This window comes from Schistocerca piceifrons, chromosome 1 (genome assembly GCF_021461385.2).
Source record: "Schistocerca piceifrons isolate TAMUIC-IGC-003096 chromosome 1, iqSchPice1.1, whole genome shotgun sequence".
Classification (NCBI taxonomy): domain Eukaryota; kingdom Metazoa; phylum Arthropoda; class Insecta; order Orthoptera; family Acrididae; genus Schistocerca; species Schistocerca piceifrons.
The window spans coordinates 868,130,520-868,274,698 of NC_060138.1; the positions used below are offsets into that span (position 1 = coordinate 868,130,520).

A 144,179-nucleotide genomic window follows, 5' to 3' on the forward strand; every position below is an offset into this window, starting at 1 on the left:
ATAGAGATGCTGCGTTATGCAGATGATATTGCTTTAGTCACGGAGACAAAAGAAGATGTAGGGAAATTCCTAAGAACAATGGAAAAAATTCTATTCAATCAGTATGGTCGAAGCAGGGAGGATATAAAATGCAGACTGGCAATGGCAAGAAAAACGTTTCTGAAGAAGAGAAATTTGTTAATAACGAGTATAGTTTTAAGTGTCAGGAAGTCTTTCCTGAAAGCATTTACATGGTGTGTAGCCACGTGTGCAAGTGAAACATGGACGATAAAAAGTCTCGACAAGAAGATAATAGAAGAGTTTGAAACGTGATGCTTCAGAAGAACGCTGAAAATTAGATGTATAGATCACGTAACTAATGAGGAGGTACTGAACAGAATTGGGGAGAAGAGAAATTTTTGGGGCAACCTGACTAGAAGAAGGGATCGGTTGGTAGGACACATTCTGAGGCATCAAGAGATCACCAACGTAATACTGTAGGGAAGCGTGTGGGGTAAAAATCGTAGTGGGACACCAAGAAATGAATACAGTAAGTAGATTCACAGGGATGTAGGTTGCAGTAGTTACTAGGAGATGAAGAGACTTGCACAAGATAGAATACCATGGAGAGCTGAATCAAACCATTCTCTGGACTGAAGACCACAACAACAACAGTGCTTCATTTATTATAACTTAAGATCACAACTAGAGATGTTATTTGGTAACCTAACAGTATGGGGTTTCTACCCTGATCTGTACATATAAAAGGATTAACTGAGTTAATCTTCTGCGAAAAATAAAAAAAAATGTTCTGCACCAGCTGGCTTCACATAATGGTAAAATAAGTATTCATACATTCAAAAACCTTGCAGTGTACATCAATATAATAACAATGTTAATACTTTGTAGGCATTCTTCTTCTACGTATTATTTCTGTTAACTTCTTTGGTATGAAATGAACCAATTTTTTGGTAGTCTCTGAGGTAATAATATTTTGTCATTCTTGTTGTAGATATTGTTTCAGAACAGTCTCACTTCGTATTTCATATTTTTGTCTGTTCTTTCAAGCGTACTGCAAAGATACACAATTGGATTAGGTCTGGTCTCTCTTTTGGGAACTTGCGAACATGGGGATGGTACAACAGCCACAGGCATACAATTTCAGTCGTATTCTTAGTGTCATTGTCTTGTTAAAAGTAGTAATCTGAGCCTGAACCCATTGCGGTGTTTTTGCCGATTTTCCTTTAGGATATTTAAATATTAAAATCTATCCACGTTACGTTCAACAAAAACAAGTTGCCCAGCACCAGATGTAGTCGTACCTCCCCATACCAAAATTCCTCCACCGCCCTGCTGTACTGTGGGTTGCATGTGTTTGGGATCCAGCGCAGTATTTTGGTCATCCCCACACCAAAATTCTGCCATCATTTACAAATATATTAAATTTACTTTTCTCTGTGAACAGTACTTGTTCTAGTAACTTATGTTCTTGCTTATATGAACTTGAGCAAGTTCCAGTCTCTACCTCTCGTTCTTCTTGCTGACGTCTGGTTTTGTCTAGATACCGAGCTCCATAACCTGCACAACTTAAAATACGGCGAACAGCCCTTTGGGTGATCTCCTTCCAGAACTGATAATTAACGTCCGCAGACAATGAAGAAGCTGTCAATTTAGGATTCTTATTAACATATTTCGTGCTTTTTGCGTTAGCTTCTGCGGTCGATATCTTCTTGTGCTATTAATGAGAGTATTGCTTTTCCTATATCGCGATATTATGGACTGAACAGTTGCTCGGCTTCTTCAAATAATATCAGATGTCCTGAAAATGATTTTCCCCTTCCATATTCGGAGGTACGTATTTGTCTTCGCTCTACAGTTGTTTTCTTCCCTTTGCGGCCCATTTTGCTGTAGCACGGCATTCGCAGCATATCAGAACCAAGATGCACCAAGTGCAGCTTGTCGCTGAATGGGCTCCTCGATGCAAGAGGTTGTTTGGTAGTTTCTATGTGTATGTTTCTAATACAGTATGAATGTTTTTTCTCCACTGCGTGAGGCCAGCTGGTAGAGAATATTTACTTTTTTTGCAGAAGGCTTGTTTATTTAATTCTTTTATATGTAGACATTGGAAAGGAAACCCCATACCGCTAGATAACCAAATAACATCTGTGGCTGCGATCTTTAGTTTTAATAAATAAAGTTATTCTATATAAACAGCGGTGTATGCATACTTTTTTCCATGACTTTTTGTCTGTCCCCCACTGTCCTCTTTTTATCCCACTGACTATTTTTCCTGTCTTTCTCTCCCACTGTCTCTGTCTTCATCCCTTTCTGCCACTCTTCCTTGACACTGTCTCCTTCTCTGCCAGTTTCACTATCTCTTTGTCCCTCTGCCATTGTGTTTGTCCCATTCTTTTTCTCTTTCCTCGAGCTCTTACAGTAGTAATAAAATTCTTAAAAAATTCTCTAATCATCTTGTATTTGGTCTCTCCAAAAAATAAATGATGTCCTTTGCTGTCTTGGCAAAATTTCTCACTTCTCCACAATCGATTAGGTCATTGCTGACTTGCAGAGTGGAAGACTAGAGCTGTTGGATGCCTGTCCTTAATATTAATAATCAATATATGGCCAGCTAGAGCAGCCAAATCATCGTATCCTTGACCAACGAATTTTTTAAAATCCAAATTATGATCTTTTGGGACCTGAAATAAAAGCCCCAGAAATGGCATTTGCGTACAGCTCTTTGACCGGCACGTATTCCCAAAAAATTCGTCACAAGTTATTGGCTTTTTGTTATCTTGATCACAGAACATACAGCGAACTCCTAACGCCAATTGTTGTTTACCACTGATCAGCAGTCTAAGTAACCTGCTTGACCTCATCCATTAATTTGCTTCTAAGAACATCGCAAAAACTTTTAATCAGTTCATTTTCAATTTGATGAGATACATACTAGAAGTTTCCTGTTAAGATATATACTAGGAAATTTTACCCCCTGACTAAATGATTTTTGAAAATCTCATTTCCAGAGTTAGCTCAAAAGTGTAGCGGCTCTGTAAAAACAGAACCGCCATTGACTACACTGAGAAGTGGAACATCATGCCATGTGCAACATAAAATTATTGATACAGTAGACCGAAGTTTCACATGGTTTTCTTTAACTTCCTTGTAATATGTTGTATTTAAGCATTCGAGAAAATTCAATGCCTTTTCGTCCATGAAAAGTTCAAATGCTTTTGAAGAAGCAAAAATTTCACAATATCACTTGCTTTTCACATGAGACTGTGCAGCTTCATGAAACTTTTGAAATGTAAGGCAAGGAGAAATATAGTATATTGCACTGTACCAGTGGTCTAAACAAAACATGTATTTGACAGCTAAGTAAGCAAAGCAAGGGGAAATTAGATTATATTAGATTCAGTTTTCTCTCTATAGATCCAACAATGAAATCAGTCTCGTAAGTGTGGAACAATTCATAAAGTATAGCATAAAAACATTCTATATTTGAATATAATACTCGCTTCCATGATCATTTATCAGGAGATTGTGAAGATACATGAATACACTACTGTAAATTGTAATTGCTAATATTTACAGAATTAGTATACTGCCAGAATGAAACATGCACTTTAAACAGATTTATTATACACTGAATACCTAATCTTGACAGTCGTGACCAAGTGCTACGAAAACTGAAATCTAATAGACATTTTTATTTCAGCTGGTCTGGCAGTCCCTGTTAAGACAGTCATCTGTAGAGTAGAAAGAGTTGCCTACGAAAAAGAATTTCACACTTGGTTTAAACTGCATTTTATCTGAAACCAAAATTTTAATGATTGCTGGCTATTTATTGGAAATGTGTGTTCCTGAGTATTGGACCTCTTTTTGGACCAAGGCAATTGCTTTTAGATCTTCACTGGTATGTAGATTACTCTTATTCCTAGTGTTGATACTATGTATTGAGCTGCTGGTTGGAAATAGAGACACATTATTCGCTACAAATTTCATCAAGGAATAAATGTGCTGAGAAGCAGTGCTTAGAATACCCAGTTCCATGAACAGGTTTCTACATGATGTTCTTGAATTTGCACCACAGATGAACCGTATTACACGCTCTGTGAGTCTTAAAAACTTCTGCTCGGTTTTACTAGTTACGACAGAAAATGATGCCATATGACATAATAGAATGAAAGTAATGAAAGTATGCAAGTTTTTTTTACATTTATATCTCATACATCTGACATCATTCACACTGCAACTACATACTGGTTTTGGAGCTTCCTCAGTTCTGTGTTATGCCATTCTCAACTGAATTTATTATCTAGTTGTAATTCCAGAAATTTAGCACTGTCAGTCTCTTCTATCTGTACGTCTCTGTATGTCATGTACAAGCCAGAAGCAAATCTCTTACAGTTTATGAACTGCATATAGAAGGTCTTTTCGAACTTTAATGACAGTCAATTAGCTATAAATCATTTATTAAGGTCAATGAAAGTTTGATTAGCAGTCATTGCTAAATCTATACTTGACCTGCTGTTTATTGCAGTTTGTGTTATCTACAAATAAAACGAACTTAGCATGTGACAATAAAACAGACATGAGGTCATTAATGTTCACAAGAAAAAGGGACAGGCCTTCGATGGAACCTTGAGGAACACCACATATAAATAGTAGTAGTAGTAGTAGTAGTAGCTTCATTCATCTATAGATCTCTTTTTACAAGGATATAGGACATGTCAAAGTATTTACAAATTTAGGTCAATTGAAAGTAAGGTAATTCGTATACACATATATTTACAGACTTCTATTTAGCGACAATCATTTGATTTACTCCCGGTATACAATACTTTTTTACAAATAACTTATTAAATAATGTACTGCCACATTGTTCACTCATATGTCACTATCGGTCACTGCACACACTATACACACATTGTTTCATAAAACACCACTCATTACACACACACACACACACACACACACACACACACACACACACACACACACTGGTGATCTCTGGGCCATTTTCTGCACCACAACATCCCATTTGCTATCTTGAAAAACTGAGTCAGCATCCCTCCATAATGAGTGAGATGTTGAACTCAGAAAAAAGAGAAAAAGGTGTCAGTATTGTGCTATGCACAGCTTGGGAGTAAGTATTTCTAGAAAGGATAAAAAGAAGGGAAAAATGTAAAGTGAAGGTGTTATGTGGAATCTTGGATATTTTATAATCATTATTATTACTATTTATTAGTATCACATTTTTTATCAAACCCCTACTCTGCTTTTGCTAAGTAATCCTTCAATGTATAAAATGTATTGATTAATGGGTACTTTTTAGCTGCCTTTTTAAATAAGTGTATTTTGGCAATTTATTTTGGTAGAAAATGCTGTTTAGAGTTCTATGTTTATTTTTTGTGATAAATGTAAGTTGAGTCTACCTCTTGTTGCATGGTCTTGGACAGAACTGTTTGTGCAGTAATTACCAATGTTATTTTTGATGTGTACAACTGACTGGTAAATGTATTCACATGGAGCAGTTAAAATCCACAGTGTTCTGAACAGATCTTTACAATGAGCTCGAATAGTGTTTTTGGTTATTATTGTCATGGCTCTTTTCTGGAATTTGAAAACTGTGTTCATATTTCGTGCATTTGTTCCCCTAAAAAGAATTCCATAGCTAAGAATTGAGTGTAAATATGAGTAATATGTCACCAAAAGACACTGCATGTTACACACTGATCATAGGATTCTAAGGGCATAACATGCTGATGACATTCTGTTTGCAAGTACCTTTGTGTGTTCACACCACTCCAACTGAGAATCAATATTCATTCCTAGAAATTTTGCATTTGTTACACAGTCTATAGAGGTGCCATCTACATTTAATTTAACATTGTCATTTTTCCTCTTCAAACTGAAATTCATGGCGTTACTTTTGTTTATGTTCAGTGTCACTTTATCACTTATGTACCACTCATAAACTTCCTTGAGAGATTCATTTGCTTTCTTGGCAAGGAGTTCTCTTGTTGAAAAATCTTTTTCATGGAATTGAGGTGTTTAAATGTTTGTAAGGACTTCTAAATACCTGCTGTTATCCATCTGTTTTTGTGAGATGTTGATACAGACGTACATAGTTTTGGAAATACTTTTTCAAAGTTCAATTTAAACAAAGTGGAGAATTTCATATTCACACTGATTTCCTTATGCACTTCATCCCAGCTTTGTTTTTCTAGTTCTTTTGAAAAATCTTTCATTTTGATTTCTAATAGATGTCGTTTGTAGGCTCATAGTTTAGGGAATGATTTTATGCCTGACTTTACTGTTGTTTTTGACAGAGATGGTCTGAGAGTCTGAGATCTTTTAGAGCTACATCACATTTTTCCATGTCCATATTTGTGGCCACATGGTCAGTTACTGATGAAGTCGTTGTGGTAACCCTTGTTGCACTATTGAGCAATAGGGACATGCCAAAACTTTGAAGGATGTTTATGAAGGTGCTGCTGGATTCATTTATGATGTTAGTGTTGATATTAATGTCCCCACACAGAATTATGTTGACCTTTGTACTTGAAACTTTATCTAGAACTTCTGTTAAATTACTGAAAAACGGGTCCACACTACCACTCGGAGATCCATACACACACACAAAATGATTAGTTTCTTGCTGATATCAAGCCCTGTTAATTCAAGAGCTGATATTTCGAAGTATTTCTCTTCACTTACGGTACTGAGGTCATGTCTTGATTTGAACTGTGTTCCTCTTCTGATATAAATGCGTGATACTCCACCCCTTGAAATAGTTCTGCAGTAAGAGTTTGCCTTTTCACACAATGATAATACTACATGTTGGATTTCTGTGTCTCTACAACAGTGCTCAGTAATACAAACTACTGTGCAGTTCAAAGACGGGAGCTCAACTACTAATAGTTGTATTTTATTTTTTATAGATTGCATGTTTTGATGGAGGATTGTTAAGTATGTGAAACGCCCCATGTTACTCTTTCCAATGGTTTGTTTTTCTTTGTGACATCTGATATACTATATGTTTGAGTTGTTAAAATCCGTCTTGTGAGTGATTGTTTCGGTATTTTTTTAAATTGCTGGAAATAGCAGGGGAACCTATTGTCTGGATTTATCCTAAAAAAGACCTACTTTTCCTACCTATAACAACTGGTATTTGACCATGTGTGGCCTAAGATCCACCCCCTATACTTTCATGAATCAGCTGTACCAATCTTCCCATCCCAGTCCTGTTTAGGTGTAGGTCATGCCTAGTGAAACCCCATCTGTTGATAGTCCTGACAGGCACCAGGGAAACATGGGCAAAGTTCGCTGTCCTCAGAGCCATCCCTAACCCCACACTGATTTGCCTCACAGCTCCATCAAGGTGTGGTCGATCATGACGCCGGAACAGCCCAACAAAATGTACGTTGATGCCATGAGTCAGGGAAGCTGTCTTGTCCAGGTCAACACCTATGTCATATGTCCAGTCCATGTCCAAACTGTTTCCCGCCCCACCCACTATCACTGCATGGTCCTCTTTTGTAAAGTCCTTACATAAAGACCCTAGGTCCTCTACCACATGAGTTAGCCCTGCATTTGGCTTTAAGATACTGGTGGCCTGGTACGCTGCCCCTATACTTTCCTGGTGGTGGTGGTTGTTGGGATGATTAAGGGGGACTAAACAGCTAAGGTCATCAGTCCCCCATTCCAAAAACAAGCGAGACAAAGTCGCAGAGCAGATAAAACCCCAAGGGGAAGGAGACTGCCCCCCCCCCCCCAGGTGCTAAAGAACACAAATTAGGCAATGAACACTACAGAAAAGAAGAGTACAGACGAACACCAGACAGAAAGAAATAGAAGAAAAGAAGATGGCCAGAGACTGGTTGACTGACCACGACAACAAAAAAGGGAAAGAGTCAACCATCCGATGAGACACCAAAACAGCAACAAATATGGAGAGACGCGAGGACAAAAGACACAGAAACGGAAAAGTGCAGGACCCCCCTAAATGGATCCATAAAAAGGACTAGCACGGATAAAATGTAAAACATTGTCAGCCATGGAGGCATCGTCGCATAAAATCAAAGGCAAGGTGCCCGGGAAATTAAAAGACTGCCGAAGGGTGCGCAGTCGGGGACACTCCAATAAAATGTGGGCGACCGTCAGCCGGGACCCACACCGACACAGGGGGGGATCCTCCGGTAACTGGGGGCCTACACCTCGCCTATGGCTACTACCTAGCAGCAACGCTTTCTTCTTCCAAACACTTTGTACATTCCTAGGCTTCTTGGCGTCAGTTGAAGTGTGCTGCACATTTCCTGTTCCTCATTCTACCTGAGGCTCTTCTCCACTTAACTCTGGCAGTGGTAGATACTTGTTTTTTGTGTTGATGATTAAACTGTGAGATGGCGTTCTCTTTGTTCCTATCCTCCTACCAGCTGCCAGTTCCCAACCACCCTCCTCGCCCCTATCAGGCGTGTTTGGTCAGGTTTTTAATTCCCAATCAAATGAAAACTTATTGCTTCCTAGGCGTCCGAGGATTTCATAATAACTCCCAAACGTAAGATCGTCACTGACTTGATAATTAAGAGTCCAAACACAACCCAGTGGCCAATAATGGACCAGTTGTGCTACTGCTAGTAAAATCTAGCGAGGCATCTTCTGGAATATCTTTACTGGTATCGACAAGGAAAAGAAGATATTTTTGTTGACTAACGTATGTATACTTACACTCTTGGTTCAAATGGATCTGAGCACTATGGGACTTCTGAGGTCATCAGTCACCTAGAACGTAGAACTACTTAAACCTAACTAACCTAAGGACATCACACATATCCATGCCCGAGGCAGGATTCGAACCTGCGACCGTAGCGATCGCGCGGTTCCAGACTATAGCGCCGAGAACCGCTCAGCCACCCCGGTCGGCCACTTACACTATAAAACTTAATTAGTGTTATGAGAAGGACTCAAAGTAAACCCTATTAAGATATTTTACGGAATACAGTCTGTATACCTCGCCATATCGTGAACACCTTTATAAACTGAAACCAAAAAACTTCCCAGCCTAAGTCAAAAAACATGGGCAAGTAATTCCCCGTACCCCGATCACACTTTTTAAATTGAAACCAATATACTGGTAAACGATAAGATGAGAAGTATCATCATCATCATCGATGTTGATCTTGAGTCTTTGGCATGGGAAAAACCTTTGTCACTCACAATTTAAGAAAACAAACACTTGCATTCGCAGATACTAGACCAAGCAATGTGTTGTTTAGTTTCGTACGGTGCCCCCTCCACACCCCTTCCCTCACCACCAGATCTCTCCCTCCCCTACCCCCCCCCCCCCGCCACACACACACACACACACACACACACACACACACACACACAAGCACTACGCAGCACGCCAAGTTCTAGCAGAGACGTGTACCAGTGATACAGGCTCAAATACAGGCGCGCTCTAAACTAACGTTATATAGATAGACATAAATACCTATAATTGTAAGAATGCACTGGTATAAATTATATGGTAATACCTTAGTATATAAATCGAGATGCAGCCCCGTGAAAAAAAATACTGGGGAGCCCTTGGTTGCCGACCCCCAGGCCAACGTCCATTTGTCGCTGGCCAGTAAAACGTTAATGGGTCACGGCTACCAACACGCATAGTTACTTCACGTCAATTACAAAGCGATCGGCAGACGTCATTCATGCTTACTGATTTACTAGACAGCAAGGCGATATCAGTCACGTGGTCGACAGAATACCACCACCGACACCAGGGGTCATTAGAATGCAGAGTAGAGCCCAATCGCTGGAGGTCCTTGCTTGAAGAACTCGACGACTACTGCCGCTGCTCCACCCTTCGCCACTGCAGTCTTTATGGCCGTCTCCGACAGCACAGTTCCCTTCAATGTACCGTAGCCAGTACTTGTAATCCGCACTATCACTTTACGCATATATAAGTTGTAATAAAATTCCCATAGTCTACAAAGTTTTGGGTTCATTAATAGTTTTTCCACAAACATGTTAGCCACAGCCTTACTCAAGATGACAGACTGGGACGATAGTGAAATATTTTAACATCTTCCACTTTCCAAAATTAAATTTATATTAAAACAGGACCTCGCCTTCTGCGGTCATAAAATGGTGTATGCGAAAGTAATAGATTAGTGAAAAAGTTAGAAATGTTATTTAGCACTGTATAATTAAGTAAAAATAGACGAATGGCGGAATGGGACTCACACAGGATATAAGATACACGTGCGCTAACTTACGCCCAAACTGTTACTAAAACTCTTTGTGTTTCGTAAGTAGTCAGTAGTTCAACCAATATTCACAAATTTTGTGCTGTTTTACGCTTTCTCGACATAATAACAACATGAAAGTTTCACGGGTGCATCGTCAGATGGTATCGTCTAGACTGTACAATATTTACACGACGCAGCTACTCGTCACCCTCCAGCGCGACAGTCGCTTGCTATTGTGGCTAGAAAATCTATGCATTGGTTCGTTAGAAAAGTGCAAGCGTCAAGGGTTGGGGCTCTAACGTTATCGTAAAGGCTTCTCCATCCAGAGCTCTGTGCCACACAAACGGACCAAGAACTCTCTTGCGTTGGGTGGGAAAGCCCAGCCGCAAGCCATGGACAGCAGCAGATGGGTAAGGCGTAGTTGTTGACGCCCAGCTTAACGCACTTGCCTTCGCTTCCCTGATAACTCTGCGTGGAATGAGTTTTCTACCTTGCGTCGCTGGGGTGTCCTTTGCGATCGGCAGGTTATTCAAGAACCATTCATTGCGTTTCGGCCCCCAGAACAAGTGCAAATTAAGGTGCCTACTATCAAAGACGACCTTTGTCTCGGGAGAGCGGGAATACATAGAAGCACGTGACAGTGTCGGAAATGTTAGTATTGATCAGATGTGCACCCTGCTAAAGACAGATGCAATCGCTTTTGATACAGGACACAGAATGAAAATGGTGAGACCAAATGCCTCCACGTACTGTGACTCCATCATTAAAGAAGCAGTCGAGTATGTATAGCTAAAGCTCACCTGGCTAGCCACCCGGTCTAGCGCGCTGCTTCCCGAGCGGGAAGGCATGTTGGTGCCAGGCACGAATATGCCCAGAGGATTTGTGTCGAGGTGAGGTGTTCCGGCCAGACTGTGAATGGTTTTTAAGGGGAGTAGGACGTCAAACGTGCTGACTCGGAGCAGGAGTACCACAGGACGTTTCAATTTCCATTTTCTATACTTTTACAAATAAATTCATAAAACTTTGACAGCATGCCCACGAAGCATTCAGCTTCACACTCATAGCAGTTGAAGTTCAAAAACATAACAAAATAAACGTTTTTTTATATGTGAAACTTCATCATTTTTTCACTTACTATTGGCTGCATTTGTTGCTATAGGGACACTTTTCTTCATATGCAAGAGAGATTCCTCGATGAATTTTGCACACCATACAAACCATACTTACAGGTGTATGAAACTCAAGAATTTTCCAAATCTATTTAAAACTGTGGTAAAAATTGAGATAATTAACTATAAAATTTGAGTTTTTTTCTAAACATGAAGTTTAAAATGTAACAGCTCATTCATTTTTTCATAACTTAAATAAATTCTAGGGTTTCATACCTGTAAGTATGGTTTGTATGGTGTGAAAAATTCATCGAAGAATCTTTGCCACTTATGAAGAAAAATGTACCTATAACAAAAAATGCAGCCAATAGTAAGTAAAAAATGATGAAGTTTCACATACAAAAAAAATTATTTTGTTATTTTTTGAACTTCAACTGCTATGAATGTGAATCTGAATCCTTCGTGGGCATGCTGTCAAAGTTTTATGAATTTATTTGTAAAAGTATAGAAAGTGTAAATTAAAATGTCCTGTGGTGCCTCTCCTGCTCCGAGTCAGCACGTTTGACGTCCTACCCCTCTTAAAAACCATGCACAGTCTGGCCGGAAATTTCACATGTAAAAAAAATTACTTTATTATGTTTTTGAACTCCCACTCCTATGAGTGAGAATCCTGAATCCTTCCTGGTCAAGCGGACAAAGTTTTATGAATTTATTCGTAAAAGTGTAGACAGCGGAAATTAAAATGTCCTGTGGTGCCTCTCCTGCACCAAGTCGGCCCATTTGACGTCCTAGCCCCCTTAAGGTGGTTTTCCATCTGCCTCGGCGAATGCGGGGTGGTTCCCCTTATTCTACCTCAGTTTCACTATGTTGGCGACTGCTGCTCAAACACTGTCTCCACGTAAGTGTACACCATAATTACTCTACCATACAAACGTTTGGGGTTACACTCATTTGGTATGAGACGTTCCCAGGGGGGTCCACTGGGGGCCGAACAGCACAATAACCCTGGGTTCGGTGTGGGGCAGCAGCGGGGTGGTCGACTGCTGTAGCCTGTTGTGAGGTTCTGAACCATTGTGGCTACGGCAGGACGAAACCTCTCTGTCGTTTCTAGGTCCACGGTACAGTAAACTTAGATTAGATTGGATTGGATTAGATTAGATTAGTTTTTCGTTACATAGATCTGTACTGAGGAGATCCTCGTGGATGTGGAACATGTCACTTTTTTTAAAGCTGAAATAACAATACTGATAGTATGAGTATATACAATACATCATTTGTTTCTATTAAAAAAATCGTCCATGGAGTAGAGGGAGTTGACCACTAGGAAGTCTTTCAGGCTTCTTTTAAACTGATCCTTATTTGTAACTAAATTTTTTATGTTTACTGGCAAATTATTGAAGATGAGTGTTCCTGAATAGTGGACCCATTTTTGAACTAAAGTAAGTGTTTTAAAGTCCTTGTGCAAATCATTTTTGTTCCAGGCATTGTATGTATGAACTGAGCTGTTTGTTGGAAAAATAGATATATTATTTAGGACAAATTTCATTAAGGAGTAAATATACTGAGAGACAGTAGTTAGCATACCCAGTTCTTTGAAGAGGTTTCTACAGGACATCCGTGAATTTACTCCACAAATAATACGTATTACATGCTTTTGGACACTGAAAACTTTTTTTTGACTTGAAGAGGAAAATTCATAACCTAATACATATAAAATATTTATGTAAAAGCTTCATAAATGTAAATCTCTCTTCCTTTTATCAAAGTTTTTCAACATCATTACAATAGCAACTTGAAGTTGATTAAAATTATTGTGTAATTAGCCAAATTAGTGCATAATTAACCTCTTTCTCAGTATCTTTAGTCTTTTTACCTGTGATGTAATATGAGAAGTTATAAGAAATGAACATAGAGTTTAAAGACATGTAAGACATATTTTCATCGAAAATAACATGAGTATTTTTGAATAATATAAGCTTTTTTGATCTACTGATGGACTAGGACAAAAAATGTACATTCTTGAATATATTAAATCGTATGTTTGCATTACAGCACTTGTCAATTAAATTTTACATATTTGTAACATAAGTACTATGGAATTTGCAAAACCAAAAATTCCAAAAATTTATCCCTATATCAATTTAAAAACTTGTTTTGGAACAATTGCATGAGAGTTTGCTTTCTCTTTACCACATACTTACGTTTTCATCCACAATTATGAAGATGTTACAATGTTCCATAACTATCTTATTTAGAGTAGATAATTCTGGACTCTACTACAAACAAATTTATCTGCAGTAATTAATGATTTAAATTTTTTGTGAAGTGTATTTCACTTTTGTCGAAATGAATCAACAGTGAAATAGCTACAAAAATACCATCAGCAGTTCAATGTAACGAAATGTATGACAATGCAGCTCTGTACAGTGAATCTCACTGCAGCACAGACGAAGATCATATAACTCATGTTGGGCCAAACTGATGGATTAAAATAACCATTGAAACTTTTGTTTGAGGCAGCACTGCTGTTTCAGTGCAATTTTCAGTACCTTCCATCAACATAGGAAACAAAATGTAAGACAAAAAATAAAATATGTGGTAAGGACTTTTATGCAATCCAGACAAGGTAGTGTGAAGTTGTCTGTTTGATAATGAAGCACTGATAGTGTGATGTAAAACGGCAGCTATGAATTTTGAAATATGTTGGTAACAAGTAAGATCTAGTATTAATAACTTCATTATAAGTTTCTGAATGTGACCGCCTTTTACTATAAGCATTTATCATATAATCACAGCTATGGTAGTCATGATGTTCAAACCAAGATTTATGTACGATAAACTGAGAAATAGATTCCATAACAGGAATAATGAACTCTTTTGAAACTTCAACAAGTTTTAGAATAATATAAGTTTAAGTGACATGAGTGAGTTGGGGCAATTTGCATTTTTGAATGACCATGGATATACTTGGCATTTACTACCTATTGGTTCCATCTTCTGTTGTTGATACGATTAATGCCATTCTTTCTACATGCTTACAAAACCAAGAAATGAGATAATTCTTTGTTACAGAATCAATAGCAATTATTTAACCATTCTCTGTCTGGTTATGGCCACAGTTAGCCTTTCTACAAACAGTCTTCATTTTTAGAATCGAACAAATTTGTACCCGCTTCTTATGGCAAGCAGTGAGCACAAAAACGATGCTCAGGTCACTTCTCACATTCCATACATCTCAATCCCATGTTCTGTATCCATCTAATGAAGTATCCTAGTTGACCCGATCACTGCAATTTCATGGCAAGCACCTAAATTTCTCATGTAGAAAATCCTAAATTACTTATACTAACCACATCTACGAGATACCTATACGGCTAGAAAATCTTTCTGAAAAATTAAAAGAATTTGGAAACCTAAAAATCTTATGTTGCTAAGTTCTGTATATAAGGGAACGGATCTGAACAACTACAAATACAACAAATAGATCTAAACATTATTATTACATTATAAAGATATTTTCCTTTAAATAGTAACATAAAGGTAAGACAAGTGCACTTAAACAGTCCTGCAAACAAATATTTTACAAATTCTAATCCTATCCCACTTAATGCTTCCATTTCAATGATGGAGTAAAAACAGTGAGATGTGAGTTCATTGTCTCAATTCACACTCAAAAGCCTACAAATATTCTAGCTATGTTGGACAATCAGATCATACATGTGCTATAATTGGAGAACACTCTGTCACAGTCATTAAAACTATATAAATCTTCTGTTCTGTCTCATATTATCAATTCAACAAAAAATCCTGTAAGATATAAACACTATAAATTGACAAAATATGAAATTTTATAGCAAATTATTTACTCAGAATGTATCACACTTTGAAACCCAAGGACAAACACAGAACTTTTGGTTCTCACAAACAATCACAAGCACAATACAATTTTTAATATTTCGTCGGAGACCAGAGCAATAGGTGATGATGAAGTGTGGATGTTCCTCATTTTCTTAGGTTCAACCTGCAAAGAGTGATACCAGAAGACTTTGTTCAGTTCCACAAAGAATGAATGGATTTACAGTTACAGACATGGTCATATTCGATTAACAAATCTAAGAATAATATTTCAATCTTTCATAAATTCATTAGCTGTGATTCACAATTACAAGGAGGAACCTCCTACTTTGAGTGTGAATTTCCATTATAACAGCTTTTCCAATTAGAATTTCAATATACAGAATCGAATTTATTGACTAATTTTTAAAATCAAGACACTGTGTACTTCATGAATAGATACTGGAAAAATAGCAGATAAAAATTTAATTGTTAAAAATAAGTCTAAGTATTTCACATACATGAACTATTTAATGTACAATAATATAAACTGTTTGTGGCTGTGTCAAATATACAATTTTAAAATGAATCAGTTATTAATTTTCTTCAAGAGGGAAGGGAATATCACAAATATGAACCTTTTAAGGTTTTATGGCAGTTCTGTCAAAAATGGCCTCATTGTTTATGAGACATAGTAATGAGAACGTATTTAATGATACAGAATATTGGGGACAAATTAAGCATTTACAGAAAATAATGGTTAATCAGACATAAACAAACACTTCATTGACAAATGCACTTAAGCAATTAGTAAAACTTGAGGTTGGTAAGATGGAGATAACAGACAAGACAAAACATTTATTGAATTATTGAAAGACAACAAATAAGAAAGAAAGAAATGTGAGAAAATTGTAATAAGAATATGAAATAATTAACAGAATTAAATACAATGATTTATAAGTCCAGTCATGAAGTTGTGAGAACATACATTAAAAATGGAAAAAAGGAATAAACAGACAATAAGGATATAAACACACTAAAAAATAACGTTAACTTGATAGTAATTACATTGTATCGGATTTCGTGACAAATAACAGAGTGAATGAATGGTATACAATACGTTAATGGGAGAAATGGTTGCTAACAAAAATAATGACATGTTATAAGTAATGCCAGAGGAGGTAGACAGGTATGACAAAGAAAGGCTACAGGAAGTGCCTGTGCTTTAATATACAGGGTGGTCCATTTATCGTGACCAGGCCAAATATCTCGCGAAATAAGGGTCAAACGAAAAAACTACAAAGAATGAAACTTGTCTAACTTGAAGGGGGAGGCCAGATGGCGCTATGGTTGGCCCGCTAGATGGCACTGCAATAGGTCAAATGGGTATCAACTGCGTTTTTTTTTTAAATAGGAACCCCCATTTTTTAATACATATTCGTGTAGTAAGTAAAGAAATATGAATGATTTAGTTGGACCACTTTTTACGCTTTGCGATAGATGGCGCTGTAATAGTCACAAATATATGGCTCACAATTTTAGACGAACAGTTGCTAACAGGTAGATTTTTTAAATTAAAGTACAGAACGTAGGTACGTTTGAACATTTTATTTCGGTTGTTCCAATGTGATGCATGTACGTTTGTGAACTTATCATTTCTGAGAACGCATGCTGTTACAGCGTGATTACCTGTAAATACCACATTAATGCAAGAAATGCTCAAAATGATGTCCGTCAACCTCAATGCATTTGGCAATACGTGTAACGACATTCCTCTCAACAGCGAGTAGTTCGCCTTCCGTAATGTTCGCACATGCGATGACAATGCCCTGACGCATGTTGTCAGGCGTTGTCGGTGGATCACGATAGCAAATATTCTTCATCTTTCCCCACAGAAAGAAATCCGGGGACGTCAGATCCGGTGAATGTGCGGGCCATGTTATGATGCTTCGACGACCAATCCACCTGTCATGAAATGTGCTATTCAATACCGCTTCAACCGCACGCGAGCTGTGTGCCGGACATCCATCATGTCGGAAGTACATCGCCGTTCTGTGATGCCATGAAACATCTTGTAGTAACATCGGTAGAACATTACGTAGGAGATCAGCATACATTACACGATTTAGATTGCCATCGATAAAATGGGGGCCAATTATCCTTCCTCCCATAATGCCGCACCATACATTAACCCGCCAAGGTCGCTGATGTTCCACTTGTCGCAGCCATCGTGGATTTTCCGTTGCCCAATAGTGCATATTATTATGCTTATCCATTACGGATATTTTAGAACCGTGGCTGTATATTAAATGTAAATAAGTTATACACAACTGCAACCAGTCACTTTTTTTGAATAATAATGCTTTATTACATGAACCGGTTATCGAACCTTTTCAGGTTCATCTTCAGATGGTTTCGGGAGGATCCGGGAAGTTATACACGATATTATGTCGGTTTACGTTACCGCTGTTGGTGAATGACGCTTCGTCGCTAAATAGAACGCGTGCAAAAAATCTGTCATCGCCCCGAAATTTCTCTTGTGCCCAGTGGCAGAACTGTACACGACGTTCAAAGTCGTCGCCATGCAATTCCTGGTGCATAGAAATACGATACGGGTGCAATCGATGTTGATGCAGCATCCTCAACACCGAGGTTCTTGAGATTCCCAATTCTCGCGCAATTTGTCTGCTACTGATGTGCGGATCAGCCGCGACAGCAGCTAAAACGCCTACTTTGGCATCATCATTTGTTACAGGTCGTGGCTGACGTTTCACATGTGGCTGAACACTTCCTGTTTCCTTAAATAACGTAACTACCCGGCGAACGGTCCGGACTCTTGGATGATGTCCTCCAGGATACCGACAGCATACTTAGCACACGCCCGTTGGGCATTTTGAAGCAAATACCGTCCGAACTGGTGGAATGTTACGTGATACCACGTACTTATACGTTTGTGACTATTACAGCGCCATCTATCACAGAGCAAAAAAAGTGGTCCAACTACAATATTCATATTTCTTTACGTACTACACGAATATGTAATTAAAAAAGGGGGTTCCTATTTAAAAAAACGCAGTTGATATCCGTTTGACCTATGGCAGTGCCATCTAGCGGGCCAAACATAGCGCCGTCTGGCTTCCCCTTCAAGCTAGACAAGTTTCATTATTTGTAGTTTTTTTCATTTGACGGTTATTGCGTGAGATATTTGGCCCGGTCACTATCAATGGACCACCCTGTATATGTTTAAACCTGGAAGAAATGCAAGCAGATGAAGTTGCAAAGCCATTTTCGGAATGTCAACAAACCACGGTAATTCCCAAAAACTGGAATAATGCTCTACTTGCTTTTACATCACGTGAAAGAAGCCTGAAAACTTAAAAAAGGTATTGCTCCATTAGCCTTCACAAAATTATCATCCATTATAAAGAAAACATAGAATTTTACTCAAGCAAATGGATAAACTGGCTCTTATTGAAAGTGATACTCTGAGAACTGTGAAAGTGATTATAGAAGAAAGCAAGGAGTTGGAATTGCCGTATTACCCATTACTTATAGTTGTGAACGCCTTTGAATAAGTTTCAGTAAATTCTGTTGCCATATGTCCTTGTTTGTCATGTGTGAAAGTAGGTTTGTAACAGTCTTTTGTGAGATAATTTTAAAATAAATCAAGGTCGTTCTGCCGGTTAAGAACACAATTGATAACAGTGGACTCCTATGGTATTTTATGGGAGGAAGTGATTTCATCATTAAATGTAAATGTAGGCTTCTGCGGACGTTGTCACAGTCAATAAAATTCTTTTGGGTTTGAGGCCGCATTGTCAGCTATAAAATTCCGACTACTGCAGGACGCCTTCCTCAGGGTGTATTGTTACTGCTGAATTAGCACTAATTTGTTTGCTTATATACTATGGAGGAATGATGTCACTGGATATGAGGATGAGGAGGAAGGGTGTTAGGTATTCTTTTATTGGTCGTTGCATTGCGTGTTGTCATTTGCGGAAATAGGCGTCTTCCAATGGAGTGTTCTTTATTGCTTGCCACTGGCGGAAATCAGCGAATAGGAAACTGAGCGGCGACTGCAGCGTAGCGTTGTTTACTAACTGCCTAGTAGCGACGAGGGCGCGTCACAACTCTGTGTACCCTCCGCCGCTGTGGCCTACAGCGCCCTTGTAGCTTTGCGAGAGCTGTCATTCCGCTGTTACGGTAGGCAGCTGAGGCGCTGGAAGTCGGTACCCGTCTTGTCTATTCATGTTGTTGGGTAGCCTGGTTATTTCTATAGCCTCGCTAATCTTCCTCCTGAAACTAAATGGCTGTTTCGCCAGTATGCGGGCCTGTCTAAATTCGATCTTCATCCTTCACTGTCCCTGGTTTTCTGCCAAAGCTGATTTGTCGTGTTATTTGAGACGTATATAGCTTTCGTGTTCTGATAACCTTGTGCTTATTGGACGCCCAGTCTCACCTACATACACCGTCCACATTCGCACCCGATTTCATAAACCCCAGCGGCATGAAACTTGTCAATTGTATCTTTTGTCGAGCCCAGAACGTCTTTTATTTTGTTCTTGCTACGGAAAATCGGCTTAATACCTGCCCGACGGAGAATTTTGCCCAGACGTTCAGTAACCACTTGTACATATGGTAGCAGGACGGTGTTCCTTGCTTCGCTCTTCATTTCTCTGACAATGCGGCCTCAAATTCAGAAGAATTTTGTTGACTGAAATATCACTAAGGTTGTGGTTCTTAAATGGCAATATTTTTTATTTCACAAAAATGAAATGTAAATTAATTTTCCACACAAACATTACGTATGCATCCCCTAACTAACTCTTTGGTTAGCCATTATTTTTTGACATTTGATAGCTTTCTATTTCTCGTTTCACCCTCTTAAGACTCATAAAAATCTGATCAGTTAATGTTTCACCAATTAGCTTTATTTTAATACACCACCAATGAATTTCTTTGCTTTCATATAAAAGAGCTATTATTTTTCAGATAGACTGATTAGTATTAGGTAACAAATGCAGACATAATCAAAAACACAAAATGTAACATTAGCACTTACATTAGATAATTATGATGAAAGCTTTGAAAATTCCTTTTTTTTGTTGTGTTTTCCGGAGTATACCTACGCTTTACCTACAGACAGCCACTTCATTAGGTAGGTGGACAAAGCTGTCTGTATCTATTACTATTACGAAATCTCATAAATGAGTCAAATTATCTTTTTGAATTCACAACATTAAAATGTAACCTTATTCACAACAATAAAATTTAGCCTTCTTTAATGACAGCTTATTATAAGAATATTTAGTGGATTAATTTCAGGTGATAAGAATATTATATCTGCTATCAACAGGTTACTTTCATTATGTAAAGCAATGCAATAATGGCACTTAGCTATAACTTTTTGAGAACACATTCCTTGCAGAAAGTAAAGAGTTAAAAAATCTGACTCATTTTGTCTCGGGCTTAGGGTACAATAGAGCTTTGTTGCGCTATCTATGAATAGTCCAATTGGCCATTGGATTTTTTTTTCTCTTAATACTATTTAAGCAGCAGTCAACATATCCTACCTGCATAAAGAATGGATTATATGACATCTGCTATGAATCAGTTTCACTAAAACTAAGACTAATAAATTATTTACATCAATATGTTACACTCTAAATGTTGTGTCATATGAATGGAACACGAGGTGGGTTCCAAACAAAACCGAACTTCTGCTATAACATCTCTGCACAGCATTTTATGCACTGTCCCCCTCAAAATAGTCCCCTCTGCTGGCGATAAACCGTCCCCATCATTTCTTCGTTCAGAAAGCTTTTTCTGGAATGGCTCTCATGACTCTTGTCACATTGTTCTGAATCTCCTCTATTGTTTGGAAACAAGTACTTTCATCTACATTTACAACTACATCTACATCCATACTTCGCAAGCCACATGACGGTGTGTGGCGCAGGGTACCTTGAGTACCTCTATCGGTTCTCCCTTCTATTCCAGTCTCGTATTGTTCGTGGAAAGAAGGATTGTCGGTATGCTTCTGTGTGGGCTCTAATCTCTCTGATTTTATCCTCGTGGTCTCTTTGTGAGATATACGTAGGAGGGAACAATATACTGCTTGACTCTTCGGTGAAGGTATGTTCTCGAAACTTTAACAAAAGCCCGTACCGAGCTACTGAGCGTCTCTCCTACAAAGTTTTCCACTGGAGTTTATCTATCATCTCCGTAACGCTTTCTCGATTACTAAATGGTCCTGTAACGAAGCGCGCTGCTCTCCGTTGGATCTTCTCTATCTCTTCTATCAACCCTATCTGGTACGGATCCCACACTGCTGAGCAGTATTCAAGCAGTGGGCGAACAAGCGTACTGTAACCTACTTCCTTTGTTTTCAGATTGCATTTCCTTAGGATTCTTCCAATGAATCTCAGTCTGGCATCTGCTTTACCAACGATTAACCTTATATGATCATTCCATTTTAAATCACTCCTAATGCGTACTCCCAGATAATTTATGGAATTAACTGCTTCCAGTTGCTGACCTGCTATTTTTATGCTAAATGATAAGGGATCTATCTTTCTATGTATTCGCAGCACATTACAGTTGTCTACATTGAGATTCAATTGCCATTCCCTGCACCATGCGTCAATTCGCTGCAGTTCCTCCTGCATTTCAGTACAATTTTCCATTGTTACAACCTCTCGATACACCACAGCATCATCCGCAAAAAGCCTCAGTGAACTTCCGATGTCATCCACAAGGTCATTTATGTATATTGTGAATAGCAACGGTCCTACGACACTCCCCTGCGGCACACCTGAAATCACTCTTACTCTGGAAGACCTCTTTCCATTGAGAATAACATGCTGCGTTCTGTTACCTAGGAACTCTTCAATCCAATCACACAATTGGTCTGGTAGTCCATATGCTCTTACTTTGTTCATTAAACGGCTGTGGGGAACTGTATCGAACGCCTTGCGGAAGTCTAGAAACACGGCATCTACCTGGGAACCTGTGTCTATGGCCCTGAGTCTCGTGGACGAATAGCGGGAGCTGGGTTTCACACGACCGTCGTTTTCGAAACCAGTGCTGATTCCTACAGAGTAGATTTCTAGTCTCCAGAAAAGTCATTATACTCGAACATAATACGTGTCCCAAAATTCTACAACTGATCCACGTTAGAGATATGGGTCTGTAGTTCTGCACATCTGTTCGACGTCCCTTCTTGAAAACTGGGATGACCTGAGCCCTTTTCCAACCCTTTGGAACGCTACGCTCTTCTAGAGACCTACGGTACACCGCTGCAAGAAGGGGGGGGGGGGGGGGCAAGTTCCTTCGAGTACTCTATGTAAAATCGAACTGGTATCCCATCAGGTCCAGTGGCCTTTCCTCTTTTGAGCGATTTTAATTGTTTCTCTATCCCTCTGTCGTCTATTTCGATATCTACCATTTTGTCATCTGTGCGACAATCTAGAGAAGGAACTACAGTGCAGTCTTCCTCTGTGAAACAGCTTTGGAAAAAGACATTTAGTATTTCGGCCTTTAGTCTATCATCCTCTGTTTCAGTACCATTTGGTCACAGAGTGTCTAGACATTTTGTTTTGATCCACCTACCGCTTTGACGTAAGACCAAAATTTCTTAGGATTTTCTGCCAAGTCAGTACATAGAACTTTACTTTCGAAATCATTGAACGCCTCTCGTATAGCCCTCCTCACACTACATTTCGCTTCGCGTAATTTTTGTTTGTCTGCAAGGCTTTGGCTATGTTTATGTTTGCTGTGAAGTTCCCTTTGCTTCCGCAGCAGTTTTCTAACTCGGTTGTTGTACCACGGTGGCTCTTTTCCATCTCTTACGATCTTGCTTGGCACATACTCATCTAACGCATTTGTACGATGGTTTTGAACTTTGTCCACTGATCCCCAACACTATCTGTACTTGAGACAAAACTTTTATGTTGAGCCATCAGGTACTCTGTAATCTGCTTTTTGTCACTTTTGCTAAACAGAAAAATCTTCCTACCTTTCTTAATATCTCTATTTACATCTGAAATCATCCATGCAGTAACCGCTTTATGGTCGCTGATTCCCTGTTCTGCGTTAACTGTTTCAAATAGTTCGGGTCCGTTTGTCACCAGGAGGTCTAATATGCTATCGCCACGAGTCGGTTCTCTGTTTAACTGCTCAACATAGTTTTCAGATAAAGCACTTAAAAAAATTCACTGGATTCTTTGTCCCTGCCACCCATTATGAACGTTTAAGTCTCCCAGTCTATATCCGGCAAATTAAAATCTCCACCCAGAACTATAACATGGTGGGGAAATCTACTCGAAATATTTTCCAAATTATCCTTCAGGTGCTTAGCCACAACAGCTGCTGAGCCAGGAGGCCTATAGAGACATCCAATTACCACGTCTGAGCCCGCTTCACTGTCCAGCCTGTCTCTGCGGTAATACATTACAATCTGAGTTCAGGATTTCATTACTGTTTACGTCAGGTTTCAGCCAACTTTCTGTCCCTAGTACATGGATTTACGTTTGGTAAACCGGGAAAATCTGCTGGGGCTAAGTCCGGATAATACGGTGAATGTGGCACAACGGGAATGTGATGTTTCGCTTGATAACTGAGGACAAGGAATGATGCGTGTGCCGGCACACTGTCATGATGCAATATCCACGTCTGGTTTTCCCACAATTCAGGCCCCTTCCTGCTCACAGCATTCCTCATGCACACTAAGATCCGTCAGAAACTTCTCGAACAGCTAAACAACGATTTCTGCGAATCACAGCACGAAACCTGTCGACAGGATCGTCATATTCTGTTAACGTGGAAAGTCGTCCGGCCTTGGGATCGCCACAGAGCGGCATTCTGCCATGTTTAAAACGCTTAAACCACTCGCAGCAGTGATTGCGACTCTTACAATCCTTCCCGTGTTTGGCTAAAGAACTGCAATGTCCCTTCGAAAGTTTGTAGCAAAATTTCGCACGCACACGCACATCGCACACGCTTGTGCAAGTGTTCACCTCAGTAGTTGTAGCTCGTTTACTATCGGTGGGTACTGAACGCTGCTAATGGCACTTTGTTATCTAAACCTGTCGAAGAGTGCGTTCAGTAGCCCCTGCGCGCTCCTTCTGCCGGCTGACGTTCTATTTCAAAAGTTCGGTTTCTTTTGGAACAGTCCTCGTAATCCATATAATGTAACTCCTCACACTCACTCTTACCTGGGCATCTAACTGTCGTTTTTGATGCTCCTACTGGATCTACTGGCTTGTTGCAGTGTCCCTTCCTCTGTTGATTTTTACTTCCTATTGCTGTACCCGAGGCTGTTCTTCTGGCAGCACATGTCTGAAAGTGACAAATGTGTTCATGTAACAACAGCTGCTATGTGTATTACCTTGACACTTCACTAGTACTTCCAGGAGTAACATTTTCACTTATGCAGTTAACAACAAATTCAGTTGCCAAATTTTGCTTAAACATTTACGGCCAGTTTTTGTCAGTATACTTCATATGAGTGTTTCATGGTAAGAGATTATGAGAAAAATGAAGTATTGTGGATAAAAGGACGTACATCCAGAATGGTTAGGTGCGATGGAGTTGAGAGATAGGCTATTACAGTACAAACTAGTTCACTCTAGCAATGAACCATAGTAGAAACTATTCCCTCTCTACCATCCTGAAATGTATGCATGGACCTGCCTTTTAGTGGTTTTCTCTTCAAATGATTGTATGTTGTTGGTTTGCTGCTTCTGGACTCCTCTCTGTTTTCAGTCATCTACCAGTTTCCCAGTTTCATTTGTGAGTGTGTGTTGTGTGAGTTAGTAGTAACAAATTGAATACTGTAAGGAGATGGCGACTGCAGACCTGCTGCAATGTTTACAACCCAGACATTTATTTATGTCGATGGAAATCTGTCTTTCTGATACTGTAAATGGATTTGTAGGACAAAGGAGATTACACTGTTTGTTCTGTGTTGGCTGACAGCCTTGCTAATGTTCATTACATTGTAGATATCCACTTTATACGCACACCACACTACCACATACTAATCGTAGACTTCAAATTCTGAATGGTCAACTTGCCAAAATAAGACAGGAATGCTCATTCAGTAGACATCAGTGTGGCCTGAGGGGTGGATTTTGCTTAATCCATCTACTAGCAAATTTGCATAAGAAGACACAAAATGTTATGGACTGACTAAACTAATTTCTAAAGTGTCAGACATTAGAATATCGGGTAAAAAATGTGGCCCACAGAACGCCACGAGTGCTTGAAAGTGTGCATGTTGATATTTTATGTAGCTCTTGGTATGCTAAAAATATGACAATGGAGTTTATACTTTCTCTGTGCAAAACTTCTATGATAATCATACTCCACCATGCATTATTTCTTATTTGTGTGTGTGTGTGTGTGTGTGTGTGTGTGTGTGTGTGTGTGTGTGTGTGTCGATGTAGAAGCGTTTTCCCTTGGGAGGAATGAATGTTGATGTGAATTAAGAAGGCCAAGAAGTGCTGGACTCACTAACGGTATGTCAGAAACAGTGCAAGGCGTGTTCAGTGAAATTTATGAGGCATTGTAGTTCATGTAGACGACAACATGAATGAATACATCTGTAAAGTTCTTTAGCTACCAGCCAAGAGAGGCCTGTCACAAACGAACTGCCAAAACTATGACATGGATAGCATGAGCATCAGCAGCTGATGAAGACGGTAGATACAGGTCTAGTCAATCTACAAGGCATCACAGCCCTACGGCAGCCATTTATTATCGTGTAACTAAAGGAATAGTCACAATAAACCTCCACTTACACCATAAGCGCATGATCAACCAATACGTCAGGGGCCACATTGTAGGTTTTTTTACAGAACATTTATAAGGTATCGATAGCTAGAAGTAATATCACTACACAAAAGAAACAGACTTTACGGTATTAGCACATGATACAGCATATTAAACATTTCGGCGTCAGATTAAAACACTCAAACAGCAAACACTGCACTCAGTAGCCTGGACAGTAGCAAAGCAATATTTCCATACATTGTAGAAGTTTACATATTCAATTACCAAACAATGAAGAAGGTACAATTCGAAAGGACGAGATAACTTCGTAAAAGTAAGAAATATTTTCAGTAATTTTAAGCAAAATACCAGTACTGTCAGTAAGAAAATTTTGCTGCTGGATAACGCTTGGTCCCTCTGGACGACGATCGATGAGGTACGTGCTACTATATTCAAAACACAACATGTACATGGGTTCCTTGGAGGGAAGGTATGTTAGGACATATTGTCTGCCGATGACGAAGTGATTAGTGGTGAAGTGGGATACATTGTTGCCACTAGAGCCTTGTACAGTCTTAGTATTGCACCGCTGCAACTGTCAATTGTTTGCTACATGAAGACAAAAGAAACACTGCAGTTGAAGAAAATGCAGTCAGCTATGCTGTAGTTCACACAGTGAAGGTACTGAAGATACACCTTAGATATGCTCAAATGGTTCAAATGGCTCTGAGCACTATGGGACTTAACTACTGAGGTTATCAGTCCCCTAGAACTTAGTACCACTTAGACCTAACTAACCTAAGGACATCACACACATCCATGCCCGAGGCAGGATTCGAACCTGCGACCGTAGCAGCAGTGCGGTTCCGGACTGAAGCGCCTAGAACCTCTCGGAAATAGAGGCCGGCTGTTACCTGTCTGACAATGCGACAAGTAAAGTTGGACACAGCAAGACGCGAACTTTTTCTCCATACGTGCGCCTAAAATCGATACACATACAACCCTCGGCACTAACTTCGTTCTTCTGCATGTCAGCCAGCTTCATGGAGAGACTACACTTGGTAATTAACTAAATTCCATTGCGCACACAGCACTATGGAAGTTGGTTCCCACCTGTTGATAACTAGCGGAACTAATTACTGATAAGTGTAAATGGTTAATGCGTACTATGACAACTTCATTTTACCTATGATTCACTTAGAAAACTATTAAACTGTGGGTAATAATTATCAGCAGGTAAAAAGTAGAATGTATGGAAATGAAGATGAAGTCTCAAGGCAGGGTGTAAGGGAGCGATGCGGGACACCTGCACCGCCGTACTGGGCAAGGTCCAAATGGGGTTGGTTTGCCGTTGCCTTCCTTCGACCGTAATGGGGATGAATGATAATGATTAAACCGATATAACAACACCCACTCATCTCGGGGCAAATGAAGATCCCTGACCTCGCCCGGAATCGAATTCGGTACCTCACGCTCGGAAAGCGAGAACGCTACCGCGAGACCACGAGCTGCGGCTAGTAAAATGTATAGAGATAATAAAAGGTAAATACTGTATTTGTAAAAGCTTGAAGTTACGTGTGTGAGAACGTCTTACTATAAAATTGCTAGGATACACTGTAAGACTAACTTCTCACGCCACATACAAGCGAGAAAGTTCGGAAATCCACGAACGAGGAGCATATTGTGAGCATACCGTTACGTAGATCATTTGTATTTGGTCGAGCTGAGTGAGAACTGCGATGCAGCCGCAAACAGTGGCGGACGGACACAGTGCTGCCTTCAAATGCTCATTCTATATTGTTTTCAAATTGTGGAGAGATTTTTACACAACACAATGATAACACATTGATAACCAATATTGTAGGATTGATCCATCGGCTGAAAATACACAGCCGGTTCCAATTAATTTACGATTCAATACAGAAGAACTGTCGGAACAGGGAAGAAACTGGTTGCGTGATAATTATTTTGTACAATGGAATCAGAAAGAAAAGATCTCGTAAGTTATCAGTTATCTGGAGTCCCGTGATGCGGTTACTGACGGCTTCAGTACTGGTGAACTACACTTCCAAGATTAGTAGTTTCAGTATATGATTTGTGTCAGCTGTTTTTCTTTGTAACAATAATCTATTACAACTTTACTTTCTCGTATAGATTTTTATTCCTAATGATTACTTAAAAAGTATCTCGTTTTCGTTACTCCACAGTTTATTATACTACTTTTTTATGAATGTTAAATTAACAAAGTATATTATCCAGTGAATTCAGGTAATAAACGATTATCGAGCTGAAATAAGGTTTATGTTAAAGCAGACATAAGTGTCTAATGAAGCCACAGCAACTATGGGACAACAAAACGGTAACTGTTTGAATTATAAACTTATGTGAATTCAAGCTGTGGTGAAATCATTGAAAGTTAATACTAATTGTGCGCTACATAAATTTTACAGTACAGACAGTACATTTGTTTGGAATATTTTCTAATGGATCTAACGTAAGTTATTAATACTAGCACGAAGTTATACAGAGGTTGCATTTGTTTCTGTGTATTTCACGTAAGATTGTTCTCGCAAATAGCAGCCATCACATCAAACATTGTGCCTTCTGTACAAAGTGACATCCTTTCAAACAGAATTTTGCTTCTAGTGTTACTGTGACGGTTGTTACTGAGTGTTTCCTTATGTATTGTTTTGCAATATGTATGATCATATCATAGTAGTTACCATTTCAGTCCTGTGAATGTGTCTCCAAATTCCTCTCAGAGTTCCAACTCGTACAAACTTTGAAATCATTAAAGTGACGAGCTCATTTCCCTTCCCTTCTCATTGCAGACTGTTTAGAATTTTTACTATCTGATCTGCAGGTAACTGTTACAGTGTAGTGGTATGTACGTACAGTATTCACATTACAGCAAATGTTAAGATTAACACAATGATTGACCATTACCCGTAATGTGCGCATTACGGTCCTATACGCCATGGTCTGTGCAATATTGTTCGTAATGGGAAAGATGAGCTAGTGGAAGCTTCACACTTTGGTGTTTCTAGGACAATATCAATATCTTATTTCCGCCTTGAAATCGGAAAGCAGAAAGATTAGCTACGTCATTAGATACGAGAAGGAAGGCGCTCTCGCTTGGGGATACGTGGAAACAGAATTCTGTTCCTCTCACGCATTAGAAGGAAAATATCTCGGAACTTACAGGATTTCGCCTATGTAGAATGTACTTCGCTTGAAAATTCCCCATGGCTGTCATTTTGACAAGAGGAGGGAGACAGCTTCAAGGAGTTTTTCCAAAGGCTGTATAAATAAAGTCAGAATCTCTACGTCGAGTTTAAACAGGAAAATATGGTGTTGATGTCCACGTCAAAGTTTCCTGACGTTATTTTACTACCAGATACTACTTTTTATGAATAATTCCTATGGCCTCATAAAATTTGGACTTATTAACCTTCATGAGTCACAGTGGTTGAAAATCAAAACCAGTATTCAGGTACATACAAAATGGAATGGCCATTGGCGAAAACACGAGACGGTGAATGCTAGTAGACAAGAAAGGTGTACATGTAGTCGGTACGGAATGTAGCCTAGTGCCCGGACCATGTGATACGACGTGCATACGTGGACGAGAGAGAAAGGACCGTAAATAACGAAGATCAAAACTGTCGTCCACGAGAAATGCTGAAGACAGGCAAATGGACGATGTAGTTGGCCTTAGCTTTTAAAGGCTGATCACTAGAGGGAAACATGCAGTAATTTCTGATGAGGTCCGGAATTTCCCTATTTAGTAATTTCTCATTCGTTGTTTATTGAGTTTGGTCAACTTATTAGAACAATGGGAGGAAATGATAAAACTACCATGGACATACACAATTAAAAAAGCCAATTATCCCAGTCTCTACAGACTCGTCCTACCTTACAAAAATAAGAAACTGAGGTAATACCTGTAGATAATTAGTATTATATTCAAAAAAGAGCCTAATGTGAGGCATTAGTGTTACGTTAAATGTTAGTAAGACAAGTAACCCGTTGATAGTATTGGTAATTTCACTATCGTAGTACATGTTTCCAGAAGGTTTCTCTTTGCCAGGAGAGCGCCATGAAATGAAAATAAATCCAAACAGAAACAAAATAAAAGACATAACAGAAAAATCTAGATTGGAACAAAACAAAGCAAATCAAATCAATATGAAAAGTAAGGCAACTTTGGAAAAAAGAACAATAAAGGTAATAATATACAATAATATGACAGAATGCAATTAAATATCGAGGAGAATATTACTAATGGAAGAAAGGGATGGTTTGGAACAATGACTGTAACAGTGACCCCAGATTTCGCATAGTACAGTCTTTGGAGTCGTTCCCTTTCCAAGAAGGAGTTGGTGGGAATACATTAGACTCCATCGATTTGAAACACCATTTGATAGGGAGTAATGAAAGGGGACAAGCAAACACTGTGATTACTGTCTGACTAAACTGAAAAGGGCAAAATGGGTTTGAGACAGGGGTCTAGACTTAAATATTACTTCTTCGGAGAGCCATCTGCCTGCTTAGCTGAGCAGTCAGTGCGCCTGATTTCATGCGACGTACCTGGGTTAAATTCCTAGTATCACCATGGTTTTTCCTTGATTGGAGGGCAGCAGGGGGGTGCACTCAACACCGTGAGGTCAACTGAGGAGCAACTCTAATGAGAGATAGCGGTTCCAAGGTTTGGTAAGTTGAAAATGGCCGGGAGAGCGGTGTGCTGAATATTACGGAGGATGATACGCCACTCGGTCACCATTGCATTACCTTCTGGAGCTGGTTCACGACCATGTGTGCGACCGTGTGTGTGTTTTTGTGTGTGTGAGAGAGAGAGTGAGTGAGTGAGTGAGTGAGTGAGAGAGAGAGAGAGAGAAGAGAGAGAGAGTGTCCTCGTTAGAGCATATGAACTTAAAACAGTATTACATACCATACATGCTGAAATGACTCGTTGACAAGGGATAGCCATTTTCTTTTGTCCACTAGCAATCTTCTGTTTTTCAGCAAAATGTTGACACAGTCGTTCTAGGAAGAGTTTCTCCTCTTTTACACTCTCCTCAAGCTGTGCAACTGAAATAAAATAAAATAAAACATTAAAATTCTTATATTTCATTATGTCACTGATTTATATCCCCAGAATGTAACTTAGAAAGAACGAGAAAACGCCCCAGAAAACGGGGATCACGATTTATGTATGTGCATTACCGTTAGAGATACATGAAGTTAAATATCAGTTTTGAAGTATCTAATGAAAAGGCGACTTTCTTTATACGACAGTAAGATCATCATCATAGGTATTATCTAATAATAGCGGATAAATTATGTACACAAATACTGATTGCATACCCTATCGGGTTTATTAGTAGAGATTATTGAAATAATGGAACTTACAAAAAGTATTCATAGAGTAGTGGCTAGATGTCATAAATAAATAAACTTATTCTGTTGAGAGAAGCCTGTGCCCCGAAATTACCACATACGAAAGGAGAGAAGAACTAGGAAAACAATATTTTCAAGAAACTTTAGTTTAAAGGATCCCTTATTTCATGTTATCTTCATGTGTTAGGTTGAAGCTGATATTGCCAGAAAAATAAAGAACATTGAAAAAATACTTGCACCCATTTTTATCCTGATTTAAACAATTTCCTATTAGACTAAGAAAATAATAGTCTTTGGCATAAATTTTGTTTCTCCAGTGCACCATTTTCTATAGAGGGAAGCCACTTTAGGCGAATATTTTTGATGACATTTGATGATTGTTTCCAAGGTTCTTTTGTTTACGTGTCTGCCTCCTTAGCTGGGTGGTAACGGGTTTGCCTCTCATGCAGTGCACGCGGGCTCGATTCCCGGCCGGGTTGGAAATTTTCTCCGCTTGTGGACTGGATATGGGTTGCCATCATCATCATCATCATTTCATCATCAGCGACACGCCAGTAGCCCATGCCTCCCAGCCAAAAGTGGCACTAAAAGACTTGCATTACTTTTACCACCAGTGAAGGGGATTCTCGCAATATGCAGTCGCTACTGCTTCACCAGGATACGATGGGAAACCTCAAATGAATCTTGCAAACCCTGCCGATAGAGTTTTCGCTCTGAAAAACGTATCACTAATAATAACTGAGTTGCGAGTACTGACAGACGACGAATTTTACTCGTAAAATCTACGTCTTTGCCTCACTGTGTGCCACATATAACCATCTCGGATTAATTAAAGTATTTTATAAATATACCAGTACTTATTCGGAATGTGCTGGAGGGGTCATCTTTGAGATGCTACTTCATTAATAGATATATTTTGTCATATTATTGGGTTTATTTTCATAAATTTTTCCCATAAGTGACACGCACACCAAAGTTTACTTTTCTTATTGTTTGACACAGGCTACTCTAGATTCATAAGGTTACTACTTATTGGCATACACTCGTATCCTTAACACATTTTTTCTTTTACATACTGCCACAAAATGATGTAACGCAACGCTCATCTTGTCTGTTTCATACACAGACAAGTCAACCACATTCTTAGGCCCACACATAAAAATATAAAACACCACGGACACCTACACTCACGTAAAGCACAGTGCATATGCCTGCACCAATTGGACAAAGCACCTACATACGAAAACCTAGTACACGAGAGGTTACTACGGAACAATTTAGAGAGACATATCGTGAATAATCATTTTTAAAATATTTCGTCGTTAGGAGAGACCACATAAATGTCGACGGTGTGAAGTAATCCAATTGGGTACTCTCTTAGTGAACCAGACTGAATCCTGGTGATCCCAAGTTGTGTTAGTCGAACTCATTTGAACGACTGCACAAGTGCTTCACTCCCACCTGTCCCAATCCTCAGTGTTGTGGTGGATTGACAGTCGTGCGAGGGGTGCGGGCAGCGACAAGCATATATAATCAGAACAATATTCACCGATAACCAATCACTCATTGTGCTGATATATAAAAAACGTTGTCCCCAACGATTGCGTACATTGTGGAAATGCCGCGAGTCCTCGGTTATGCTTCTGTACTTGCTCTCCTGTCGATACTAGTGTAATTCACTTGTACCCAACCATGGACTTAAGTCACGAGTTTTGGTTAAAACGGCAGCGGAGATTCGCGAGAAGAGTCTCTGATCATAAGGAGACTGTGAGTATGCAGATGACGTCATGGGACTAGATGCCGAATTTAACACAAGTATTCAGAGCTCATTTCTAATCTCTACCATCCAGTATTTCCACAACGATCACTCCCTCCAGTCGCAATAATCCGTCTCTCAACACGGCAGCAAATGCTCGTACATTCTGAATTGTATCCCATCTACCACGTAACTGTGAACTAATCACAATATCTAACCTCTAACACACATCACAGTCACTCTTCTCGACCTCGTGTCAAATATCAGGTGTCTTTGTCAATAGACAACTTCATGCGATCGATGAACCGCCGCAAAGATAATGCACACCAATGCAGCGTCACCAGCGGCGTCAGTGCAGATTAGCTTTGAGCCACATCTTCCGGAGTTGCGACGCTGCACCTCCGGCCAGCGGTTATGAATATGGGACAAGCAAGGAATTCAGTTGGGTGGAGCTCTACTTCTGCTTCCAGTGGATGAATACGCTGAGTCCTCACGCTTACATAAAATTAAAGTAAACTCAGTGTTGAATTGTGTCCTGTGGACAAGAGTTAGTGGTAGGTGCACTCAGAACATTCAGAGTTCGAGAACTATACATTTTCTGTCTCTCGCAGCCCAATGTTTTCGGGTGATTCTTTGTATATTAGTGACAACAAGAGTTGTGTATATAGGTTGGTACATTGATAGAGACCGGGCCGAAATAAGCATCAAACGAATAAACTACAAAGAACAAAACTCGTCCAGCTTGAAGGGGGAAACCATATGGCGCTACGGTTGGCCTGCTACATGACGCTGCCATAGATCAAACGGATATCAACTGCGTTTTTTTTTAATACGAAACCCAATTTTTATTACATATTCGTGTAGTACGTAAAGAAATATGAATGTTTTAGTTGGACCACTTATTTCGCTTTGTGATAGATGGCGCTATAATAGTGACAAACGTATAAGTACGTGGTATCACGTAAAATTCCACCACTGCGGATGGTATTTGCTTCATGATACATTACCCGTGTTAAAATGGACCGTTCACCAATTGCAGAAAAGGTCCATATAGTGTTGATGTATGGCTATTGTGATCAATCTGCCCAACGGGCGTGTGCTATGTATGCTGCTCGGTATCCTGGACGACATCATCCAAGTGTCCGGCCCGTTCGCCGGATAGTTCCATTATTTAAGGGAACAGGAAGCGTTCAGCCACATGTGAAACGTCAACCACGACCTGCAACAAATGATGATGCCCAAGTAGGGGTTTCAGCTGCTGTCGCCGCTAATCCGCGCATCGGCAGCAGACAAATTGCGCGGGAATCGGGAATCCCAAAAACCTTGGTGTTGAGAATGCTACATCAACATCGATTGCACCCGTACCGTATTTCTATGCACCAGGAATTGCATGGCGACGACTTTGAACGTCGTGTACAGTTCTGCCACTGGACACAAGAGAAATTACGGGACGATGACACATTTTTTGTACGCGTTCTACTTAGCGACGAAGCGCCATTCACCAGCAGTGGTAACGTAAACCGGCATAATATGCACTATTTGGCAACGGAAAATACACGATGGCTGCGACAAGTGAAACATCAGCGACCTCGGTGGGTTAATGTATGGTGCGTCATTATGGCAGAAAGGATTATTGGCCCCCATTTTATCGATGGCAATCTAAATGGTGCAATGTGTGCTGATTTCCTTACGCAGTGTTCTACCGATGTTACTACAAGATGTTTCACTGCATGACAGAATGGCGATGTACTTCTAACATGATGGATCTTCGGCACATAGCTCGCGTGCGGTTGAAGCGGTATCGAATAGCATATTTCATGACAGGTGGATTGGTCGTTGAAGCACCATACCATGGCTCACACGTTCATCGGATCTGAGTCCCCGGATTTCTTTCTATGCGGAAAATTGAAGGATATTTGCTATCGTGCTCCACATTCATATTTCTTAACGTACTACACGAATATGTAATAAAGAACGGGGGTTCCTATTTAAAAAAGCGCAGCTGATATCCGTTTGACCTATGGCAGCGCCATCTAGCGGGGCAACCATAGCGCCATCTGGTTTCTCCCTTCAAGCTAGACAAGTTTCGTTCTTTGTAGTTTTTTCGTTTGACGCTTATTTCATGAGATATTTGGCCTGGTCACGATCAGTGGACCATCCTGTATAGCGGAGAGCCAGGCAAAGTGGCTAGTGGGGTCCTGGGGGGCTATAAGGTGCTGTCATCGCACGGGAAAAGTTTTGAGTATTCTCCACTGGGGCCCAATCACCCCATGAAGTCTAACTGTTTTCTGCGCCGCTCCTTGGAGTGATTATAATTTTTGTGGATTTCAGTTATAGTTATGTAATGTAAGTGGTCAGTTTCTGTATTAATTATGGAGAGGAAACATGACTAACGTCTGTTTAACAAAATTTACTCCATAATCGAAATTTAGTTCTCGAATTTTTCGTCTTGTTGTGAGAAGGTATACAGTTTTTGTGTAAAGGCGTCAATGCGGGCACAGTGACCAGCTTGGCGACAGCTTCTTGCTACTTTGTTTAGGGAGAAAACGCGAAAACAGCGACCGAAAGACGGACTTCGCGGCAGTACTTACGAAAATTCCTTGTAACAGTGACTTACAGGCGGCAAGTAAGGAAAGGGAATAGAAATTAATTAAAGGGAAAGAAAGTTATTCACTATAAAACTGAGAATTCCAGATGGCTTCAGTTTCCTAAAGGTTGATGATGCAATATACCATTAGTTTGAAATGTTGTTTGTCATGTTACCTAGCAAGTCAGAAACCAATAATATGTGAATATAGAAAAAATTCACATGTATTTGAACTTTGCTTTTCTGAGAGCAAAATAATAAGCTAAAATGTCGTTCCAAATACTCAGTGTCTGTTATGTGCATTCTGAGTAGTAGACAGGCCAAAACTTTTGTGTCCGAAAGAACAGATAGCATATTTATATATATAAGGCTCACCGGCCACTTGACCATCTTCTTCAAGTAATGAGTATACTGGGCGGGGGCAGTATGAATATAGTGCGGGACAATAAGTAGAGAAAGTGAGTCTCACGGGAGGCGTACCAGAAATAAGTCCCTGCAATCGCACTACCCTCTGTGTCCTCGGTGGCTCAGATGGATAGAGCGTCTGCCATGTAAGCAGGAGATCCCAGGTTCGAGTCCTGTTCCCGGCACACATTTTCAACTGTCCCCATTGACTTCTATAAACGCCTGTATGCAGCTAGGGGTATTCATTTGATTGTAACTTAAGTCTTCCTCACGGGACATCACCTCAATATCATGTACGACCAACTCTAGCCTTCAGTTCATCGACGCTGAAAGTTCACAAGCTTCTTCAGGTACACCATGACCAGGTGAAGCCAGTCAACGTCGATTAGATCTTGTAAGGTTGCTAAGTGGATTGCTACGTTTCACCTGCTGTTACGCATACTCCCAAACATTTTCTATGCGTCTAAATCAGGTGATTTAGAGAGCCAGCTGTGGTGTGCAATGGTACCAGACAGTTAATCAAATCGGGAACGTATGCCTGCAACATGAATGTTGCCCTTTTGGAAGAAGCAAGTTTTCACAGAATACTCATCACAAGTATGTAGGAAAGAGGGCAGCACTTGCTCAGGTAGACTGCTGAAATAAACATCTTGGTTCATGTTCATGCAAACATGAATAAGTGGGCCCAAGGCATGTTACAGAAAACACCTCCAAAATATCACAGACCCACCTGCAGCCTGAATTACTCCACATACACACTACAGGGAACTCAGCATATTGCATCATTTTATGAAGTTAGTGCATAACTTAGTAGCGTTTCTTCGTAAGTTTAATAAACACCAAAAACACACAGAGACTTTTAGTCATAAATAATACATTCTCCTTCACCATACACGACAGTGAGGCAACGTTGGGGTAACTTTTAGATTCCGTGACTGTAGAAACCACGTGGTTTTGAGCCGAAGAACTCGTCCAGCCACGTTCGGAGCACATTTTCATCCTGGATGGAAGTTTCTTGAAATTTGTTCGACACTGAACGGAATAGATGAAAATCTGAGAAATCAAGATCAGGTGAATAAAGGTGGGTGGGGAATGATTTCTGATCCCAACATCTGTATAGTGTTTTTTGTCATTCTAGTAGAATGCGGTCGAGTTTATCGCGCAGTAGCATCACTTCATGCAATCTACCTGCTCGTTGTTCTTAGATTGCGTCTGCAAGACGTCTCAGTCGTTGACAATTAATGTCAGCAGTCATTGTTGTACCTCGTGGAAGCAATTCGTTAATACATCACACCAGATGCATAAGATTACCTTTTGTGGATGCGAGCTGGTCTTTGAATGGGGAGTTACTGCTGTGTTTGGGCACAACCATTCCTTTCTTTTACTTACGTTAGCATAAAGACACAATTTCTCTTCACCAGTAACGATGCAGGATAGGAATCGTCAGTCGATGACAAGCAGTCGATGACAAGCAAGCACATTTGGCCACCCTCTGCTTTGTGATTTTGCTTAGAGTATTCGGTAATCACACACGATTTTTGAACCTTCCCCACAGCGTGCATATGTTGCATGATAGTGGAATGGTTACAGCTCATCACATCAACTAGTTCTCGAGGCCTGCGACGTGGATCATTGAGGATTAATGTGTTTAAACGATCTTCGTCAAGCCCTGAATGTCTTCTTGAACGTGGAGAATCACTAATGTCAGAAAGATCCTCCTTAAAACGAGAAAACCGTGTTCTTGCCGTGCTCTGTCCACTGGTATTATCCCCACACACAGCGTAAATGTTTCTGGTTTCCTCCGCTGCTGTTACCTTTCTACTGCATTCAGACAGAAAAATATCTCTCTAGTGATCTCAGACAGAAAAATGTACCGGAGATGTTCCGATTTTTCCACTTTGTACTCTATTTTCTAGCGTCCATAGCTCCACTCACTATCTCCTAACGATAAAATAACACTATGTGATCTCAAATAGCAACAGTGAACTCCAAAAATAATGACAACCGATAAATAAACTCATAGCGACCAGGATATCATCATGCAAAACAGAAGTATTACAAACTCACGCGCCAACATAATAAAGGAAGCAAAATCGCGACTCTCTCCACCACTCTACGCGCCTCGAATGAGATATTACGCAGTTTCTAGATTGTTTTGCTGTATAGATTTGTATGTCCTCTGTGAGCGACGATCTTTGGCGAGGTACCCGATTCCAAATGTCCATAGCATGTGGTTCTCTCGCCGATAGTCGCCTGGAGATAGACATGTGTTGTGTGACAACAACAATTCTTGTCGGGTTTGAAAGCGATTGTCACTTGACAAGGCGTGACACAAGTCTCCCTTCAATGTCGATTAGCATATTTTTGCGACTGCTCTTACGCCGTGTAACATGGCAGCGAGACAAACGCCATTCTTTGTGGGCACGTCGGACATTTCACGTTGACTTTGTTCACAGTGTGGTCGTGGACACGACCAAACGCGACAGCTCTTTTCGGGGTTTTCTGCCATGTCTCCACGTCTGCTGATGTAACTGCACTTATTCCATACAACCGTGTGGCATGTATAGGCTGTTGCATTTCATTTCGGACAGCAAGAAACCTTGGATTTTTGTGGGATCACTTATTTATGGACAGTCATATTAAGCAGACGTTACGTTAATATGTTTTTTTCAGAATCACAGCTCTGATGAACAAGTGCTTCCGGGATTTTTTAAGGCTCAAAGATACTGTAATTTAATGAAACCATGCGATTCTGAGAATAGTAGCTCATAAACTATTCAAACTAAAAGTGTCAAATGAAGTTTAGAATGAAGATAATATTGTATACTTTGAGGTTATATCTATGCGGTATATGTAGAACTTATGTTTTATGTAATTTTCATCATGCTTCATATTTTTTATGAAAATCACAATTTAAATGGAATAAAAATTATGCCATAATGTTCAGCATTTGCTTTAAAGACATTATTACTGAAAATGTTAATGGTATCTTCAGTGGATATCAGTGGTAAAACCTGCTGGCGGCGTTCCGCGATATTACACGGCACAACCCTTCCCGTGTCGAGTGACAGACAGCAGCCCATTACATCCTAAGTACGGCGTTGGCTTCAGTATTTTTTATTTAATTATTTGCCTCCACTTTTCAGACAAGGGCCTCCATAAAACTTAAAACTGAAGGCAATGAGTAACAAAAAGAGATTCGGGCCCATGTTAGTTTAATGTATATGAAAACTGTGTTTATGCTTAATACATAAAATCAATCTTTGTAAAAGTTGTATTAATTATTTTAATGTTAGTTTCATATACCTCCTTCAACAACAGACATTCGGATTCAAAATGAATCGCTAGACACTGAAGTCCGATACAACGTTCTTGAGTTAGACGGCAGACGAACTGTCTCATTCAGAAAATAACGCAAACTTTACCGAATTATAAATGGTAAAGTAGTAAATATTTAAGGGATAACTTTGTGAAAGTAGTTTTCTATAACAGTAATTGACGCACGTAGAAGTTATAAACGATTTTAAGAAGTCTGAGGTCAATTTTCTCACTTTTCGTCCGATATAAAATGGAATAGACATTACTGCGCTACCTACAGCGCTCCACAGCTACCAGCGCGCTTTTTTAAAAGTGGTGATGTATTTTGTCCAGCAGGCTTACGTTTAGTGATTAACAAATACTACGGTCGCAGGTTCGAATCCTGCCTCGGGCATGGATGTGTGTGACGTCCTTAGGTTAGTTAGGTTTAAGTAGATCTAAGTTCTAGGGGACTGATGACCGAAGATGTTAAGTCCCATAGTGCTCAGAGCCATTTGAACCATTAACAAATACGTATTTGCGCTAGTTTTGAGCTTTCTTTTGTAAGAAATTGCGCTTCGTTTTCTTCACTCCTCGGTCTTTTACGAAACAATGCACTTTAAGAATTGCCCTCCTCGTCCACTTCCACCCTCCGCTCCCTTTGAAGATTCACAGTTCAGATAATGAGTATTGTCTTGTGTTGATAGGCAGAAGTACAGTGTATTTTGAACAAAAGTGCTAAAATAATGTAAAATATGAAAAACAGATAAAGCCAAATAATATGTACATATTACCCTACTGGCTGTCAACCATGGTGAGAGGGGTTTGCTCTCCACTCAACATCGAGGTTTTACCAAGGATAAGTCGATTATTACTCCACCTCAGAAATTTCCACTGTAAATGTTTGAATTACTGGTCATACTTACATTATTAAATGGCCTTGTTATGTCATGTTGAATATTCGTATAACAAAAGTGAGCCATTTGCATAGCATGTTGTTTTCCTTCCGCCACTAAATGGACTGAAGAATGGGTGAGTGGGGGGGAGCGGGGGGGGGGGGGAGGGCAAGATGGGAAATAAAATAACAAGATCCGTAAGTCGCCTTCATTATGATTTTACGGCAATGTTTATCACGTGCACAAGAATAAATATTATCTGTCTCTTAAGATTAAGATATGTGTACACAAAATAAGCAGTCTTGCATATGCGGGTGACTTAGTTGTGATGGCAGATTCGATTGAAAGTTTGCAGAGTAATATTTCAGAGCTAGATCAGAAATGTAAGGACTATGATATGAAGATTAGCATCTCCAAAACGAAAGTAATGTCAGTGGGAAAGAAATATAAACGGATTGAGTGCCAAATAGGAGGAACAAAGTTGGAACAGGTGGACGGTTGCAAGTACTTAGGATGCATATTCTCACAGGATGGCAACATAGTGAAAGAACTGGAAGCGAGGTGTAGCAAGGCTAATGCAGTGAGCGCTCAGCTACGATCTACTCTCTTCTGCAAGAAGGAAGTCAGTACCAAGACTAAGTTATCTGTGCACCGTTCAATCTTTCGACCAACTTTGTTGTATGGGAGCGAAAGCTGGGTGGATTCAGGTTACCTTATCAATAAGGTTGAGGTTACGGATATGAAAGTAGCTAGGATGATTGCAGGTACTAGTAGATGGGAACAATGGCAGGAGGGTGTCCACAATGAGGAAATCAAAGAAAAACTGGGAATGAACTCTATAGATGTAGCAGTCAGGGCGAACAGACTTAGATGGTGGGGTCATGTTACACGCATGGGAGAAGCAAGGTTACCCAAGAGACTCATGGGTTCAGCAGTAGAGGGTAGGAGGAGTCGGGGCAGACCAAGGAGAAGGTACCTGGATTCGGTTAAGAATGATTTTGAAGTAATAGGTTTAACATCAGAAGAGGCACCAATGTAACTGAATAGGGGATCATGGAGGAATTTTATAAGGGGGGCTATGCTCCAGACTGAACGCTGAAAGGCATAATCAGTCTTAAATGATGATGATGATGATGATGATGATGTCTCTTACTACTGAATTTTTATCAAGACACGAAGAAATTAAATTCATTAGCTGCCAGTGGACATTGATTTATATTAACGGTACAATTTGAAAATTTGGGCCTAATCGGGAATAAAATCTAGATATCCTGCTTAGCAGCCTGATAGCTGACGACTACGCCATACCGCTACAGTGGTCACAACAACCACACACCACAAGTCTACTTCTCGTCAGCCCCAAATCTCCTCCAGTGCTGACGAGAAGTCACGAGTAATAACGCTAATGAGCAGGGACACTGCATCAATAGTGTGTGGTATAATTTGAGAATTTGGGTCTGAATGGAGACGTGCTATCGTAGTCCGTGCGGTTGTGCTGTCCAGTGCGTCCAGATGTCGTACTAGGAAATTTTTTGGAAATTTTTGGTAGGGTCTTGTGGGACCAAACTACTTCGGTCATACGTCCTTAAGCCTACACACTACTCAATCTAACTTAAACTAACTTACGCTATGGGAGTTCGCAGCTCGTGGCCGTGCGGTAGCGTTCTCGCTTCCCACGCCCGGGTTCCCGGGTTCGATTCCCGGCGGGGTCAGGGTTTTTCTCTGCCTCGTGATGACTGGGTGTTGTGTGCTGTCCTTAGGTTAGTTAGGTTTAACTAGTTCTAAGTTCTAGGGGACTGATGACCATAGATGTTAAGTCCCATAGTGCTCAGAGCCATTTGAACCATTTACGCTATGGGCAACACAAACACACACCCTCGCCCGAGGGAGGACTCGAACCTCCGACGGCGTGAACCCGACGGACCGTGAAAAGGCGCCCCAGACCGCTCGGCTACCCGCGCGGCTACCCCGCGCGGCTATATCGTACTGGTCAGCGTCCCTGTCTAGTAAGTTCACTCAAAGTAAGCAGGAGACGGCGTTTCGAAAAGTGGTCCCGCAAAGATTTTCAACATGCCCCATTGATATAAATCAGTGCCCGCTTCCAGGTAATGTCTTTAATTCCTTTGTGTGTTTAATTCCATGTCCGAAAGAACAGAAGCCACATTCGTGATTATTTTATTGTTTGCTACGCATCTTCAATTGATTTTGTGTCTTTACGTATTTTGTACGCCCACTGGGCTTTATGTATGCATTAGATAAACACATTAGAGGTTTTTACTCAACAGCAGTGTCAAATACTCTGCACAGCAAGCACAGATACAGTATGTGCAGTGAGAGTTATAGTTGTGACACGCAGCTGACTTGAAAAATTACGCTCACGTTACATAGTGAGTAAATGTTGTCACAGTGACAGTGACACAGTAAACTCAATTACCCTGTTGACGTTCGTATGGGTGTCTTACAAGGGAACCTCCCCATCTCACCTCCTCAGATTTGGTTATAAGTTCGCTCAGTGGATAGGCCTTGAAAAACTGAACACAGATCAATCGAGAAAACAGGAAGAAGTTGTGTCGAACTATGAAAAAAATATGCAAAATATACAAACTGAGTAGTCCATGCGCAAGATAGGCAAAAACAAGGAGAGTGTGAGCTCAGGAGCTCCGTGGTCCCGTGGTTAGCATGAGCAGCTGCGAAACGAGAGGTCGTTGGTTCAAGTCTTCCCTCGAGTGAAAAGTTTACTTTTTTTGTAAGTTATGATCTGTCCGTTCGTTCATTGACGTCTCTGCTCACTGTAAAAAGTTTAGTGTCTGTGTTTTGCGACCGCACCGCAAAACCGTGCGATTAGTAGACGAAAGGACGAGCCTCTCCAATGGAACCGAAAACATTTGATCGCAAGGTCATAGGTCAGCCGATTCCTCCACAGGAAAACACGTCTGGTATATTCTATACGACACTGGTGACGGCATGTGCGTCTCATGACAGGAATATGCTGTCGACCCACCTAACTTGTACACATGGCGAATGGGTAAAAAGATTCTTCTACCTTGCCCGATACTACGGCGCAGTTACCTCGCATCGGACGGACGGACGGACAGATAATAATTGTCTGAAAACAAAAAATTAAACTTTTCACTCGAGGGAAGACTTGAACCAAGGACCTCTCGTTCCGTAGCTGCTCACGCTAACCACGGGATCACGGTGATCCTGAGCTCATATTGTCCTTGATGTTGCCTATCTTCCGCATGGACTACTCAGTTTGTATATTTTGCTTATTTTTTTCATAGTTCCACACAAGTTCTTCCTGTTTTCTCGATTGATCTGTGTTCAGTTTTTCAAGGCTTATCCACTGTGCCAACTTATAACTAAATCTGAGGGGCGTGCGATGGGGAGGTTTCCTTGTTACTTTTTCAACGACTGACCCGTTTACTACTATGTGTAGTGTTACATATCAGTTTGTTAAAGTTATGTGTTGAAAAGGGTGTTCAGGACTGATGAATGATGATCGTCCACTACTGAAGCACATTTATTTAATGTAGTTGGGGAAGCGGGACACGAGTGTTCAGCATGCGGTTTTTCTGTACGCGCGCGTTGATTGTGTGATAAGGAGGATGGCGTTGCTACTGGACAGGGCTACGCTGGCGGGTGACTAGCTTATCGCCGCACTTGATGCTCCTATTGTTTGCTCCATGCAGCGCCTCGGAGTTGCAGCGGCTACCGTGGCAGTAACGTCGGGAAAGCGCGTAAAAAAGCCACGGAACAAAAGAGCTTCAAGAGTAGGGTTGCTGTGAACTGTAGCTCGACCCGTTGCGAATGTTGTTGAAATATACTTGTCAGGCAGACAGAGAGCTCTTTGAAGTGCTTGATGTGTGTAAAAAAGCTGTTACAATATATGTGGTTTCCGAAAGAAGAAAATTTTCTCATTTAATAGTGTGTAAAGAAGTAGCCTGTTATCGAGTTTTCAGTACTCAGCAGCACGCCAAAAAGGAGTCAATGATACGTGGTATAAACTTTGTAGCTGCACACCGATTTGGAGAGAGAGAGAGAGAGAGAAATTTTGTAAAGCCAGGACACAGGCAACGAGAAAAAGACGTTTTGACAATAGCAGCCTAGACCACTAACGTGTAGTACCACTTAGTGAAAATTGCCTCGGAGATATCCAGAAAACATTTCGCATCTATATACGCCTGGTTGCAGTATCTGTGTTAAAGACTGTTCATGTGATATAAGAAAACTTACTGTGTTCCGCTTAATATGAGTATGAGGCCACGTGAATTTTAAAAACGAATTTCTGTTGACCCGATGTGGAACTTTACTCAACCTAAAGTTCGTCAGATCCGTGTGAGCTGTCCATCAGTGTTCACTCTGGCTGTTGAGACTAAAGTCACACGGATTTAATTTATGTGCAAGTGTATCGCGTCCCTGTGTTTCAGTTAGGGAGGGATTGCATGAGTAGTAACAAAATCCAGTCTTCTCTCGGCTTAGCTTTCTTTATCCCAAGTTGAAATCCGGTGGCGGCCTTCACGTTTTAATACTTCTTTCTGATTATGCGTGCCTGCTATATTCAAAGAGTTTGGCGTCCGGGATGGGAAAAGCTGTGCTAGAGCATTATGCAGCAGATCTTGAACTGTTGGATTCCGAAGGTGCCCGAATCCGCACGCACTAGCACTGCTTCGTAACGGCATTATACTCGCAATATTGCTACATCCAGCTTATCCATTCATACATGTCACTTGGAATCTAGTAGCACTGCCTAGTGTCATGTGTACGTCTGCAGCAACACGTTCGCTTTCCTCTTTTGTTTTCAGATGCGCCAGAAAATGAGTAGCAGAAATGTGTAGAGCCCCACTTATATACATAACACTTTACAAAGCATCAAATATTGCACATTCGGGAAGACGACGGTTCAATCCCACGTCCGACCATCCTGATTTAGGTTTCCCGTGAATTCCCTAAATCGCTCCAGGCAAATGCCAGGATGGTTCCTTTGAAAGGGCACGGCCGACTTCCTTCCCCGTCCTTCCCTAATCCGAAGAGACCGATGACCTCGCTGTTTGGTCTCTTTCCCCAAACAACCCAACCCCTCAAATATTGCATTACGTACACTGCATATTTTGCGGCCCCATTATATAATGAAGAGTCTGAAATAAAGCTGTAATTTATTACAATTCGGACATCAATTAACTTCTAGTCAGGTACGAATTCTCCGTTACCTGACCGAATATTAGTACTAAACTTCGTGGCAATTTGTAGGTTGACGTAGGCCCAAAGCCAGACCTCAGTCTTTCAGAAGCATTGGTGTAGCTGTCCATCATCTTTCAAGACTTGAGTTACAACGTCAATCTGCTAATGGTTTTTTCCTACATCAGTGTCTCTAACGAGTTCGTGCGGGAGACGACAGGTACTGATAGAACAAAATTTCCTGTTGCGAAAAATGAGCAATACTGGAAGCCTCTTACAGCAAGAGCATTAGCTGTGAAAGTAAATGGTCCAAGACTACGCTCTGGTCTGCCACGCTGCTTTAATCTGGTGGGAAATTTCGTAACAGACTGCACTCTGCTACAGAGTGAAAGTCTATGTCAGGAATCACCAATACGTTTTGTGAAAGAACAGTATGGACGACAAATACTGTAACAATTACTTTGTATACTGACACAAAAGAACAAATGCAAAGTAGTTGGTCAGAAATTTGCAACTCAACATTACTAACCTGAACCATTTATTACTAAATGTAACTGAAATGTGCCATTGAACCTTTTCTGTTTCCCAACTTCATTACGGTCCCACTTACCTCCTTTGTACACCTTTTCTTGCCGTTCTGTTATTTCCTTTTGAAGCTTCCTTCTGTGAGTCCTTATTTGCGCTTCATCTCTTGGCGGACCCAAGGCCGTACGACACTCAGCGCACAGTTTTTTGTGTAAATAAATGATTTCGTCTGAATGCAGTACCTTAACAGAATGGAAAATACTCATTAAATTTTTCCCGTGTTAAATTTGTTCTGCATAAAAGTCAACAGGAAAATAAATATGAATATTAAAGAAATTGGTTGCAGATGTGGTAAAATAAATAGATGCTAAATATAGTGGACGTGGCGTGGTGCATGCACTGCAGGCAACACAGAAAGTGTTGGCATCTATCTGCATTCTTTGACCACCTTATCACCCTCAAGTACTGCTAGCGTAGTCTGAGTTGGTTCCGAGGTGTCCGTATCTCGTTCTATGGAGGACCATATTTGCTTACCTGGGACTGATTCACACTTATCATTCCCGAGCACATAATAGTCTCATATTCGGTTTTTCAGCTCTAAGAACTTTGAAAAAAGAAACACTAGTCAAGTTTGCGGTAGAACTGACATTAGTGGGCTACTTGTAAAATAAATCATCTTTAATCTTACATACTGTACCCACACAACCTCTAAAGTAAAATTAATCGGTGTATTCTTAAAATCTTTTCATAAAAATCAGGCGCAAGCTTCTCCACTCCTTTTCAGTCTGTTACTAGATAAGACCAAATTATGGCCGGAACGGGTACCTGTAATAAACATCGGAACAAAATTAAAAAATAATCAGTATAAAATGTTTTGTCTTTGCCGATGCCCTATCAGTAATTACGAAGACTACATCTGAAGCGCTAGAGAAGCTTCATTAGATCACTGTGAAAACTGGCCACAAAATCTAATATCAGAAGATACAGGACAGACAGACCTGGGATCCTTCGTGGCTAGGTACGGCAGTATCATTCAGGCTCAACATTTCAGGTACTTGGTGGCGTTATCGGAAAAACTGTTAATGACACAGTAAACAATAAAACTCTTGCAAAAAACTGCGTGATAGGAGTAGAATCTTCTCTCGCATTTATAGCAAGAAATACCTTCCCAATAAAGACAAATTACGCCGCTATCAAACAATAGTTCCCACACATGGACGTTACACAGTTGAGAATTAATCATTTATCATGAATGTCAGTGTCGTCGAGAAAATGAAGAGACAGATACAGTTGAAAATATTCGATCCCAAGGTCGAAGAAGGTATCTGGATGTGCAAAACATGAGACAGATTATATTCTCTGGCTGGACGACAGCTTCATTGCATAGAAAAGTCGTCTGAAGTTTTGTGGGCATTTATTACGAATGAGCGACTCACAATTAACTGACAAAATCTTCAACGTCACGAACGGGACTCGGAAAACCTAAGTAACCAAAAGGGTCTGAAACAGGTCACTATTGTCCTCTGACAACTGCAAGGATGACACACAGACTAAAGCTCAACTCTCATTAAGCTCACGTCCAAGCAACTAGGACAAAGAAAACTGTAAAGAAAAGTTCATGCTTATTAGAAAGACGACGGACCACAGCGACAGGGTGAAGAAGTTTTCGACAAAAATAAGAAGAACAAAGAGACTAAAGCTAACTAGCCGTTCTACGTGGTCTCTAAGGGGCCAAGCGAAATAATAACATCAAAATAACTGTAAATATAGATGGACGCAAGTACATAACAGATAAAAAACTGTGAACTTATCGATCAGTCGGCCTCAGTTTAATTTTTCCGTGTTCTCAGAGATGGTACACACTCACCAGGGGTTTCACCACATTAATCCATTTGAAGGAGTTTTGAGTTACGAATGTTTGAAGATGATTCACTTGTAAGGCAACTAAGTGAAACCATTATCAGACAACGTGTCGACTTCTACGAGCAGCGTGACAGCCAAATGACAGCAGGCGGCCACGTCTGTTTATTTAGGGATGAGTCAGCGACGTTCGGATAGCGAGCGAAGGGCCGACAGGGAAACGTCTTGGGGAGAGGGTGCCTTACGTGTTCCCTAGAGATAGGCTACCACTAGCTAGGGGATGGGAAACCTAGGCCATTGTGACCTATGAGAGCTGTTTAAGCAAGATGATATCTCTCGGATAGACAATGCAATTGGCTAGTTGTAATTAATGTCTTTGATTTAGTGATGTTTCATGAAACAATAAGGATATTAATTTGGAGAAAACTAATTAAAGACGAAACTGAAAAGGAATTATTTACTATCAGAGCACTTAAACTTGACCAGTGGTTCTAGATATACAGTTAATCAAAAGTCATAGTTCACTACCATATTTTAAAATTAAATAATTCTTTCTGAACTTAATTAACTCTGTTAATAAAATCGATGTGAGTCTCAGTGAAGTATTAACAGACAGATCTCGGTGAGAGCTATTTGCAAATATATTCACTTACATCATTCAGGTGTTTGCTTATCTGGTGGAAGTCTGTCACTAATTACCATATTTGACAAATCGCTTTTCAGATGTTCCTTAATTAACACATTTTTACACACGGCAGCATGCACTACTATTAAGACCAAGGTACAAGGAGGAGTGTAAAAGTCTACGCGTTTATATAAGTTAACATCAAAATTAGACAGTTCAGAATGTGTATTATTGCGTTGTCAGTTATGCGAAAGCCGGAAGTACCACGTAATTTCTGAGTCATAAATGGTAAGAGGGAGATTTTTCCCATAGAGAAGAACTCCTGCTTGTTGTATCAGCGTAAAAGTAATATATATTTTAACTGGTCAAAGATTCGTGCTTTGTGCAAATGGTCTAAATCACGATAACTCATACAAAATTTGATATGTAGTTTTTAGTGTCAGTTCGCTCAGACATTAAATTTGTATGTCATGGCACAATTACTTCATAAATGTCAAATGTTGTTCAAAAGATATGAACTTTCCGTGTCTAGTGAATCGGGATAGTGAATGCTGGAGCTCTAGAATGGGGCTGTAGTGCTTAAATTCTGAGACGCAACTGTGGAGAGAAAAGGGACCAGGAATAATTGTAGAGGACATAATGACCGATGCAAGTGTTAAAATAGTAAGTGAAAAAATCTGGTATTTTTATGATTTGGTCTATTTATGAAATGGTTAGCTGAGGGACAGCTTTAAGAAGAGGGATAAATGGAGTGAAGGGGATTTTACTAACGGTAATAGGAGGCAATATGATAATTCTTTAAAGATGATAATGGCAAGGGTAAGACAACTAAATAAACACTGTTTTTGGCCTTGTTTCACAATTTATTATCAATGTTAATGCACAAACTAGGTTTCGGGTTATAAGCTCATTTTCAAGTACATAACTTGAAAATTGGGTTATAACCCGAAACCTAGGTAATGCAATAACATTAATAATAAATTGTGAAACAAGACTAAAAACAGTGTTTGTTTAGTTAATTTACAATGTATCACCAGGAACCCAAAGCTGATTCAAATAAAATGGCAAGGGTAAGAATTTGAATGAGATTAAAATTGGTTTATTGGCACTTGGTGTTTGCAGTATATTGGAGACAGAGCCATTGATTCGACTTTAATCAGAAGACATTGTTGAAGCATTCAAAACCAGGTAGACCACATAGTAAGCAACAGAGAGAACTGGCAGGTGATCACACTCAAGTTTCAGTAGATGGGAGTTCTTTGATTGTTAATTGTGGACTAACTGATAATAATGAAAATATGTGTAATTTCACGGAACAGAATGAAGTTTTGTCGTTCTTGCTAAAGAGTGATGAAGTTATTTTTCATATATTTTCTCACAATGTTAATGATGTTATTGATGTCCAGATGAGAATGTTTCCAGGGATAGTGATGAATGTACGGCAGCGAATGACCATTACATGGAGAAAGATGGGAAGAAATGTGGTGCGAATGTCTGGATATCTGCTGCAAATATGAGAAAAATGTTGGTTACCAAGGAATGGGATACTATTCAAAATGGCGAAAGAGTCAGAGTCCTTAGGTATTTGTATGGACGTGAACGTGACGTTTCAGGAAATTTTTTAGACAATATGATGAATTAGTGGTATATAGCAACCGCACACTTTGAAGCGACAAGAGTCATGGGTACCTCCTGATATAGTGCCGGATCTCCTTTTGCACGTCATATTGCAGTAATTCGAAGTAGATGGACTCAGCAATGCGTTGGAAGTCCCTGAAGAAATATTGAGCCATGTTGCCTCTATAGCCGTCAACAACTGCGGAAGTGTTGCTGGTGCAGGATTTTGTAAACGAACTGACCTCTCGATTACGTCCCGTAAACATTCGATGGGACTCATGTCGGACGATCTGGCTCGGTAAATCATTCGCTCGAACAGTCAAGAATGTTATTGAAACTAATAGTGAACAGCTGTGGAGCGATGACATGGCGCACTGACATCCATAAAAATTCCGTTATTGCTTGGGATCATGAAGGCAATTAATGGCTGCAAATGGTCTAGAAGTAGGTGAACACAACCATTTCCAATCAATTATCGGTTCAGTTGAACCAGAGGGTCCACACCATTATGGAGCATCCACCAGCTTGCACAGTGCATTGCTGACAACTTGGGTCCACATCTTCATGGAGTCTGCGGCACACTCGAACCCTACTATCAGCTTTTACTAAATGAAATCGGAACTCTTCTGAGCAGCCCACAGTTTTTCAGTGCTGCAGGCGATGTGCTATTAACAACGGCACTAGCGTCGGTCGTCTGCTGTCATAGCCCATTAACAGAATAATTTGCCGTACTGTCCTAGTGGATAAGTTTGTCGTACGTCCCACATTGATATCCGCAGTTATTTCACACAGAGTTACTTGTCTGTTAGCACTGACAACACTACGGCAATGCCGCTGCTCTCGGTCGTTAAGTGAATTTCTTCGGCCACTGTTTTGTCCACGCTGAGAGGTAAGGCCTGAAATTTGATAGTCTCGGCACACTTGTGACACTATGGATCCTGGAATACTGAGCTCCATATCGATTTCCGAAATAGAAAGTCCGGGCCGGCCGCTGTGACCGAACGGTTCTAGGCTCTTTGGTATGGAACCACACGACCGCTACGGTCACAGTTTCGAATCCTGCCCCGGGCATCAATGTGTGTGATGTCCTTAGGTTAGTTAGGTTTAAGTGGTTCTAAGTTCTAGAGGACTGATGACCTCAGATGTTAAGTCTCATAGTGCTCAGAGCCATTTGAAATAGAATGTCCCATGCGTCGAGGTCCAAATACCATTCCGCACTGAAAATCTGTTAATTCATATTGTGCGATCGTAATCACGTCGTAAATCCTTTCACATAAATCACTTGAGAACAAATGACAGCTCCGCCAATGCACTGTCCCTTTTATACTACGTGTACACAATACTACAGTCATCTGTACATTGCGTAATGCTATCCCATGACTTTCAGCACCTCAGTGTATTTTCAGTTAGTAAGGAAGTGTACAGTGAAATGGAGATCGCCAGAGGAGGCAGATTTACAGAGACCGAAGGTACAAAAAGATACTTCCTTTGTTTCAGTTAAGTATGCTGATATTGCTAATGATGAATAACTTGATGGTGGGAGTGGCATATCCGGCTTGTCAACTTGATTTGTAGGAACAATAACATGTAAGAAATTGGTAGAATTTCCAGTGAATGGAGTTAGAATAACAACAGCAGTGGCACTCAGAGAAAACAAATTAAAAAAAGAGATGAAGTTAAATTTTGAAGCGAACAACTGCAAATTCTGAGCTAATTGCTGTGTAATACCAGTGCAGACCATGAATGTAATATCAGTGATGCATTTTCTGAATGTGATTAATTTAAGGGAAATGTAACATAATTTAATGATTAAGTGAACTGAAAGAGAGTCTCTGTTAAATGATTATTGAAAGAAGATTCGGTTGCCCTTATTGTAAAAGATAATGTTGTAGACATGGAGGGTACAGAGCAGTAACACTGAATAATCTGAAAGTAATGTGCTGTATTAGTTGTTTAGTGTTTAATATGAGATAGTTATTTCATGGGACAATTTTGTATTTGTTTTCAGTTAAGAAGTTAACAATCATTTATTTCAGTAGCCAAATGTTATTTGTGATCAGTAATATTATATTTTGGAAACGTTATACTTAAAATTACGGGTGTAAAAAAAAATGGCTCTGAGCACTATGGGACTTTAATTCTGAGGTCATCTGTCTCCTAGAACTTAGAACTAATTAAACCTAACTAACCTAAGGACATCACACACATCCATGCCCGAGGCAGGATTCGAACCTGCGACCGTAGCGGTCGCGTGGTTCCAGACTGTAGCGCCTACAACCGCTCGGCCACTCCGGCCGGCAAAATTACGGGTGTTATTTCACTGATCTGTATTGTGTAATGTTATGAATGGAGTGCAGATATTAGTTCCTGAGTGAATGAGTTTGCAAAGGGGTGAGAACGCAGGATATAAGCGAAGGAACGGCTGTGGATGTATGTAATCAGAAAGAATGGCCAAATCTACTCTCATACATTGCACTTCATGCAACAACTTTTTTTTTTTTTTTTTGCACTGATGTATCATGTTGGCACCGCAATTTTAATTATATGGAATCAGTGTAGTGCTGCTTAAGTCTGAATCACCGTAAGATTCATGATATATTTGTTTCTATCAGTATTTTAATCACTGTAATGGCAAATTGGTTAAAATGAGTATGTATTTACGATTTTAAGAGTAACTTGTGTGCAAATGCTGACCATAGTCACATCGCTTAAATTAAAAGAGTGTATTTCTAGAAGAAATCGCTATGGTATTAATCAATTAAATCTTGGGCTAGGTAGCCATTGACAATAAAAATGTTTTGCCACTAATTTTATGCCACGTACACGGACTAGTTATTTTGTGTGGAATGAACAATTTTATAAGTTTTAACAGATCCAATAAAAATGCTGTTTACACGCGCAACAAATAACTCGGATATAGACTATTAACATACCATCTCACTGGGAAGTTACTATGCAAGGGTTGTCCTGGGGTCTGTTATTACAGGGTATAACATAATAGTATGGCCAAATTTTCTTCACACGTCAACAAAGAAAACGCTTTATTTTCCATGTTAGTTTTATGACGTTTAGTTGTTCCATCACATGAACAACCTCAGGCAGTGAACCCAGCGCGGACACTGCCTCCAGCTGGGCTAACTGGGGTCTCCAGTGCACAAAATTGGATACTTGCTCCAAGGGGTTGCATGGTGAGTGGAGAAGGGAGAAGCCCATCTTTCTGTAGTACTGACCATCCCTTAGGCCACTCCCAGCACCCACACTTGCAGATGGGCCATGCAATGCTATGCACATGTGTGACCAACCACCAACGGACTCGGCTGTCCCTTTGCCAAAGGCTGAGTCAGATACCAAACTGGAGGAAGTCATGGAGGAGAATCCCATGATTAATCGTTCTTTCTTACCCCCACCCTGTCGACCACAGTAATGTCTCAACCATTTCCAACGCTATGTGCCTATTAAAAGATAGAGCGTTGATATCGCACTGAGTGACAACGCAGTCAGTTTACTCAACACAGTTAAATGACTTCACCTCAGTTGCAGCAAATGTTAGGAATCGAAACACTTTTACGCACACCAACTTATCAGCACATTCATACTGAATTCAGACACATACTCAGAACACAAAATAATTTCAATAAGCTTCTCTGTGTAATGTAACGTGAAATATTGTTGAAACAAAATGCCTTATGTGTAAGGCCAGCACAATGCGTAATAGCTCAACGCATAGGGATTGATTTTAATAATAAAGTTTGTAGTTAAGATTGAACATATAGATAACTGAACGTCATCTATATTGAGCCAGTTCACGTAGTTCACATTTACGAACATATCAAGCGTTGTCTGAAGCTGCAGAAGACAGCAGCAACGTGTTACTGTTTCAGCTGTTGTGTAGTGGTAGCAATCGCAATCTGCAGTCTAGCAGGTCACTGCTTGCTTAGACGCTGAAGCCGACCCGTTGTATCAGCCAGGAAGTCTTGACGTGCCGTAGGAAGAGCTCCCACCTGCTTATCGGTCTCTTCCACTAACGTACTAATTAATGTTGTGACCCCGATAAAAAGAATAAACCAAAATAAAGAAAACAGAGTGCATTACAAGCTAGGGTGGAACAGGTCAGAGAACTGTCACTTTAAGATAAACCATAGTATCACAATGTGAAACTATTCTCAGTCGAGCAAATTCTTACTTGTATGGCAACAGGAGGTATTTTAACAAACAGAAAGATAAGAAAGATACATTGTACCTCTTAAAATAATGTGTACTACGTAAGTTATCCAAAAAGAATGTCACTTCATCAGAGGAAAAGCAACAAGGTAATGTTCCGCTTGAAAAGTTGAGGATGAAGTTGATATGGTAATGGCGGCGATAGTAAATAAGTTGTGTTATATAGGTACTTTTCTCACATAAAAAGATTAGTATCAATAAAAATATGATGCTTAATGATGACTTCCTCACCATTTACCGCACTCTTAATTCATCCTTTAAATTTTAAAATAATTAAAAAATGCTCTACTGATTTAATTAAAATGTCATATTTTCGCTCATTAAACGAAAGCTGTTTCCTTCGCAGTCTCGTAATACTAATCACAGTTAATCAATAAGTATAGTCGATCTTCATCGTTACCAAATGCGAAACTTCAAATATCTCGTCTTTTACACTGACTGAGAGAAGTCAGTTGGTTTCGTCCATCCAAACTTTTGTTGTTCATAGGTTATAAAATTCACGCAGTAGATTTAATACAAATAGACTGTCTATAGAGAAAAACTTCACAAACCTCAGGGCCGCCATGGAGAATCTTGTAGATAATCTTCACCAGCGGATGTTCCATACAGCGGCAGACACCTCCATCACCTTCGAAAGACAGTAGCAATTAGAATATCAGTTTAGTGTAACACGTTCAACCTCTACACTATTTAACAAAGTATCACCGCCATCAACATGCTGTCAAAGAAAATCCATTACAAAAATCCCTCACCGCTCCGCTTATTTATATTTTACGAACCGGTGAGACAAAGAGAAAGATATAAATCAGATTAAGCTCAATTTGTGGCTATGCTTCGAAAAGCAACTAAATTAAAGTGTGCTATAAAGAGTAAGTCTTAAAACTTCCAAATTTTCCTTGATACGGAATTACTTTACTTCTTTTATTAGCAATTACTTTTGTCACCTTATGTTCGTCTAGGCATGAACAATGAAAAACCTTCGCTGCTGGAAACGCTCTTATTCAGTACAGGGTGTTAAAACTAGATTCAAAAGTGTAGGGAGGGTTGAGAATCTTACTCAGTGTACTGACGCAGCAGACCAATGGTCGAGAATAAATAATTCAGGCAATGAGAGATACATGAGTTGTGTGGTTATAAACACATCTCTTTCATAGAAAAATCTGCTTACTGTGATTTTATGCTTCCTCAGCGCATGATGATTTTGAAACGTTCTCGGGTATTTACCCGGTTGGCGTCGTTCAAGTGCTGCAATATTTCCGCAAGCTGATTGCCACGATTTCCACGCTCCCTGACCCCTAACCATCTTCCTCTAGACGCAATCTTCTAAGCCTCCTCCCTATCGCTGGCAAGGTGGAGGGGGAAGAAAGTCGCACCCCTCATTCCCAGTGTCGCTGCCGCCCCTATGTCCGGATGCTTCTTTGGAAACGCTTTTCCTACTGTTGTCTGTATAGTTTAGATAACCTCTCCACTTTGATCTTTATCAGTTATTCTGGTTCCCAAATAACGAAACTGGTCTACTAAGTTTAGTATTTCATTTCCCAATCTAATTCCTTGAGTACTGTTTGATTGAATTCAGCTACATTCCACTGCCCTTGTTTTTGTTGATGTTCATCTCATAACTACATTTCAAGACGCTATCCAGTCTACTGAGTTGCTTTTCCAAGTCCTTCGCTGTATCTGATAGAACTAAATGTCATCCGCCAACCGCGTGTTTTCATTTCTTCTTCATGAATTTCAATCCATTCTCCAAATTTCTCCTTCGTTTCCTTTACCTATTGAATAACGTCGAGGATACTCTGTAACCCTATCTCATTCCTCTCTCAATCGCTGCTTCCCTTTCATGTCGCTTTAACTCTTACTACTGCAGTTAGTTTCTAAACAATATGCATATAATAGTACATTCCCCGTATTACGTCTCTGCCATCGTGGGATTACCGATGGGTGTATTCCAGTAAACATTGTCAAAAGCTTTCTCTGTATCTGCATACAGTATAAAGGGAGGTTTGCCTTTCCTTCACCTCTCTTCTAAGACAAATTAAAAGGTCTTCGTATATGCCTCCGCTTTCCTACATTTCTCCGTAATCCAAACAGATCATCCCCGATGTCAGCTTCATCAGTTTTTCAATTCATCTGTAACTAATTCGTGTCCATATTTAGCAGCCATGACTTATTAAACTGATAGATCAGTAGTAATGACATCTATCACCACATGACCATTTTGGAAATGGAAGTAGTACCTTTCTCTGGAAATCTAATGGTATTATGTCTGACTCGTGTATGTTGCACATCAGACGGAATAATTTTGCGATGACTGGCTGTCGTAATGATCTCAATGATTCTGAGGGAATGTAGTCTACTCCACGGGTCTACGTCTTTCAGCACCCCGTCAAGTTTTTCTTGCAGTGTCATATCACCCATCTCATCTTCATCTATTTCCCCTTTCTTTTTATAATGTAGTCTTCGAGTTCACTATCCTTGTATGGCGTTTCAATATATTCCTTCCACCCATCGCTTTCCCTTTTTCGTTTAGTAGTGGCTTCGCATCTGTGCTCTTGATATTCATAAAGCTGTTTCACATTTCACCAGACTTCTCTTTAATTTTCCTGTAGGGGCAGATATTGTCGCCTGTCTTCTAAATCCAACATACGAACGCTTCATGAGATCTTAAGACCCATAGTAGTCTGATTAGCAGTAACTATGTACTGCACGCCTACCATAATAACTTTCTTTTACGAGTAATGTTTCCTTTTGGAATTCACATCAAAAAAGTGCCTTTGGCTCGTTTTACTTTGTTTCCACCAAGCTGGAAGCTCCTTTCCTTGTCATGAAAATCAGAATTATATTAGTCCTGAGGAGGATTTAACGGAAACACAACACATGTAACTTTTAAGTCTTGTTTTTACTGTATTTTAGCCCATCGCGATGATTTTGCAGTTTAGAACATACTGATATTTCAAAGAAACGAAACTTTCACTGCTCCTGAGTAGTAGTCTCCGTTATATTCATGATTGTATTTTCCATAGAACTGGCGATCTAGAACGTGATTCTCAAAGCCCTGGAGTGTCATCACATTTAGAAAACTTTTACCTGCCCATATCTCCGTACTACTTAGAAATACTACATTAGTAGGAAAGTAATGAGGTTTCGAGTACAAATTTGACCTTTGATGCCGGCCGCGGTGGCCGTGCGGTTCTTGCGCTGCAGTCCGGAACCGCGGGACTGATACGGTCGCAGGTTCGAATCCTGCCTCGGGCATGGGTGTGTGTGATGTCCTTAGGTTAGTTAGGTTTAAGTAGTTCTAAGTTCTAGGGGACTGATGACCTCAGCTGTTAAGTCCCATAGTGCTCAGAGCCATTTGAACCATTTTTTGACCTTTGATCTTTGGGTTGCTTACATGCAGAGGCAAGGGAAACTGATGATACCAGTGAAATTTGGCCTTTAATGGATGACGTCAGAAATGATCTTGAACGCACAATGTCATCACACCCCTCACTCAGGGGCTCAACATTTGTTTGCTGGGTACGGGATTAGCGCCCCGGGATTCCCGAGCTCTAGACTGGTAAGTGCCGCAGTCATCTGTTACATTAAGCTCTAGGCATGCATCAGCGACCACTGTATAGCGCGATGGAGGAACGTTCTGTGCCACAGGGAACGGGGATCTTGATTTGACTGGCCAAATCGCGATGATGGTAAACACCTCTAAAAATAAAGAAAAAAAAAAGCTCAGCTTCAAGGTATGCTTCACGCTTGCTGCATGACTCCTGCGGCGGAACAGTATTTAGCGGGCAACTTTTGGGGATCCTGCCGCTCCTCAGATATATAAGGTTTACCCATGGAAGCGGGTCTCTGTCTGAATAGCCACTTAGTTCCCATACCGAGCGAGATGACGCGGTGTACAGCACAATGGAGTCAGGATGGCGGTGATTCAGATCCCCGTTTAGCCATCCTCATTTGCGTTTTCCATGATTTCCCTAAATCGCTAATGCGAATGTCAGATTCGATCCTCTGAAAGGGAATGGCCGACTTCCTTGCCTATCCTTTCCCATCCTTATTTTGTGCACCATCCCTTATGCCGTAGTTGTTGAAGGGACGTTAAACACTAAACTCCCTTCTCCATTTACTTCCATAGCTGCCCGTGGGATTCCCATGAAGTCTGGCTCTCTTCCTTACACCCTCAGCGTTTCGGGAGGCCCGTTGGGCAGAATTAACACTCAAATCTCAAAGATACCTTGTGTGGATCGAGCCCCTGAGACATCTGTACCTTCCAATGCATCCAGTCTTAGTAATGGTTAATAACGTAGTTATCGTTGAAATCGTGTAGAAGGTTCATTTTGCAAAGTTTTGCATCAATAACGTTTTAGAGAAATTTGCACGACACCGTAGATCTATCAAGACGCTTTGTAATGGCACATCACTGATCGAGACAGTGCAAGTTAACCAAGTAAAATAGTTATTGCATAGTAAACTACTTGGAGAATACCCTATCAACAATGAGCTCTATATTCAGTTCAGTTGTTGTAAAGGAGTTTGACGTGCCGCAACAGTGTGGTTACGGATGCCAAAGAACTGCAACAGGAATGACAAAGTGTGACAGCCACTGAAGCACAGAATTTTACAAACAACTTTAATTGTGATCTCCAGAACTTCATCTGTTATGCAAACATTCAGTTTACGGATGTTTCCTGACTATATTGTAGCCATGTTTCTCCGCCTTAATGCTCTTCTTTAACTGACAACGCGTAGTCATACGTGACACAGCGCCTCTCACACTCCGACGCGGAAAAGGCGTTTAAGGACTTGCAGCTGTCCGCTTTCGTGCACTCGTTTGCCTTATCAGTGAAGGCCTCAGCATTGAAGCTGTCTTTTTAGAAATCTGGTGCTGGCACTCAAGTCCTGACAGTCGATCAGGCCACCTCCACCTGCACCTGTAAATGCAGCTTTAAGCCTACATCGCTAGTGCAACAACCCAGTCCACCCACCAAGGCAATATTGGGGGCTGCAGAGCCTACTGTCGGGAAGGATAACCTACCCTCATAACAGATAGTAGACGAGACCCAGCAAACAGTTTCTCGTAAAACAACCTTGCCACTATCCTCAAAATCCAAGCTAGGGACGTAAACCAACGGGGAAAAACGTTCATGTCCGAAGGCTCCAGACTATGCAACTTTGATCTTGTCTGAAGGATTGAATGATGCCATATTACAATGGGAAAGCCATCGAGGTCTGCCAGAGGGAACTGGTGAGTCTTTCAAGTCCTCCCCCTCATAGTAATCTCCCCACCACAGATTAACGACAAGGGGAAAGACAGAGGAAAAGCTCACTGTTAAAATGACTCCTGTGCTGCAGTAAAACTGCATTGGTTCCAGGACACATGTTGAGGAACTGCATCTATTAACTCAGGATAAACCAAGTTGTCTCTGACTTCGAGAGACACATTTTTAAATTCTCTGACGCCCCTGAACTACACGGCTACTTTCTCCACAAGAAGGGTGACAGTGGATAGAGAGCTAATGGAGAAGTGGCTATTTTCGTCAACAACGCCTATTACTCATAGCTTGTCTCACACAACCAACCGCCAGCAGTCGCTTTATATGTCTGTTATCAGATGATGAATTGTTCACTTTACCTGCCCCCATATGAAATGCTAAATGGAGAGGTTCTCTATGACCTCCTTACTTAGCTCTCCCACGCCTTCATCCTGTGTGGTGATTTTATTGTATACAGTGCACTTTGTGCCTTTGCAGCCACCTTGCTCAGGGGTAGAGTAACTGAGAGCTCCCTCTGGTCCTTATGTGTGTGTCTGTTAACGTAGGGCAAAACAAGCACTTAAGCACGGTTTCAAGGTCATTCACTGCCATTAATCACTCGGCATGCTGCCCATGACTTGCACACACTGCTCTGTGGAAAGTGGCCGATGACCTACTCCCAAGCCACCACTTCCCAACCTAATCCATTCCTCAGTCTTCAAGCCAGCTGAAAAGGCAACCTGTTCCTTCGTGGAGTGTTTAATACCGCGTAGCAGTCAGGTCCAGAGGGGTGGCTCTGCATAGGTTCAAGTGCCGATCAACTGGTGAGAACTTCACTGCCTTTCGGGTAGCGAGGGCGAAATGGCGCAGAATTACTGGGAGAGTTCCTGACCACCATAAATAGTTCCACTAAAATACTGTTGTAAGGGAGGCCATCAGGAGGATTTCTGAGAGAGATGTGAGATGACCAGTGGCTGCTGTAATGGGAAAAGGAAGTCTCCAGATCACTCCGCGAGACATTACCCATGCTATGGCACCCAATTTTGCCACAGTTACCGCCATAAACAGTCAGAGCTGAGCTTCCTGGTGCTACAGAATGGTTGCTGAGAGGGGAAACTGGGACATTAGTTCCACCACTAATGAAAAATACAGCTGTTCTTTCTTCACGTGGGAGCTGGTTTCTGCATTAGCTGCAGATTTGGTACGTCATCTGGTAACGACAAGGTCCATTATAGTATGTTATGGCACCTCACACAGCGTGGTAAAGAAATCTTCCATACTCTTTTTAATCTCATTTGCATGACAGGTCACTTCAATGACTAATGGCGAGAGGATATTTTAATTCCACTTTTAAAACCTCGGCCGAACATATCCCAATATTTATCATAGTGTTGCTCTCATTAGTTGTGTGGGAAACAACTTGGAGCGAATGTTCAACCCCCGCCTTGTCTAGGTCTTGTCAGACAGCTCCCTAGTCATGTTTGTTGTTTTGCGTAGCACTATCACAGCACAGGCTTACAGTGATGTATTAAGCACATTCTTGCTTCCCACTGTTGAAGAGCAATTCGGAGATGGCGGCCTGTAGCGGAGTGCCTACACGACAATGACGTCCCTGTAATGGTCTGGCCTGCACAGAGTCCTCACCTGAATCCTATAGAACACCTCCGGAATGTTTGGGAACGCCGACTTCGTGCCAGGCCTCACCGGCCGACATTGATACATCTCCTCAGTGCACCACTCCGTGAAGAATGGACTGCCATTCCCCAAGATACCTTCCAGCACCTGACTGAACGTATGCCTGCGACAGTGGAATCTGTCATCAAGACTAATGGTGGGCCGACCCCATATTGAATTTCAGCATTACCAATGGAGGTGATCGGATACTTTTAATCACATAGTGTGCGTTGTTCATATTTATGTGTTACCTATTATATTTGTGGCTTTCCTTTATGCTGCGTACACTGTGTTTTTACATGCAACAAAGCTGTGTGTGAATCACTAAAACTTAAACTGGTGTTCTGTAACAGTTATAATATTACTTAAATCATTCCCATTGCTTATACTGGGTGATTATAATTAAACTGACGCTGTTGTGAGTTCAGCAGAGCGTGCTGTAATCATAGGACGATGAAACGTCCTAGGTGCGTTCATTAATCGTGTAAGTAGGCTGTTTAGGTTTTCTCATTGGAAAACGCCACGTAGCGCTCTGTATAAAAATCACTGGCTGTGCGGTGTGCAGTCTGCGGCTAGTTTGCATTGTTGTCTGCCATTGTAGTGTTGGGCAGCTGGATGTGAACAGCGCGTGGCGTAGCGCAGTTGGAGGTGAGCCGCCAGCAGTGGTAGATGTGGGGAGTGAGATGGCGGAGTTTTCAGAGCGGATGATCTGGACAGAGAGAGTAAATTTGTAAGACTGGATGTCATGAACTGGTATATATAATATGACTTTTGAACAATATTAAGGTAAATACGTTGTTTTTTCTCTATCAAAATCTTTCATTTGCTTACTATGCCTACCAGTAGTTAGTGCCTTCAGTGGTTTGAATCTTTTATTTAGCTGGCAGTAGTGGCGCTCGCTGCATTGCAGTAGCTTGAGTAACGAAGATTTTTGTGAGGTAAGTGACTTTGTGAAAGGTATAGTTTAATGTTAGTCAGGGCCATTCTTTTGTAGGGATTATTGAAAGTCAGATTGCGTTGCGCTAAAAATATTGTGTGTCATTTTAGTGTTGATCAGAATAGGTAAAGAGCGAAATGCGAAATGTCTGAGTGTGTTCAGTTCTGCTCAGCTGTTTGAAAATCAAATAACGTAGGGGCTTAGCAGCACAGTAATTCGTTAATTTTTCTAACGGGACATTATATATGTCGACCCTTAGCCGAGGATACCTCACTGGAATCTTCTGATTTTTTCTTGTAGTTTGTGTCATTAGTGTAGCTATTGTTTATTGCTAGCGCAAACAACACAGAAAAAACTTCAAAAGTTAGACGCCACGCTTGAACAAACACATGAATATTTAACTGCAGAGTTACTTAAAATCGAATATAAATATCAAAAAGTCTGTAATGACGTAAAAACACAAATTTGTGAGCATTTTCAACCTATTTTTTCGCGTCATGAAAAGGCATTGCAGAATCACAAAGCAGCCATAAAAGAACTGCAAACTATTGTTCATGAAAATCACGACACCTTGCAAGCTAAAATTGACTCAGTTGCATCTACTGGTTCGGTTATGCAACTTGCAAAAGCTCAGGAAAACTTAAAGGACACAGTAGATACGATTTCAACACAAATGGACACTCTGAAACTTGGTTCAGAAAAACACACTGAGGAAATAAGTTCTCTATCGGAGAAAGTAGCCGAACTTTCGGATCAGTTCACCAACTTATCCACAAAGGTAGATGATGATATGAATGACACAAGACCCATAGCCTTCACTGACACAGAAGAGTATGAACAAATTAAGAAATTCAAACAAAAGCAGAAACAAATTAATATGCAACACAAAAGAGAAATCCGGGAAGTACAAGATCAGTTGGCACAAATAATACAACAATTACATATTTCAGAGGAGACTCGCGCTCCAACACGGGAAGAGGGACAGTGAAACACGGAACAGCGACAAAATAATAACACAGGGCACTTCGGAAATTATGAAAGAAATTGGCAAGGTACACCGAATTTTGAGATGGAACCGCCGACACGACGTAACAATGACCGATATGCGACTCGCCGACATAATGATTTTGAAAATAAGCTGTTCATTACTACACGTAAATTCAAAACATTTAAGAATTCTGGCAACGACATGCATCCACAAGCATGGCTTCATCAATTCTCTCATTCTTTTCCTCCCGACTGGTCATCAGAGCACAGGTTAGAATTTATGTGTGGCTACTTAGAGAATGAACCAGCTGTAAGAATGCGATCGGTCATTCACGATTGTCACAGTGAAGGAGAATTTTATCATGCCTTCCTCTCAGCATATTGGTCGCAAGCTACACAAGACCGAGTAAAACATAGCATCATAATGATGAAACATTTCGAACAATCGGAATTTTCTAGTCTTGTCAAATATCTCGGGGACATGTTACATAAAAATCAGTGTCTTTCAAACACATACAGCCCCTCAGAACTCATCCACATTTGCTTAATCAAATTGCCTGAACATTTACGACACATTATTTTGGCAGGACGTTGCAAAGACGGCATTGAAGCTTTTCAGGGACTCTTACAAGAATTGAAAATTGACACTGACAATCGCGGGACGCGAAACCAGGATAACAACAATTACAGGTCACATCCGTCACAATTCCATGATGACAGAAATAATAACTGGGCACGACAAGCCTATTCTTACAACGTAAATCGTGACCAAAACAGACACCACCCATATGACAACCGTTGGCAGAGTAGTAATAATTACAGGGAAAGATCACCTCTCAGCTGTAACGACTATCACAGAGACAATCAAAGAAACAGACAATGTTGTTGTTGCGGTCTTCAGTCCTGAGACTGGTTTGATGCAGCTCTCCATGCTACTCTATCCTGTGCAAGCTTCTTCATCTCCCAGTACCTACTGCAGCCTACATCCTTCTGAATCTGCTTAGTGTATTCATCTCTTGGTCTCCCTCTACGATTTTTACCCTCCACGCTGCCCTCCAATACTAAATTGGTGATCCCTCGATGTCTCAGAACAGGTCCTACCAACCGATCCATTCTTCTAGTCAAGTTGTGCCACAGGCTCCTCTTCTCCCCAATTCTATTCAATACCTCCCCATTAGTTATGTGATCTACCCATCTAATCTTCAGCATTCTTCTGTAGCACCACATTTCGAAAGCTTCTATTCTCTTCTTGTCTAAACTATTTATCGTCCACGTTTCACTTCCATACATGGCTACACTCCATACAAATACTTTCAGAAACGACTTCCTCACATTAAAATCTATACTCGATGTTAACAATTTTTTCTTCTTAAGAAACGCTTTCCTTGCCATTGTCAGTCTACATTTTATATCCTCTCTACTTCGACCATCATCAGTTATATTGCTCCCCAAATAGTAAAACTCCTTTACTACTTTAAGTGTCTCATTTCCTAATCTAATTCCCTCTACATCACCCAACTTAACTCGACTACATTCCATTATCCTCGTTTTGCTTTTGTTGATGTTCATCTTATACCCTCCTTTCAAGACACTGTCCATTCCGTTCAACTGCTCTTCCAAGTCCTTTGCTGTCTCTGACAGAATTACAATGTCATCGGCGAACCTCAAAGTTTTTACGTCTTCTCCATGAATTTTAATACCTACTCCGAATTTTTCTTTTGTTTCCTTTACTGCTTGCTCAATATACAGATTGAATAACATCGGGGAGAGGCTACAACCCTGTCTCACTCCTTTCCCAACCACTGCTTCCCTTTCATGCCCCTCGACTCTTATAACTGCCATCTGATTTCTGTGCAAATTGTAAATAGCCTTTAGCTCCCTGTATTTTACCCCTGCCACCTTCAGAATTTGAAAGAGAGTATTCCAGTTAACGTTGTCAAAAGCTTTCTCTAAGTCTACAAATGCTAGAAACGTAAGTTTGCCTTTCCTGAATCTTTCTTCTAAGATAAGTCGTAGGTTCAGAATTGCCTCACGTGTTCCAACATTTCTACGGAATCCAAACTGATCTTCCCCGAGGTCGACTTCTATCAGTTTTTCCATTCGACTGTAAAGAATTCGCGTTAGTATTTTGCAGCTGTGACTTATTAAACTGATAGTTCGGTAATTTTCACGTCTGTCAACACCTGCTTTCTTTGGGATTGGAATTATTATACTCTTCTTGTAGCCTGAGGGTATTTCGCCAGTCTCATACATCTTGCTCACCAGATGGTAGAGTTTTCTCAGGACTGGCTCTCCCAAGGCTGTCAGTAGTTCTAATGGAATGTTGTCTACTCCAGGGGCCTTGTTTCGACTCAGGTCTTTCAGTGCTCTATCAAACTCTTCACGCAGTATCATATCTCCCATTTTATCTTCATCTACATCATCTTCCATTTCCATAACATTGTCCTCAAGTACATGGCCCTTGTATAGACCCTCTATATACTCCTTCCACCTTTCTGCTTTCCCTTCTTTGCTTAGGTTTCCATCAAAGCTCTTGATATTCGTGCAAGTGGTTCTCCTTTCTCCAAAGGTCTCTTTAATTTTCCTGTAGGCAGTATCTATCATACCCCTAGTGAGATAAGCCTCTACATCCTTACATTTTTCCTCTAGACATGCCTGCTTAGCCATTTTGCATTTCCTGTCGATCTCATTTTTGAGACGTTTGTATTCCTTTTTGCCTGCTTCATTTACTGCATTTTTATATTTTCTCCTTTCATCAATTAAATTCAAAAAAATCTTCTGTTACCCAAGGCTTTCTGCTTGCCCTCGTCTAAAAAGACACCTGCTTTCTTTGGGATTGGAATTATTATATTCTTCTTGAAGCCTGAGGGTATTTGATCCTCTGCTGCTTTTCCTATTGCATCCCTCAAAGCTACCCATTCTTCTTCTACTGTATTTCTTTCCCCCATTCCTGTCAATTGTTCCCTTATGCTCTCCCTGAAACTCTGTACAATCTCTGGTATAGTCAGTTTATCCAGGTCCCATCTCCTTAAATTCCCACCTTTTTGCAGTTTCTTCAATTTTAATCTACAGCTCACAACCAATAGATTGTGGTCAGAGTCCACATCTGCCCCTGGAAATGTCTTACAATTTAATACCTGGTTCCTAAATCTCTGTCTTACCATTATGTAATCTATCTGATACCTTTTAGTATCTCCAGGGTTCTTCCATGTATACAACCTTCTTTCATGATTCTTGAACCAAGTGTTAGCTATGATTAAGTTATGTTCTGCGCAAAATTCTACCAGGCAGCTTCCTCTTTCATTTCTTAGCCCCAATCCATATTCACCTACTATGTTTCCTTCTCTCCCTTTTCCTACTCACGAATTCCAGTCACCCATGACTATCAAATTTTCTTCTCACTTCACTACCTGAATAATTTCTTTTATCTCATAATACATTTCATCTATTTCTTCGTCATCTGCGGAGCTAGTTGGTATATAAACTTGTACTACTGTAGTAGGCGTGGGCTTCATGTCTATCTTGGCCACAATAATGCATTCACTATGCTGTTTGTAGTAGCTTACCCTCATTCCTATTTTCCTATTCATTATTAACTCTACTCCTGCATTGCCCCTATTTGATTTTGTGTTTATAACCCTATATTCACCTGACCAGTAGTCTTGTTCCTCCTGCGTCCGTACTTCACTAATTCCCACTATATCTAACTTTAACCTATCCATTTCCCTTTTTAAATTTTCTAACCTATCTGCCCGATTAAGTTATCTGACATTCCACGCTCCGCTTCGTAGAACGCCAGTTTTCTTTCTCCTGATAATGACGTCCTCTTGAGTAGTCCCCACCTGGAGATCCGAATGGGGGACTATTTTACCTCCGGAATATTTTACCCAAGAGGACGCCATCATCATTTGACCATACAGTAAAGCTGCATGCCCTCGGGAAAAATTACGGCTGTAGTTTCCCCTTGCTTTCAGCCGTTCACAGTATCAGAACAGCAAGGCCATTTTGGTTAGTGTTAAAAGGCCAGATCAGTCAATCGTCCAGACTGTTGCCCCTGCAACTACTGAAAAGGCTGCTGGCCCTCTTCAGGAACCACATGTTTGTCTGACCTCTCAACAGATACCCCTTCGTTGTGGTTGCACCTACGGTATGGCTATCTGTATCATTGAGGCACGCAAGCCTCCCCACCAACGGCAAGGTCCTTGGTTCATGGGGGGGGGGGGGGGGGGGTAAACAGACAATATGGGAACCAAAATAATTATTATCAAGGGAGACAGAATAACTTCTGACGCAACAGTCCACCGCGCAGTTACAATTCATGGAGAAATTCTCCAGCACGTGACCCACAAGAAAAAAATTACAAAAACTACCGACATGACGACAGACGATATCATTTTAACAACAGACCAGAATTTAACCAAAATTGGCGTGGTTCAAACAGGGAAAGGCCCTTTCGACAAGGTGAATTTGTAGAAGTTAGGTCTCCTAATCCCAATAACGAGGCGCGCCAACAAAGAGACAGACAATGACTCGCACTGCAGGCAGCCACATGCGCCGGCTGACTCAGAGAGAAATAACATAGATGCTAACATTGAGAAAAATTTTAGCATTCCTTACCGAAGTATACAACATGATAATTGCTTTGAAGTTGAAACACTGTGCACTAGAAAGGGTAAAAGATTGCACAACATTTCAAATGTAAAACCGTTGATTGAGAGATAATCTGTTCTTTAACTTAGCCTTTGCTGTAAAGTTTTTCACTTCACATTACTCGTACTCTTTGTCAGACTTAGAAACTGTTAACATGCAACTATGTTTTAAAGTTGACTATCCAGTCTAGAACCTATGGAACATATTTAGACAGTAATTACGAATGCATTGTTATAGTGAACAGATGACACAGTGTTATTGTGTGTGTGTACAATCTTGCTTGTTAGTGGCACGATTACGTAACGACTATAAGGCTTACATACTTAGAACATATACCAGTACTTTCTAATGAGATTTTACTGCAACATTTTCGTTTACTTGAAAATACATTATGGATTTAAAGTGCTTTCTGAGAGATACCAGATGACACAGTGGTTAGTTTATTTGAGAGCTACACGATTATATCACGATGCTACTAATGTGTGACACAATTCACATTGTTTCTTTTGCGGTGTATCTGTTTTACCTCTGCACAGTTTTTCTGAACTCTTCTGGAAAGTAAAACATGTTTCAGTAGTAACTTTTGTGGTATAGCTACAATGAGACAGCCTTTTTCATAGCACAACAATACGTTACAGTGTAGTACTTTCTTGAACACAGTACTGTACATAATAACTACGATATCTATGCGCATAGCATTTTGCTTTTGTTTACTCGTGTTACGAGATAAGTACATTGACTTCCACAGAACTTTGCTTCCGGACGACGATAATTACGACATTTGGTACATTTTTTACCAGCGCTACAGTACACGTATTTCAGTGATTAATTTTGTACTTAAAATACTTATTTTTAAAGATTTTTGAATTACAATGATACAAATGTTTTCTGTGATGCATTTAATTCCATTGCTGTAATCTGTAATACCTGAGGGTATAATACATTAATCCTCAGGGGGGTACACGCCTACTTTGTGTACCATGTGTTTGGCAAGCACAAGGAGCCCTAGCTAATATGGTATTTGATTATACAACTTTACACATCGGTACCATATTTCTGTAACACATAAATTACACAGCTATCTGATCATTTAACTGAGAGAGACAAACATTTTTTTTTACTACGTCAGTGACACATGTTTACACAATTACACAGTTGGATGACTTCAAACTTATGAAATTGTATTTTGTCTGTACTTTATGAACTATTCATATATTTTTCGGAACCATTGTGGTATTACAAAAAAAAGAGCTTTGAATGATGTATTTGGTATGGAATCATGATTTTTAACGTACGTTTCAGGTAGATGACACTATTGAAGAGGCAGAGTTTTTTTCTTTAGGTTTTGAAATTATTGGAGGAAGCTACAACGATTTTGAGATTTGGCTGAGTTTTTATAATGTTATTATTACGATGACGAAGTGTATTATGCTGCTGAGGTACGTTTATGATCAATAAGTTGATGCTAAATGAGGAATTTGATTATGCTACGTATCTGTTATGATGAAATGTTGAAGAAGTGTCGACGAATATGTATATGTGTAATAAGGTAAGGAATAATGAGTACTGGCTATGGACTTGGGTTTGTGAAAAAGGTTGTTGGAAACCAAGAATCGTACTTTAAGAGTTATGAAATGTATGTAGATGCGTGAATGTATCACAATGCCGGCGAAAATTTTTTGGACACTGTTATATTTATAGGATTTTGTTTCTACACATTTGTAACGCAAATTCTCGACCTGTGAAATTTTTTATATGAGGCTGTCACTGTAGCGCAAACTGCTGTCAGAAATATTTCGGTAAGGAAGCTAAGTGACCCAGGTGGCACCCAGGTGTGCCAGTCGCCTGGAGAAAAAGCCATTATCTTCGCTATTGACATTTCTTTGTAGAAAGCATCGCAAATAGGACACACTCAAACTTGAAAACATATGATTACACTGTGTAGCTTTTAATTTATGATATTTACTAAAATGCCTAATGAAATGATGAGAAACATTTTACATCTATTGTCTTTCTAGTTGAGAGATTTTTTTTTGCCTTTGGAGACGCCATTTACCTAGTGAATGACGTTTCGTATGTTGCTTTATATATATATTTGCTCATAACGTTTAATATCTAGTTTCTAGCTGCACTGCGGCATTGGTTAAATTAAAATTTAATAGATGTACTAATATAGTTATTTTATGCCTACAGATCCAGTAAATAATAATTTTATGATCTACTTCCAAAAAAACGAGGGAGCACAAAAAGACATTTCCCTTCACAGGAATTGCATACATAATTTTTGTTAATGACTGGTTAACTTTTTAGTAGTGTAAGCTAAGGTGATGCATCACTGTAGTGTTAAAATCTGACACAGGTATTAGACATTTCATATCTTTACTTTAATATTTTTTCTGCTTGAACTTTATCATGTTTAGGTATAAGTTATTGCATTTTTTTGCTGCTGTTTGACAGGCATAGTTCTACTGAATTTTACCTTGTGTTAAGCCAGTTTTACTACTGATTTATTTTTCTTGTTTGCTGCGCATTGCCTTATATTAGTTGTAATGTTGCATTTGCTTTGCTAATTTAGATATACTGCTGTTTGCTTTGCAAATCTGCATTTTTTGTCATTGCTGTTTGTGTTAATTGTTTTGTACCGCTGATTGCCTCGTCCCTTAATATATACACTCCTGGAAATTGAAATAAGAACACCGTGAATTCATTGTCCCAGGAAGGGGAAACTTTATTGACACATTCCTGGGGACAGATACATCACATGATCACACTGACAGAACCACAGGCACATAGACACAGGCAACAGAGCATGCACAATGTCGGCACTAGTACAGTGTATATCCACCTTTCGCAGCAATGCAGGCTGCTGTTCTCCCATGGAGACGATCGTAGAGATGCTGGATGTAGTCCTGTGGAACGGCGTGCCATGCCATTTCCACCTGGCGCCTCAGTTGGACCAGCGTTCGTGCTGGACGTGCAGACCGCGTGAGACGACGCTTCATCCAGTCCCAAACATGCTCAATGGGGGACAGATCCGGAGATCTTGCTGGCCAGGGTAGTTGACTTACACCTTCTAGAGCACGTTGGGTGGCACGGGATACATGCGGACGTACATTGTCCTGTTGGAACAGCAAGTTCCCTTGCCGGTCTAGGATTGGTAGAACGATGGGTTCGATGACGGTTTGGATGTACCGTGCACTATTCAGTGTCCCCTCGACAATCACCAGTGGTGTACGGCCAGTGTAGGAGATCGCTCCCCACACCATGATGCCGGGTGTTGGCCCTGTGTGCCTCGGTCGTATGCAGTCCTGATTGTGGCGCTCACCTGCACGGCGCCAAACACGCATACGACCATCATTGGCACCAAGGCAGAAGCGACTCTCATCACTGAAGACGACACGTCTCCATTCGTCCCTCCATTCACGCCTGTCGCGACACCACTGGAGGCGGGCTGCACGATGTTGGGGCGTGAGCGGAAGACGGCCTAACGGTGTGCGGGACCGTAGCCCAGCTTCATGGAGACGGTTGCGAATGGTCCTCGCCGATACCCCAGGAGCAACAGTGTCCCTAATTTGCTGGGAAGTGGCGGTGCGGTCCCCTACGGCACTGCGTAGGATCCTACGGTCTTGGCGTGCATCCGTGCGTCGCTGCGGTCCGGTCCCAGGTCGACGGGCACGTGCACCTTCCGCCGACCACTGGCGACAACATCGATGTACTGTGGAGACCTCACGCCCCACGTGTTGAGCAATTCGGCGGTACGTCCACCCGACCTCCCGCATGCCCACTATACGCCCTCGCTCAAAGTCCGTCAACTGCACATACGGTTCACGTCCACGCTGTCGCGGCATGCTACCAGTGTTAAAGACTACGATGGAGCTCCGTATGCCACGGCAAACTGGCTGACAGTGACGGCGGCGCTGCACAAATGCTGCACAGCTAGCGCCATTCGACGGCCAACACCGCGCTTCCTGGTGTGTCCGCTGTGCCGTGCATGTGATCATTGCTTGTACAGCCCTCTCGCAGTGTCCGGAGCAAGTATGGTGGGTCTGACACACCGGTGTCAATGTGTTCTTTTTTCCATTTCCAGGAGTGTATATCTGAGCTCAGTAGATTTAAGTTAGCTTAAGATAGGGCAGGCTATATGAGAGAACGAGTTGTGATGAATTGGAAGAAATGCATTGAGAAGCTATAAGAAAATGGTTTGACCACAAAATTATTTTGAAAGAGGATATGAACAAAAAAGTAGGGTTTAGGAACAAAGGGTTTAGATAGGATTTTCTTGGAAATAAATGATGAGGTAAGATAATGGAAAATAAACAACGAGGTAAGAAATATGTGAGCATATAAATACAGAAAGCATGCTTGGATTGGATTTTTTTGGTGGAAACAAATGTTGAAATAAGACGAAAGAAGTTTTGGTTTGGACTGCAGTACCAAATGTTACACTTAAAACAAACCCTCCCCTTTCCTCTTGTGTTATTCTGCTATGTGTTTGTGTACCCTTGTGTATTTGTGTTTTTCCTGTCTTTATGTGTTTAGCTGATGAGAGTTATGTTGTAGAATTTTTCTGATACTATGTTATTTACTTTGTAAAGATGTTTAGACATTATTTATTTGTTCTGTTTTGTTGCTCATGTGCGAAGTTGACGTTTCAAAAGTTATTCTGATCATTTATGTATGTACTTATGTTATAATTCTTGTAACACTGATGTACATGTTTATTTCTATTCTTTTGTAAAGCCTGTTTTACTACAAATGTTATCTGTATTGTTATGTTCTTTAATGATGTATTTTGTACCTTTGTTATTGTATTCTCATGTTACAAAATTGTAATTGACACCAGTTCATCATTTTAAGTAACTTGTAAGCATTCATTTCACTGCACTTATTTCTGTTGGTCATAGTATATGCACAATATGTGAAGAAAAGAGGAGGACAATTCCAAACACTTTGTGAGTGCACAAGTGGTGGTTTTGTGGACTTACTATATTGTCTGCAAGACTTCTAAGGACAATTCCAAAAACTTTGTGCGTGCACGAGTGGTGGTTTATGGACTTGCTATATTCTCTGCAAGACTCTTCGATGGTGATTGTGCACCTGCACAGTCGTAACAGATGGCTGCTGGCCCTCTCTACAATGACTGCAGTGGGTCTGCACCTCTGGTGGCCCACCAATACCGTAATCTCTACAAGGACTACAGTGGGTCTGCATCTTTGATGGCCCACCAATACCATTATTTCTACAAGGACTACACTGGGTCTGCACCTCTGGTGGCCCACCAATACCGTAATTTCTACCAGGACTACAGTGGGTCTGCTCTGTGATGACCTACCTACCAATATTCTTCAAAATTTCCACTGACTCTGCGGTGGGTTTGCTCTGTTGTGGCCCCTTACCTGTCTGCATGTCAAGAGCCAGCACTGTCTTTCCGTTGGAAGGACAACACTACTTCTTCAAGACTGCATGGAAATCCACTATTTCCGTGTGCATTTTCTTTTACTGCTCAGACTTTGAGAAAAACACAGCTATTTTACTGTGATGAACGATGAGGACTGTCTTTATGGACTGTGAGAAAATTTTATCTTTTGACCAACATTGTATCAATAAGTGTGTGCATTTGATTTCTTTGTTATTATAATTGTGAAAAAATTTTAACAAATATGTATTGGCCAGTGCCAAAAACAATTTGTAAAATTTTTTGTGGGGAGCATGGGGGCTATGTAAGTAAGCTGTTTAGGTTTTCTTATTGGTAACGCCACGTAGCGCTCTGTATGAAAATCACTGGCTGTGCTGTGTGCAGTCTGTGGCTAGTTTGCATTGTTGTCTGCCATTGTAGTGTTGGACAGCTGGATGTGAACAGCGCGTGGCGTACCGCAGTTGGAGGTGAGCCGCCAGCAGTGGTGGATGTGGGGAGTGAGATGGCGGAGTTTTCAGAGCGGATGATCTGGACAGAGAGAGTAAATTTGTAAGACTGGATGTCATGAACTGATATATATAATATGACTTTTGAACAATATTAAGGTAAATACGTTGTTTTTTCTCTATCAAAATCTTTCATTTGCCAACTATGCCTATCAGTTTTTAGTGCCTTCAGCAGTTTAAATCTTTTATTTAGCTGGCAGTAGTGGCGCTCGCTGTATTGCAGTAGCTTGAGTAACGAAGATTTTTGTGAGGTAAGTGATTTGTGAAACGTATAGTTTAATGTTAGTCAGGGCCATTCTTTTTTAGGGATTATTGAAAGTCAGATTGCGTTACGCGAAACATATTGTGTGTCATTTTAGTGTTGATCAGAATAGGTAATGAGCGAAATGCGAAATGTCTGAGTACGTTCAGTTCTGCTCAGCTGTTTGATAATCAAATAACATAGGGGCTTACCAGCACAGTAATTCATTAATTTTTCTAAGGGGACGTTATAATCGGTTCACTCGAGGAGTATGCTGAAAAAATAATAGTTCCACTTTCTGCCACAAGGTGAAAATATGGCGCTTTAAGCAACTGTAATATAGACTGTTTCCTGTTTTGACACATGGCGACGCATGTTGATTTATTTTGCGAAGTGACCGTTGGTGCAGAGTGTCAAGGAGGTTGGCGTTTTTCGTACGACGCCCAACGGCTGTTGAGAAGAAAGATCTTGCACTGCTGGTAAAATTGTTTCATCAGAACGCAATAACAGCGCTGAGTTGCGGGAATATGGCCGATAGAAACACCTACGAAGAGGCCTCATGTCAATAAATAGACTAAAGAATACGATCAAGTGAATTGCAGAAACAGGTGAAGTAGGTGGTGCAGCAGGGAGAGGGAAGTGGCTCACTCCGATTGCAGTTGTTCATGAAGTTGCTATATCTACAGCCGACCTTGCAGCACCTGCCTCAAATTCTGCAGCCTGTGCTCGAGCTGTGTCACTGGAATTTGTTTCTTCCCTGGCCAACAGTTCGAAAGATTTTCCGGTGCATTTTACACAGGTTTCCCTAAAAGGTTCAGAACGTACGCCAAATGAAGACCCAAGGTACGCTACAGTACCATCACTTCGCTATTTGTTTTTTTGGAACGCATGGAAGTGGATGATATGTGGTCAGGAATGTTCTTTAGACGGACGAGGCCCTTTTTACTCTGCACTATGCCGTGAATGCACAGAACTGTTGCATACTGGGTCCTACCCTGCCACACGTTGTGCAGCAACATCCAATGTACCCTGCTTATGTGAATGTGTAGTGCTGTTTTGCAAGCTTCTTCATTCTCAGGCCACTTTTCTTCGAGGACATGGCATGTCGCGGGCCTGTTAGGTGCACAGTGACATATTGTGGAATACTTGATACCAGCATTGCAAGAGCGTAACTGTGTCCTCATCACTATTTTCATGCAAGATGGGGCAACAAAATTGGTTCAAATGGCTCTGAGCACAATGGGACTTAACATCTGAGGTCTTCAGTCCCCTAGAACTTAGAACTACTTAAACCTAACTAACCTAAGGACACCTCACACATCCATGCCCGAGGCGGGATTAGAACCTGCGACCGTGGCGGTCGCGCTGTTTCAGACTGAAGCGCCTAGAACCGCTCGGCCACACCGGCCGGCGATGGGGCAACACAACATGCCGCTTGCCAGGTGAAAGATTTGCTTCGATATACCTTCCACACCCCCGACTTAAATCATTGTGACTTTTAGTTATGGGGATATCTGGAAGATCGTGTCTGTCAGGGATGTATCCCGACTCTTCCTCATCTGAAAGGTAGCATACGACGACATATCGCTTCGATTACACCTGATACGCTGTGAGCAACTGTCGGTCATGCACTGTTGCGGCTACTGCATGTTTCTGACTAGTGAGACTATATTGAGCACATGTTGTAACGTGTCACCCATATTCTTATACTAATAAACGCATCAGAACCACTGTTACCAAGTGTTTCATCTTTCCTCTACTTTTCCCGCACCCAGACCATATTCTGACTGCTCAAAGCGCGTATTTTCACGTAGTGGCAGAAAAGATTCCTACAGTCTCAGAGTCCTGCAATGTATACAAACCGCACTGCAGCCCTCGGAACACTGGCAGTTTAATGCTATCAGTTTCAAACTCTTGTTAGCGATGCCCGCAAGATCAGTGCATAGTCTGTTACTGGTCATAATAGCTTTATCGAAATGGTTGCGGCTTTTAGCACTTAGACTAGATATTAAATGATGTTGATTAAACGATATTTAATTCAGTCAAGCGACATACACTCTCCGCTAGAAAGGCTTACTCTGTATCTAAATATGGTCATCTTCACATTTCCAGATTTCAGAACTGGTACATTTAACAGACATTTGTCTGCACCGGGTGTAACTCTAGTAATACCAACGCATGTTTCACAACGGGAATTACCAAGTGGGGGAGAAGGGAGGTATTTTGTGTGCACCCTAAAAGTTGAAAAAAAATGTAGTTGTCTGTTGTTGACGTATAATCTTAACATACTTTTGAAAGACGTACTGATGTGTAAGTAGGCTCCAGGGCCTGAAAATATCTTTCAGCCCACTTTTACCTAAATTATCGTTCGTTCTTTCATTTACGTGTACGGTCAACGAGATGGGGGAGGGAGTACTTTATGACCAGCGTAAAAAAATGAAATGTAAATTTCGTTCATAATTGTTGACTTTCTCTCACAACATACTTATTAAAGAGTTATTGATTTGTAAGTAAGGTCCTGAACCTAAAAATACTGAATATGACGTTCACTGTGAAAGGGACATCTGCACCTAAGACTTAAATTTTTGCATTAAGTTTAACTGATAAATTTAGAACATTTATGAAATTTGGTTTAAAAAATTCCGGAAAAAATAAACATTTTCTTCAAAATTTTGAAATATGAAGTGACTGACTAGATGACAATATTTTGAGAAGGTGGACACGAATTCCCCCACCCAACTGGTATTGAGAGTGCTTGTGTACTGTACGGAATTTCTGATAGAATATGTGCGACATTTATGCATTCAAGTATCGAAACAATGATGTTTTCATTATGACCAGCTATTTTCAAGACGACAGTAGTGTTCAGAACAGATGTAAAAAACGATAAAATATAAAAGGGGGCATTTTTTTATGCTTATATGTAAGCGTATATAAAATGAGGGAACTGTAGTAGCTGAAACCTGACTGTCAAGTCATGCCTGTTCGTTTGTATCAGCTACAATTATCTTGCCTGCTTAGCGTATTATTTTGTTTAAATTCTTCATACCAGTTTTGTAGCACTTTTTATGTTATTTCATCCAGAATCTATAATTCACATCATTAACCCCCATCCACAACGTAAGAAGTATGATTCCGCACTGCTGTTGAGTCTGATAAATAATGTGGCTTTAGTAAAACATTCATCAACAACGATCATAGTTGTCTGAAATGCAACATGACTTTTATAGTATGGAGTGCATATGAAAATGTCCTGAATACAACACTTACAAAATTAGTCAATAGCCCGACTCGATGTAATTACAAGAGAAGGTTTATTTGCACAGAATTAAAACATTTTAGTTGGCAGAAATGGAGTTAGGCTCATACGTAAATAAGGGTGCATAGGCAAAAAAACAAATAAACAAACAAAAACAGATTTCTCCAGATTCCCCGATTAAAAATACGCTTTCCCGGATAAACTCTTTTATCGGCTGAAAATACACTATACCCCGGGTGAAAGTACATTTTTTCGTGTTAAGCGAGAATATATTTTCCACCGGAGTAGTCAAACTTATCAATCCTTTTAGCGGCAAAGGTTTTATACACTGGCGTAGAACACCCCGGCACTTCAGGAAATAAGACCCAGGAAAAGCCATTGCGTTTCGGAAAGGTCCTTGATGCGCGGCCACATGTACACTGTATATTTATGTATTACGAGATTATAAACACGTATTCCACTAAAGTACAGCAAAGTAGCTTCCGAAGCACTGAAATGGAGACTATGCTGTGCGGGCCGCTTTTGTCAGCCAATCATACCTCATATAACATTCTCACATGTAACATAAATCGTCTTGCATAAAAAGAAATTTACTTTGAAATTAACGCATCTCAAACCACTAATCGCAATATTTTCCCGCGAGCTGTTAGAAATGTAAACAGTTGTGTCGACCACTGTCACTGAAAGCAGTTTGTTGTTACGAAGTATTGCATAGTATTCGTCCTAAAGCCTTTGACACATTCTGCAGCCAGTAGACGCTTGTGTGTCCACTGTGTGTTCTTTTCTTCTTCTTTTTTTAATGGCGCATTTTCTTTGCAACTAATGTTTTGGTTTGGTGTTATTCTGTCGTTTATGTCTTATTGTTGCAGTATTATTCTGCGGACTAAAGTAAAATTCTTTGCTAGAGTATCAGATCTTATCAGAAAAATTACAAAAACTTAACTGAGAACCAGAACAATGACAAATTCAAGTATCCTAAAAAGTTTCCAGGATTTTCCTGGATGAAAAAATTCCTGCGTTTTTTCTGTATTTCCCGCTTGTCCCAGGATATATATATATATATATATATATATATATATATATATATATATATATATATATATATATATATATGCCGTAACGTTGCAGCTTTATTGTCGCTCAAAAGCTACACAGCGTGATAATAAACCCATGAATATAATGTACTGTATAGCTAAATGTCCGTACGAGATTTGGTGTTCGTAGCTTAAATCGATTCAGTTTCAATTAAAGGTCAATAAAATGCTAATCTCTCTTGAAATATTGCTCGCAGGCTCATAAACCTTCGCCTCTTGGGGTATTTATACATGTCCCGAACAAAAATCCGTAATCAGAACGACAGATCACGATTTAAAGACTAGGGTCCTGAAATGTCTGTGGGCGGCCGTTTCCCTGTGTCGTATCTCCTACCCTCCACCTCCAAACCCCTGTGCGTCACCTGCAGCTGCCATGAAATATTCCAGCTATTGCTTTGTGAACATAGCCTTCATACACATGTGTGCTAGATAAGGCTGTCAGCAAGACCTTTCGTGCTCCGTAATTTTTTTTCTGTACATATGTACTTTTGATAAAATACTATTAGTTGCACCAGATTCTCAATATATTTACCCAGTTTTGACTAAAGATTGAATAGTTTTGATCATGGTACCGATTTAAGCAAAATTCGTATTATTTGAATACATCTGAATATGGCTAAGACGGCAGCTATTTACTGATTAGCTGTTTCGTTTTAAGAGCTGGAAAAACACTGGGCTGTGATTGGTTGTCTCGAGTTAATGGCTGGTAAAATACTGGGTGGAGAGGTGAGTAGGGGAGGGGAGAGGAGAGGGGAGAGGTATGATGACATACGTACAAGGTCACTGATGACATCATGCAATCAAGGTTTGGACCAACAAGATACATGGGCCCTGTGGCGTGCATCACAGCAAGCGACACTATAGGTCTTAGGAGTTTCAGCAACCATCTCCGGCATAGAACAAGCTGTTACTACAGACGATTTCAATAATTTTTAACTCTATATTTAAATGCATGCAGGCTCTCGATAATACAGGACAAAGTTAATACCTGTAGTGGGTACCATTTCTTTGACAAGCCTTCATGTTGTATGTCGGACAAGGCAACTAGTGTGACATCAAGTTCACTGGAGGGCCTGTATTTCTCGTTGACCTCAGTCGAGGTCAAAGATCACCGATGACATCACAAGTTTTCATTACCCTGAATGTAGGCGACCCAACGGTCAAAATTGTTTCTGATATCCATTGCCTTTCTATTTACATTAAAATATATATTTGTAGAAAATCGATCTCATAAATTCGAAGTCTTTCACTAGGCACAACAGCAAGAAAAGTTCTATCATTCCGCTGTGTATCAGCGCACTTACGGATGTGAAGATATGGAGTAAGGAAAAAATGCAAGTATGTTCCTAATTGCTGTATCATGTTTTTATATCGCAGATGATATAGTGATTTTAATGGTTTTGAGTGTGTGTGTATGAGAGAGAGGGAGGGAGAGAGAGAGAGAGTGAGAGAGAGAGAGAGAGAGAGACAGAGAGAGAGATTATTTTCCGCACATTTCCACTTGTTTATTAAGCTTAAGGACCCTTTCTTCAATCGTTATTATTTGGATGAAAAAGATCCCTGTTGCTGGTGTTTCTATTAAGTAGTATTTCATTATATGCGTAATGCGTAAGGAAATGGTTACAGAAAAACAAATCCTTCAGGGAATTACCAGAAAAAAAAATCACAGAAGGATAAGCAAACAGAAATATACTGCAAAGTGATTAGAGAAGCCATATTGTTGCTACTTCACTACGATAAGTGATATTTTGTACTGTTCTGCAAAAGGTTATCTGTTACATATATAAAGCAGAGTGTATATGTATATGTCTGTTTAGGTTAGAGAATTCCCTCCCTAGGCCCGACAAGACGCCTCCTGAGACGCTGAAAGGTAGGAGTAGGCAAAATGCAACAGGGAATAACAATATTAATGTGCTAATAGTAAACTGCAGGAGCGTCTATAGAAAGGTCCCAGAACTGCTTCATTAATAAACGGTCACAACGCCCATATAGTACTAGGGACAGAAAGTTGGCTGAAACCAGACGTAAACAGTAATGAAATCCTAAACTCAGATTGGAATGTATTCCAGAGAGACAGGCTGGACAGTGAAGGGGGAGACGTGTTTATAGCGATAAGAAGCGCAATAGTATCGAAGGAAATTGACGGAGATCCGAAATGTGATATAATTTGGGTGAAGGTCACGGTTAAAGCAGGCTCAGACATGGTAACTGGATGTCTCTATAGGCCCCCTGGTTCATCAGCTGTTGTGGCTGAGCACCTGAAGGATAATTTGGAAAATATTTCGAGTAAATTTCCCCACCATGTTATAGTTCTGGGTGGAGATTTTAATTTGCCGGATATAGACTGGGAGTCTCAAATGTTCATAACGGGTGGCAGGGACAAAGAATCCTGTGAATTTTTTTTGAGTGCTTTATCTGAAAACTATCTTGAGCAGTTAAACAGAGAACCGACTCGTGGCGATAACATATTAGACTTTCTGGTGACAAACAGACGCGAACTATTTGAAACAGTTAACGCAGAACAGGGAATCAGCGATCATAAAGCGGTTACTGCATCGATGATTTCAGCCGTAAATAGAAATATTAAAAAAGGTAGGAAGATTTTTCTGTTTAGCAAAAGTGACAAAAAGCAGATTACAGAGTACCTGACGGCTCAACACAAATATTTTGTCTCTAGTACAGATAGTGTTGAGGATCAGTGGACAAAGTTCAAAACCATCGTACAATATGCGTTAGATGAGTATGTGCCAAGCAAGATCGTAAGAGATCGAAAAGAGCCACCGTGGTACAACAACCAAGTTAGAAAACTGCTGCGGAAGCAAAGGGAACTTCACAGCAAACATAAACATAGCCAAAGCCTTGCAGACAAACAAAAATTACGCGAAGCGAAATGTAGTGTGAGGAGGGCTATGCAAGAGGCGTTCAATGAATTCGAAAGTAAAGTTCTATGTACTGACCTGGCAGAAAATCCTAAGAAATTTTTGTTTTATGTCAAAGTGGTAGGTGGATCAAAACAAAATGTCCAGACACTATGTCACCAAAATGGTACTGAAACAGACGATGACAAACTAAAGGCCGAAATACCAAATGTCTTTTTCCAAAGCTGTTTCACAGAGGAAGACTGCACTGTAGTTCCTTCTCTAGATTGTCGCACAGATGACAAAACGGTAGATATCGAAATAGACGACAGAGGGATAGAGAAACAATTAAAATCGCTCAAAAGAGGAAAGGCCGCTGGACCTGAAGGGATACCAGTTCGATTTTACACAGAGTGCGCGAAGGAACTTGCCCCCCTTCTTGCAGCGGTGTACCGTAGGTTTCTTGAAGAGCGTAGCGTTCCAAAGGATTGGAAAAGGGCACAGGTCATCCCCGTTTTCAAGAAGGGACGTAGAACAGATGTGCAGAACTTTAGACCTATATCTCTAACGTCGATCAGTTGTAGAATTTTGGAACACGTATTATGTTCGAGTATAATGACTTTTCTGGAGACTAGAAATCTACTCTGTAGGAATCAGCATGGGTTTCGAAAAAGACGGTCATGTGAAACCCAGCTCGCGCTATTCGTCCACGAGACTCAGAGGGCCATAGACGCGGGTTCACAGGTAGATGCCGTGTTTCTTGACTTCCGCAAGGCGTTCGATACAGTTCCCCACAGTCGTTTAATGAACAAAGTAAGAGCATATGGACTATCAGACCAATTGTGTGATTAGATTGAAGAGTTCCTAGGTAACAGAACGCAACATGTCATTCTCAATGGAGAGAAGTCTTCCGAAGTAAGAGTGATTTCAGGTGTGCCGCAGGGGAGTGTCATAGGACCGTTGCTATTCACAATATACATAAATGACCTTGTGGATGAAATCGGAAGTTCACTGAGGCTTTTTGCGGATGATGCTGTGGTACATCGAGAGGTTGTAACAATGGAAAATTGTACTGAAATGCAGGAGGATCTGCAGGGAATTGACGCATGGTGCAGGGAATGGCAATTGAATCTCAATCCCTTATCATTTAGCTACAAAAGTAGCAGGTCAGCAACTGGAAGCAGTTAATTCCATACATTATCTGGGAGTACGCATTAGGAGTGATTTAAAATGGAATGATCATATAAAGTTGATCCTCGGTAAAGCAGATGGCAGACTGAGATTCATTGGAAGAATCCTAAGGAAATGCAATCCGAAAACAAAGGAAGTAGGTTACAGTACGCTTGTTCGCCCACTGCTTGAATACTGCTCAGCAGTGTGGGATCCGTACCAGATAGGGTTGATAGGAGAGATAGAGAAGATCCAACGGAGAGCAGCGCGCCTCGTTACAGAATCATTTAGTAATCGCGAAAGCGTTACAGAGATGATAGATAAACTCCAGTGGAAGACTCTGCAGGAGAGACGCTCAGTAGCTCCGTATGGGCTTTTGTTAAAGACCCTTCACCGAAGGGTCAAGCAGTATATTGCTCCCTCCTACATATATTTCGCGAAGAGACCATGATGATAAAATCAGAGAGATTAGAGCCCACACAGAAGCATACCGACAATCCTTCTTTCCACGAACATTACGAGACTGGAATAGAAGGGAGAACCGATAGAGGTACTCATGGTACCCTCCGCCACACACCGTCAGGTGGCTTGCGGAGTATGGATGTAGATGTAGATGTAGATGCAGATATCTCCTCCCAAACCCCTGGATCGATGTGTACCATATTTGACATAGAAACAGTAGGCCTCAGTACTAGCACTGTGGGATTTATAAACTCCCAACTTTACAAGGAGCAGAGACAAGAGCAAAAACTTGTTTTTCAGCCTCTGTCATATACACTGCCCTGCATGAAAGGCATTTTGTGTGGTAACAGTATCAGCCTCCCAAATCGACCTGCTTTGCAGAGGAGCCTGTATGGCAGGGGCAACAAACAGTTTTTCGGGATGTGACATGTAGGCTGCCCTGCAAGGCAGGTGTGTTGCGTTTGAATAGTATGGGCATGCTTTATCAACCTGCTTTGCATGACAGCCTGTAGACTAGGGGCAAATAAATGATTTTCAAGCCCCTGGTGTGGAGCCTGCCCTGTATAACAGGTATGTTTTGAGAGTAGTGTCACCATGTATTGCAGGAGCATGCCTGGGGACAGGTTGCAATGGGTAGAGGAGGGGATGGACAGAATAACTAGGAGGAGGCACAGGCAGAGAGAAGGGAGGAGGGGGACATACATGAGATAGAAGGAAGGAGTAGTGAGAAGGTTCAAAAGGAAGAGGGGGAGGTGCATATAGAAAGAGAGAGGGGAGCAAAATATGGTCAGAAGGAGGGGGAAGAAGATATGGTTAGAGCTAGGAGATGGAGGAAATAGACAAATGGAGGGGGAGAGGAGGTGAAGAGACAGACAGAGGAGAAGGAGCAGACAGATAGATGTCAGAGTATGAGGTGGATGCACAGTGGAAGAAAGAGGTGGACACAGAGAGATGGAGGAACAGGTGTGTTCAATATATGTGTTGAATGCATACATGGCTGAAGCCATAAGGGAAATTCTAGCATTTACGTAGTTGCAGATGTACAACCTCCTATGACAAAGTACCTCAAAAATAATAAAAAGTTGGTTATTTTGGAAGTCTAGTAGAATGTTTATTTGTTTCTCAAGATATAGATTGAAGTGTGAAAACCAAACCTAACAGATAACCTTGAAGGTGTAGGTTATATATTTTCAACATGTTTAAACCAAGAAGTAAATTGATTGAAAGCTCTGAATCTGATATACATATAAAAGATAATAACTAGCTAAGATTTGAACAAAGCAGTAACTGAATTTCTGTCAGCGTTTGCCAAAATATGATGAAACAAGTGGAATTAGAAAAAATCTTAGCCAAAATCATGCTTATCTACGCTATAACTCTAATAAGAGTAGAAGGGATGCATTTCCTCCAATAGAAATGTATTTACTACCCTATTTATGAAATTTATTTGTTAGTAAGGGAACAAAATTAACTTTATAGTGTAAATTGATTTTTGCAAAATATTTATTAATGTATGATATACATACCCTTCTTTTCACCTTCTGGTATTTTTGCTTCCAGTTTCGATTTAGATGTCATTCCAGGTTTTGCTTCCTTTTTAGTAGGAGCTACAGTTTTCTTTTTGGGAGCCACTTCTGGCTTTTTCTCGGTTTCAATCTCGGTTTTACTGACTGGAGCTTCATCAACTTTAACTTTTGATTTCTTCTCCTTTTTCTCTTTCTCTTTCTTTGGTTTCTTTTCAGGTTTTTCCTCTTTCACAATAGGAAGCGGCTCAGACTTAGTCACTTCTACGACGACTTCTGATTTGGAAGACTTGAAACCTTTTAGTTTCTCTTTAAGTAAGTTTAATTCTTTTTGATATCCATCACAATCACCCATACACTTCTCGAGTTGTTTTTTTAGCTCAGTAATTTCCTTGTTCATTTCAAATTTTACCGTATCTAGCTCAGCATTTTTTGCTTCTAAGTCTGCTTTCAGATTTTTAGTAAGCATATCATTTTGCTTCTGTAGTCTTGCAATTTCATCCTCGTACTCTTTTGCGTATTCGTCCTTATTCTTATCCTTATCCAAGTTTAACTGAAGTGTTTTGTCACTCTCTTGTAACTTTCCCTTCAGTTCATTTAGTTCAATCTGACATGTCTCCAAGTTTTCACGGTGTACCTGTAAATAATATTGCCATATGTGAATAATTACATCAAAAGCAAACTGTCGTCCCATGCTTACCGTTAAATAGCTAAACATAACTATACCCATACCATAGTGAAACATAAGATTTAATGTCGTTGTTGTTTGCATTTAGGGCACTGAACGTCGGGATTATCGGATCCCGTGTAATACTCTTTTAACACGAGTGAGCTACGAATTGGTAAAACTGTCTCAAAAAGACTGTATTAGTCATAAGATTAAATATTTGTAACTGGCAATACAACAAAAGTATCTTAAACTGTCACTCGGAAGTGTGTGACTAGCTGACACAGTAATAACATACACACACACACACACACACACACACACACACACACACACACACACACACACACACACACACACACATAGTTACACATGTGTGTACCAGTAGTTTAAAACACAGAACATACGCATTTAGGCTTAAAGTCCAATATCCATGTTCATTGACTGATTTATCACGAAACGTGATAAACTAACCGTTCTATAACATATTACATTCTATACCTAAAATGTTTATAGTTGTGATGATTCAGAAAATGGAGAAGAAGAAGCTAAAAAACGTCTACGTGACATTTATCAGTGAAACAAAAATATCTGATTTGAAGGCACACAAACAAACACTCAAAAAATTAAAAAGGGCTGACAATTGATCCGTTATAACCTACGGCTGGGATAGAATGGAACCACATTTACAACTCTAATACAGCGTCAGGGCAATGAGTAATTTACACTTCCTTGCAAGCTTAATTTCAAAATCTGATAAAATTTGTTAAAATCTGCAAAAACGCAAGTGGCAGAATGTTTGTAACTTAAGGCACAAAATTCATAGATGAGTTCAGTTTCATTTTCTTCGCTGTCAATTCCTGCACGATAGTTGCGCGCCCACAAATTGACACAAAGCAGAAGCACTCCTTGTCTTCAGTAGACCTCTAATACAAATATGAAGATGGTACCTGTTCTTTCGGACATTTTCTTCAGTGCAGATGCACTCACATTGCCCGAAGTCTTACGGGAATCGTTAGATTTACAGCGTCCGTCTCGTCTGCTCCACTTTCGACATTTTTTTTCTTACCTTAAATTTTCAATTCTTTTTGTTTTTCTCAGGCATAAATTTCTGTCTCCTTTTGGCCTTCTCATCTTGCCACAGCTACCTGCAGTTCATTCTCATAGGTAGAAGAAGTCAGAATCAAAGTACGACCCTTCTTTTATTTTGTCCGTATCCCTACTACCGCCCCAGCTATTGGAATGGCAACGAAGAATTATGGAGAAACATGAGGAAATGTTTTGGAAATTAAAGTGGAAGCTGTTGCTTCAACACGCCGGCCGAAGTGGCCGTGCGGTTAAAGGCACTGGAGTCTGGAACCGCAAGACCGCTACGGTCGCAGGTTCGAATCCTGCCTCGGGCATGGATGTTTGTGATGTTAGGTTTAATTAGTTCTGAGTTCTAGGGGACTAATGACCTCAGAAGTTGAGTCCCATAGTGCTCAGAGCCATTTGAACCATTTGTTGCTTCAACAGGCCTACTTCTGTCTTGTTGCGCAACCTGTTTCGACAAATTATCAGAGACAGGAAATATTGCTGGTTCTGCGACATTATCAGATGTAGTTGATGGGCTCAGCGTCCTGTCTTCCATAAGCTGGTGCTGATGGTAATATGTCCGCATCAGTGAAGACACTCACGTTGACACGCCGAAGTCCTGTAGCCTGAAACCCTTTGAGTGCAGAATCACAGCGGCATTTAGGAATTCCGAGCGAAAAAGAGATGCTACTTGACATAGAGTAACAACTTTTTCAGAATGTGTTCTGAATCACTTTCAAGTTTCTTGCTCGTAGTTGGAACTGAGGGGCTTTGCCATGGACACCTCAGGGGGTTGTGGCCTATGAAAAGAATTGGCTGGAAGACATACCATGACCACACAATATTGTTTCGCCAAAGTCAGTGGCATGGAGTCCCTTATCTACGTTCAGTGACCTTCTAGAATCAATAGCACCACATTTGGTCGACTTAGAAGACACTATGAATTTCTTGGTGGAAATCTCTGTGTTCATTCAGCCTGACACTGCATTCTGCTCAACCACCACTGGAAGACACAATGTGTACGATTTCTGTATTATTTACCTGGGGAGATCGATATAGTATGCACCGGCAGATGAAACGAATGTTGCTATTGTTACGGTTTCTCCCATCTCTAATGAGATAAGAACGCCTACTTGACGTTCTACTCAGGGAACAATTAGCTTAGAATGCCCCTTTGGGATTACACATATTCCAGTCTCGTGCAGTTATAAATGCGATCAATAGACAGCTTGGTCTTGTCGTAAGTTCCTACCAAAAGTTCAAAAACTTGGAAACATTTGCACGATTGAAGCCTATTGCTCGAGCACCAGCCTACGGCTTTTTAATCCTCAGGTCCGGATTTCTCGAAAGAAACTGGGTCATCCAGTCTTCATCCTCCATTTTCAGTTCTTTATTAAAAGGGTGTTTCGGTTTGTTTTCCTTTGCCAAGTGGAGCTCTAAAGCTCTGAACTCGTTTATTGTCAATCCAAACAATCTGGTCTTATAAATAACTGATAAGCTCTAATTCTTGCTCAGTCGTTAAAACACGAAAAATTTTTCCCGTTGACTCGTCAATTTGAAAAATCTGATTTTGAAGTCTATTCTGAACTGCTCTCTAAAGAGTTTCTTTTGGATCGTTGAACTGAATAGTGACTTTTCTAAGACCCACTTCCTAATTCACTAAAGATTTCATGGCCTCTTTCATATTTTCTGTATACCAACTTTGACGATTAGGTTTGTGTCCGTATTTTCTATCCAACAGTGAAAAAAAGAGCACTGTTACTAGCAACAATATGGAAAACCTGAAAATATGGTATTGTATCATGCGAGTGTTAGACCAAACATGGATACTAAAAAGTAAACATTAGGAAAGAATGGTTACGATAGTTGGGCAGAACAGAACCTCCTTCCGTTATGCCCAGTTACGTTCCGCCCAGACCTTTCAGTTTACGTACAGTTAAAAACCCACAAAGCGCTTTGAAACGTAAACATCGTCTAATCGTACTAAAATAATTGTTCAAAGATACGTTCTGAGATTTTAAGAAAGAAAGAAAACTAACAAATAAAGCGTTTTCGGCTACGTTCATATACGATGTGTAGATGGCATATTTGACCGATTGCCTGCTGGTGGGCAGTTCGGCTGCCTGGTGCAGGTCTTTTTATTGGCGTCACTTCGGTGACTTGCTCGTCGATGACGATGAAATGAAGACGAGGACAACACAGACACACCCAGTCCCGAGCGGAGCAAATCATCGACTTGGCCGGGAATGGATCCCACAGCTCCGTGATCTACAGTCAGCAACCCTAAACACTGGACTACGGGCTACCTTATAGTTAAAAAGCTTACTAATACTGCAATATGCACACCAAAAACAAGCGCCAAAACGTTACTTTTGTAACAACGAAAGATAAATTCTTCTACCGTGTCTTCTTGCCGTACTTGTCGCTTGGGAAATAGTTCCTGAAAGTTTTTCAACCCCTAGTTCTGCTGTGCCCCGTGGTCCCGTCCTACCCCGGCTTCCCCCACGTAAAGGTGAGTCCTAGCGCTGAATGTGGAAGTCACGTGTTAAAAGAGTACTTAAGCGTGTTAAGAGGATTTCATCTCTTCTTCGCGGTTGCATTGAGGTAGCTCATAGTCATGCTGTGGGCTTCATATGTCGCATCTTATTTTCACGCACACCCCGTTACTTATTTTCTGATCTGCGCATCATTCTGTGGCTCTGCAGCGCGGTAACAGCGTGCGTTGAGGACGGCACACGGCACCTACGGTTAGCCCTGTGCAGACTTCCTTCGCCACTGTATGAGAAATTTCGTTTCGCTAGATTCCTGCGTGGCTGGGTACCCAGCCGAACGCCTCTACTTTCCCTGTAACGAGTAAATGGTGTCCTTGTGTCTTTGGACAGCTTTGTCTGTTGAGTACCAGGGCTGAGTGCAACAACCATGTCTCAACAACTTCACTGTCTCCAGAATCACATAAAGTTCAATGTCAAAGGTAGGGAACACATCTGAAAGACGGATTCTAAGACACAGTCAAGGAAAACGGGGACGCGGTCTGTATTATCCCGTGCTCAGACTCCTCTGAGTTTATAACCCTAAATTTACTATTCTCGTCAAGGCTGGCCAAGGCCGCCCCTATCTCTCACTGAAAGGAAATTATTATAGTGTAGTCGAGTGTTTTCCTCTCAAGAAAATGATTTAAAAGACGGTTTTACGCAGGTTTTTTAACAAGGTCGGAACTGGAACTTTCGTGTGACTACTTACAAGTGGTCATTCGTCTTCACAAATATTTAAAATACTCCGTAACACCAGGTCTAGCCCTCGCACCCCTACAAACTATCGTATGGGCGCCATTTATCCTCGTATATATCTACATTTATTCTCGGCAACCCACATTAAAGTATGGAGGAGACTGCTTGCTGCTTCCATGCTGTTCCATAAGCAACCCGTGCCTCCCTGTCCGTGCCAAATATCGAGCACCTCAGGGCGTTGGGTACTGGTTTGCTGAAGCCGGGTTTCCTCAGATGGGAACTGGTGAGTGCCACTAGCCTTCCGTTTCTGTAAGCTAAGTACATGCCTGAGCGACCGTCACATGGCGCGGCGTTGGAATGTTCTTGGCTTAACCACACAAATCGTGAAGATGGTACAAACTTCTATGAAAATAACTGTAACACCAAGATGTACCGCTTTCTGGCAGAATGGACTGCTGTTGAGGACAAGCAGTCGTTAGCAAGCCACCGGCCAAATCTCAGTTTCTAATTCTTACCGAAAAAGTGTAATTGACTGTTAATTTCCTAGCTACAAGTGGGCCGCAAATGGATTCCACACTACTTTTTAACACGACCAGCGGTTCGGAAGGCCCGTTGGGCAGTCATCACATGCAAAAAAATAAGATAACTCTTGTCACTAGTTCACCAAAGACATCTTCAAAGAACAACGTTAAAGATATTAGTAAGATGCCTCTTTCAACGACGAAAGATTTATTTATTATTTATCAGAGGGCAAGAAATCTGTAAAATAGCTGATTTTTCAGATGAACAAAGCTCAGAACTATGCGCAGGAACGAGAAAGCAAGATACTCCCAAGCTAGCAAGTTGCTATCTCTAAGTTCCTACAAAGTATGTGAAAAATATAGAGGTACACACAGTCCTAAACTATAATAAAGGTGTAGTCAGTTGCCGGGCTGTAATCCATATCGACACCAAAGAACTAACAAGAATGGGGAATTGAAAGTGTGACTCAAGTCAGGGTAAGGGCACCATACTGAGGGGCGATATTCAAGAATCGGTCGGGTTTTTAACTAACTCTTTCATGGGTGGACTACGCTTCCTGCAGATACGTCCCATTAATTTCAAGTCTGGCGTCTGCCTTTCCTACGATTAGTTTATTGAAGTTGTCTCGCTTCGAATCAGTCCATACACATCCTCCCAGTAATTTAATGGATGTGACTGTTTTCAGTGATTGATCTGTAATAGCGAAATCAAAGAAAAATTAGTATTTCCGCTTTTACGCACAAAATCCTGTTTTTTAAGCTAATAATCAACTGCTAATATCTGCACTAAACGTCTATATTCTGCAGCGCGTTTGCGTTTCACCACACTTAGCTAACGTAGTGACTTCTATAGATAAAACAGAATCACTCACCAACAGGCTCATGGAGATTCTAACGTTGTTCAGTAGGTCACATACAAGTAAATTGTGAACAGTGATGGTCTATGTAGTAATTCCTTAGTCAAGATACTTTACATCAGAAGTTTTCTCTTTGTTAAGAACTACATGCTATGTTATATTTTCTAGGAACTATTCCATCCATTAAAGCTGGTCCGAGAATCTACACGCTGGTATATTGTTTATTAGTCGTCAGTGCTGCAAGTTTCAAACGCCTTTCGTAAGTCAAGAAACACGACAACTACGTGGGCGCTAGTACCTCTGTCTTTGGCGTATCGTGAATAAACATCGTGGTTCAAATGGTTCAAATGGCTCTGAGCACTATGGGACTTAACATCTATGGTCATCAGTCCCCTAGAACTTAGAACTACTTAAACCTAACTAACCTAAAGACATCACACAACACCCAGCCATCACGAAGCAGAGAAAATCCCTGACCCCGCCGGGAATCGAACCCGGGAACCCGGGCGTGGGAAGCGAGAACGCTACCGCATGACCACGAGCTGCGGGCTAAACATCGTGAGCTGAGCTCCAAATCTACATCTACTTCCATATACATACTGCGCAAGTATGGTGCTTGGGTCTACCATTACTAAGTAGTTCCCTCCCTGTTCCACTTGTAAACAGTGAGAAGGGAAAAGACTGACTGTATACCTCTGAACGAGCCATAATTTTTCTCATCCTCTGTTCGTGGTCCTTACGCGAAATGTACGAGGGCGGCAGTATGACCGTTCTGCAGTTAGCTTCAGATGCTGGTTCTCTAAACTTTCTCAATAGCTTTCTTCGGAAAGAACATCGTCTTCCCTCCAGGGATTTCCATTTGAGTTCACAATGCATCTCCGTAATACTTGTGTGGTGATCAAACCTACCACTAACAAATCTAGCAGCCCGCCTCTGTATTGCTTCGGTATCTTTCTTGAATCCGACACGGTGGGGATAACAAACACTAGAGTAGTACTCAAGAATGGCTCGGAATGGTGTTCTACATGCCGTCTCTTTTACAAATGAACCACACTTTCCTAAAATTCTCCCAATAAACCGAAGTCGTCCATTCGCCTTCCTTCTCATTACATATCGCTTTGCAACGTTACGTCTAGATGTTCTACATGACTGTGTTTTGTGGAACCCATATCGATTCCCACAAACGAAAATTTCGTCTCAAGAATTGTCATGATACGCGGATATAAAACGTTGACAGCATATTGACTGTAGTTGCGTGCATCTGTTCGATGTCCCTTGTTGGAAACAGAACTGATCTGACGATTTTTCCAGTCACTTTGAAAAGTTCGTTTGTTCAATAAGCTACGACAGATAATTGCCAGAAGTAGTACAAATTCTTTAGTATACGCAATACAGAATTGTATAGGCGCGTACGAGACTGACTGTCTTTACCAATTATTCATCATGGTGTGTATATGAATCGGAAACAGCCTTTGAACTCAAACGGTAGGCGTCGTTCGTACCAACATTTGGCTTGATTTGCGTGAAGCCTTCAACGACTACCGTAGTAGAATATTATCGAACGATCTCCCACAAAGCACGAAGATATTCTGGTGAAATGTAGTGGTATTAATGGCACTAAAATTACATCCATGGATTACACAGGAACTGAAAGGGAAGGTTGCAGAATTAAAGCAGTAATGATAAACTCCGTTTTCAAACGTTCCTTTACAAATAAAAATCCAGAAATATTGCCTCAGTTTGATTCTTGCTCCACTTTAAAGACGACTGAAATAAAGCTTTGTCAGAATGATATACAGAAACAGCTGAAATAGCTAACAGTGAACTAACTTTCAGGGTTCAATGGAATCCCTATCAGTTCCATGCAGAGTTTGCAGCAGAGCTATCCCCTCTACCGTAGATCAATCGAACAAAACACTGTGCCTAATAGTTAGAAGAAAGTGCAGGTCACACCAGTGTATAAGAAGGGCAGCAGATGTGATTGATCCACAATCCTACCGTCCAGTATCTCTGGGAACCCTCTTTTGTAGAATCCAAGAAAATATTTTAAGGTCAAACGTAGATAGGTATCTCGAACAGAATGCCAGTCAGCATGAATTCCGAAAACATCTGTCATGCGAAACGCAACTTGCAGTTTTTCCACATGATATCCTGAAAGCTACAGATAAAGGAAATCAGGTGGATGCAGTATATCATTTGAACCGCTACCACTCCTTCGCTTATTTTCGAAAGCACGAATACATGCGGTATCAAACGAAAATTGTGAGTGTATTGAGGACTTCTTCGCAGGGCGCACGCAGCATTTATATTGAATAGAGAATCATCAGAAGATGCAGAAGCAACTTCCAGTGGGCGCCAGGGAAGTATGTGATCCTTCTTGTTCATGTTGAATATTAATGAGCTTGCGGACAATATTAATAACAACCTCAGCCTTCCGCAGATGATGAAATTATCTACGAGGAAGAGTCGAGAATTATCTGCACTTTTCGTTCTATGATGTATTTACAGTTAAATTAAATAGTGGTTCGACATACGTTATCTTTTTATAAACTCGCCTCCGTTTTCGATGCATTTGTTCCAGCCGACCAAAAGCTTGCGTATTCCTGCCAAGAAGAAGGTTTCTGGGTGGTCGCGGAGATAATTTTTGGGCCGCTGTCTGCATCTCAATACGTGATAAACTGGACAACCTCGCGCAGTATCCTTGAGCCAGCCAAACAAATGAAAATCGGAGGGCGCAAGATCTCAGCTGTAGGGAGGGTTTTCCAACAGCTCAAAATCCAGTTTCATGGTAGTTTCAATGGTGTAGTGAGCCGTGCACGAGCGACACTTGTCATTAAAAAGCAATATTTCGTCTGACAACAGCCCACAAACTTTATGTTAATCGCTGTTCCCTTCGTCATGTACTAACAGCCCAGCAGTAATGTTTTCGTTGTCACTAACAAAAATCAATTAAGATGGACAAAGTCGAACGACGCGTGCACGACTGGAGTCCGCACCAGCTGTAAGTGCACATATACGTAAGGTGATATACAAATATTAATGTTGTGTCATACAAATGTGTATACAATTTTCGACATTTCTGAAAAAAAGCTGTAAAACTATTGTGTCAAATCTTAATAAACTTCCCCAGTGCCGTAGTTCCTTTCTTGCGTAAAACTTTCCTCAAACGCCGCATTCACTGCATTACACCTACCAAAGGATTGTAACTCTCTCGCCATGTCTTTTTCCAGTGCTGCAGTTCCTTTTCTTGCGGAAAACTCTTCATCTCAGAGTAGCAGTTGCACCCAACGTTCTCAGTTACAATAAGGTCTAAAACGTCACTGTATTGGCGGAGCTGTTATTTGCACTCTGGTGATTCATGTAAAAAGGCGTCCGACGTGATTATGGCCCCACGTCGGGAATTAACAGTCTTTGAAGGCGGAGTGGTAGTTGAATCGAGAGGCATAGGACATTTCATTGCGGAATTTGCTAGGGAATTCAATATTCCAAGCTCGACAGTGTCAAAGTGTGCCGAAATTTCAATTCGTAAAAGCTGATGGTAGGATCCGAGTATGACGCAGACCCCACGAAGCCATGGACCCATGTTGTCAACAAGACACTCTGCAAGTTGCTGGTGGCTCAATATTGGTGTGGGCTGTATTTACATGGAAAGGTCTAGTTCTCTTGTTCAACTGAACTGATCATTGACTGGAATTGTTTATGTTCGGCTACCTGGGGACAATTTGCAGCCATTCATGGACATCGTGCTCCCATATAACGATGGAATTTTTATGGATGATAATGTGGCATGTCAGCAGGCCACAATTGTTTGCGACTGGTTTGAAGAACAGTCTGGGAAATTTGAGCCTATGATTTGGCCACCCAGATCGCCCGACATGAATCCCATCGACGTAGTCAAGAGGTCACCTCGTTCACAAAATCCTGCAGTGGCCAAACTTTCACAATTATGCACAGCTATGGAGGCATAATTATGTTTTTATAATACGTCAAGCATCACCATGTTAAAATAGCAATGCTCGTCTTACACTACTGGCCATTAAAATTGCTACACCACGATGATGACGTGCTACAGACGTGAAATTTAACCGACAGGAAGAAGGTGCTGTGACATGCAAAGGATTAGCTTTTCAGAGCACTCACACAAGGCTGGCGCCGGTGGCGACACCTACAACTTGCTGACATGAGGAAAGTTTCCAACCGATTTATCATACACAAGCAGCAGTTGATCGGCGTTGCATGGTGGAACATTGATGTGATGTCTCGTGTAAGGAGGAGAAATGAGTACCATCACGATTCCGACTTTAATAAAGGTCGGAACGGATTGTAGCCTATCGCGATTGCAGTTTATCGTATCGTGGCATTGCTGCTCGCGTTGGTCGCGATCCAATGACTGTTAGCAGAATATGGAATCGGTGGGTTCAGGAGGGTAATACGGAACGCCGTGCTGGATCCCAACGGCCTCGTATCACTAGCAGCCGAGACGATAGGCATCTTATCCGCATGGCTGTAACGGATCGTGCAGCCACGTCTCGATCCCTGAGTCAACAGATGGGGACGTTTGCAAGACAACAACCATCTGCACGAACCGTTCGACGACGTTTGCAGCAGCATGGACTATCAGCTCGGAGACCCTGGCTGCTGTTACCCTTGACACTGCATCACAGACAGGAGCGCCTGCGATGGTGTACTCAACGACGAACCTGGGTGCACGAATGGCAATACGTCATTTTTTTTCGGATGAATCCGGGTTCTGTTTACAGTATCATGATGGTCGCATCCGTGTTTGGCGACATCGCGGCGAACGCACATTGGAAGCGTGTATTCGTCATCGCCATACTGGCGTATCACCCGGCGTGATGGTATGGAGTTCCGTTGGTTACACATCTCGGTCACCTCTTGTTCGCATTGAAGGCACTTTGAATAGTGGACGTTACATTTCAGATATGTTACTATCTGTGGCTCTACCCTTCATTCGATCCCTGCGAAACCCTACATTTCAACAGGATCACGAACGACCGCATGTTGCAGGTCTTGTACGGGCCTTTCTGGATACAGAAAATGTTCGACTGCTGCCCTGGCCAGCACATTCTCCAGATCTCTCACCAATTGAACACGTCTGGTCAATGGTGGCCGAGCAATTGGCTCGTCACAATACGCCAATCACTACTCTCGATGAACTGTGGTATCGAGTTGAAGCTGCATGGACAGCTGTACCTGTACACGCCATCCTAGCTCTGACTCAATACCCAGGTGTATCAAGGCTGTTATTACGGCCAAAGGTGGTTGTTCTGGGTACTGATTTCTCAGGATCTATGCACCCAAATTGCGAAAAATGTAATCACATGTCAGTTCTAGTATAATATATTTGTCCAATGAATACCTGTTTGTTATCTGCATTTCTTCTTGGAGTAGCAATTTTAATGGCCAGTGGTGTATTTAATTATTTGTATACAATTCGTTTCATTTCATTATCTATTTGTAGATTTTCTTTGGTGAAAGCGAAAATGTCCTTTCGTTGTTTCAGTTTGAATTCGGTAGCAGACTCAGCTGAAAAAGTCATAATATTACATAAATGAGTAAACCATACTGACCAATTTTGCTGTATCTGTGGATCCGGGACGTTTTCCAACCAGAAACGTCGTATAACTTACATCACTATTCAGACAGCCTACTAGCATTATTCTGATGCGAAATTTGGTGATTAAAATAAACCGTGAACACCTCATATGTGCTTCATTCCTGTTATGCAAATTTACATGGATGGATCAATAAAACTGGACATTCAATGCCTTTTGTCTTGCCTATGATTTTTAGGAAACCACCAATTAGGTAACAACTGCTGTTTTTTTTTCGTGCTACCTGCTATACAAATACGTGTTTCAACAGACAACGTTCCGTCTGCTATCCGCCCACTCCACATGGGGACTACGAGTACCTGCCTCTGCCTGTACCGAATCCAGCAGGGAATTGCAGTCTGGATGTCGATGAAGCCAAAAAGCAGGAAACATCACAGGAGCCTGATTTAGTAGCTGAATCAATATCTGAGACACACAGACTAACTCAAGGTGATCTGAGTGATTTAATTCGAGACGTAGACCCGCCAAAAATCAAAGCTTAGTTTCTAGGCTGAATCAGTGGAACATTCTAGAACCACGTACTAATGTGTCAGTGTACAGCAACGGAAGAAAGATTTAGTTAAATATTTTGAATAGGAGAAAGACTGAAATGTCTTTTGGGACGTGAGTGGTTTGATGACAGCTTTGAATGTTGTGCATGACCAGAAGACTGGAGGATATTCATAGAGGCATCAAAGCTTAGTTTAAAAGCTGTATTGCTATATAATGAGAATTATATGCCTTCAATTCCTGTAGGCCATGCCATCAATATGGGGAAACGTATGCCAATAGGAAATTTTTGGGTGTGGAGTTCTGATGCACAAAATACTGCTGTTTGCTACGTGAGTGGAACACTCACTATACATCCGCACACTGTCTCACAAAATATAAGTCTCCAAGAGATACTCTGTAACAGGGGTAGAAGAATGTCCAGCGCAGTTCGCTGGTATATCGAAATAAAATTGTACTGCCGCCTTAACACATAAAACTTGGCTTCATGATGAACTTTGTCAAGGGAAAGTCCTCCAGGGCAATGAGAAACAAATTATAAAAGCCTTTAAAATATTTGTGAATGACTTCTTGGGTAAAAGAAAAATCATATTTAATTGGTGAACAACATGCCGGACAAACATCATTGCTTGGTTGCAACATGTCATTGACAAGGCACTTTCTCCACTCGCATTCAGAATTTTTCCCGGAAAACTGCGGTGCAGTGAGTAATGAGCATGGTGAACGGTTCCACCAAGTCATATCACCAATGGAACGAAGATATCAGGTATATTTTTGCATGTAGTGACAAATTCTCCTCGCAGCTGCGGTGAAACTGAGCATCTAAAACGAAACAAGAATTGTAATGAAAACAGCCAAAACTGGCTGTCAAGAATGCAACAGTGTGATAACTGGTATTACAGAAAGTTATTGAACGATACTATATAGGCAGGATAAATGACTGGTTTTCAAGGTCACTGTGATACTTTAGGGGCAGTATTTTTATATCTTAATAAATTCGTTGCCAATAAGTTCTTTACACAATGTTCTACGATTTGCAGTAAAATATAGGCAAATGTGTGTTCATCTATAAAAAATGCGGATACGTATGAGTAGAACACGTCCATTGAAGGTATTGTATAAACTTAGTTATGTACAGTACACACATAATTCATCCATCCCAGGAATCGCAAATCTCGATTATTTTTGCCTGATATCGATACAGCCATGATATAGTCTACCACTTTTTCATAAAAAGGGCTCTCAGCGAAAGGACAGACAGAAAGTTGAATAACAAATGACAACAGAAATATTTTTTCATGTGTTATAATAACACATTAACATTTTTCTGTTTTTTTTTTTTCCTTTTCTTGTGCTGTGGAGCCTTGCTTCCTGACATATATCATGATTCTAGGGCAAAAGGAAGTACCCCATAGGTTTTGAAGAATGAGTTAGAGAATACCGAAATATCTGACATAAATGGCTGTACCTTTTGACTGCACTCACTTAGAAGCTTCAGGCTTCTACACTGCCAAGGGACTATAGTCCTTAATGTGTGACATAAATTACAACTTGATACGTTTATCCGTTCCTTAGGAAAAGGGTTTTTAACAGTTGGGCAGACAGACTGGCTTACAGACAGACAGACGGACAACAAGGTGATCCAGTAACAGTTCCGTTTTTACCGACTGAGGCACAGTCCTTGACGACAAGGAAAACGGGCTTTCAGTGATCGGGTGACAATTTAAATAGTAATACAAAACGATAGACACACATTCCTCAATAAAATGGATTATGTACTCGAAATATTCAATACGAAACAAGAGTCAGAAATTGAGGCAAAATGGAAATGCTCAATCAAGCAATCTAAAAAAAAAAAAAAACGATCCTTTATTTTAAGCTGTCACAGCAGACTGTTCAGTCTATAAACAATAAGTTTACAGAACTGTAGACAATACTTTAAAATGAGTCAGTTGATGCTTCTGCACTGTGTCTCAAAGAGCATTAGTTAAAAGAGGTTGCATTACAAACTGTGAACATAACAAGCTACTGATTAGCACCTGATATTTGTAGAAATTAATTCCAATGCGGTAGAAACTGCTTCTTTGTAAAATAAAGGCTTCTTTGTAAAATAAAGGAATAGGTAGAATCATTTGGAACTAATGAAAAGGATTTTGAAATATCAGCAACAGAATAACCATCTTCAACACGTGGAAAACGCATTAATTCAAATTGAAAAAAATTGCAAATCCTCCGCATCTGTGACTTTATCAAATCATTTGCACAGAAAGGACTCCAGCACAGAATTACTAAAATCTGTAACGAAACTATAAAACAGTACTCACAGACGCTTTTAAAAATTCCAGAATGCTGGAAGATCGACAGTACAGAAGAAATGCATTCACAGAAATGAAAACTGTTCGGAATATTGTAAAGAAGGAAACAGAAAGAATCAGAATTGAAATTAATAACGAACAGGCGAATGAAATTTAAACATAAAGATGAGGCTAATGTATTTTGTACCAGAAAAACTAGTTAACCAGATGTCATGCACACATGATATAAAAAACTGAACAGGTAGTACCATAGCATTTCTCATACCAACAAAGATGCAGGAAGTACAGGAAGAAATGTAGCTGCTAAAATTAAATCTCTAATGAGGAATAGATAATATGACATATTCCGTTGTAAAAAAATGTGCAGATATTATCTCTGAAGTACCGACTTGTCCATCTCAACTGGCAAATTTCCACACGGTTTAAATTTGGTGAAGTGAAATCATTTCACAAATAACGAAGGAAAAATAGTACCGAACTGGAGACCTATTTGTCTGCTGTATATATTTAAAAATTTCCAGAAAAACGTTCTTTAAAATGAGTGTCTTCTTTTGTAAATAAGCATAAAATATTAATAGAATCACACAACCAATATTTTCTTCTCTGTGTGAAGTACTACAAGGCACTTGATACTCAGGAACATACCTTGTGCATATTCCTTTACTTATCAGAAGCCTCTGTTACCATCAGTCACAATAATTTACTAAGTAAGATTCGGAAATGGGGTATTAGGGGAGCAGACGTAACTGGATTAAATAACAGCTCATAGAGATAACATATGAAGTCACTACCATCTGTCAGATTTATTAGTAGTCGGACATAAAGATCCCCAAGGTTCCATACTGAGTTCAATTCTGTTTTTACTATACACAAATAATTTCGTTGTAAACAGTAATAATAAAAATTATACTAATTTAATGATGACACCAGCATCTTAACTACAGGAAGTATCAAACAACAACATTAAGCTATCACACAGAATAGAGTAGAGTACTGTGATGCAAACAGATTAATTATAAATCAGGAAAAGACTGTTGCTAAGGGCATATTCACGACACAGAACAGGATACTCACTAATCCTCATCTTGAAATAAATGGACAAACAATTGAAAAAGCAGAGAGTTCAAAAATCTCACTATATCGATACGACAGAAGATAAAGTGTGATAGACACGTAGATTACATAAACAGAAAACTGGAAAAAAAGTCTCATAGTACAAATACCAAGAAACTACATGTCGTACGATAATCTCAGAATCCTATGTTATGATTAGGCTCACTTTGTACTGCAATGTGGAGTAGTATTTTATTGAAACTGTGGAAGAAGTCTGAAATTATTTTGATTTCAGGAAAAGATTATTGTGTCAACTGGATCTTCTGTCAGTTCTTAGAGTATGGAAGGGACAGAGCATGCATCACCCATAGTTAATCTGTACGCAACTACCACATAAGTCAAATAAGTGGTATGCATGTACAGCCGACAAATACAGCAGTATCACATAAAGGCATACTCCATCCTGGCATGAAATTTGGTCCAACCGCAGTTGAACCAGGATCTGTCTTCCTCTCGGATTCCTGTTTTGAATTCAGAGAGTTTACAGGAATTTAATTGTTTGTATCTGCACCTGCAGTATTATTGTTATTACGCTCTAAGAAACAAGAAAGACGTACCACGAAGGAATTATCCGAGAAGGAATGCAATCGGTAGATGTGATGTACAAATGCTTACAATTTCAGATAAACTGAATGATTTATTCCCGAGAAAGAATATCACAAATTGGGCAAGTCAACAGTGTTTTGGTCCACCTCTGGGCCTTATTCAAGAAGTTATTGGTTTTGGCGTTGATTGACAATATTGTCGGATGTCCTCCAGTGGGATAATGTCCGAAATTTTGTCCAATTGGCCCGTTAGATCGTCAAAACCCGGAGCTGTTTGGAGGGCCCTGCCGATAATGCCCGAATGTTCTCAATTGGGGAGAGATCCGGCGGCCTTGATGGACAATGCAGGGTTTCTCAATCACAAGGACAAGCGGTAGAAACCCTCGCCGAGTAGGGACGGACATTATCTTGCTGAATGTAAGTCCAGGATGGCTTGCCACGAGCAGCAACAAAACGGGGCGTAGAATACCGTCAACGCCGGCCGCGGTGGCCGAGCGGTTCTAGGCGCTTCAGTCTGGAACCGCGCGACTGCTACGGTCGCAGGTTCGAATCCTGCCTCGGGCATGGATGTGTGTACTGTCCTTAGGTTAGTTAGATTTAAGTATTTGTAAGTTCTAGGGGACTGATGATTTCCGATGTTAAGTCCAATAGTGCTCAGAGCCAATTCCGTCAACGTACCGTTGCGCTGTAAGGGTGCCGCGCATGGCAATCAAAGGGGCCCTGCTTTGAAATGAAATGGGACCCCGGCCCATCACTCCTGGTTGTCGGGCCATATGGTAGGCAACACTCAACTTGATATGCCAGCGTGCTATCTTTAAACACGTCTTTGCTGGTTATGGTGCCCAATTCAAAGCGGGACGCGTCGCTGAAGACAATTCTACTCCAGTCACACATATCAAACCGATGGTTACTAAAGTTAATAAATCCGTCAGAAACACCAGGAGAATGTCCATGCTAGAAACGGAAGACGAGCAGTTGCTAACATCCCACACAGACAGTGAATGGACATTATTTAGCTCCGGTATGACGGGCGTAGATGGATTATGCCCAAAGTGTAAACTGATTGTAAATCCCGCTCTGGAGACGTGTGTGCCAAGTATGTGGGTTAAAGATGTAAAGGACCCTTCGAGGTTTAACCTTCAGATCAGGAAAATGCTGCGGAATCGGAGATTATTACACTTTAGGCTCAAAAAAGAGTGTGCAAATGCTGACAGGCAAAATTTAATAGAAATTATTGCGTCCGTAAGATGAGCAATGCGCGAAGCATATAACAACTTTCATCGTCATACTTTAGCGATAGATTTTGCCGAGAACCCCAGAAAATTCTTTTTGTTAATGTCAATGTTACTTACCAACAGCCTTGTAACTTAAGATATCATTTTGTTTTATTTTGAACGCTACCAATTTCAGTATTTCACTATGTCAACTTCAGGCCCATGCATAATAATAGAGTACACATGTAGTGTGCATCAGGGTGTACAAAGCAAGCTTACAGAAAGTGACGGCTAATCATAACAGCGCTTAAACTACAAATGACAGTAGTGACGTTAAACTAACTCTCTGTGTACATCCAGCACTATAGACTAAAACATATGTACATATTGGTTAGTGGCGTAAAACCAAATCTTTGTGTACATCCAGCACAATAGACTAAAACGTGTGTACATATTTGTTAGTCATAGAACTATTTAACACCACAGATTTACAAGAGAATATGCAAAAACATTAAAAACTAAAGAATATATAATTAGAAGCTCCGTTGAAAAGAAACTTGTCGTTTTCTTTTTTTTAATATATAGAATCCTATAAAATTCTTACAGCTGAGGAAACCCCTAGTATATGTCAGGACCTATCTTCACGTAAAGGAAAATGTCACACAGTAATCCATGAAGTACAATAGTATGCATATTTACAGCCTAGGTACTATCACAACTGGTGTTATAATTAGTTGCCACAGCATAAAAAAAAAAAAAAAAAAAAAAAAAAAAACTGAACTTGACGCAAAACCCAAGGACATTCGACATATTAAGAAAAAAAACAGCATGCAGAAAGCACGCTAAGAATATTCACAAATGAAAAGCATCTCGAAACAGAAAGATGTGATTTGATTTCCTCAAATCCTATTTAACGAAGAAGAGTCCTCCAAGTTCTCAGCCGACAATGTCATACTATTTCCGTGGGACTGAAAGCCAATACCCTAAAGACCTATCTGTAGATGACGAACCCATCTAAATAATAAGACATTGCAAGCTGTGTCGCGATGGGTAACGTGGGTATGTAAAAAGATCAAAGGTAAGTGAGTGTCCAAGGACCACCATATCATCAAAGTTAAAGCCCACAAAGTGAGTAACGTATTTGCGCGCCAAGGAGGCACCTAGCGCGAAAAAGAGTTTGTTCACTGGAACCATATTATAAAGTACTCGTGGGGTAAGCAATATTACTCAAAGCTCGGCCAGTAACGTAGTAGTCCAAGGCAATGAAAGAAAGTGTTAGTGCCAGTCCAAATATGTACAGAATCTCAAACCGCTTATGTCCCACGGTGTTAGCCTATAAACTCACAAATTTTATAACTAACGTCAGGTCAACATCAAACTCCATGAACACCGAAAATTGTATCGAGTAAGAATATCATAGCATTCCCCGTAAGCTGTATGGAGGAGTAAGGAAAACGCTGACACGCAGATAAACTATTCGCGTCCTAATGATATTCATAAAATGCAGTCAAGACGTACCGAATTCCCACTGCGCAATGTGACATTTTACGTCTAGAAATGCAACTGGCTAAATGGTGATATCTGACAATAGATAACACCAATTCCCACCATAAGAAACCAGTACAACACTTCATTGCCCTATTATAAAAGTACCGTACAAGATAAAGAGAAACCGAAAACATGGTCACTAGTAAAACCATGTTGTCTACCAAGAGAGTAAACTGTTATAAAGTAGAATACGAAGAGTGGCAAGAAACGACCAAAATCTACGAGCTCACAAGAAGGTGACATATTTTATGCCCTTGCCAAACAAATCAGTGCGTTACAGTAATGGTGAAAAAGTACATTCATACCAAGATTCTTAGACAGCAAAATTATAAGTGAAGAAAAATTTATATTGTCGGAAACTTAATGGTCAAACATATAAATGCTTAAATTAATATAGAAGAATATAAATATACGTGAACAAAATTAACACCTGTACTCAAAAGAAAAGCCCAAAGTAACAAAATGAAATGGGGCATGAGTAGACACTGACGTGCCACTTTCACCATGGGTTATTCAAGCTAAATTAAAACGGTAATATAGTTATGACGGAGAACGCCCCATAGGAATACATTGAGTCACTAACAAACTGCATACGTCACCCGCAGAACTGACTATATCACGGTGAAACTCCTCTAAAGTCCAGTATCGGGGAATTGCAACGTCAAAGAAATGATGGAAGCCTAAATAGTGACAGCAAGCTAGGTATTCACAACCAAAACCGTAAGACCACCGCGCCCTATTATAGGTCAAATTGATCTTTTGTAAGACAAACACTTCTACAAAACAGCCCCGCTGGACTAATGATAGGAGAACCCACTGAGAAACACAATCATGTGAAGAAGAAACTAGTCTGTACTTAAAAAGGACGTCATATGTTGACCGACAACTGTAAAACGCAATGCAATAATCTATTCGACCTCAAGTCAAGATTACTTCAATTCAGCGAATCCAATATTTCCAACTAAACCCAAATGTGTTGGTCCAGTTTTGCGATAAAGAAACACAAAAGTGCTTCACTATTACTGAAATCGACCCATGAAAATTATAATCATCAGATTACGGTAACTGACATTGATAATTCCTTAGCCAGCCAATGTTCCCTGTCCATGATGGCCCAACAGAGCCAGAAAATTCTGGTAATGTGTAAAATCACCGAGAGGGTCGAAGACTTCTATACAGTTACTCGTCGACCAGTCTTGTGCAGCAGTAACAGACAACGAAATAAAAGCTGAAGTTTTAAATTTCACGGTTATGAAATCACTCACGGAAGAGGACCAGGGTTTGACTTTCGTACAGACACCACATATATTTGGCATTCATAACAAAGACAAGCAACTGGAAGAGTGGAAAACAAGTAAGTCACCAGATTCAGTTGGAATCCTAATTTGGTTTTACAGAGAGTACTTCGCAGCATTGGGCACTTACTTAGCCTGTAGCGAATCTCTCGCCCAGTGAAAAGACCCAGGCGAACTGGAAAAAGTACAGGTGACTCCTGTAGATAAGAAAGGTAAAAGAACTGACCCACGTAATTAAAGACAAATATCCTTAGCATCGGTTTGCTGCAAAATTCTTGAACACTTTCTAAGTAGGAATATACGTAATAAATTTCCTTGAGGTAGAAAAGCTTCTGTTCACAGATCAGTACGGATTTAGAAACCATCGCCTGTGCTAAACTCATATTGCCATTTTCTCACATGATATCCATGGATGGAGGGCAACAGGCAGAGTCCATATTCCTTGATTTCCAGAAAGCGTTTGACACAGTGCGCCACTACAGATTGTTGGTGAAGGTCCGAGCACATGGTTTAAGTTCCAAGATATGTGAGTGGCTCAAGGCCTTTTTAAGTAACAAAACCCAGCATGTGGTGTCGACGGCGAGTATTCATCAGAGGCAAGAGTATTGTGAGGAATTCCCCAGGGAGGTGTGATACGGAGGCTTTTATTCACTATATAACATAAACGACCTGACGGGCAGGATGAACAGCAATTAACGACGCTGCGGTGTGTGGGAAGATGCCGCCGTTGAGTGACTGTGAGAATATTGAAGATGACTTAGACAGAATTTCTATTTGGTTTGATGAATAGCAGCTCGTTCTAAACGTAGAAAAATTAAATTAATAAGGAGGAGAAGAGGTCCTTTAACGTTCGAATATTGCATTAGTAGACTGCAGCTTGAGAAAGTCACATCGATTAAATATCTAGGCGTAATGTTGCAAAGCGATATGAAACAGAAGGAGAACGTCAGGTTAGTAGCAGGGAAGGCGTATGCTCGATTTTGTTTCATTGCGAGAATTTTTGGAAAGTGTAGCTCAGCGACAAAAGAGATAGCGTGTAGAATGCTAGTGCGACGCATTCTTCAGTACTGTTCGAGAGTTTGGGATCGCCAACAGGTCAGATTGAAGGAAGACATCGCAGAAATTCAGAGGTGGGCTGCTAAGTGAGCTGTAGATTGGATGAGCACGCAAGTAGTACCGAAGTGTTTCGTGAGCTCAAATGGAAATCCCTGGAGGAAAGACGATGCTCTTTCAGCAAGGCCTTATTGTGCAAAATTTAGAGAACCAGCAACTGAGGCCGACTGGAAGGCAGTAGTTAAAGGACCGACTGATACATCGCATGGCAGGCGTGGGCGATGTCGGTATCTTGCAAACGATTCTGCGAGGCAGGTTTATGACACCGCTCGCAGGCTAGAAGGCACAGCCCGCCCATAGCTGCGCGAAATTTACAAGAATTCACCAAATCCACGCCTGCACTTATTCATGGCACAGCAGTGCTTAGTTACGTTCAGAAATGAAAAATTTTGCACTTCACAAAACGAACATTTAAAGCAAGTTGCCCGGCGAGCATTGTATACAAATGTGAAGTAATCGGGCAGCACAGGGCACCACGCGGACAAATTGGTGACACGACTGCCTGCTTTTAGCCTCCGGGCTCGCTTATTTATACTTATTTTCCCTATGCCTCTGACATAGTTCCTCTGGAGGGGGCAAGAGGAATGCTATTTGATAAAAATGATAAAATGTGTGTGAAATCTTATGGGACTTAACTACTAAGGTCATCAGTCCCTATGTTTACACACTACTTAACCTAAATTATCCTACGGACAAACACACACACCCATGCCCGAGGTAGGACTCTAACCTCCGCCGGGACCAGCCGCACAGTTCATGACTGCAGCGCCTAGACTGTTCGGTTAATCCCGCGCGGCAATGCTATTTGATAGCGTCAGCTCTCCTCAGCCCTCTTCCCCTTTTTCGCTCCACCATTCTTTCCTTCAATAAACAGTCCCTCCTCAAACAATGTCCAGTTAAGTTCCGTTTTCTCTTTCTGATGACTTTTAGCAGATTTCTTTCTTCTCCAACTCTTCTTAATACTTCTTCATTCCTTACTCTGTCTTCCAATTTCACTTTTTCCATTCTTCTCCACATTCACATCTCTAGTGCCTCCAATATTCTTTCATCTTCCTTCCTCAATGTCCAGGTCTCCGCACCACACAGTACAACGCTCCAGGTGTAACATTTGGCAAGTCTTTTCCGTAGATCTTTGTTTAGTGGCCCGCAAAATAATTTCTGTTTCCTCTTGTATCCTTCTTTTGCCACTGAAATTCTTTTCCTAATTTCTGTTGAGCAATACACGTCATCCATTACTATACTTCCAAAGTAATTGAAGTTCACTTGTTCTATTTCCTCTCCCCCTGTTTTCATACAGCGTTTTCTCCCGTTCCTCCAATTACCATGCTTTTCGTTTTCTTCTTGTTAATCTTCATTCCATATTCTTCTAATTTTGTGTTTAGATTATCTAACATTTGTTCCATCTCTGTTGCACCCCCTGCCGCTACAACCGTGTCGTCTGCAAATCTTATACACTCCACTCTCCGACCCCCTATACAACACCTCTCCTTTCATCCAAACTTTCATTAATAATTTCCTCCAGATAGAAATTGAACAGTGTTGGTGAAAAAAAAAAACAACCTTGTCTTACCCCTCTTCCCAGTTCCATTTCTTCACTCATTACACTTCCTATTCTTACTTTTGTTCTCTGGTTCAAATATAAATTTCTGATTTGCCGGCGGAGGTTCGAGTCCTCCCTCGCGCATGTGTGTGTGTGTGTGTGTGTGTGTGTGTGTGTGTGTGTGTGTGTGTGTTCGTCCTTAGGATAATTTATGTTAAGTAGTGTGTAAGCTTAGGGACTGATGACAGTTAAGTCCCATATGATTTCCCACACATTTGAATTTTTTTTCTAATTATCCATCTATCCCTCCAGTCAATTCCATGTTTCCTTAGGATTACCATCAGTTTGTCCAATCTAGCACAGTCAAAATCCTTCTCACGACGAATGAACACAACATACATCTTCCTTTTCTTCTCCATGTACCTCTCCCCTATCACTCTCAGTAGCCCAGTGGCATCTCTAGTTCCCACTCCTCGCCTGAAACCATGTTCATCTCCTATTACGAAATTCAACTTTCCATATAGCCTTCTGTTGAGCGTCCTCATCAAAACTTTGCCTGCAAGCGATATCAGGCTCACTGTTCTATGTTCCTCACACTTTTTGCTGTTCTTTTTTCTTTTCTGCGGATATTAAGTCCTTTGGCCATTTTCTTGACATGTATATTTGATTACACGATTCAATCAACTCCCTTTTCCCTTCTTTCTCCAATGACTTTAACAGTTCCACAGGAATCTCATCAGTTCCCATTGCCTTTCTATTTTTCATCTCCCTCATAGGTGCTTCAATCTCACTAGTTAGTATTGCACTTCCTTTGTCATCATCTGCAACTTTATCTTCTTCTTCTGTCCCAAGCTCTTCTTCACATGGTCGGCTGTCTGCAGCGTATAGCCCTAGAATCAGATGTCAGATATTAAATATGTTCACCAGTAGCGTGATACTGGAACCTGAAACGACGATACAAATTATTTTTGCCTGGGAGGGATCCGGACACAGCAGCTTTCGCTGTTGTCTCATAGCTACGAATAGACATTAAATAGTTATTGTTTCTTCACCGGTAACGATATGTGCACATGTTCGGCTAGGGGTAACGCAACGAATAGTTCTATGCTGCCCGCACATATCGCCGTTGTCGACCCAACACGCAACTGTCAAATTCTCCTTAGTTTTGTTATTTCCTGAAAAGACAGAGAATGTTCTTGCGAGATCGACTAGATACATTCATGGTATACCAATCAAAGATTCTGAATGAATTCCAGAGTGATGTGACATCGACTTATCAAGTATGTGTTTACAGACTGGGTAGATTACTAATCTCGTTGTATACGTTGAAAATTGTCTGTATCAGCCATCACAAGGGTAATGAGGAGGCGATGAACGCAGCATTTGGTCGCTTGCTCCTTGAAAATTTCGATGCACCGCAAAGAGAAATTGGCAGTAGCTCTCAGTTCCAAACTGGTGCGAGAGTAACATTTTACCTCCTCTGTGACAAAGCTACAAACAGGTATATCGAATTCAGAACATCTTTAGAAATTTTGTCGTCATAAGACGTCTCGCTACGTTCAGTAACAAGTAGAGGTAAGAAACATAAAATACTGGGGAACTGCTTCTGAAAATATACAAACTGTCAATTCAATCGTACCACTGAATACTCTGTTAACTGTTTTTCATACAGCAACAACTCTAACAGCCACATTTTCGTATTTACGTTGTCGTCTGGTAAAGTTACTGGAGACACCATTCGTATTAGTGTAGTGCATATTAATGGCGTGTGCCGTTAGGTTACTGAACAACATGGACGCAAATATCAGAGAAACTACCAACAATATATTCCACCTCTTTATCGAAAACCGTCTGATGATGCCCAGGTAGTTTTTCGATCCCATACAAGTAGCGACTTGTCGATTCTGAGTTAAACCACGTTTAAAGCGCAATTCTCAAAGCGAAACAAACAAAAACAAACAAAAGGAAACAAAACCAACTTTCTTGGTGGTTGATGGATAAGTGGCGAGAAAGGAAACACAGGTGGGTGCCAAATTAGAATATGTGCAGTAGGTGTGTTTGCCAAAGTAGCTTCTTGGTGCTGTCTTCCAGATCGCTTTTGTTGCTCTACAACTGCAAAACCTCATTTTATGGCACCAGATGTCAGCTGCGAAGAGCACAGTCCTGTGGAGCACTTCGTAACACAAAACACCTTCTTTGTCCCACCAGAAGTATATCAATAACAATACATTTTGTGGGCATTACAGGCCATCGTTTGAGATACTGTTTGTTATGACTTACCCAATATTTTCTCCTTATGAAGTTACCGTACAGTATTTCAAATCGCCATCAGACCGCAGTGATTTAGGTTTACGGTGACCTCCTTAAATCTCTTATTGGAAATACCAGGATCAATCCTTCGAAAGGGCACAGTCAACCCCCTTCCCCATCCCTCCCAGGTCGAGATCCTGCTTCGAGTCTAATCACGTTTTCGGCGAGATGTAATACAGTGATCGTTCATCTTTTCTTTTAACCTAAGTATGTCTACTGAAGGTAAGTATCGCACTTGCCGGTTATCGGATACCCTGTCACTGACCATAGTAGTAAATCGCAGAAGCGTCCTTCATCAATGCCTCTTTGTCTTCCAGAATGTGGTGATTAATTTATCTGAAAACCATCTTACCAGCAAAGACTTTCTCGATAGCAGTCACTCCATACAGGGAGCAGGTGTTTCGAATTGCCTCCACTGCTTTCACCCTTTTATCAAACACAAACACAACACAATATCACAGATGTTAGACTTTGCTCTGGTTTAGACTCTGTCTATGCGGAAGTGACGATCTTCATAACATCAAAAATGAGAAATATTCAAGCTGTCATGGCACAAGCTGTACTACAAACCTTCAACAAAATAGTTAAATACGCTTATAGCGACATGCCAAATGAAAGCGCCACGGAGCATGCTGGTAACAGAGGTCGGATGTCGCAATCACTTGGGCAGACGTCGGTCTGTATCAAATGACCACTGGTTGATGGTGCTGAAAATGGTCTTACCAGGGTAGATACCTACGAGCCTTTCACAAACATGTTTCCACAACAGTGTTCTATTACTGGCTGATTAGAAAGTGAACAGAACTGTCTCTGACCTTCTGTCAGTCTGATGCTCTTGGCAGACAATGGATTATGGGTTAAAAAAGGAAGGAAAAGGATGGGTTTGATATTACTGAAATGTGTTCCCACATGACGTTGACTACTAGAACACGAATCGATTATTCACAACAGCAGATCAAGTGGAAGTCAACTCTTCTCGTTCCACGTGCTGCGTACCCCATAACGACAAACACATGATGCTAAGATAAGTGACATTCGGTGGTTAGTTGGACCGAGGCTAACTTGTAATGGCTAAGGTGTGTGTTAAATTCCTGCTGGGGGTACCATTTTTTAACAGCCACAAACACACCATCTTCACCTCCAGCGACTCGAAAAGTAAAGAATCCAGGATTGTGCCATGGTTCCAAATCAACAACAAACATGTCCATTCGCTACTGAATGGAACAGTGCTGGATTAGTTTTGGTTGTCAGAGGCAGAAGTTGCTGCTTGCAGGAACTCTGTCTCTAGTAAACTTTCTTCCACTAGTAATGTTATTTCAGTAAGGTCATAGGACGTTCATCTGTTATTTTAAGTGACCTTGAGATTTTGAAAATACTCATACTGGACTGGGATTCGAGCACTGATTCCAATTATTCTCTGCATTTGAACCCTTCGATGTGATACTGTCCCATTTATTTCGTTGTTTCCTCATGATGCCTAAACTCCTCTAGGTCTCTATGAACGTTGTGATCGTAACTAGTAGGAAAAGAGAAATTCATAGTTGACACCTCTTCGTGTGGGGTCAACATCAGCATCGTGTGGGGTTGGGGTCCCAGGCAGCACAGAACTATTCGTTGCGTTACCTGTAGCCGAACTTATGCACATCTCGCTATTGATTAAGTGACAGTAAACATTTCAGGTCTATTCGTAGCTAAAAAAGAAATGTGGAAGGTACCGGGTTCGAGTCCCTGACAGGCAGTAATCATTTGTATCGTAGTTTCAGGTCCTGGTATAACGCTGTTGATGAACATATTTAACATCTAACATTTGATTGTACTTATTTAACAATTCATATAAGCACTGGGTTCTAGTCCCAGTCCATCACCCCAACTTTACTTGATGGCGTTTCACATTGGTGCATTGCACTTTATTAAATACCTTTCATGGTTACTTCTCAGGTGCAGTATAACCTTCATGGGGTTCCCAGTGCAGTGCTAAACGTATCATCATTTATTTGCAGGTTTGGATATTTGGCCTTGTAAACTGACACTAGTGAACACTTCGATATTTTACACCTCTTTATGCCTAGCTGAGTCTCGATCAGACACACAAGCTTTGTTTGGTTAACTGTGATTTCAAATTTGGATCACAAACAACAACCCATCGTGTCATTTAATGAGTGTTATAAGACCACAGACGGGCCACTTATTGTAACGAAGTTTAATTTATAAGCATTAGGTACTGTCTCATCTCTAATAATATGTTTTCTAATATTTGTTGTATCGTGGTATTAGTTTACATCTGGACTGACTGCCATAATGAGCAGTGTTCTCTAGTAGTGTCTTGTGGTAACCATTGAGTAAAACCAAACAACTGTACCTCATAGTTTTTCCACATGTAGAGGACCTGCGACACAGCTACGTTATGTTAGTTGCATTCAGCAGTAGTCCAATTTTGCTGTTGTCAGGTGTACATTACGACCTAACTACTCATAGCTGATCGAATAGCCATCGAAGGTTTGGTTGATCGTAAGTTGATGAAATTAACATCAAAAGCGATAACTAGCTAAACTATCTCTCTGTTGAATCAATTTACATAAATCCTAATTTTGCCAAACGACAACCCATCTACAAATGGATACCAATCGTCAGTATCAGAGAACAGTTTACATTTTGCATGTTATACTTTATGTACAAGGTGTCGCCTTTAAAACTACTTCATAGGAACTTACGTAACTTTCACTCTCTAACCCATATTTACTGGTGTGTAAGCTTTATTTAAATTTTCATTAAAAGCTGCAAGAACAATTTCTGGGCCAATGCCAAAAGGAACTGTAAATGCCTTAGAATGCTTCCAAAGGAACAAATTCATATTTCACCATATGTTCCATACAGTTCGGAAGTTTTTAGTTACAACAATAACTAATGATCTTACGATTTTCAAGCTTTCGAAATGTTACAAATTACACTGCAAGCGTTGATCAATGCCCTCCGTCATCTCAAGGATAACTCGGATGAAACAAGCTTCATCACATAAGCAAAGTAATACATCAATATATGCAAAATACAGCAGTGTTACAGAACACAGGTAATAAAACATACACCAATCTTCAACGCTTCGCCTAAGTAATTTAGTGCATTTCTTATTGAGGACATGGTAGGCAAGATTCCGAAAACAAATTCAGCAGCTTTGGAGCTTACAGAATGATATACTAACACTCCTTCTCTTTCGAATCAACTGAAAAATGAGTAAATAAAGGAAGACGGTCAACAGTATGACATGTTACCACAGGTAGCGCTAAATAATGCACGTCAGCCAGTCTACTAACTATCTCTCTTGTAGCTTTAGCTCTATGTGAAAATCTGAATACTCCCAAAATTTACAATGTCTTCTTACCCTAACACATACCCACATCGATCTGTAGTAAGACGAATGACAGACATACAACTGTCCACATAAAGTACATTTAGTTGCATACGTGTGCGTGGGTTATATCTTGGAACCCCACAAACTACAAACACTTATAACTTTCAACTTACTGGTCAAATATAAAACAGTAGGGCTTTTTGGGTCTGTATCCACCAAATCTGCACATGAAATACTGCGTTTTTGGCAGGATCTTACAAACTACGCTATATTGTCTCATTATGTCTTGAAATATTACCTGCTCACGTCGTTCCAGTTCCTTCTGGTGTTCACTCCTAAGAGCTGCGAGCTTTGCTTCGCATTCTGCTTCCATTTCTTGACGCAGTGCGGCCTCAGATGACCCACCATCTGTAAAAGTACATACGAGTCATTTTCGATGACCGAGCAGTACACTTATTTTTAGACATTCGGGAATGAAATGTGGTTTACAACATTAATTAGATATGTATCTAATGTAATATTGGCCAGGAGGAAAGACGTGGCTTACGCTTTTTGCGTGAGAACGAGGACTTTGTCTTACCAGACGACAAAGGAAATGCAACTGTGATTCTGAACACTGACGACTTCCACCTGAAGGAGCTAAATTTATTCGAAGATGACGCGTACCGGAAGCTCAGTCGCGATCCGACACATACCGTAGTCAGAAAGACAGGAAATTATGAAAGGACTGTGGTTTAGCAGGCGAATTAATGCCTCGTGTCGACAGACCTCCCGGGCTTCACGGATTGCCGAAATATGCATAAGGAAAATGTCCCTCGTAGGGCCTTTGTTAGTGCAATCAGTTCGCCCACCTACAGACTGGCAAAACATCTTGTAGGAGTCAAATGAAATTTTCACTCTGCAGTGGAATGTGCGCTGATATGAAACTTCCTGGCAGATTAAAACTGTGTGCTGGACCGAGACTCGAACACGGGAACTTTGCCTTTGCGGGCAAGTGCTCTACCACCATTTTTTTTTTATCGTTGTGTTTGTTCGTTGCGGACGTCACATGAAATCCGTTCAAGTTCATTGTTGATCCTTTCAATCAGTTTTTTTATTTTTTATTACAGAGGCCAACCAGCTCTCTGAGCTACCGTGCCGGCAGTCCACCTGAGCCTCACAAGCACAACTCACGGCACTTCCTCCCAGCTTTAATTCCGGCAGTACCTCGTCTCCTACCTTCCAAACTTCACAGAAGCTCTCCTGTAAACCTTAGGCTTTGCCACAGTTTGGGGGATGTTTTCAGAATGAAATTTTCACTCTGTAGCGGAGTGTGCGCAGATATGAAACTTCCTGGCAGATTAAAACTGTGTACATATCAGTTGGTGTGTTGGCATCACTATCTGTGATGCAAACTAGGCGTCCCAGCATGCAACGTTTCCCTCACACCACTTGTCCCCACCCCACTGTCCGTGTGCTAGGGTTAAGTCTGAAGAAAAAAGTCAGGGAATCTCCTCTTCCTTCCCACTTCTGTCATGAAATTTCAATTGTGTAATATGTATAGTGCGTAAAATCAGAGTGCATTCAACACTTTTTCCCCAAACAGTTCTGCATTTCCTCATTGTCGTAGGTCTACAGATTTATAATAATCTTACAAAATAATGTACAAACAATTTAAAAGGTGACACAATTAAATCTAAAAAGGTTACGACTTGAAAACAAAAAGAAAAAAATAAATGCAAAATGAAAACACAAATACAACATAAGATATTTTATATGTCATAAAATTATAAAGTATATATATATATATATATATATATATATATATATATATATATATATATACTTGTCATATTGGGTTGTTTAATAAGTGTTTCTTAGATAAATATATCTTAATTTTATATTTTACACGCACATACACACGCACGCACGCACAGACACACACACACACAGTATATATACTGTGTGTGTGTGTGTGTCTGTGCGTGCGTGCGTGTGTATGTGCGTGTAAAATATAAAATTAAGATATATTTATCTAAGAAACACTTATTAAACACTTATTAAACACTTATTAAACAACCCAATATGACAAGTGGCACTGAAGCACGCACATAATGGGCATAAATAAAGCAATATAGAGATATTTCTGTCTTATTTCTGACAAATACGTCTTTGGAATACCAGTTCATCATATATAACTGATTTTGATGTTGCTCAGCAACAGTCATACATACACTCCTGGAAATGGAAAAAAGAACACATTGACAGCGGTGTGTCAGACCCACCATACTTGCTCCGGACACTGCGAGAGGGCTGTACGAGCTATGATCACACGCACGGCACAGCGGACACACCAGGAACCGCGGTGTTGGCCGTCGAATGGCGCTAGCTGCGCAGCATTTGTGCACCGCCGCCGCCAGTGTCAGCCAGTTTGCCGTGGCATACGGAGCTCCATCGCAGTCTTTAACACTGGTAGCATGCCGCGACAGCGTGGACGTGAACCGTATGTGCAGTTGACGGACTTTGAGCGAGGGCGTATAGTGGGCATGCGGGAGGCCGGGTGGACGTACCGCCGAATTGCTCAACACGTGGGGCGTGAGGTCTCCACAGTACATCGATGTTGTCGCCAGTGGTCGGCGGAAGGTGCACGTGCCCGTCGACCTGGGACCGGACCGCAGCGACGCACGGATGCACACCAAGACCGTAGGATCCTACGCAGTGCCGTAGGGTACCGCACCGCCACTTCCCAGCAAATTAGGGACACTGTTGCTCCTGGGGTATCGGCGAGGACCATTCGCAACCGTCTCCATGAAGCTGGGCTACGGTCCCGCACACCGTTAGGCCGTCTTCCGCTCACGCCCCAACATCGTGCAGCCCGCCTCCAGTGGTGTCGCGACAGGCGTGAATGGAGGGACGAATGGAGACGTGTCGTCTTCAGCGATGAGAGTCGCTTCTGCCTTGGTGCCAATGATGGTCGTATGCGTGTTTGGCGCCGTGCAGGTGAGCGCCACAATCAGGACTGCATACGACCGAGGCACACAGGGCCAACACCCGGCGTCATGGTGTGGGGAGCGATCTCCTACACTGGCCGTACACCACTGGTAATCGTCGAGGGGACACTGAATAGTGCACGGTACATCCAAACCGTCATCGAACCCATCGTTCTACCATTCCTAGACCGGCAAGGGAACTTGCTGTTCCAACAGGACAATGCACGTCCGCATGTATCCCGTGCCACCAAACGTGCTCTAGAAGGTGTAAGTCAACTACCCTGGCCAGCAAGATCTCCGGATCTGTCCCCCATTGAGCGTGTTTGGGACTGGATGAAGCGTCGTCTCACGCGGTCTGCACGTCCAGCACGAACGCTGGTCCAACTGAGGCGCCAGGTGGAAATGGCATGGCAAGCCGTTCCACAGGACTACATCCAGCATCTCTACGATCGTCTCCATGGGAGAATAGCAGCCTGCATTGCTGCGAAAGGTGGATATACACTGTACTAGTGCCGACAATGAGCATGCTCTGTTGCCTGTGTCTATGTGCCTGTGGTTCTGTCAGTGTGATCATGTGATGTATCTGACCCCAGGAATGTGTCAATAAAGTTTCCCCTTCCTGGGACAATGAATTCACGGTGTTCTTATTTCAATTTCCAGGAGTGTATTTTTTTTAGAGAAACGCACCGTCATTTAACTATTTTATTGCTTATTTAAGCACAGACCAGGTTTCGGCCTTTATGCCATTTTCACGTATTTGGTTTTATGTCTTGAACATACAGTGTGGTCAGAAAATGTCTGAAACGGTTGTAGGGATGTTGCAGGGCAGGTTGTACATTGCAGGACACTTAACAAGTCGCTAAGCTGAAAGTGAGTCATAAATTTTAAAAAATATTAGCTCCGTACGAAATGCCAGACGTAAAAGCATCATCTTGTAACAGGTCGGTAAATAATCTTGGAGCCACGTCGTGTTTAGCACAATCAGGCTTACACAGATAAGTAAATATGAGCACAAGTCCTTAAAACGTTTGACTATCTTAGCAGAGTATTGTCAAATGATCTTTCACAGAACGCAAAGATATTCTGGTCGTATGAGAGGCTGTTAGTGGCAACAAAGTTAGTGTCCAGTCCCTAGCGAATGGGACAGCAACTGAAACTGAGGGTACCAAAGCAGAAACTGAAACCCTTAACTCCGTTTCCAAATGTTCCTTTACAAAGGAAAACCCAGAAGAATTCCCCCAATTTAATTCTCATACCCTGAAAAGATGACTGAAATCAGTATTAGTGTCAGTGGTGTTGAGATACTTAAAACTGAATGAAACTACAGGACCCAATGGAATCCATATCAGATTCTATACTGAATTTGTGGCTGAGTTGGCCCGTCTTCTGGCTACAATTTATCGTAGATCCCTCAAATAAAAACCCATGCCCAGCTCTTGGAAAAAAAGCACAGATCACACATGTCTACAAGAAGGGTAGTAGAAGCGATCCACAAAACTACCGTCAAATATCCTTGATATCGATTTGTTGTAGAATCTTAGAACGTATTCTGACCTCAAACAGAATGAGGTATGGCCGGCCGCGGTGGTCATGCGGTTCTAGGCGCTGCAGTCCGGAACCGCGGGACTGCTACGGTCGCAGGTTCGAATCCTACCTCGGGCATGGATGTGTGTGATGTCCTTAGGTTAGTTAGGTTTAAGTAGTTCTAAGTTCTAGGGGTCTGATGACCTAAGATGTTAAGTCCCATAGTGCTCAGAGCCATTTGAACCATTTTTGAGAATGAGGTATCCTGAAAAAAAATGACCTCTTGAGTGCCATCCAGCATGGATTCCGAAAACATCGGTCATGTGAAACCCAATTCGCGCTTTTCTCACACGACATACTGAAAGCTTATGATCAAATCAGTCTGATAGATGCAGTATTTCTCCATCAGTACCACACTTACTCTGACTGTCAAAAGTGCGATAATATAAAGTATCAAGTGAAATTTGTGCTGGATTGAGGACTTTTTGGTGGGAGGACGCAAAATGTTATCTTGGGTGGCGAGTCATCGTCAGATGTAGAAGTAACTCAGGGTGTGTCCCAGGGAAGTGTGTTGGGACCCTTACTGTTGATTTTGTATATTAGTGACTTGAAGATAATATTAATAGTAAAATCAGGCTTTCTGTAGATGATGCAGTTATCCTTACTGAAGTACTGTCTGAAAGAAGCTGAACAAAATTTCAGTCGGATGTTCATAATATTTCAAAGCTGTGCAGAGATTGGCAACTCGCTTTAAATGTTCAGAAATGAGATATTTTGCACTTCACAAAAGAAAAAGAGTAATATCATATGACTATAACATCAGTGAGTCACTGTTGGAATCGGCCAACTCATAGAAATCCCTGGATGTAACGCTTTGTAGGGATATGAAATGGAATGATCATATAGGTACGGTCATGGGTAAAGCTGGTGGTAGACTTTGGTTTATTGGTAGATTACTGGGGAAGTGAAATCATTCTACAAAAGAGACTGCTTATAAATCACTCGTGTAACGGGATCTCGAATATTGCTCATGTTTTTGGGACGCATACCAAATAGGACTAACAGGAGATATTGAACATATACAGAGAAGGGCTGAATGAATGGTCAAAGGTTTGTGTAATGCGAAGGAGAGTGTCACAGAGGTACTAAAGTCTCTTGAAGAGAGGCGTAAACTACCCGAGAAAGTCTGTTAACAAATATTGCAAAACAATAGTAATAATAATTAACAAAGTTTCAAGAACCAGCTTTAAGTGATGATTCTAGGAATATACTACAATCCCCCACTTATCACTCACATAGGGATCGTGTGGATAAGATTAGAAAAATCACTGCACGCACAGAGGCATTCAAACAGTCATTCTTCCCTCCCTCCTTGCGTGAATGGAACGGAAAGAAATCCTAGTCAATGGTACAATGGCACATACCCTCTGTAATGTACGTCACAGCGGTTTGCAGAGTGTAGGTGTTGCTGTAGATGTAGATAGTGGAAGCCTTCAGTCACATTACTTCATCGTCAGCCAGAGATTCCCAAATCAGATATTGGACAGTAAGCCACACCCACGATCATATATAGACTCAGGTCACAATTTGGTAATGATAAAGAGTATGCTGAAATTTAAGAGACTAGTCAGAAAGAATAAATGCGCAAAGAAGTTGGATACGAAAAGCACTAAGGAATGAACACATATGCTTTAAGTTCTCTGAGCCTGTAGATAATGCGATAATGAATAGCTCAGTAGGCATTTCAGTCGAAGAGAAATCAGCATCCCCAAACAGAGGAATCACGGAGGGCAGAAGGAAAAGCGTACATGCAAGGAAGGTAACTAAGGAGAAACCATGTGTAACAGAAGAAATAATTCGTTTGATTGACAAAAAGAGGAATTACAAAACTGTTCAGCGAAATTCCACGGTACAGAAATACAAGTCACTTAGGAATGAAATAAATAGGAAGTGCAGAGAGCCAAAGGCGAAGTGGCTACATGGAAAATGTGAAGAAAACGAAAAAGGGATGACTGTTGGAAGGACTGACTCAGCATACAGAAAAACCGAAACAACATTCGGTGAAATTAAAAGCCAGTACAGTAACATTAAGTGTGCAGTGGGAAATACACTGTTAAAAGCAGAGGAGAGAGGGAAAGGTGCAAAGAGTACCTTGTGGGCCTTTATGATTTGATGGGAAGACGTGACAGAAAAAGAAACAGCTGTCGATAGGGAAGAGATGGGAGATCCAGTATTAGAATCAGAATTTAGAAGAGCTTTGGAAGACTCAGAATCAAATGGGGCAGAAGGGATACATGTTTCTCCATCAGATTTTTGAAACCATAGGGGGAAGTGCCAACAAAACGATTTCTCACCTTAGTGTGCAGAAAGTATGAGACTGGCGATATACCATCAGATTTTCGTAAAAACATCATCCAACAATTCCTAAGATTGCAAGAGTCAACAATCGCGAGAATTACCGCACCCTCTGCTTAACAACTCATGCATCCATATTACTGACAAGTATAATAAAAAATTGAGGATCTGTTAGACGACCATCAGTTTGGCTTTAAGAAAGGTAGAGGCACCAGAGAGGCATTTCTGACATTATGGTTGATAATGGAAGCAGGACTGAAGAAAATCAAGATGCTTTCATAGGATATGTCGAACTGGAAAAAATGTTCAGTAATGAAAATGATAAAAATAAGGGTAAGCTATAGGGAGACAGGGGTAATACACAATATGTACAAGAACAAAGAGGGAACAATATGAGTGAAAGACCAAGAACGAACTGCACGAATGAAAAAGGATGTGAGACAGGGATGTATCTTTCTCTCCTACCATTCAATATATACGTCGAAGAAACAACGATGGAAATAAGAAAAGGTTCAATAGTGGGATTAAAACTCAAGTGAAAGGACAAAAAATGGTTCAAATGGCTCTGAGCACTGTGGGACTCAACATCTTAGGTCATAAGTCCCCTAGAACTTAGAACTACTTAAACCTAACTAACCTAAGGACGTCACACACACCCATGCCCGAGGCAGGATTCGAACCTGCGACCGTAGCAGCCTCGCGGTTCCGGACTGCAGCGCCAGAACCGCACGGCCACCGCGGCCGGCGTGAAAGGACACCAATGTTCAGATTCGCTGATAACATTGCTATCCTCAGGGAAGGTCAAGAAGAATTACAGGATCCGTTGAATCGAATGAACAATCTGATGAATACAGAATATGGATTCAGAGTAAATCGCAAAAGACGAAAGTAATGAGAAGTAGCAGAAATGAGAACTGCGAGAAACTTAACATCATAACTGGTGATTATGAAGTACATGAAATTAAGGAATTCTGCTACATACGCAGCAAAATAACCCATGACGGACGAAGCAAAGAGGACATACAGAGCAGACTTGCACGACAAAAGGGTATTCTTACCCAAGAGAAGTCTACTAGTATCAAACACAGGTCTTAATTTGAGGAAGAAATTTCTCAGACTGTACCTTTGGAGCACAGTACTGTACGGCAGTGAGACATGGAATGTGAGAAAAAGCGAACTAAAGAGAGTAGAAGCGTTTGAGATAGGGTGCTAGAGAAGAATGTTGAAAAGCTGCAGAAGAATGTTGAAATTTAGGTAGACTAATAAGGTAAATAAGGAGATTCTCCACAGAATCGGCGAAGAAAGGAATACACGGAAAACACTGACAACAAAAAGAAGGAACAGGATGGCAGCCCATCTGTCAAGGCAAATAACTCCCACAGTACTAATGGAATCTGTAAAGGGTAACAACTGTAGAGGAAGACAGAGATTGGGAAACATCCAGCAAATAATTAGGGAAGTAGGTTGCGGGTGCTACTCTCAGATGAAAAAGTTGGCACAGGAGGAAGTAATCAGATTATGTGGTAGAAGCTGTAGGACTTCAATGCTCATGGATTTGGATGTAACAAAAAATTATGCTGAAATCAAACAATAGAAATTCGTGGTTGGAATATCAACAATATAAGGAGATAGATTGTTACTCGCCATGAAGATGACATATTGAGTTTCAGGCAGGCACAACGAAAGGACTGTTACACATTTAGCTTCTGATCAACGCCTTCTTCAGAAGGAAGCACACATCGCACAAACATGACTGCCATCTCTGGCAGCTAGGACCAGAATGAAACTATCGTGTTCAATGGAAGCAGCAATCTGGAGTGGGTGGGGAAGGGAAAGGGATAGCAGGATACTGGGTACTGATGGGGAAAGAGAAGATTGTGGTCTGGGGGAGCGTGCATGGACTAGAAAGAACCATGACAAGATTGCCGCCAGTCATTGGGAGGGAGGAAGTGGGGCAGGGAAGTTGGCAGAGTGGAAGGGATGGGGAATGGGAAAGGAAAGGAGGAAGGAAGAGGAAAGACGAATGGGTGAATTGGCAGAGGGTGGCACACAAAGGTGGTGAGGGAACGTGAGGAGCACGTGATAGGACAGAGAAAACTGTGGGGTAGAGGGTATGGGGCAGTAGGTTACATTTGGCCGAAGCCAGGGTAATTTTGGGAGCAGTCTTTTCGATTTGCCTGTCTGCAACCCAACATGTAATATTTACTGTAAGTAGAAATCTATCTTTTTCCTTGTACAAGATTATGATAAGGATCTTTAACCTGCGACTGTCTAACACACGATATCCTGTGTGCAGTAAAGATGACTAGTGGGTAGAAGAGTAAAGTTATTGTAAAAAAAGATAAAGTTTGGTAACAAAACGTTTTGCTAATATGACATATAGCAGTACATACTCCAGACTCCAGTCTACGTTATACTTCAGTCACGGGAGACATGGAAGATTGAGGAGGGGGGGGGGGGATGTTTTCATTTACTGTAAATACTAATGGACAGTTACCACATGTTTCTGTACTTGTTGAAAACATGGCTTTGAAAGTTAGCATTGCGTGTTGACTGAAGTCTTTTTCTGGGCGGACATTTGGAAGAAGAAGAAGAGGTAAACGTAATGTTGGAGGCGGAGGAGATTAGTGTTCAACTTCCCGTCGACAACGAGATCATTTAGAGACAGACTAGGGAAGGATGTGGAAGGAAATCGGCTGTGCGCTTTCAAAGTAACCACCCTGGAATTTGTCTGAAGCAATTAAGGTAAATCACGAAGACCTAAATCAGGTTTCAACCGTCATCCTCTCGAGTGCGAGTCTATGCTTACGACTTCGTCACCTAACTCTGTCGTAATCTTGCAGACACGTTTCAGATTATGTGGCGTGGTGGGTGAATGCGAATCATTGTTGAACGCTAAAGAAACCTGGAGGGGTAAGCTATAAGAGTACTTAATATGTGTACACATTTACATACAGTGGGAAATATGTAAAAAGATGAAACATAAAAGAAATGTAGTAAATAAGAAAAAATGTGGCTGATGAGTGAATAACGAAACTTGATGCTGATAACCGCTTCGTAGCCGCTCTCCTTTTAAGTCCCTACCGCCATGTAGAGGGATAAAACACATCAATAAGAGCTACAAAGATGTGCAGAAGTTATACAGTTATACCTCAGCTGGTAGGATGTTATATTACACAGCAAAATATTAGGATACCTGCACTGCAAAACTCCTAACGGCAAAAGATTCAAATCAATGCATGCAAAACAATACATTAGTATTCCATAACAAGCTAGGTTGTAAACAATACACGCAACTACATTCACGTCCATGGCTTATATTTACGATACAAAATTGATTGATTTCGGTACACACATAGTTTAAGGAATTTGACATAAAGCTGACTGATTTTGGAGGAAAATGATCAAATGTTGGCATACTTCAATAAAAATGATTGATCTGTGCTGTTTACGTGATAATTTTGACACGAGGGGCATAGAAATATTGTTGGTGTTTTGGATGTTCTGTATGGTTTACACTGCATTAGATACACACATCCACAGATTCTAGAGCCACTTCCTTGCACACAGCTCGTAACTGTGCTTGCCTGATCACACCGCTGTGCTGGTGGGTCAGGGGTGTCGTCGCTAATCCGCCAGAACCACAGCAATCAAGTCTTGTCCACATCACAGAGATAGCACTATCCGTCTAACAGAAAATGAGCATCTGTCGATGCCCCCTATGTTTAATGTTTAACAACTACCAAAGTGCTTTATTTAAAAAAAACATATACACTCCTGTGTACTCAGGCTGATATTAAAAAACTGAGGGGTTGTGACGGATCAGTTGTGTTGGCCTTTTGCAACAGCTTCGTCTGGATAACTATCGCCTTCGACGACACAAGTATTACATATTACTGCCAAATAATTAAAGCTGGAGAAACGTTTTCTCAAACCATGGCATTCTCCTCCACAATTAAATAATATATATAGGGCTTGTTTTATGCAACCCGAACTACAACTGTATCAGAAAGTGAGGATTGGCCATGAGTTACACAGCATTTTTGCACCAAGATATAGTTTACTTCTGCCATACTAATCCAAGAGTCTCCAGTCTTTCTTTGTGTAATGTGATCATTCAGGTTTTGGATGTCTCAGTAAGTTTATTCCATTTACAGTACTTACTCTTTCGTAAATGGTTCAGAGGTTATATACCGGAAAATGATTAATTCCCTGAAAAGTGAGTACACAGAGGAGGTCCTGTTTCATTGTCAGCATTCGAACCTGATCTCACCGCACTTGACTTCTTCTGTGGGACCATGTGAAAAGTCCTGTGTATGAGACGCCTGTCGAAACTGAGAAGATTCAGTGGCAACAATTATCGGTCTGTGACACAGTTGAGACGATACCGGGGATATTGGAAAGGGTACGACAGAACTTTGTGCGATGAGGCAATGCCTACACTGACGCTGTGGGATGCCATTTTTTACAACTATAATAAATGTTGCATCCTGTGAAACTTGTGCAGGTAAAAGGTAGTCATCATAGCTGTTCTGTAAACTTACGATTTTATGTGTCTCTGACAGCAAGTTACGTGCGCCATTCGTAGTCCATAGACAGGGATAATTATCTGAGATTATTGGGGAGTATTCAGCGGGAATACCGTATATCATGATCATGGTTCGGAAACTGGGCCAGCAATTTGAGCGCTACGTGAAGATGAGGTGTAACCTGTATAGATTTTCACTTATATCTTTCGACCACTCGTTTCTGGACTAGGGTCTGTGGTGTCAAATTGATACATTTACTCTTCTCCATAGAAGGCTGACGGAGCACGATTGCCTGATGATACAAAGCTGTTACAAGATCGTTCATAGGCCCTATATCTATTACACAGAGGTATTACCGGTAGTACTTTGTCAGTATCAGTATCCAATGAAGAAACAGAGGACGTAATACAAATCATCCCGAAACAGTCGACCCTAAGACTAGACGGTGTCCCCTGGGAATTGTATAAAATTTTCGGGCTAGTCATCAAAAAATTCTTCACGCAAATAGTGAGGGAGAAACAATGTTGTGCACACGAATACTCTGAAAAAGTCCATGGAATAATTGTTCTCGTTCAAAAGTACAAAGAAGCCACAAAGAATAGCACGTTTCAGGCCCGTAGTATTATTATGCACAGACTCGACAGTAATATCTGATGTCATAACGGCGAGATTAAAACAAACCCTTCCGTACCTTCTCAGCTGGAAAAGACGTATAGCGTTAGATTAGATTAATACTTGTTCCATAGATCATGAATACGACACTTCGTAATGACGTGGAACGTGTCAGGTTAATAAAGATGTCTGTACAAGATATTGCATTACACAAAATATTGCATGACACTAATGGTTAAGTTGTTGTTGTTTTTTTTCCCTTAATTTATATCTAAAAATTCAGCCAATGAGTAGAAGGAGTTGTCATCTAGAAATTCTTTTAATTTATTTTCAAACGTTAGTTGGCTATCCGTCAGGCTTTTGATGCTGTTTGGTCGGTGACCGAAGACTTTTGTGGCAGCATAATTTACCCCTGCCTGTGCCAAAGTCAGTTTAATCCTGCATAGCGAAGATCATCCTTTCTCCAGGTGTTATAGCTATGCACACTGCTATTACTTTTGATCTGGGTTGGATTATTAACAACAAATTTCATAAGTGAATATATATACTGTGAGGTTACTGTGAGGATCCCTGGATCCTTAAATAGATGTCTGCAGGATGACTGTGGGTGGGCTCCAGCAATTATTCTGATTACACGTTTTTGAGCAATGAATACTTTTCTACTCAACGATGAATTACCCCAGAATATGATGCCATCCGAAAGCAGTAAATGAAAGTAGGCATAGTAAGCTAATTTACTGAGATTCTTATCACCAAAATTTGCATACGTAGCTGAACTCAGACGTTTCAGCAGACCATCAATGTGTTGCTTCCAGTTTAACATCTCATCAATGGACACACCTAAAAATTTTGAAAATTCTACCTTAGCTACAGACTTCTGTTCAAAGTCTATATTTATTACTGGAGCTGTGCCATTTACTTTACGGAACTGTATATACTGTGTTTTATCAAAATTTAAAGAGAGTCCGTTTGCTGAGAACCACTTAATAATTTTTGAAAAACATTATTTACAATTACATCACTTAGTTCTTGGTTTTTGGATGTTATTACTATACTTGTATCATCAGCAAAAAGAACTAACTTTGCATCTTCATCAATGTGGAATGGTAAGTCATTAATGTATATCAAGAACAGTCCCTGTGGGACCCCGTACAGTATAGCCCCCCCCCCCCCCCCCTCCCCACCAGTTAGAGGAGTCAGCTGTTGTTTTAACATTACATGAACCACTTATTTCAACTTTCTGCATTCTTCCAGTTAAGTATGAATTAAACTGTTTGTGCACTGCCCCCCTCAAACCATAATAATTTAGCTTATCTAAAAAATAAGCTTTGTACATGGAATTTGCTGCTTAAGAGACACTGCCTTCATCTCATGCCAGAATCATGTGCAATCATTAGAGCTATTGAACATTTACTTGGAGAAAGCTATCGATGAAATCAGTCATCAGTAAGTAACAACTGTTACATCATTTCATATTTCCACAAACAACAATAGATTTGTTGCTACGAAATCAGTACCAAATGAGTTGAAAAGTGCAAATAAACATACATCTTACGGAAGTATTCCCAATCCAACATTCTGTCAGACAGGGCTGCACTTTATTAATGATACTGTTCATCACCTGTTAAGAACCATTAATCCATATGGTAAACAACTTCATATCAGCCGTACATATTGATGCATAACGGTCCATCATCAATGCCCATGCTAATCATCAATGTCCGTTCGTGTATGTCTACTTCCTCTTCCCTCTGGCAAACTACCTTTAGAATTATGTACGTTTCATTGGCCTCCTTGTATAATTCATTTTAAAAATCGATACGTATGTTTTTATTTTCACGTATTAATATTACAATTGCTCAGTAAACCAGATGCATTATCATTATAAATGTCCACATTACTCTCCCTCTCTCTACGCAAAAATTGTGTATCTTGCTTCGCATTTTTCACTCCAAACGGTCAGCGTTTTCCTTCTAGTCACAGCCAAAAACAACCATAGTTTCCGTATATAACTTTTTCTGAAAACTGTCTTGAGCAGCTAGCTCCACAGCCCACACCCAATGGAAATATTTTAGACCTTGTAGCTATAAACAGGCCGCACCCTATCGAGAATGTCATTGTAGAAACGGGCATTAGCAATCATGATGTCATTATAGAAGCTATGGTTATGAAAGTTAATAGATCAGTCAAGAAGCCTAGGAGAGTGTTTTTACTGGATACAGCAGATCAGCAGTTATTAGAATCTCTCTCAGACAGTCAATTAGCATCACTCAGTTCCAGCAAGATGGATGTGGCGGAATTATGGGCAAAGTTTAAGCAGATTGTAAATCGTGGTCAGGAGAGTTATGTGCCTAATACATGGATAACGGATGGAAATGACACAAAATGGTTTAATAAGGAAATTCGGAGCGTGCTAAGGAAGCAGAGGCTGTCGCACACTCGGTTCAAAAGGGAGCATACAATTGACGACAAGCGAAGGTTAGTAGAGATTCGTGAATCTTGAGAAAAGATCTATGCGCGAAGCATACAACTGCCACTGTCACACCTCAGCAAAAGATCTGGCAGAAAACCCAAGGAAATTCAGGCGTTAGGTAAAATCGCTAAGCGGGTCTAAGGCTTCCATTCAGTTACTTGTTCACCAGTCTGGAGTGGCAGTTGAAGACAGCAAAACGAAATCCGATTTTTTTAATTTCACCCCCAAGAAATCGTTCACACGAGAGAATCGTACAAAAATACTGTCAACTGACCTTCAGACATACTCCTATTGGACGAAAAAGTAATAAGCATTCCTAGATTAGACAAACTGCTGAAATAACTGAAAGCAAATAAATTACCAGGTCCAGGTGGAAGACCAGTTTGATTTTACAGAGAGTACTCTACGGCACTGGCCCCTTACCCAGTTGCATTTATCGTGAATCTCTCGCTCTGCACAAAGTCCCAAGCGACTGGAAAAAGGCGAAAATGACTGTGGTATATAAGAAGGCTAAAAGAACAAACCTGCAAAATTACAGAGCAATATCGTTAGCTTCTGTCTGCCGTGGAATCCTTGAAGACATTTCCAGTTCGAATACAATAAACTTTTTTGAGACTGAGAAGCTTATCCCACGAATCAGCATGGTTTTAGAAAGCATCGGTCGTGCGAAACTCAGCTTGTCCTTTTCTGACATGGTATACTGCGAACTATGGAAGAAGGGAAATAGGCGGATTGCATATTTCTAGATTTCCAAAAAACATTTGACACTGTGTCCCATTGCAGCCTGTTAACGAAGGTACGTGCATATGAAATAAATTCACAGATATCCGAGTGTCTCGAAGACTTCTTAAGACAGAACCCAGTGTGTTGTCCTCGATGGCGAGTGTTCATTCGAGAGAGGGGTACCATCAGTAGTGCCCCAGGGAAGTGTGATAAAACCGCTGTTGTTCTATATATACATAAACGATTTGTCCCACAAGGTGGGCAGAAATCCGCAGTTGTTTGCTGATGATGACATCACGTACGGTAAGGTGTCGAAGATGAGTGAGTGTAAGAAGATAGAAGGCGACTTCGACAATTTTCCAGCTGTTGTGCTGAATGGCAGCTAGCCCTAAATGTGGAAAAATGTGAGTTAATGTGGATGAGTAGGAAGAATAAACCAGTAATGTTTGGATGCAGTATTTCTAGTGTCCTGTTTGACATTGCCAAGTCGTTTAAATGTCTGTGTTAACACTGCAAATCTATTTGAGATGGAAAAAGCATATGAGAACTGTGGTAGGGAATACGAATGGTCAACTTCAGTTTATTGGAAGAATTTTGAGAACAAGTGGTTCGCCTGTAAAGGAGACAGCATATAGGACGCTGGTGCGACCTGTTCTTGAGTACCGCTCGAGTGTTTGGGATCTGTACCAGATCAGATTTAAGGAGGACAGTGAAGCTATTCAGAGGTGGGCTGCTAGATTTGTTACCAGTAGCTTTGAACAACATTTAAGCGTTATGGAGACGCTTGGGGAACTCAAATTGGAATCCCTAGAAGGAAGGCGATGTTTTTTTAGAGAACTGGCATCTGAAGTTGACTGCAGAACGATTCTACTGCCGCCAACACATTGCGCATAAGGACCAAGAAGATCAGGTACGGGAAATTAAGGCCCTTATGGAGGTATATAGACAGTCATTTTTCCCTCGATCTATTTGTCTACATCTACATCTACATTTATACTCCGCAAGCCACCCAAAGGTGTGTGGCGGAGGGCATTTTACGTGCCACTGTCATTACCTCCCTTTCCTGTTTCAGTCACGTATGGTTCGCGGGAAGAACGACTGTCTGAAAACCTCCGTGCGCGCTCTAATCTCTCTAATTTTACATTCGTGATCGCCTCGGGAGGTATAAGTAGGGGGAAGCAATATATTCGATACCTCATCCAAAAACGCACCCTCTCGAAACCTGGCGAGCAATCTACACCGCGATGCAGAGCGCCTCTCTTGCAGAGTCTGCCACTTGAGTTTATTAAACATCTCCGTAACGCTATCACGGTTACCAAATAACCCTGTGACAAAACGCGCCGCTCTTCTTTGGATCTTCTCTATCTCCTCTGTCAAACCGATCTGGTACAGATCCCACACTGATGAGCAATACTCAAGTATAGGTCGAACGAGAGTTTTGTAAGCCACCTCCTTTGTTGATGGACTACATTTTCTAAGCACTCTCCCAATGAATCTCAACCTGGTACCCGCCTTACCAACAATTAATTTTATATGATCATTCCACTTCAAATCGTTCCGCACGCATACTCCCAGATATTTTACAGAAGTAACTGCTACCAGTGTTTGTTCCGCTATCATACACTCCTGGAAATGGAAAAAAGAACACATTGACACCGGTGTGTCAGACCCACCATACTTGATCCGGACACTGCGAGAGGGCTGTACAAGCAATGATCACACGCACGGCACAGCGGACACACCAGGAACCGCGGTGTTGGCCGTCGAATGGCGCTAGCTGCGCAGCATTTGTGCACCGCCGCCGTCAGTGTCAGCCGGTTTGCCGTGGCATACGGAGCTCCATCGCAGTCTTTAACACTGGTAGCATGCCGCGACAGCGTAGACGTGAACCGTATGTGCAGTTGACGGACTTTGAGCGAGGGCGTATAGTGGGCATGCGGGAGGCCGGGTGGACGTACCGCCGAATTGCTCAACACGTGGGGCGTGAGGTCTCCACAGTACATCAATGTTGTCGCCAGTAGTCGGCGGAAGGTGCACGTGCCCGTCGACCTGGGACCGGACCGCAGCGACGCACGGATGTACGCCAAGACCGTAGGATCCTACGCAGTGCCGTAGGGGACCGCACCGCCACTTCCCAGCAAATTAGGGACACTGTTGCTCCTGGGATATCGGCGAGGACCATTCGCAACCGTCTCCATGAAGCTGGGCTACGGTCCCGCACACCGTTAGGCCGTCTTCCGCTCACGCCCCAACATCGTGCAGCCCGCCTCCAGTGGTGTCGCGACAGGCGTGAATGGAGGGACGAATGGAGACGTGTCGTCTTCAGCGATGAGAGTCGCTTCTGCCTTGGTGCCAATGATGGTCGTATGCGTGTTTGGCGCCGTGCAGGTGAGCGCCACAATCAGGACTGCATACGACAGAGGCACACAGGGCCAACACCCGGCATCATGGTGTGGGGAGCGATCTCCTACACTGGCCGTACACCACTGGTGATCGTCGAGGGGACACTGAATAGTGCACGGTACATCCAAACTGTCATCGAACCCATCGTTCTACCATTCCTAGACCGGCAAGGGAACTTGCTGTTCCAACAGGACAATGCACGTCCGCATGTATCACGTGCCACCCAACGTGCTCTAGAAGGTGTAAGTCAACTACCCTGGCCAGCAAGATCTCCGGATCTGTCCCCCATTGAGCATGTTTGGGACTGGATGAAGCGTCGTCTCACGCGGTCTGCACGTCCAGCACGAACGCTGGTCCAACTGAGGCGCCAGGTGGAAATGGCATGGCAAGCCGTTCCACAGGACTACATCCAGCATCTCTACGATCGTCTCCATGGGAGAATAGCAGCCTGCATTGCTGCGAAAGGTGGATATACACTGTACTAATGCCGTCATTGTGCATGCTCTGTTGCCTGTGTCTATGTGCCTGTGGTTCTGTCAGTGTGATCATGTGATGTATCTGACCCCAGGAATGTGTCAATAAAGTTTCCCTTTCCTGGGACAATGAATTCACGGTGTTCTTATTTCAATTTCCAGGAGTGTATAATCATACAATAAACGATCCTTCTTTCTATGTATTCGCAATACATTACATTTGTCTATGTTAAGGGACAGTTGCCACTCCCTGCACCAAGTGCCTATCCGCTGCAGATCTTCCTGCATTTCGCTACAATTTTCTAATCCTGCAACTTCTCTGTATACTACAGCATCATCCGCGAAAAGCCGCATGGAACTTCCGACACTATCTACTAGGTCATTTATATATATTGTGAAAAGCAATGGTCCCATAACACTCCCCTGTGGCACGTCAGAGGTTACTTTAACGTCTGTAGACGTCTCTCCATTGATAACAACATGCTGTGTTCTGTTTGCTAAAAATTCTTCAATCCAGCCACACAGCTGGTCTGATATTCCGTAGGCTCTTACTTTGTTTATCAGGCGACAGTGCGTAACTGTATCGAACGCCTTCCGGAACAGAAAAGAAAATGAATAGTAGTGGTTCAGGGTACCCTGCGCCATGCACCTTACGATGGCTTGCGGAGTATGATGGTAATCCCAAGCTCTCCTATATTTTTATAAGTACATAGACCTGTTTATTTTTACAACGGTTTACATCAGTTTACATCTTGAACATTTAGATATTTCTCGACATTACCACCATTTCTGTCGATGCACTTTTGTAGACACTGTAGCAGTTTTTGTATGCCCATGTCATACCAGCTCGCCGCCGTGCTTTTCAGAAAGTTATGAACCTCATCTTTCACCTCAACATCAGAGCTGAATCGCTTTCTGGCCAAATGTTCTTTTAACTCAGGGAACAGGTGATAGTCAGTGGGCGCCAAGTCAGGACTAAAGGGTGGATGGCTGATTATGTTCCACTGAAATTGTTGCAGGAGAGCAACGGTTTGCTGAATGATGTGTGGCCGAATGTTGTCAAGGAGAATGTGTACACCCTTCCTCAACATTCCTCTTCTCTGGTTCTGAATTGCTCGTCTGAGTTTTTTCAGAGTCTCACAGTACTTGTCAGCGTTAATTGCGGTCCCAGTGGGCATAAAGTAGACCAACAATACTCCTTTCTGATCCCAAAAAACGGTCGTCATGACCTTACCGGCAGACTGTGTTTGTTTGACTTTCCACGGCTTTGCTGAAGAAGGATGCCGCCACTGGCGTGATTGTTGCTAGCTCTGAGGTGTAGAGTGGTATGCCCAGGTTTTGTCACCCATGACAATTGAGTCCAGAGAGTTGTCCGGTTCGGCTGCAAGGTGGTGAAGAAATGCGCGGGAAGCATCAACTCATTGCCGCATGTAATCCTCAGTCAGCATGTGTGGAAACCATCTTGCGCACACTTTCTGGTAGATCAATGTGTCCATTAAAATTTTGTGAGCAGTGCTTCGGGAAACCTCAGGAACTAACGTGCAGAGATCATCCAGGGTGATTTGCCGATCTTCACCCATGATTAGCTCAACCTTCAACGCAGTCTCCTCAGGAATTGACAGTCTTCCGCTCCTTTGTTTGTCGTGAATTTTGGTCTGACCAGCTGCAAACCCTCTACACCACTTATGAACATTTTTGACATCCATGCACGACTCACCATACACTTCCATCAATTGGCAATGGATTTCAATCGGCGCAGCGCCCTTCAAAGACCAAATAACTGCGCGCAATTTGCCTTTGACGGTAACATCCAACAGGAGCTCCATTCTCAATGGCTGCCAAGTCAAGACTGAACGCCTCAGCGTGGCGCACACATGTTTACAGACAGCACGTGAAGCACTCTTCATAACAGTGTGACCAACTGCCATACAAACAGAGTTCTGTACTTATAAAAAAGTAGGAGACTTTACTTTTGGGGTTATTCTCTTATATAAGTAGATGTAGAATTAGGAAAGTTATAAGTCACAGTTATTCAAAATGAAGAAATAAAAAATTAGGAACTTACTTCAAATTTTCTGGTAATTGCAGCAAACGACTACAGAAAATATGCGAAATAACGTCGCTAATATACAACGTTATTTACAGACTTCCTTACTACGTTATCTTGATTTCCATTGCTGACAAAATCATCGATCTAGCAGTTGTCACATTCATCCTGTTTACATGGAACAGCCAAAACTGGTTGTTGTAAACCAATTTCCCAACACCGCTTCTGAGTGATAGTCACCCCATTTACGTGTGGCTCCCAAATCCAAAATTCATAAACAGATTTCCCAATACCATTTTGGATGGTAATGTAAACACATCAAAATCGATTCTGGAAATCAAATTCTGCAATCGATTTTCGCTGCCATGTAAACTCAATCGGTTTTGGAAAGTGATTGGGCTGTCAGATTTTCGGATAATATGGATGGAGTGGTTTTATACTGTCAAGGATAAGTAGAAATATCAGACTCAAGCTGTTTACACCTCTAATTGAAGATAAATAGCGATTGTCTGACTAAATCACAAACTGTGACAGCTGTTTTCCAAGCGCCATATTTAACTGGGCTAGCAAATCCACTTCAAACCTTTAACATGTAAACACAACAGCGAAAAACGGTTTCTGAAATTCGGTTTCCGTCTTTCGGGGGATATGTCACATGTAAATGTAATGACTGTATGTGCCCAATATGGTTGCGTTACTGCTAATGAACCAAATAAACATGAACGTCCCTAGAATACTATTCCACTAAACATTGTTACTTCGGTGTGTCATTTCCACCATGGAACCTGCTTGGCACGCAGAGCAGATGTTGGCAGCACTTCAGCAGTCTACGTTCAGTTATTGGAGATTTTAATGCGTGATAGGGAAGGAATATTCAGAGTTTCAAATATAGAAACATCTACTTCAATCTACCACTCTTAATGGCTACATACACATACGATGTTGCCTTTGTGTACGTCTAGGGCCAAGTATCTATCGAATTATAGAAGTTTAATTGGCCTTCTTGCACAATGAATATTAGGCCTAGAAATTGGCACTTCAATTTTCGTGCTCACATACTAGTATTATGATTAAGAGAATACATAAAAACACACTGTGTTGCTTGGGGCCAGGTTGTGCACCTTGTCGATGTCTAAATAAAACCAGAGTAAATATTTACAAAATAGATCGTCGTTAAAAAGTACAACAACAGCAAGATCTTTGCTATCAAAGCGACGCATCAGAATCACTGCACCCAGCGACACTAACAATAGGAAAAGAACGAGGAAAATCCTGAGACACATATTATAAGGGTTGCTACCAAGTACGACAAGACAAGATGAAACCAGCTTTAAATGGCACCCTTTGATGTGGGGCCTGATAAAGCCAAAATATATGGTAATTATCGTTTCACAATTGTTTCGTTGTGAAATTTGTATTATTATAGTGACTTGTAATTTTTGCTGTATAACTAATGTGATTTGTATCTTCTGTTTCATTGTTTGATGTACCATACTGTGTGTGAGGCATTGTAACTAAACGAGCCTGAAGCGGGAACGTGTTGTACCTCCACTTACAGTCACTCATGTGCAGTGAACCGGCTTTATCGCCGCGCCCACATACTATGCTCAAGGGAGAGGCTTTGTGGCAATAAACGACTAGAGCGGTTTTGGGTCAGGACACATTTATTTTTCCTACCGTTACAATAAATGACACATAACATTCTTCGCTAATGTCCGTCTATACGGGTGCGTTGCACTGGCGGCACGGCTCGATCACCGATCCCGGAGGGTGTACACTCCAGTGACGAGCCGTGGCGCGACCACGTGGACCGAGCGGGACAAAAGGCCGCGTCACAGAATGGTCTGCTCCTGGCGCGACCGGAGGCGCCGTAACGTCCGCAAAGCAGCGAAAGACACTTTAACGGCGACTGCGCTTATGACCGCGCGTACGCATTTACGGCGGAGTCACGTTGACTCGACGCATGCAGTCCGCGGCGGAAGAACTGGGAGACGTGTGTCGCGTCGCGTCTACTAGCTCGCACTGGCCACCTGCTTTGTTCCCATGCGGTCTGGTGTGCGATGTACCGTTGCCGAAATTCTGCGTAACGGTACAGCTGCCCCTACTTGTGTTGGCAGTGCTGTAGTTCAGCCCTTCGTGCGTTGGATGGTGCTGCCGCCACACAGATCCCGCCTTGGAGAGCGGAGCTCCGTAGCTGCGAAAACGTGGCCATCGTTCGGTGGCGCGCGTGTGTTTAAAGTTCGCGCGCTGCATGATGGCAGTGCGGCAGCTTTGGTGGGGGTTGGTCGGCGTCGGAAGGGCGGTGGCCCGTGACGTCAGTGCGCCGGACCGGCGAGCGTGCGGTGGGCATGTCTTGGCGCTGGCGGCTAGTGACAGCGGCAGCAGGCACTGGCTGCGACTGTCCATAGCGATGCGCATGAAGGCGTGCGTTGCAGGTCATTGGTGGTGACGTATCCAAGGCGCTTGCGCGAGTGGGTTGCCGTCGGAAATCGAACGCAGGTCCGGGAGCTACTATGGACAAGCCGTGCGGTGTGGAGTGCGATGTCCGGAGCTCGACGGAGAAGCGAATGCGGTAAGCTGGCGCGGATGCCGATCCAGCCTCAACGCCTGACGCGCTGGAGGCAAACGACGCGAACGCGGGTCCAGGAGCTGCGACGAACGCAGGAGACGGTGTCCGAGGCTCGACTGGAGTTACCGCCCGAAGGCACTTGCAGCTGGAGGTCGGGTCTCTACAGTGGACGGCGGCTCTTGGGCGCCGAATTCTGATGGCGTTCGGCGGCTCGGGCGTGTGACTGCTGGTTTGGGTGTCGTGGCGTGCTGGTGATGCAGCACGACCATTTGAATCGGACGCGGCGGCCGGCGCGCGTGACGTAGTCCGCTGGCGGCTGTGTTGGGGGCGACCAGTGCGCATGTGATGGGCGCGGTCCGGGCAGCTGTACCAGCTGCCTGGGCGTGGTGGTGAGAGGTGCATGTGGCGGCGCGATGACAGCAGGCTGCAGCTGTGCGTCACCGGCGGCTCCGGGTGCGGGTTCTGTCTGACCGCTGGCAGTGGGAGTGTCGTCCGTGATCGGATCTTCTGCCAGGTCGAAGAAATGCGTGGCTGATGGAGCAGGCAAGATGTAGGCTCGTTTGACGCGGTCGACTGACACTGTCGACGGCTTTCCGTTGCACTCGAGGACCAGCGTTTTGTCTTCTCGGGCGATCACGCGGTGTGGTCCACTGTAGGGCAGTCAGAGAGGTGGCCATAATGCATTGGTACACAACATGACGTGCATGCAGTGCAGCAGGTCGGTGTGGACGAATATCTTCCCGGTGCCGTGCCGCGTCAGTGCGTGCGCTCGGAGGCCGGCCATGTGACTACACAGACGTTCCGCCAGAGTGTGTGCCACGGCGTCGCATGGGAGTCTTACATCTTCGACAAAATCGCCCCGGATTGTCAGAGATTGCCCGTAAACGAGGTCGGCAGGTGACGCGCCGATCTCCTCCTTCGGCATGACTCGCAGGCCGAGCAGCACCAGTGGAAGCGCCCCTGGCCATGAGGTGTCATGGCAGGTTAGAGCGGCTTTGAGAGTCCTGTGGAACCATTCGACCATGCCATTCGACGCCGGATGGTAGCTGGTTGTCCTGTGTAACAGAGTGCCACACAGTCTGGCGACGTGCGTGAGCAACGCGCAGTCAAACTGGCGGCCGTGATCAGTTGTCACGTGACTAGGACATCCGAAGCGTGCCACCCAGGTGTCGACAAATGCGGTGGCGACAGTCTCGGCTGTGACGTCCGCGACGGGCGTTGCTTCTGGCCAGCGAGTGAAGCGGTCCACCTTAGTTAGGAGGTACCGCTTGCCTTGTGAGAGAGGAAGCGGGCCGACAAGGTCCACGTGAACGTGTGCAAATCGGCGTGTCGCATCCGGGAACGTGCCCACGGGTGCATGGGTGTGCCTCCCGACTTTGGCGCGCTGACATGCGGTGCAAGTGCGCGCCCATTCGCGACAGTCCTTCCGAAGCCTGGGCCAGACGAAACGCACAGCCACGAGGGTCGCAGTGGTGTTGGTGCCGGGGTGTGACAGTCCGTGGACACGGTCGAAGGCACTGCGCCGGAATTTCTCCAGGAGGATTGGTCGGTGCGTGCCGGTTGAGGTGTCACACCAAATCTTCCGTGTGGAGCCGGGGACAGGCACCAGCTCCAGTTGCAGGCCGCTGGACGTGTCGTGATGGAAGTGATGCAGTTCTTCGTCACTCTCCTGTAGTTGGGCCACGTCCTCAAAGTTCACAGGGGGTGAAATAACGGCACATGCTCAGGACAAACAATTGGCGACGATATTGTCTATCCGCAAAATGTGTGGAATGTCAGTCGTGAATTGCGACACATACTCTAACTACTGGAGTTGGCGCGGTGAACACTTGGTGTGGTTGTTCTCGAGCGCGTGGGTAATGGGTTTGTGATCGGTGAAAATGATGAACTGTCGGGCTTCTATGGACGGTCGGAAGTATTTCACCGCCGCGTACACCGCAAGCAACTCTCAGTATAAGCGCTCCAAGCACGTTGCGAATTGGAAAGCTTTGTAGAGAAAAAACCGAGAGGCTGCCAACTCCCGCCGACGCGCTGTTGTAACGCCGCGCCGATGGCGGCCTGGCTGGCGTCCACGACAACAGCTAAGTCCGCGTCATGTACCGGGTGCGCGAGCAGCGTCGCTTCCACGAGATTCCTTTTTGAGTCCGTGAAGCTCTGCTCCATTGCGTCTGTCCAATTGACGAGGATCTTTCCTTTTGAGGTAGGACCTTATAACGCCTTAGTCAGCGGCTCTTGCACGGCTGCAGCATTGGGCAGGTGTCGACGATAAAAGTTCAACATGCAGAGGTAACGTCGTAATTCTTTGTGCATCTGCGGACGCGGCATGTTCAGTATGGCTTTCACTTTCTCCGGTAGCGGTGTCGATCCGGTGGGCGTAATTAAATGGCCGAGGAACTCAATTTCCGTCACACCGAACTCGCATTTAGCGGGGTTAATGACGATGTCGGCTTCACTCAGGCGTTGAAAGACGGTCGTTAAGTGGCGGCGGTGGAGTTCGGGCAACTTGGAATACACCAGGATGTCGTCGAGGTACGCGAAGCAAAATGGCAAGCCTCGCAAGACGCCGTCCAGGAACCGCTGCCAAGTCTGGGCAGCATTCCGAAGACCGAAAGTCATAAACAGGCTTTCAAAAAGCCCAAAGGTCGTTACGATGGCTGTTTTTACGATATCTTTGGGCGCCACCGGAATTTGGGTGTACGCCTTTGCGCAGTCAATCTTGGTGAACACCGCGCAGCCCACCAAGACGTAGCAGAAGTCTTGAAGGTGGCCTCGAACTCTGCCTTTGCTGCTGCGAGTCTGTCCGGCGCGAGTCGACATGGGCGACATGATGTGAGGGGTCCGGGTGTGGTTATTATGTGGTGCACCGTCAAATGTTTGATGTCTCTCGGTGCACCGGCTGGGTGGGTGAGGTCGGGGAATTGTTCAAGAATGTCAGCGTACGGTCCGGGGCACTTGACGGGTTTAACACTGTATTATGCAGCCTGCCGGCGCTGTCCCGCTATCTTTCAACTCGTTGTCGTGTCGATGAGCTGGCCGTTTGCGATGTCGGCTAGCAGCCCGTAGTGGCCGAGAAAGTCTGCGCCCACGATCGGCTCATTGACGTCGGCCACGGTAAAAGTCCACGAGAACGTGCGCCGTAGGCCTAGATCTATATTGCGGCTTTGTGTGCCGTAAGTTTTAATAGTGGAATTGTTCGCTGCTGTAAGGCAGAGTGCCTCGGCCCGCCTGCGGTCTCGTAACATATAACGGGGAAATATCGAGAGGTCCGAACCCGTGTCGACGAGGTACCTCACGCCTGCCCCCCGTTCCGCAACAAACAGACACTTCGATATCATATTGCAGCCGGGTGCGCCTAGGTCCGGTCGCAGCTGGCGTTAGGGTGCAAGCAAGGAGCGCAGCACCTGGTTGCTTCATTGCCGAAGCAGGCGTGGTACCAGCAGTAGCCGCTTTGTGTGTTCTGTGACGTCGGCGGGGTACCGTTGGAGCAGCTGTTGCTGCGTTGCCGGCTGTGCGAGCCGCGCCGCCTGTCGCCCGGCCTGCTGCCGCTGCGGCGCGTGCTGCCCTCTTGCTGCGAGCGCACCAACCGGTCGACTTGTGTAGAGAGAGCTGCCACCTGTGCACTAGCTGGTGCAGGTCGGCATCCGATGCGGGTGCGGGAGGCGCTTGTCGCCTCGGAGGTGGGGGGACGGAGTCGTAAGCTGCCGCAGCTGCGGTGCTAGGTGCCTTTGTCAGTGCGTCATGCACCCTGTCGGCCAAGTTAGCAACGGCGTCCAGCTGCATCTCCGTCTGTGCGGCTATCACTGCCTGCACCTTAGCTGGGAGGATGTGCACACAGATAGTGCGTAACAGCGAATCTGGCACCATATCGGACTGCGCGAGGCTCCGCAAGTGGCGCAGGAACTGCGAGGGCCTCCGATCGCCGCATTCCTCTTGCCGCAGCAGTTGGTGCACTTGATGTTCCTCTGACGACGAAATCCGCCGGATCAGCTCTTCCTTGAGCCATTTGTAGCTTGACTGCGTCGGCGGGGCGGTGATTATATCCCGCACTTCGGCCGCGTAGTTCTGGTCCAACTGGCTCACTACGTGCCCAAATTTCGCCAGGTCGCAGGTCACGTGGTTGCTCATAAATACCGCCTCAACCTGGCTGAACCACATTACAGGGTCGCGCGGCCAAAAGGGAGGCAGCCTGATCAATGCCCATCCAGCGCTTGTCGGCGTTCCGGCGGTCGTAGGAGGTGTCGGTGTGGCGGGGATTTGCGCGCCAACATTGTCCTGAGCTGTCTGTGGCTGTGTGGCGTCCGCGCGTATAGTCCATGCCTGCAGCTCACGCTCTAGCCTCGTGTTGCGTGCCAGCAGTTCTTCGACGATCTTTCGCAACTCCTCTAGTGTCACCATCTTAGTTCAGAGTCGAATCCTCGTACAAGAGGAAAGTACACAGTGAAAATAACACAAGGGAAACACACGAAAAAAAAATAAGACTAAGCAGTCCGCGATCAAAACATACGCGCACAAAAACAATACAAAAAAAGTTAGTTAAAAAAAAATTTACTACAGAGCACTGTTCGGAGCGGGCGTATACGCACAAGCCTACTCGCAGTTCCACGTCTCTCGTACCGACGAACGTTCGTCACCACGTGTTTTTTTTTAGCCTCAGATCACGTCGGGATCACCAGCGAAGCGGGAACGTGTTGTACCTCCGCTTACAGTCACTCATGTGCAGTGAACCGGCTTTATCGCCACGCCCACGCACTTTGCTCAAGGGAGAGGCTTTGTGGAAATAAACGACTAGAGCGGTTTTGGGTCAGGACACATTTATTTTTCCTACCGTTACAATAAATGACACATAACATTCTTCGCTAATGTCCGTCTATACGGGTGCGTTGCACTGGCGGCACGGCTCGATCTCCGATCCCGGAGGCTGTACACTCCAGTGACGAGCCGTGACGCGACCGCGTGGACCGAGCGGGACAAAAGGCCGCGTCACAGAATGGTCTGCTCCTGGCGCGACTGGAGGCGCCGTAACGTCCGCAAAGCAGCGAAAGACACTTTAACGGCGACTGCGCTTATGACCGCGCGTACGCATTTACGGCAGAGTCACGTTGACTCGACACACGCGGTCCGCTACGGAAGAACTGGAAGACGTGTGTCGCGTCGACTAGCTCGCACTGGCCACCTGCTTTGTTCCCATGCGGTCTGGTGTGCGATGCACTGTTGCCGAAATTCTGCGTAACGGTACAGCTGCCCCTACTTGTGTCGGCAGTGCCATAGTTCAGCCCTTCTTGCGTTGGACGGTGCTGCCGCCACAAGCCCATTAACATTAACTCTAAAAGCAATATTCCTGCAAGGCGATATCCTAGTCTGATGTATCTAGCTATTGATAAGGTAAGGAAGCTTATATTTGGTGGGTTCTTGCCTTGTGAACTAAAGGATTTCTGCCTAAACATTTCATTGTGATACCATTGAAATTTTAACAGAGTTTTCTAATAATTAATAAATTAATTGTGAATAGTGTGTAGATCAAACCAAGGCAAGATATTCTCACATTTTGCTATTATATTTTGTGTGTGATATTCTTTCGTTGTGTGAATAAAGGCAGTTGATTAGGAAGTGATGTTTAGTACGGATATAATTAGTATTTGTGATCTAAAACGTTATATTTTTCTTGCAAGGCTAATTCAAGTGTAATGGTGAAGGAAGCTTATAAGGCTAAAATGGAATCCGCGAATGCATTACATTATGGGTCTCACGACAGTCTCAATGAACTGGATGTTTCGGATGTCGAGAATTTGTACCTAAGCAGATAGGAATGGCTGAGGCAAGTCAAGCTGACATAGAGAATTCTACATCATTTTTAACTAACAGTGACAATGCTTCTGCTCGCGTCTCGTCAGATTTTCATAAACTTTCATGGGAAAAGGCCGCAGTGGTAGAAACCAAGATGGAATCACAGGATACACTTTCAGAATTTTTCAGGAGACTGGACAGAGAGATCGGAAACGAGACGAAAAATTTGCGGCTCAAGAAGCCAAATGTGAAAGAAAACAAGTGCTTTAGAAGCTAAATGCGAAAGGAAACAAGTAGAGTGAGATAAAATAATTTTGGAACACCTACAGCAAATCAGATACGAACTGAGTGAGCCAAATGAATAGTACAAAGGCCTGCCTGATTTAGTAAGAAAGCAAAATACAACAAATTAAAACGGCTCAATCCACCGTAAAGACTATGGTAGATAGTTGAAATACCCAATTTAAAAATCTCAAAATCAACAGAAATACACTGATGACTATTTGGTCAATCAATCTAAGAAATGGAAAGAAGAAATGTCTGAGTGGACTGAAAATAAATCCACTGAGATAAACCAACGTGTTACTGCACAAATTTCCTCTGTAAAAACTGCATAAGAATCGAAGACAACTGATGGCGATTCTGCGGAAAAATTCAGAGAAGAATTTCAGTAAGTAAAAGATAAAGTCCTGACACAAACCTAAAAATGTTAGAAATATACCACTTTCCATTTAAACAAAATTGAAAGTGATGTGATGTGTCAGCTCAGGGTAAGCCTGAAACAGATACTTAGCATAGAGACGAAAAGCAGCTTAGGAAGGGAAATCCTATATTTGCAAATAAGAATGATTAAATGGCTCTGACAAGGGAACCTCCCCATCACACCCCCCTCAGATTTAGCTATAAGTTGGCACAGTGGATAGGACTTGAAAAACTGAACACATATCAAGCGAGAAAACAGGAAGAAATTGTGTGGAACTATGAAAAAATATGCAAACTGAGTAGTCCATGGGACCCATAGGCAAATCATAGACAAAATGAGCTCGGTGCGTCGTGGTGCCGTGGTAGCGTGAGCAGTTGCTGAACGAGAGGTCCTTAGTTCAAAACTTCCCTCGAGTGAAAATTTTATTTTCTTTGTTTCTGAATAGTTATTATCTGTCCGTTCGTTCATTGACGTCTTTGTTCACTGTAATAAGTTTAGTGTCTGTGTTTCCTCCACAGGAAAACACATCTGATACATTCTATACGACACTGGTGACGGCATGTGCGTCACATGACAGGAATATGTTGTCAACCCACCTAACTCGTACACTTGTTGAAGGGGTAAAAAGATTCTTCTACCTTGCTCGATTTAGGTTTTCTTGTGGATGTGATAATCACTCCCAAAAAAGTGATGAAAACGTAAGAGTTTGTCTCATAAACTGAAAATAAAAAATTAAACTTTTCACTCGATGGAAGATTTGAACCAAGGACCTTTTGTTCCGCAGCTGCTCACGTTACCACGAGACCAAAGCACTCTTGCGTTCTTAGTGTCCCTACGTTGCCTATCTTCCCATAAACTACTCAGTTTGTATATTTTGCTTATTTTTTCACAGTTACATACAACTTCTTCCTGTTTTCTCAATTGATCTGTTTTCAGTTTTTCAACGCCTATCCACTGTGCCAACTTATAACTAAATCTGAGGGGGGTGCGATGGGGAGGTTCCCTTGTGAGCACTACGGGACTTAACTTCTGAGGTCATCAGTCCCATAGAACTACTTAACCCTAACCAACCTAAGGACATCACACACATCCATGCCCGAGGCAGGATTCAAACCTATGACCGTAGCGGTCATGCGGTTCCAGACTGTAGCGCCTTGAACCGCTCAGCCACCCCGGCCAGTCAAGAATGATTATGGAAATGAATTTACTACCTCGTATGGCCCATGTTCTAATCACATGGGTGATATGCAGAGAGATTTTTCTGACTCATTAGCATCCAAATTAGAAATCACCATTATGAAAAGCAGACAGTTTCTGTCATAGTCCGCGGAAAAGTATGAACTGCCAATAAATAGTTTCAGAAATGTGTTTCTGCTATCTTGATCGGAGCACTATAAGACACAATTTCTTGTATCCCATATAATATCCCATATAACAGGGAGAAGCTGCTTTATGGGCAAAAGAAATTTCCACCATGCGTGGTAACTGTAAGGAGCAACTTAGAAAACAGGTTTATAATCCTGAATTCTCGAACCCGAAGAAATGAAGCTTGAGGAAATACTTCGAGTGCTATATTAATAAAACGAGATATTGTGATGAGCCCATATACCTGCATGAAGTTTTGAGAATGGTAAAACCAAAACTTCCAATTCCTTTGAGAGAAAAACTTATATATGTAACGGACCACAACCTGGATTTATTCTTTTGACCATTCCATGGACATTATCCGGGAAGACATTAAAAAGTTTGCAGGCTGACAAAAAATGAGTCCTTACTTTTGGGGTATGAACACTGACAACCATGGTCGAAACGGGAGTGGTACCGTAATGGAAATAATGACCACAACAACAACGGTAATCACATT

General features: G+C 41.7%; 1 protein-coding gene across 1 annotated transcript; it reads right to left on the minus strand.

The window, feature by feature from the left end:
* Positions 1 to 24,280: 24,280 nt before the first annotated feature.
* On the minus strand, positions 24,281 to 113,524 carry LOC124776086 (uncharacterized protein MCAP_0864-like). Its single transcript, XM_047250931.1, has 4 exons — positions 113,450 to 113,524; positions 84,345 to 84,978; positions 30,903 to 31,042; positions 24,281 to 24,517 (listed from the first exon to the last, which is right to left on the minus strand). The coding sequence occupies exons 1-4, from the start codon at positions 113,522 to 113,524 to the stop codon at positions 24,281 to 24,283; spliced, it is 1,086 nt and encodes a 361-aa protein (XP_047106887.1).
* Positions 113,525 to 144,179: the final 30,655 nt, after the last annotated feature.

Coding starts and splice junctions, on each gene's coding strand:
- LOC124776086 (XM_047250931.1), bottom strand. CDS start 113,524: ATGGAAGCAGAATGCGAAGCAAAGCTCGCAGCTCTTAGGAGTGAACAC. Junction 31,043..84,344: donor ACCAGAAGGTGAAAAGAAGG/GTATGTATATCA, acceptor ATTTTATTTCAG/TTGCACAGCTTGAGGAGAGT. Junction 24,518..30,902: donor GAGTCATTTCAGCATGTATG/GTATGTAATACT, acceptor TGTCACTTTCAG/ACATGTGCTGCCAGAAGAAC.